This window comes from Mixophyes fleayi, chromosome 4 (assembly GCF_038048845.1).
Source record: "Mixophyes fleayi isolate aMixFle1 chromosome 4, aMixFle1.hap1, whole genome shotgun sequence".
NCBI lineage: Eukaryota > Metazoa > Chordata > Amphibia > Anura > Limnodynastidae > Mixophyes > Mixophyes fleayi.
Genome location: NC_134405.1, coordinates 235,116,940 through 235,261,118, shown reverse-complemented (window position 1 = coordinate 235,261,118; position 144,179 = coordinate 235,116,940). Strand labels below are relative to the sequence as shown.

Genomic DNA, 144,179 nt, shown 5'->3' with positions numbered 1-144,179 from the left:
CTACTATATTTCGACATAACTGACTATGTGTTGCAATTACCATTAATGTGTACTATTTTATAAGTATGCGTGTTTGTGCGAATGTATGGTAAAAGACCGATTACTGTTGTTGCCACGTGTAGTGGATGCGTACGCCCTTTCACGCCGTAGCGTGCCCTTGTACGTCATAGCGTACCGTACGCATCTTTTCAGACAAAGACAACCAAGTTTGCTAGACTTTAATTGAAATGACTTTATCCAATTTGCTGACTTCGACAGTTCCACCCTTTGATAGTGTAATAAACTATCACCCAATCACCGTTTCAAGTTCAGGATTATACAATACTTCTTCACAGACCATGATCTCAGTATCTGGTACCACCCTTTCAGTCTCTTTCTCAGTGTTACTCCCATGAGACCGTTTTCCACACTTCAACACAGTAGGAACACATTTGACAACTAAACCAATTGCTAAGATGACACCCAGTATAAGGAGAAGGAGCTTACCTACACTCGCAATCATTTCCTGTACCCACTCCCCCAGACCGGAGAACCATTTTGCTGGGTTCAACCATGAGAACCAACCCGCCACCTTTTCCCCGACCTCATATAACGAAGAATTATGGCTCTTTCGAAATTCCCATTTCAGCTGCAAAATTTCATCCATCTTCCGGTCTATAACCTCTTTAGGGTCTTCAGTATTATTAGTAATGTACGTGCAACATTTGACACCGAACTGGGTGGCCAGTGTCACACAGTACCCACCAGTAATAGAGGTGAGATAATTTAGTACCAGTCTATGTTGCACCAACTCCTTTTTGTACGCTTGTAGCTCCCTTCCAGTATACCTGAAAGTGTCATCATACATCTCGGTGATATTATCTATTAATTTAGCTAGGTCTTGGATATATTTAAAGTTTAATGTTCCCCGAGCGGTCCTGGTGAGATCTAGAGCAACCATAACTTGGAAACCAGCAGTTTCACTAATAAATTTGTAGCTATGGGTTCCTCCCAAATCATATTTCTCTTGCCACGGTGTTCATACTGTGTGTGTATGTATGGTGGTGATGTAGTCTTGTGAATATCTACCATTTCTTCATGAGTAATAGTCATGATTTCAGGAACCAGTTTAGCTAGGAAACACAAGCCCTTGGAACTCGGAGTCACCCAGGAATAAGCTTTCCTTCCACAAACAAAATACACATCATCAGGGAGAACATAAGGAACAGTATGCCCATGAATTATATCACACAGAGTTTTGATAAAACTACCCATGCCTAGTGTCTCCATCTGCTCTAGACACGTGTCGGCATTAATGATATTTTCACATTTATCTGTAGAGACTTTACCAATAGATACCTTCTTATGTTTGGTTATACGCCCTAACTTGTGACTTCCATCAGCATTCCTGCCTAGTAGTGACCTTGTGAGTCTCTCTCTAAAATGAGTGTGGCGAGCCATTGTCTGATCTGATAGGTCAGCCTCCCAATTCTCCAGGCGCTTTGCATGAGATATGTTTAGGCACAGCAAAGATCTGCCTATGGAGTATTGTCGAAGCGTCAGACTAGGGGACCTAGTGTTATTGTACCTCCCTTCTATGGGCCTCCCACCCCTTAATTCGAGTACTTCGGATATGTTTAAAGGGAATGGCACTAGTCCTATGTTATGCTGCCCTTGAGGCACGTGAGAGCACACCCAACACTCAGTTCGGTTTAGCACCTTACCCACCAGGGAGTGATAATCCTCCAAAGGATGCCCGCCTATATTCAGAGTACTGGGGGACTGGCATCGTTGGATGCATCTCTCGTCAACTAGGGAGTTGCAGAACTTGCAGATACAATACTCATCAGACAATAGCCCCTCACACTGCCTCCGAGTTCCTGAGCTAGCAGACCTTTTCATAACCCCTGGACCAAGTTTGATAATGGGCTGCTCAGGATATCCTATTAACTTTTCTTCGGCCTCCATTTCATCCGCATCACTCCCAGAACTCTCCTCCATCCTCCATTCTCCTTCACAAAAATAGAATGTCCTAGAAAAAGTAAAAACAAGGAAAATCCTGGAACAAAAGAAAAACAAAAACCGCCACTCCATCGCTGGAAAGATAGTTCTGAGGCAACGTCTCTGGTTCAGGTGTCTCAACTGCAGGCTTTAGGTCTCCCGGAACAGGCTCACAAGTGACAGCTCTATGTCGTCGGTCTGAGTCTTGTCTTGCACTTTCTCCGGATTATGGACTCTCCTGCAGTGGGTGGAATGGACCCAAGTGTCTCTCTCTGCAACCTTCAGTGATGTAGTACTGGTCAGCAGCACTTGGTACGGGCCTTCCCAACGGTATGTTAAACAACCTGAACGTAAGAAATTGCGGATCATAACATAGTCTCCAGGTTCAACATCATGACAGTTCGTTTCTGGCATACCAGGTGACAGCATTTTTAGTTTTTGTTGTTGTTGTTTCAGCTGTCTACTCATTCTTATAAGATATTGTACAGTCACTTCATTATTACACTTTAAGTCGTCTTGTGGACTCACGATCAAATGAGGTTGTCGTCCGAACAGTATCTCAAAGGGGGACAGATTAAGAGGAGGTCTAGGAGTGGTTCGAATGCTGTGGAGGACCAACGGCAAAGCCTCAGGCCATGCCAACCCAGTTTCAGCCATTATCTTACCTAGTTTGTTCTTGATAGTACCGTTTACTCTCTCCACCTTACCACTGGCTTGTGGTCGGTAAGGGGTGTGAAGTCTGCTACTGATTCCCATGAGTTTACACATATTTTGGAAGATATCACCAGTAAAATGGGTACCCCTATCACTTTCAATGATTCTAGGGATACCGAACCTACACACAAAGTCTTGTACGATTTTCTTTGCAGTGAACACAGCAGTATTAGTGGCTGCCGGATATGCTTCTACCCAACCGGAAAACACATCAATACACACTAACACATACTTTAGATTCCTGCACGGTGGTAATTGGATATAGTCAATTTGTATTACCTGAAAAGGTCCGTCTGTAGGAGGGATGTGGGATGGCTCAGTTGGAATAGTTTTCCCAACATTTTTCCTCAAACAAGTAAGACATGACATTGCTTTCTTACCAGCCTGAGAGGAAAATCCGGGAGCACACCAGTATGCTCTCACCAGTTTGCACATACCTTCTTTACCCAGGTGAGTCAGGCCGTGTGCTGCTTCAGCCAGGCTTGGATAGTATGTTTGGGGAGCTACAGGCTTACCTTGTCCATCCCTCCAGAGTCCTGAGGACTCTTGACCACATCCCTTCGCCTTCCAGACCGCCTTCTCCTGCAGGGAACACAAATCTTGCATTTCAATTAATTTCTGCGTGTCTAATGTCTGAAAAACCATCATAGTCTCGGTCGATACAGTCATAGGTTGCCCTGCTGCCCATTTAGCAGCTTCGTCTGCCCTGTTGTTGCCCAATGACACTGGGTCTTCTTCAAAGGTATGGGCTTTGCACTTTATGACGGCTACTGTTCTGGGTAACTGTATCGCTGTCAGAAGTCCTTTTATGTGTTGTGAGTGTGCCACTGGTGTACCTGCTGCTGTCGTAAAGTTTCTAAGACGCCAAAGGGCCCCAAAATCGTGCACTACCCCGAAGGCGTACCTAGAGTCAGTATATATATTGGCTGATTTACCCTCTGCCAGTTCACACGCTCTCTTTAGTGCTACTAGTTCCGCCACCTGGGCTGAGTGAGGTGGACCAAGGGGTTCAGCTTCTACCCCATCCTGATCGTCCACAACAGCGTAACCAGTACATAGCTCTCCTGTCTCTGTCTGTCTATGGCAACTTCCGTCTGTATAAAACGTAAAATCTACATTTTCTAAGGGGGTGTCACGTATGTCGGGCCTTGCAGTAAAGGTCTGATTCAGGTGTTCCATACAGTCATGCGTGTCAGTATTCTTGCCTAACTCATCATCAACCAGGGTCTCCTCACCTCCCACCCTTTGTGTCTCTTGAGACACATACGGAAGGTATGTAGCTGGATTTAGGGTGCTACATCGTTTGATGGTGATGTTTGAGGGTGCCATCAGGGCTAATTCCCACTTTGTGAATCTAGCTGAAGAAACATGTCTGGTTTGTGCTGAATTTAACAGAGCTGATACAGCATGGGGTGTATAGATGGTTGAATTATGTCCTAATACTACATCCTCGCTCTTACTTACTAGAAGGGCCGTTGCTGCTACACTTCTGAGACATGTTGGGAGTGACCTTGCCACATTGTCTAATTGTGCACTGTAGTATGCTACCGGTCTGCTAGCGTCACCATGTTTCTGTGCGAGGACACCTGCTGCACAGCCATCAGCTTCTGTACAATATAGCTCAAAAGGCTTTTCATAATCAGGTATTCCCAATGCAGGTGCTCTTGTCAGACTATCTTTAAGATTAAAGAACGCTTGCTCTGACTCTTCTGTGTGTACGACACGTTCTGGTTTTGAGGAAGAGACTAGCTCCTCCAATGGTAATGCCAGAATAGAAAAACCTGGGATCCAGGACCTACAGTATCCACACATGCCCAAGAAAGTACGAATCTGCTTCTGGCTCTGCGGCAGGGTCATGTGTTGTATAGCCTCAATTCTGTCGGTTGTCAGGTGTCTTAGCCCCTTAGTGAGGCAGTGTCCTAAGTATTTGACCTTAGTCTGACATGGCTGTAATTTATCCTTTGCCACCTTGTGCCCTGTTTGTGAAAGATGAAGCAATAACAATTTAGTATCATGTAAACATGACATAAAAGAATCAGAGCACAAAAACAAATCGTCCACATATTGAATTAGAACAGACCCATTGTGGGGTTGAAAGGATTGCAAACAGTCATGTAAGGCTTGGGAGAAAATACTGGGGCTGTCAATGAACCCCTGGGGTAGTCTGGTCCATGTGTATTGCACTCCCCTGTAGGAGAATGCAAAAAGGTATTGGCAGTCAGGGTGAAGAGGGACTGAAAAGAAAGCAGAACATAGATCAATGACAGTAAAATGACTGGCAGACGGTGGAATCTGCATGAGGATGACAGCTGGATTCGGCACTATGGGGAATTGGCTCTCAACAACTTTGTTAATTCCCCTTAAGTCCTGGACTAATCTATAGCCCCTCCCCCCATTCTTCTTCACAGGGAAAATGGGACTATTTGCTGTACTGGCTGTACGAATTAAAATCCCTTGTTGTAACAGCCTCTCAATAACAGGATATACCCCTAGTTCCACCTCCGATTTTAATGGATACTGTGGGATTTTTGGAGCTATCCTACCACTTTTTAGATTGACCATGACAGGGGCTACGTTTGCCATCAGTACAGTGTCCTGTCCATCTCTGGTCCATAGGGAACCTGGTATTTCCAGCAACATCCCCTTTACTTGAGATGGACTTTGTTCTATAACAGGAGAGTGTAACATTAACCTTTGAGGGGTGTCCAATATGTCCTGTACCTCATGTGCAACCTTCTCGGGTATATCTAGGAACACACCATCTGAAGTACAGTATATGACACATCCCATTTTACATAACAAGTCTCGCCCTAGCAAGTTAGTAGGAGCCGCTGCAGCCAAGAGAAACGAATGCTTAGTATGCAGAGGCCCGATAGTAACTTCGGCGGGTTTAGTTAGAGGATAATGTAACACTTTTCCCGTCACCCCCATAGCTGGAATAGTTTTGCTGGTCACCTGTAGATTGAAAGGAGAGGTTATCACAGATCGGGCCGCCCCTGTATCTACAAGAAAAGTTTGTTTCCTGCCAGCTATGTCAACTATCATTGTTGGTTCTTCACTCTGACTCTCAGTTAACCTCACTGGCTGTAGACTACAGGTATGACCTGACCCCTAGCGCTGACTATTGATTTCCCGCGCAGCATTTGCTGCCGTAATATGCGCGGGTAGATGTGAGTCTCCTAGTCTATGTGAATCCTTTCTTGGAGGATATCTATGTGACCCACCCCTATGTGTATTGAGTCTTTCTTTATTACACTCTCTAGCGTAATGTCCTTCCTCGTTACAGTTGAAACACCTGATCACTTTAGGTTTCCTGTTATATGGGTTGTATGCTGGTGGTCGTGTGTGCACCCCTTCTAGAGCCTGTATACTTACCGTCATTAACTTATCACTTTTCTCTTCCCTTTTTCTAAAAAGGTTCTTGTCATGCTCCACAGCAGACTCCCTAAGGAAGTCTACCGTGACGCCTCTCCAATTAGGTAATGTGGTTTGTACTCTCGTCTTTAAATTTTCCCTAAGGCCATCCATCAGTACCCCTACAGCTACCTCTCTGTGATGTGGGTCCTCACTTATGTTGGATATCCCAGTAAATCGTGCGATCGCTGTTATAGCTCTAGCAAAGTAATCTGAGGCAGTTTCACTATCCTTTTGTTTAATGGTGAAAATCTTACTCCAATTTACCACTACTGGAAAACAGATGGCTAAGTGTTTGACAATTTGTTCTATATTCCGTTGGTTAATCTCATCAGTCAAGGTGTCATCTTCCTCCAACAAACAATCTCCAATAAATTTTTGTATGTTAGTATTGGGAGGAAGACACGCCCTCAACACTACCCGCCAATCCTTACTGGTTGGTTCGTGAGCATTTCCTAAGTCTTTAACAAATTTCTGACATTTAGCTAACTCTTTTCTAGGATCTGGGAATTCAGTCATAATGGAACGTAATTCTGATCTAGTCCAGGGACAATGCATTGTAACATTTCTTAAAGGAACTACACCATCCTTATCCGGTTTCCCATTGGGAACTGATATTGTGCGGACCGGGAACACACCCTCTGGTACACTAACTTCAGGGGACGCTACAGGATTTACAGGCCCTAGATTTAGAACACTTTCACTCCTAGTGATCACGCTACTCTCACCTATCTCAGCCATTTTCTCATACTTGCGCTGAGCCTCTAGTACATTAACAGCATGGGCAATGGCCGAAATCACAGTGGGTTCATCTTCGTTTTCAGATACACTTGATTGAAACTGATTTAAAACAGGGTACAACTTAGTAATTTTTCTATTTTCAGTTTTAACAACGGCTGTACTTACCCCTCCCGCCACATAAGGTGGCGGGGGCGCGCTTGCGCTGAGTTCGCTACGCTTCTCAACGGTTACATCCGCCTTGCGCGCGCTTTTCGCCACGCCTATTTCCGGTTTGCATTCGCTGCTCTGCCACGTGTTACCTTCCATTTGCCACAATTTTAAACAATCATTATGTCTATTTCTCTTTTTCGTTGACTTGATCAACCATATTTTATCTTTTACAGTATTCAGTACCTCTGCATTAAAACTCCCTATTGTTGGGAAAGGCCTATCACAATCTTTGGTCATCCTGACCCACGTGTCACAATACACAGTTGCATATGCACCATATTTCTTACACATGAGAAACCTCGCTGAACCAATAGGGCCTTCCTTAGGCAGTACACTGACCATCTCTAGCGTATGCTTAGCACCCATGTTGAACAATATACCTTCTACCCGGAACACAGACACACCGCAATGCTCTGTTCCTTCCGGCCAAATGTGAAATACAGACACACCGCAATGCTCTGTTCTTTCCACCTAATAATTTCAACTCTGTTGCTATACTCACCGCTAGAGATCTATAATACTCGGTGAACGTATTTCCTTTAGCCGCGCTCACTCGCTTTTCTCGCCCCTGGCGAGGATCCCTAATACAGAAATATCACTGTGGGCCCCAAGGGCTATCAGCTCCTCGATACCCTGGCTCAACCACAAAAATCTGCTGAGTTTATTATCGCTGGGAGCGCAAAGTTGATACAATCAACCTGCCTTTCCAGTATAATTCCTCCTAGCTGCTTCACCAATTCGCACTAACGGTGCGACCGGATCGCACTGCCTACCAATACTAATTATTAGCAAACCTTGCGATCTATTGGTAGCGCTTTGCGAAAACCCAGTTTTCGCATTCGGTATACCTGCCCTGTATACCGTCCTTCAGTTGGGCAATCCGCCTCGTCAGACAGCAACTGAGCACTTCAACAATAAAACAGTGTATCTACGTTACAACATCACACACTATACACCTTTTCTGCGCAGAAAATCAAAAGTTCCCAACAATAGTAATAATGTCTCAGAGGCTTTCACAAGTAATTATACTATGCATGTATAATAACTATCAACACGATTGTTTAACCACGTGGCAAGTTTACCGGAAGTTCGCGTACGCACAGCAGGAAGTACACATACGCTAAACAATGCAATACAGTTAAAACGCACAATCCAGAAAAAAAAGAAACAGTTTTCTCTTTTGTCCCTAGGTTCTAGTTAGCGTGCCCTAGATAATGCAAAACGGACATTCGGTTTCGCAACACAGAGTAAAATTCAGGTTTTGAACACCGTGCGTTCTTACCCGTTTATGACACGTCTCCACCCTTTGTTGAGGAACCGAAATCCGTTGGTCTTGCGTATCATCGGCAACGAAACCTCCAAAGCTCACGAGCCCCCAAATTGTTAATGTGCGTATCGTCGCTAACCAATAACGATTGTCGAACCTCGATTTGTGTTTCCAAAGCACAAAGGTTTATTCGCAATAAGTGGAAAAATATGCTCAAGCGAAGTAATAGTAAATACAGCTGTTACTTATCGCAGGCGCTCTGGATCCAGTGCAGTCATTCAATCCTGAAGTCTGGGGACAAGATGTCTGCACTCTGGATCACAAGCTGCTGCTTATATACACAATCAAATACAGTAATACAATGAAGATGGTATAGCTTGCATCTATTGGTCCGGGTCTCAGGAATGTCCAAGGGGTCGTCAATCATTGGCTGGTTCATCCTAAGGAATCCAAAGGAGGGGGTCATCTCTGCAGGGGGTATGCTCTGCTCTTCCCGCCCGGATTCTTTAGTCTTAAGTAGTTCATAATTCCCTATCATTCATAACTTGCGTATGCACTCTGCGATTCCCTCGCAGAGTGAACCAAACAGTAGGATATGTAATAAGGTTCATTATGATACCACTCATGATGTTATTCCTTTAACCCATTCCGTGTATTTCACTAATATGCATGTAACTCTGATATAACATATAAATACTACTATATTTCGACATAACTGACTATGTGTTGCAATTACCATTAATGTGTACTATTTTATAAGTATGCGTGTTTGTGCGAATGTATGGTAAAAGACCGATTACTGTTGTTGCCACGTGTAGTGGATGCGTACGCCCTTTCACGCCGTAGCGTGCCCTTGTACGTTGATGCGTACCGTACGCATCTTTTCAGACAAAGACAACCAAGTTTGCTAGACTTTAATTGAAATGACTTTATCCAATTTGCTGACTTCGACAAGAGGCACATTTAGGTAAACTAGGCAAAATGGGAAAATAATATTTTTCCATTATTCTTCCTATAGTTCACGCAATTAGTGCAGCTGTGGAAATTTCCCACAAAATTTACTTTGTTTGTTCTCTAGAAGATAGGGATACCAAATATGTGTTCTTTACAATGGCACATAATTTAATTTTGATTTATTTTTAAACATAAAAACATACCTTCCAACATTGGTCTTTCCAGCAGCGGGACGGGGACATGGCACCCAACTGTCCCACCGATCAAGACTGTCCCGCCTAAATTTGAACAGTTGGGAGGTATGTAAAAATTGCTGTGACTGCACCCATGTGCAAGAATCTTTATTATGCGATTGAGGAAAGGCCTATGTGCCAGGTGTCATTAAGTTAAATTGGGGAAAGCAATTAAAGAAAATTAAGACGTTTGATCAGAGACCTCATAATACGTAAGGCAGGGAAACAATATAGTGTGAAATTTGATGGGACAATTATGAAAAATACTTCTGATATATTAGAAATGATACACCTGCCATACTCTTTTAATGATAGCTGTAATGGCAAGGTGGAGGATATTTCTAATTATGGAGGTTGTGTGTTTCGGTATTTCATCCAGATGGGTGCAGTGTAAAAGTAAATACAACAGATAATTCACCAGTACTTTTTCCGTTATTGATCGGATAAGTTTATGAACATTGTGCCAAAAACTAAAGATTTTGAGGCAGCACCACCAAATGTGAGAAATTCCTCCAACATTTTTAAAAGAGTTGGGACAGATTGTGCATAATAAGAACGGAACCAGGTACCATCAGTAAAAGAGTTTTGTAGGCGTTGTAACATCCATTCCTATCGTCAACAATTAAGATTGTCCGATGCGATTAATGTGGTCCAACACATAAAGAGATTTAATAGTAAAATATATCAAAGTATAACTAAATACAAGAAAGTATAACCGATACATTACGCTTGCGCACTTAATCCAGTAACAGCTCATCAATTCTGATGTATGTGGTCAAAGAGACTGTTACTGCATGAGTGGCCAGTTTATATACAGTTTACATTGAAAAAAAACAGTGATGATGTCACAATGTACACACAGATAAGACTAAGAAAGTTCTTCATTGGTTCAGGGTGTATAATGTTCCAGTAGACTGCAGGTCATAGGATAGTTCAAACAATCCTTTTCCAAAGGTGGGGACAACTCACTCCAACAGCTGTGTTCATGTTTTGCCTCAAGGAACCGCCTAAAATCTGGTTTAAACTAACCCATTAACAGAGTATTAATCATAACTAGCGACCACTATGTGCAATCGCTTCTCTGATGATACCGGATTCCTGCTGGTAAAACGTGGATTAAAATAAGACCAAACACCATACATTTCTTTGGACCTGAACCATAAATACCTTTAATGTAGATTTATTCTTGTATAAATAATCTCTAATTCTCAATAATAAAAGAATGTGAGTTGGAACTTTATTAAATGTAAACTATTTACAAGTATAGGTGAGAATGTAAGTGTATTTGCTCTGTTTACCTGTGCAATTAACCCTGATAGGACGTAGTGTACCAATCGCAATCGCACGGAAATCCATAATTATTAATTTAGATCAACTTCATTCAATTATTCGACATCCACAGTGTTTCATTCTTACACTGACAGAGCTCTTAGCGATCCTTTCCTTTATCTTACAGTAGATTTGATTTAAGAACAACCTGTGTTTCTATTGTTCAGATCCGGGTCATCTCTTGTCCAACTTTCCCAAGAGGCCGGGAAATGCAAGACCCTAATCAGTTCCAGAGTGGCCGATTTAGGGTTCAAAGCTTTGGCTCCCTGTATGCGAGAAGCATTGTAGCAAGCATTGCCTGCAACTAAATTACCTCCTTCTGTAATACTACTTTTCCCACTCCATCTGCTGTTTCTGCCTTACCTTTGGTTTACACCTTCCAAGCTGTTTTCAGTAAGGTGGTTGCCGAGTATCTTCCTCCTCACCATCCCTTGGACTGTCCCATATACCCCATCTTTGGTAATAACATACCGAGAGGTAGGACCTACCTGTCAAGCACGGATATGAGAGGAACACTAACCAGTATTGGCACTACTGAACTGATAGGTGCGGAGTCTAACGTACCCCTGGTTTTCACCAGGGACCCCCGCAAGGAGGTATGGACTTCGCTGCAAAGGGTACGCAGGTCGCGGTCCTATCAGACAGTTACTGGTGTAGTGAAGAGGAGTCAGACGGTCCGGGTCAAGCCAATTGGTATACGAAGTACAAGGGGAAATCCAGGAGTAAAGTCAAACAGGCCAAGGTCACAGGAACAGGATGGGAACACAGAATAGAGAATGGTCAGCTAGCCGGGTCACAACAGGAATGCAGATACAGATGAGTGGTCATAGAAGCCGGGTCACAACAGGAATACAGCACTGTGGTAGCTAGAGGCAGGAACCTGTTACTCTGGCACCCTAATGGCGCCAGAGCCAGGTTTAAATAGAAGCAGGGAACAGCTGATAGGCTCAGATGAGCCGGCACAGGAAATGCCGGGGAAAGCGTCCCGTTGCCTAGCAATGGGACGAGCCAATGTGCAAGCGCCCGACAGAGTTAGGGGGCGCGGTTATCTGGTTGCCGTCCGGGCAGAGCGGCTGAAGCAGGCGTCCGTCTCCACTGAGAGGAAGAGCGACGGAGACGGCGCCTGACAGTACCCACTCTCTTTCCCCAAGACTCTTTAGTGTGGGTTCATAGATAAACCCTTCTCTCCAGTGAGCACAGGATTTTTCTTGGTTAAGAAAAAAGACAGTTCTCTGAGGACCTGCATTGATTATTGGCAGCTCAATGCTATTATGGTAAAAAACACACTATCCATTGCCCTTCATTTTGGAACTTTTGGGTCGTATTCGTGTAGCCAAAATTTTCTCCAGGCTTGATCTTCGAGGGGCCTATAATCTCATCAGAATACTCCAGGGAGATGAGTGGAAGACAGCTTCCAACATCCGAGATGGTCATTATGAATATCTAACTATGCCTTTCGGCCTGTGTAATGCCACTGAGGTCATTTAACGGATTTGTTAACAAAATATTCCATGATTCACTCTACCACTCTATAGTAGTCTATCCTGATGACGTCCTGATCGTCTCCAAAGATTTGGCCTCCCACTGGTCCCGCGTAAAAGAGGTATTTAATCGTCTCTGCGATAGTCATATATATTGCAAACTGAAGAAATGCCTCTTTGAATTCCCTAGGATACCTTTCCTAGTGTACATTGTATCTGGTGCAGAGTTACAAATGGATCTGGAGAAGGTGGATGCTATTCTCAAATGGCTACAACCATTGGGCTTAAAGGCAATCCAACGCTTCATCGGATTCGCTAATTAATACCGACAGATAATTAAGAATTTTTCTTCTCTCATTGCACCCATTACTATACTCACTGGCAAAGATGCCCATCCTACGTCTTGGCCTCGCCTCTGGAAGCAGATCTCTTTTTCTTCAGCCCCTGTTTTAGCGTAGCCAGAACAATTTAAGCCCTTTTTCCAAGAGTAGACACATCTTCAGTAGGAATCGGGGCCATCCTGTCCCAAAAGGATTCCTCAGAGAAATTTAATTCTTGTGGTTGTTTCTCCAAAAGATTTACTTCCAGTGAATAAAATTATGGCATTGGAGGCAAATAATTACTGGCAATCAAAGCTGCCATGAAGGAATGGCATCACCTTCTATTCACAGACTATAAGAATCTCACCTATCTCCAATCCGCTCAATGCCTCAACCCACGTTAAGCTCAACGATCATTATTCTTTGCCCTCTTTTACGCAAGGGTGGATGCTTTCTCTTGTTTGTTCGATAAGTCTGACCTCTTAATGACTCCAGATCTGACAGATCTGAATACTATTCTTGATCTCATCATCATCATCATCATCATCATCATCATCATCATCATCATCATCATCACACTAATTGGATCTTCCTCTAAGACACCCTCTGTTGGACATTTTTAATTGAGCCATCATCTGCATATCAAGGCTCTTAAATGGGCTCATAACTTCAAATTTGCTGGACATGCTGGAATGAAAAAGAGTCTCTCCCTTCTTTCCAGGTATTACTGGTGCCCCACTCTCCACTCAGATGTACAAAAATATATTCAGGCCTGTGATGTATGTGCCCGGAATAAAGTCCCTCAATAGCTTCCTTCGTTTAATTCCATTTCCTACTCCAGACAGACTCTGATCCAGCATCTCTATGGCCTTCATCACAGAATTACAAGTCAGTCAAGGGATCAACATCAAATTGGAATGTAGTGGACTGTTTTCACTAACCGTGAATAGATCAGGGTTCACTGCATACGCACAAATTACTGGCAGGGGAACCTGGAAATGCCAGCTCTGGTCCTGTATCTGGATGTAACAAAATGTTTAAACATCCTTGATCTATTCATTGCAAAATTCCTCAAACACCATTGCTGAAACTTGCCATACCTCCTCTGATACTACGTCCCCTGAAGCTCTTTCCTATGGGGGACTCTCCATCAGCAATACTCCCAGATGTTGGGACAGATAAGATGGTGGAGTAGGAATCCTACTTTGTCCACATCTTCAGTGTTTTACTCCTGGAACCCTCCTTTTCTCCTTCTTTTTTTTTTTTACTTTTACAGATGTTAACAGTACAGGTCATTGAAATTATTGAATATGATAAAAAAAAAGATACCACACAGAGGCATAAACAGAGCATATATAGATTACAAGATATAAAATGGCTAAAGCAACAACAATAAAGAACTTTGGTAAACGTTATGCGGTCGTGGTCTAGCATTACCAAATACTAAAGAAATACAAAAAAACAAAATAGGGGGACCTTGTAGAATTGAGGGCAAAAGAGAAATGAGAAAGACTGCTGGTTGTGGGTTTAAGTGGGGGAGGGGTTGGGGATGGTGAGGGTATGGAAGCTAATAATAGGGAGGATTATTCCCACTCAGGGGAATCCTTCGCTTGTATAAAATAAGAGGGGGAGAATCAAGGTGGGGAGAGGGGGGAGTATCAGCCTAGTTGTCGAACGTAAAAATAGAGAGCAAAATGAGAAAGTGGGAAAGAGAGTTAAAGAGTAAGAAGCAGAAGGTTGGGACCAGTTGGGAGGAAGAGCAGGGGAATCAGAAAGTACCAGGTATGCTACTGCTATTGTAAGAGTACCAGGTACCCCAGACTTTATGAAAAGCAGTGACATTGACATGGAGGAGGCGTGTCACATACTCCATAGAGGCGGTGTGCCACGTTCTGTTGATAACAGCAGCTCGAGAAGATGACAAAGCTTTTTTTCAATCTGAAGTTTAGCTGCATTGTATATGTGGCGGTTAAGTTTATCTGATGATTTGGGGACCCCCCTAATAGGGTAGCACAGATAGAGGATCTTTAGGCACATGGGTTGTAGTAACCTGATTAATCAAGAGTAAGATGTCATCCCAAAATCTAGATATAACTGGACATTCCCACCATATGTGGAGGAAGGATCCTGTGGATCCGCATTTGCACCAACAAAGGTCTGTGGTGTGGGGGTAGATAGAGTGCAATCTCGTGGGAACCATGTACCATCTAGTGTCAATTTTATATGTATTTTCCCGAATAGCTGTGTTGATGGAAGACCCTGTTATCCGTTGCCTAATGAGCGACCATTCTTCCTCATCTAGTTCCACTTTAAGTTCCTGCTCCCCTTTTTCAAACGGTTCTTTGGGAGGAGACGAGGAGGACAGAAGATAACTGTATAGAATCGAAACATAGCCTCATCACCCAGGCTATAGATGCAGTGGCGTTGAAACTGCGTCGGAGGGCGAAGCTTAGATGATTGTGTCTGGACTTGGAAGCTTGGTAGGTAGTGGTCAACTAGCCTCCACTAAACAAGAGGGGAGGATTGGCCACTGAGGTTGAACCCCTAGATGGAACGGGAAGTCGGTCTGTTTTGGTTAGTACAAACCAAGTGTGCTTAGAGGTTGGGAAGGCGAGATTGTGTATCTTTAATAATGACTGTAAGGAGAGAATAGGGACTATATAGTCCTCACATTCCTAATTCCCAAAGTGTAGGGGGAGCGAGACTGGACAAGCAAGCCCAAGCTGGCCCACCAGGCGCGGGCTGGCAATTTCAGCCCGGGGGGGGGCACAGGTGGCCGCATCACATGACACAGGATGCAGTGTTTTTGAAGCCAGGGGGCGGCCGGCCCGGGGGGGTGATGCCCCCCGGCCCAGCCCGCCCCTGTGGCCCACCCAGAAACACAAAATATGGTTTAGCAAAAGCTACATGTGATGTAACAGTAATATAACTAAACAAAATAAGATATATAGAGAACAAGAGAAGGGACATGAGAAATGAACCCATTGGGCGTTAAATATTCTTGGCGCCTGATATTTTTAGGGATGGCAGAGCCCCTGGTGCCCCGGGCCACATACAGAAACAGAGTCGTTACCTGGACCGACCCCTCTTTTTCTTCTTTTGAATTCCACACCATCCGTTTGTTCCAACTTTGTGTTGCTCTCTCTCCCTCCCACGTCTAGTTTTCCATTACTTGACAATTTTGTTGCTTGGCTCACATATTTCCTATCTTTTTGCCTACTTTCTCTTATACTAGGTTCGACATTCCCAGTGATAGCCCCACTGTCTATGGCACAAAACTTCTTCTGCTTACTTCCTCCTTTATTGCTCACAACAGACTTCATGTCTCACTTACTGTGATGAACATTCACTTGACCTTTGGTTCTTCTGATTCTGCTCCATCTCTAATTTCTCCAACTTTGCATTCCTGCACTTGGACCACAACCTTCTTTGCTTCCGTCTCACTTTATCTCATGCTTCCTCCTTCTCCCTGTAATGTTCTTTTTGCCTTTACCAATAAACATTGTCTAATGCAATTAATGTGGTTCCAAGGTACAAAGAGATTTAATAGCAAAAGATAGCAGGGTTTACAGCAAGCCATGAAGAAGCGTAAAGTAAGTTATAACAATAAACCGGAAAGTATAAAACCGAATACATTACATTACGCAAGCGCGTCCTGGACCCAGGCCCATGTTCAGCCTTGTAGTCAGAAAGAGAGATCTAACACTAGCCCAGGACTTTGTTATATGAGTTTGAATTAACATAATCACTGATGATGTCACGAATATACACAGATAACACTAAGAGAGGTCTTCATTGGTCCAGGGTTAACAATGTTCCAGTAGACTGCTGGTCATAGGTCAATTTATTTGATCTCTTCTCCAAGGGTGGGGACAACTCAATACAACTGTTGCCTACGTGTCTTCCCACCGAATAACCTGTTTAAACTGACCCATAAACAAAGCTAGATGCAATCACTACTCTTCAAAACTGGGTTAATGCTGGTGAAATAAACTTTAATATGAGACCAATCTTCGCACATTTCTGTGGACCTGAACCATAATTATCCTTACTTTAGAATTATCTATGTATAAATATTCTCTAATACATTTTACTAATAAATCATTGTGGATTGGAACCTTAATAAATGTTTAAGTGCGAATGTAAATGTGTGTGTTATTAATCTGTGAGATTGCATCATTACACATAGCGTACTAATTGCAAGGTAAAACAATATTAATCAATTTACCTTACTTCATCCAATTATTTGACTTCCACAACCCAAAGCCACACAAATAGCAACACCTAAAAGCTCTCCTGTTCTCTCTTATCCTGTTATCATCTTCACTAAAATAACTCATGTCTCCTTTAAGTACCCTTTACTGCCCAAAACTGTCTGTTTTTTTCCACAACAGTACTTATTTCAGCCCTACACAATTAGCTCTGCCTCCAGCCCTCACTTACGGTTTCTGGAGATTCAAACCTCAACCATAACATACTGAACAGACCTGCTACTTGCAAAAGTACTCCCACATTGCTGATCAACGCTGGAGAAAATCCAGCGCTAACTTCCTTCACTATGAATTCCTCCTATTTCTTACAATACTGCCCTTTCACTTGCCATTTAAAACTGTCATTTTCAACTTTTTTTGCACCTTTCAAAATTCAAGAAAATTTATTAATGTACTGATAATGTTTTTACCTGTAGAAGGGGACATTTACATTTTTTTCTCTGCTACTTGTAATAAAGAGTTCTAATAGGCCTTTGCAAAGAAATGAGAAGTGAGTGCCTGTTGGCCTACTGCATTTGTTTTTAATTAATATTCTGCCTTTTGATAAATGCAGTCTGAAGACAATCACTATTGGCCTGAGTGTGCCATCATCTGACCTGCTTAGACCCCATTGTTACTAGAAGTTATTGGGTCATTCAGCCCTAGAGCTGAGTGTCCAGATCTTGTTCAATGTGGGCATCCACGTGTCTGTCCAAATTAATAATTTACCATGTCGCTCCGGTTGAGAGGCAGAACATGTCTGTCCAGCATAAGGAATACTAAAACAAGAGAAGTTCACTGACCCCCGTGTTTTGGATTTTGGTTTTGGCAAAACCGCCATTGTGTGTTGTGGTTTTGGTTTTGGATCCGTTTTTTTATCTTAAAATCCCTATTTCTTTTCTAAAATCACATCATTTGGCTCTTTTTTTGTTCCTACATTATTATTAACCTCAATAACATTAATTTCCAGTCATTTCCAGTCATTTTTTGTCAAGTGACAAGAACACTGCTACCCCTCCTGTTTCTGTATAAGCAATGGCACTGAGCAATGACACTGGATACTGGAGAGTGACAAGAACACTGCAACCCATGTTTCTGTGTGTGCAATGACACTGAGCAATGTCAATGGAGAATGGAGAATGACAAGAACACTGCTACCCCTGTTTCTGTGTGAGCAATGACACTGAGCAATGTCACTGGAGAATGGAGAGTAACAAGAACACTGCTACCCCTGTTTCTGTGTGAGCAATGACACTGAGCAATGTCACTGGAGAATGGAGAGTGACAAGAACACTGCTACCCCTGTTTCTGTGTGAGCAATGGCGCCGGATCTCCTGGGGAGGGAGGTACTTAAGGAATCCAAAACCCGCAAGATCCGATAACGCAACAATGACGTTTTGCCTCGATTCGATCCGAGGACGCGCAAAAGTACCGATCCGGCTTGCGAGAAAACCGAGCCTGAGCACCTCTAACTAAAACTAACCCTCAGATCTTTAAAATAAACTGCAACTGAGCCAGTATAGATATGGCCAATGTGTTTATCTCCCCTGCAGGCCCAGAACTGAATGTGAAGAGTTAAGCAGAAATGTAAAAGCCCAGATTAAGATGTTGTGGATCTTGTGTTGACCATTAGATTTTCCCACTAATAGGCAGGAGGACGTTTTGAAGGGTGATTCATATTCAGTTTTAGTGGTATGTGTGACCTATACAAAGAAGGTTACTGGTCACTTATCTTTACCCCTTATCTGCTGCTTTCCTTGGACAGCAGTGAAACATTTTTAAGGAGAGATTTGATGCTACTTGAAGTGCGGTTTGTAAACCGTGTGATTTACTAAATGCAAAATTGCACATAAAATAGCGTGAAATAAACCGCAAGATCTCAAACTACAAGATCTCCACATTTTGGAGACCTTGCTTGTAATGACCTAAGAGTGAGCTGCTACTGACTGGAAATTGTAATTCCCGCTGGTCAGCCATTCTAAACTCAAAGAGGACCACTACAGTGTCCATCAGAGAAATTATGGTAACCTCGGAAAAACTTGTTCCTCATGATAACTTGTTCATATATCTTAATTTCTGATAAACTCAATAAAAGCTAAAATGTTTTCATATCAATTTGTGAATGTCCCTGTTTAGCTTTTTTATATAAGACAACTTCTATTTTAGGTATAATAGACCTGGTAATAGACCTCTACTATTGTATGTTGGACACTGCCAAGGCTGTTCTCTGAATGGAAAGTATGACCCTTTAGAGGATGATCTGCAGAGAGATAAGAAATGAGCAAGTGGAAAATGAGCTGCAAGTTGCAGATCCTTCACAATTTGTTTATATCTCTGGACAAACTTTTTTGAGTGTAAGAAAGCTTTCCTGGAAGCTAGAGATAACATATAAAGAAACCAGAAAAATAGTCTCATCTATGGTGAATAATTTTGAAGTACGCAACAAAAGCATGTGCTAAGAGAAATTTGATGTCTGCTGTTGAAGTGGTCGAGACACATTGCTACTTTTATTCTATCCATATGTAGATCATTTGTAGGAAGAAAGAACCTCATCTGTGATCTTTCAGTTGTTACCGGGAAGACAGTCACACATCGGAGGTAACAGCTGCAATAGCAATTCTGAGCAGAGCACCACAAGGCACTCAGCATTCCTCACTGGGTAGTTCTTTGCTATTATTTTGTCTCTCTTTGGCTAAGGCACAGTAATACTAGACCTTACTTTTTTGTAGATATTTTCTCTGAAATCTAAACATAAGCACTCTTATGTTAGTCTGTCCATTGGCACAGGACACTGAAATTTGATAGTTTTGCAGTGAAGGCCGTAGAAGAACCACCATATATCAGCCAACTCTGTGGTATATAGTACTTAAACACGATACATAACAAAGCTGGCACACAACACAACAGTAAATATTAAAAAGATATACTAGGGGACATGACTTGACAGCAATTCTGTGCAGACATATGATGCCTCAGCTCCACAGATCGGCCTTAAATAATCCCTCACCATCAGGTTCTACAAGAGCTCATCATGCTCACCTCAAGAGGACTTGAACTTTGGGAGTCTCCAGCTCCTTATTGGGCCCCTTGTGCCCTGTTTGATAGCCCTGCTGATGACCTTGTACCTAGTGGCCTCGACCGCATGTCGGAACAGCCCCTCAAGTGAGACCCTTTCTCCCTCTCAATTGATTGGCCTTGATTGCATACAGAGCTCCTACCTGTCTGCTCCATTTGGGCTTCCCCTCTTGATTCCATTCTGGACAGTTTGTTGGCTCCCAACCGCATCATTGGTGTTTTTCCCCGAGACTCCATTACCTGCTTGGAGCCATCACATTCAAGTGTGGGATACCTATTCCCTCCATCTGGGCCGGTGAAATTATCCGCCCCCTTGGCTGGTCTCCTCTGTGGATCTCCAACTTGCTCATCTGGCTGTCTCTCCCCGCCGGAGACTTTCTCTACTCCGTGTCTCCACAGATGGCCATACTGATTCCATATTGATGGAATACTTGAAGGGATTTGGGATTCTAATTATCATTTATTTAGTCCATTCTACAAAATGACAGCTAGAATCTGATTGGTTGCTATAGGCAACATCTCCACTTTTTCAAACCCGCAGTTTAGTAAATATACCCCTTAGACTGAATCATGATTTTAGGTGGGGTCTGCAACATAGTTACCTCCACCAAGAGAAGCAATTGCATGGGGAAAGGTCACTGACCAGGAGAAGGGGGAGGTCGCTCACCCACCCAAGGAAGGAATCAGATATTTTACTGAACAGCTGAATTTGCTGGATTTGTGGAAAATTCAGAATCCAACGTCCTGTGAATATACCTGCCTGTCAGCTGCCAATGGCACAAAGAATTCACTTTCTGCTGGTGTCTTCTACGTTATTACATTAACTAGGTGACACAGGAATTGACACATTTTCAGACCGTCCTTTACTCTGGGTGGACCTTGATAGACCACACCAATGGGGCTCTCACAGACAGTGCAAATTTCCAAGTTATCTCTCCAATTCTGTACATTTTAGGAACATGATCATTGCAGCCTGGCAGAACTTTTTGTACAATAACACAGATCATCATACTGGTCCTGTCCTATTTTGGCAAAAAGCAAAAGCTGTACTTTGAGGCCATATTATTTGGTATGCAGGACAGCATTCCAAAGCGAACGCTAAGTTATATTTAGACAAAGCTTGCTGAAGCCTATCAAACCGAGCAAGTTAATCTTACCCCTGAAAACAAACTTTTATATAAACAGAAGCAAACACAATTTGATAATTTGGTTACCCAAATAGTTCGACAATATCACCAATACGTCATTTAGAGACACGGTAACAAAAATAGAGGATTGCTGTCTAATCTGCCAAGATGTGAGACAACTTCCAATAATATCCCGGCATTAAGAAATAAGCATGGTGATTTATTATCTGATGGGATGGAGGTTCTTAGCATCCTTCGGAATTTCTATGAGAATTTATATAACCAGGATCAACTGAATTTTGAAAAGAAAAAGTTGTTTTGGGAGGATGTAACCATTCCTAACATATCTCAGCCACAAGTTGATTCCCTCTTAGCTCCAATTACACCAGATGAGGTTAGAAGGACCCTTAAATCATTAATGTCCTTCAAAGCTCCTAGCCAAAACAGTCTGAGTGGAGAATTTTATAAGATATTACTGACTACCATATCTGAACCTCTCACGAATTTCTTTAATTATAATATCACCTCCCGCAGTTGACCATTACATTTTAATTCAGCCATACTTAAAGTCCTGCTTAAACTGGGTAGGGATTTGGAGGACCCAGCCTCGTTTTGGTTGATTTCTTTGTTGAATGTCGATCATAAAATTCTTACTTAAATTATAGCCGAAAGATTTAAGATGATCATATCCACAGTCGCTCACAAAGATCAATCTCAATTTATCTGAGGCGAGGAATTCTGTCACTAACATTTGGAAAATATCATCAGTTATGCAGTATTTGAGCACATCCGGAAACTCGGATACTAATCTGCTTTTATTATTAGATGCGGAAAAAGCATTTGATCTAATAACGCAGGATCACATGTTTGAGAATATTAGGAGGTTTGTGTTCCCGGACGAGTTCATAGCAATCTGGCAGACTCTCTCTTTAGAACCTCAGTCTCAGATAACTTCGAACATCCATATATCCCTCTCTTTTACAAACCAACAGGGACCCAGGCAGGACTGCCCCCTCTCTCCCATAATATTTGCATTAGCACTGAAACCCCTGGTCATTGTCCTTAGAAACAATAAATATTATTTAGGTATATTTATTCGTAAACAGGAATGTAAACTTACACTATTTGCAGATGACATGAAATTCATGATATCTAATCCTGAGATATCTATCCCCACTATAGTTACTTTGATCACAGACAATGGCACCTTTGCAGGTTATGAAATAAACTTTAATAAAACCCAGATCACTCTCATTCTTTATCCCAATTCCGAATAGTAACTCAAAAACTCAAGTATTTTGGAATTTTTATTCCATCTTTTCTTTGTATAAATACAATTATTCTCCAGTTATTTGTAATATTGAATTTATACTAGATAATTGGAAACAGCTTTCTTTATCATTCTTGGGTCAGAATGCTGTTATCAAAATGGTAATCTCTCTTAAACTGTCAAACTCACTGCAGATGCGCCCCATCCCATCTAACTAAATCGGATGTGGGCAAGCACACAAAACGTTTCTAATCATTTATATGGTACTGTTGGAGGCCAAGAATAAGAGGAGCCAAAGTCATCAAAAGTAGAGACCAAAGCGAGTTCGGATTCCCTGACATTCCGCATTAATGCACTCTGACTTATTCCGATATGTTACAGGATTGCTGTTATATCAAGATTATTTTTTAAATCTAGATTTGGAAAAAAAGGTATTCTACTAATCCCCAGCTGCGTTGTTCCACCTACCCCCTTCCAACTACCAGACCCTGTTGTTCGTAATGTCCTCTTCACAGACACTAACAAGACTTGGTTAGCGATAATCAATCAACTCAAACACCCTCATTTGACTACCAGATATGCCAAGATCAAGGGTAATCTAGCGTTTGTCCCAGGCTTGGATAACAAATAATTTTATACATGGAGAGCTAGAGGTATAATTTCTATACAATATATCTTTAACCCAGGAGGCACACGTTACTCTTTTCTGCAACTTAAAAACAAATTTATTCTTCACAGTTTCCAATTTTTTATGTATTTGTAATTGTGACACTATATTATGATGTTCACTGAGGGTAAGTTGGCACTGTCTGCCTAAAGTACTTTAGATTATTTACTTCATGTTTCCAAGAACAAGAAGTACAGGATTAAATCTTTATACAAATACCTACTTTATTCATACTCCTCAAAATTGTGGCAATCTACTTGTGCATCCTGGGCCAGAGAATCCTTGATACTATCTTCCCCAGTAGACCTATTTAAATATTTTGACAATATAATGAAATGGTTGCATTCCACCAAATTACAAGAGGTTCCTTTGAAAATAATAAATAGAGCCTATGTCTCTCAATTGAAACGGAAACATTACGCAGGAGGTGAAATTGGCTTGCCGAAATGCAAAGCCATCTCTGCTTCTTTCTTCCATAATATCTGGGGGTAAATGTATCAATCTCTGGTTTTGTCAACTCGCGGGAGTTCGGCAAGATGACAGCTTAAATTTAAAGCGGTGCTGCCTTGTAAAGGGAAGTTTCCCTTTACAAGGCAGCTCCGCTTTAAATTTAAGCTGTCATCTCGCCGAACTCCCGCGAGTTGACAAAACTGGAGATTGATACATTTACCCCCTGGTCCTGTCGAAAAATAGTCAAGTTTTGGAATAAGGTTTTGGCTATCATCAACTCCTCTCTGGGAATCACTTTTGCGCAGTGACCCGGTCCCACAGATAGTACCTGTCTCGTTACCTGCAGTCCATTCATCTGGAAACTGCCATGTCCCAGCATCAGACATTCTCCAGTTCATTCATTCAGCTATATTCAGATCTGTGCAGATGCAAGCCTATTGCACTTCAGGACCAGTTCATGGTCTGTGCTAAACCATCGCTGCTCCAGTACCTCACTTACCATCTCCAGTGTACTTCATTGTGACAGCTCCGGTTCTCTCATCGCTACCACTCAGAGCCGCTACTACATCTTTGACTCATCAGCTGTTACTACGAGTTACCTCCGCTACACCAGTCTGCTCTCAGTCTCTGGTCGTGTTGAACTATCGCTGCTCCAGTACCTCTATTACCATTTCCAGTGTACGTCATCGTGACAGCTTCAGTTCTCTCATCGCTATCACACAGAGCCGCTACTCCCTCTGTGACTCATCAGCTGTTTCCACGAGTTACCTCCGTTACTCCAGACTGCTTTCAGCCTCTGGCTGCGTTGAATTATTGCTGCTCCAGTACTTCTATTACCATCTCCAGAGTACTTCATAGTGACAGCCTCTATTCTCTCGTTGTTATAACGCAGAGCACCTATTCTCCTAGTGACTCATTAGCTGCTGACCATCAGCTTATATTATTGTTGTGCCTGTATTTATACCACTTGTCTGTGGACTCCATCGTCTCCATCCACTTCACCTGGCTCCCCCACATCGTTCTGCTGTTCACTCACTTTACGGGACCGCGACCTGCAGGTTTGGTGCAGCTAAGACCATACCTCCTTGCGGGGGTTCCTGGTGAAAACCACATGGCTGTTAGACACTGCGCCTGTGGGTGGGCCTAGCTATGTTCAGCAGGGCCTAGGGATCAATTTCCTGTAAGCCAACCGTGACAAGTTGTTATAGTTTATTTAATGCAGGTACTAAGTGAGAGGTTCCTAGAAGCCAGTGGATCATGTATTTGAAGCAAGGAGGGTTTATGGACTACTGGAAAGCCCCTAGATGACCACCTGGAGGGGTCACTGATAATACATCTTGTGAAGTTTAGAGTCTCCTCTTCCCTCCCTGTGCTGAGCTCTGCCTGGTCACATACTTAATGTGTGCCTGACCTTACGGCTCTCCACTCTAGTGCATTATCCTCACTGAGCAGAGGCTAGTAATCCACAAGGGAGCTAGAGAGAGACTAGATAGAAGGAACTGCTGCCTTTGGTCAAGCACACCAGCTTAGTGTTAGGACCACAGCTATTTGTTAAGCATTTAGAGTCAGGCTAATAGAGGTCTTCACCTTTAGTAGCCGCCTTTCCCGTAGAACTGGACTTGTTCAGAGGTAATCGGATGCCCCTAGGACTTAACTTTAAATAAAAGCTTATCAGAATAACTGTAGCGTAGGGTGGAGGATAACCGGAATACAGAAAGCAATTACCAGAGACAGGCCAAAGGTTGTGGGTCAGCAGCAAGCGGAGTAACCAGAAGACAGGCCTAAGGTTAGGGCAGGTTGCAGATAGGGGTAATCCAATAAACAGGCAGAGATCAGGGCCATTCAGCATACTTGAGGGGTCAAAGTCAAAACCAAAGGTCACAACAGGAATCAGGTTAGAAGCGGAGTATCCACAGGATAACAGAAGATGGAGCTGGTCAGCACTAGTAGTACACAGATGCTATAACCAGCAGGAAGGCTAACCCTCCCTGCCTTAAATACACAAGGTAACCAACCAGTCAGAGGACAGGAGGAGCCAGCGTCACAATAAGCCCCAGGGACTGCTTAATTAATTGGTGCAGCACTCATAAATTACCCCAGGAGGCTGTGTACAGAGAGAATCAAGTACGCATGCGCCCGACTGTCAGATTTGTCAGGCACAGTGGGGAGTTAGAGTGGTGCGGTGGAGACAGCTGTGAGGAGGGGGTGGACGTGATGTTCCAGCTGTCAGAGGGACAGCCAGGACACACAACAATAAAGAAAGATGAGCTGCCGCCGGGGCAGCTTGAAACACTTAGTTTCACCCAAGTTGAAATTGAACCCATGACCCCAGTGCAGTGAGGCAGCAATGCTAACCACTGTATCAGAATTGTTTTCTATACACATTATTTTTAATTTCACCTTATTTAGTGTTCTTTTGACTATACACTAATATAATACTCTGAGTATCATTAAAACACACTATTATCTGGAACCATTTATTTAAACACAAATGGATCAACCAGCAGCAGATTTGTTATGACTGATTTATATTATTTGCCCATAGAGACATTCCCAGAAACAAAATATACTGTCAGCCATGTGTTAATGTCCTACTTGGCAATATAAAAAGTATCAATAAAAGAATGTGTGTGATTTATGATAAACATAAAAACAATTATTTAGCATGCCTTATGTTATATGTGCATGTATTATTGAATTAACTTACTATAAATGGTGAATATTGGGATCTGCATGGAATCAGAAAATTTAATTAAGTGCAGGTATTCAATACTACAGTACTTGTGGAAAGTGGTCTCTTTTTAGAACAGTATAGTATGTTTGAATGTTAATACATTCCAATCGACAGTATATTCTAATAGTCTGACCTATGTTTTCAGGTGGTCAGGGGTTACAGATATCCTCCACAACCCACCACACTGAGTTACTTTATAAACACTGATCCTTTTAAGAACACACTGCATAGATTAGTCATGTTTAAGGCTTTACTGACATCTAGATGTGCTCAAAGATCTCTTAGTCAATGGTGTTCTTAAAATGGCAGGTGGATTTATAAATATAGAATAAGGGAGAGCAAGTTCAGCAGCTGCTTGCTGTTTTCATCCCATGGAACAGTCTCTGATGTAACTGAGTGTGTGTTGGCACAAACAGTCTACAAGTGAGAAAGACACTTTTCCCTCCTGTACTCGTCAGTCTGGTCTCCAGGGACTCCCTGCTGCTCCTTGAGAAGTGACTTGATTACCAGCAGCAGACGGTTGTGACTGTACCATTTCTGAACTTCACAGTCTGCCTTGACCACAACAAGGACTTTCTCAGGACATTGAACTGACTCTAATATAAGGTTGGTTAAATACACATTTTCTCAGTACCTTGAAATAATTTTGTAGTTTACAAGAAGATGAACACTGTCTTATTAATTGTTAAACAGGAAATGTCATTTTTAAACTGTTTAATATATTCCTTGACATTATTATTATGCACTGTTTTAACAGTGCACTCTTCTATACATTTACAGTGTACTAAAACTATTAATTCATATGACACATTCAGTGACAATGAATGCAACACTAATTCTTCTTTGTAAAAACACTGCTGGATAGAAAAATGTTCTATCTCCATGTCATGAATTTTAGTTCCAGGGGTGTAACACGCCATCATCATGCTCCAAGGTTTCGGGTGGGGAGGCAACAATGCATGTCCACCTGCTGCACCGCCCCCCAGCTCTGCTCTTCTGAGCATGATCATGGGCTGGATGGTCAGAAGAGCAGAACGGGGTGTTCTTGAATTAATTGATCAGTATTGCCAGTCCCTGCTCAATGCATGGGGCTTCTCCAGTGGTAGCTGTAGTACTGTTTTATGCAATAGTTGAAGTGGGGGTGTATATGGTGTTATACCATACCGCCAATTCTCCTAATCCCTTTATTGTAAAAATCTATCAAATATCATTCAACTATATACCCATTACATTTTTCATACCACCACTTCTAAATTTCCACATTAACCTCTAGTTTTGTGCCATGCTGTAACTGTAGTTACAATATATTATGCTGCTCTCATGTAAATACGGTCAGTATTTACATGAGAGCAGCATAATATATTGTAACTACAGTGTTGCAGGCCCAAAACTCTTTAAATGATGATGCCATTAGAAGAGAGTATAAGTAGGATGCCAGGAAAGGTGTGAGCCATAGAAATCCTCCAAGGGTCACATCTGGCCCATGGATATGGTTTTAATCTTTTTAACATAACATAGTTGTAATGGCTTTGCCCTAATTTGGTGTGAGAAGCTCACACATTGGACGGTGATCAAATAGTAAATAATAACTTGTTTGCCAGACTATAACCTTCACAGGACTTGTCTGACCTTTATGTAGCAGGAACAGTTTTTTTAAGTGTTATTTAATATCGGTAATGGAGGTAGCACAACAGATTCTGTAAAACATTTTCTATTTAGAGAACAAATAGGTGGACAATGAATTTTTTTTATATCAATTAACAGAGCAAAATCTATGGTCTGAGGTAGCAAGTTTTCTTAGTTTTCCCAGTTGTATATGAAACATAGATATTATTGTGAAATATTTCATATCAATTGTCTTAGCTGTATTGATCATCCCAGACCACCATTGTCATCATTTTCAACTGTTTACCAATTTTTTATTTCTAAAATGTCCCTATTTTTCAATACTGAACAACTGCAGAATAACATACAACAATAATATTTCTCCATGTTGGATACCATTTTCACATCTTTTCTTGTTATCGGGGTTTATTACTTAAGACTTATTGTAGATGAGTACTCAAAGTCAAAAAAGTGCATTATAATAAATTTCTGTAAACAAGACATGACCGAACTTAGAGTATTCAAGGGTTCACCGAGGCCATATTGTGTGTTGTGCTTAGATGCGCAGACTCAGCAGCATAGTGTCCATAAAAAGTATTTTAAAATGTTTGCAACTATATATAGGACAGTACTGATTTAAAACTGTGTTTTGTATAAGAAAGGATTCATATCTGATATTAAAAATGGTGCAACCACAGTTAATAAATGTGTTGAGATATTTTTTGGTTTTAAGGACACTTTAGAAAGCGTTCAACTTGGTGCAATGTCACCGAATTGCCTTTTTATACCTTTATTAGTAAAACTTTTTATTAAAATTTGTACTCCGTTTTTGTATATATACCCACCAAAGTGATTTCAACCAAATTGTTTTATTAACTACATTCCGTGAAATACAATTATTTGATTTGCAAATATGTGTGCAATATTCTTGAGGTATGTATGCCAAAGAGATTATCCAATTGCCTCAGATGCAGAGAATACAATTTGCATTCGATTTGCCTCTGATTGTTTCTCTCTGTAGTTTGAAATTGTCTACATGTATGATTATTATCATAACATTCTGGATGCCTTGCAACAGACTCCATTATATGTCAGGACACATAGTAAAGTGGATTTTGGCAATGGGAGCTTATTTTTACAGGTTAGTCATTATATAATGTGTATATATAAATATATATATATATATATATATATATATATACACACATATATACATGAAAGTATATATGAATATATATATATATATATATACACATATATATATATATATATATATATATATATATATATATATATATATATTTATACACATATATATGAAAACATATATATATATATATATATATATATATATATAGATATACTGTATTCATATATATATATACTGTATCTATCTATATATTTATACACATATATATGAAAACATATATATATATATTTATATATATATATATATATATATATATATACTGTATCCATATATACATACTGTATCTATATATATATATATATATATATATATATATACATATATATATATATATATATATTTACGGGTATTGTTTACTGGTGTCATTCTGATAAGTAGCGTTACCATTTATTGTGATGCAACCAATAAATGTCCGTTTTAATTAAAACAAGAAGTTGTCCTGCTACCTTTGTTACAATATATATATATATATATATATATATATATATATATATATATATTATGACAGGTGCCCCCTTAGATGGTGCATACACAAACAACTTCCTGTAAAATTAGTGCTTTTATTGTTACATCACAATAAGCAGCATACACTTCCGTCAGGATGATACCAGGCAATAGTCCCCCTGTCTAGATACCGGCCACTGTCTGGCATCAGTTGCACTTCACAGAAGTACAGTCTAGGTTTATATAATTGACACTCCTCCCACAATTCTAACTTGATAGACAGGTGACACTCCCACCTTGCCTATAAAAGGGAGTTCACTGCACGTGTTCTACAGACAAACCCTGTCAGCTTTGCTGTTAGCTGGAAAAGACACTTTCAAATCATTTTCAAAGCATATAAGTTAAATCACACTTATACTTTTGTCACACATGTCTTACACCAATATACCTTAACCTAGGTTCACTGCTACACGTGAGTGTAACCCTGTCTGCAGCCTTTATATGCACACTGTCAGCTGAATATATATTACTCTTTTCTGAATGGAAGAGAAAATTGAAAATAAACTAATATCAATCCGGCTTGTAATAATATCCTTAGAGTTCACAAGGGGCATAAACATTCACCTTGGGGCAACGCATAAAGAATGAAGGCAGAGCTCCAGCACCCCCCTACACAGGTTTGGCACATGTGCTCTGATGCCCCTTTGGCACAAACTTCAATTCCTCATACTCCCGCACTTGTTCTGATACCTGCTTGGAGTAAGGACTTGAAATTTAAGGGGTCACCTGCGCTTATTGCACTTATCTGTGTTCTATCGACCCTGAATGCAGAAAGGAACATAAATGCATATTATACGTACATTGCATGTATTTTGTAGTTTGTATTCTACCTGCATTGTCCCATGCCTTCATGTGCATGTCCCTTGAGCTCCTCATAACTTATATTACAATAACAGCTCCTCTTCTTCCTTTATATCACCACAGAGGACCTTGGTCCAATCTCAGATCTATATCAAATAAATAAATGTAACAGTTAGTTAAAGTTATAGTTAGTATTATACTGGCAGCCATTCAGTATAAACAAATGTGGTAAGATGAAGAAACAATTGCCAGCATGTCAGCCCCGCAATTCTTATACTTGGTTCTATTTGGTATTCCCATTAACCTGGGCCTCCTTATTGGTGCAAATAATTCAGTATGCTCTTTTTTTTTAACACAGTCATGCACAAAAGATGCATGAGCAAAATAACATTGTGTTGTGCAGGGAAAGTAAAATTGACAAATTTATTGATTTCATACTTCCCAATAGAAGCACTATATGAATTTAGTGGGCTGTGTGCAAGAATACTGCTTTGGCTCCCTCTCATAAGTGACAAGGGAGAGTGGAGGGGAAACATTCCCCTTACCCCATATGCTCCCCCACCATTCTCCCCTTGTCACATGTGACTCAAGTACGGACCACAGAAGTTCCTACCAGCTGCAATGTCTGGTGGACAAGGGCTCTAGTCTTATCAGCAATTTACTCCACCTCAGCTCTATGTGGGAAGGAATTCTGAGCAGAGTACTAGTGACTCCCACTATTGTCGCTGGAACTCTACATAAACCAGTCATGAAGGACCTGCAAGAGCTGTGTAGTGCAGAGCAGCACTCTGCCCTCTCCTCCACTGGACACACCAGCAGGGTTAGAGCTGCTGGCACAGTTGGATTGGGAGAGCCTCATGAAGTGGAACATACTTACAATCTGTCCCTGCAGTCAGGAAGAAGTCCTGTTTGTGCAGGACTGTTCAGGAAAATCGGAACTGATCCACCAGAATCAGACTGAGTTTCTCTCTTCTCTTGCAGCTTTGACTACCTGCTCTGTTGATGCTCGTCTGGATCCTGGAATGTTGGGGCCCAGTTTGGAAAAAAGATAGGTACTAAACACCACCTGGAAAGCTGAATACTCTAGGGCTCCACCCCCCATCAAGCCCCAATATTACATCAAAAATAGGCCTCTCTCTCACCCCAATTAACCCCATCATTAAATTATTAACCCCCGCATTTAAGACAGAGACCTCATATTGCATTATTAGCCCCTACAATAAATGAATAGTCACAATCAATCCCACAATACATTACTAGCCATATCATTTAAGTTACTATCTGATACTTTAAATAAATAACCCTCATAATACATAAATAACCCCCACCAGCAACCACATTACATTAATACCCCCACATTGCAGTAATAGCTCCACTATACAACCTTAATAGTTCCCACCAGTGCCCAATATATGACAATAATACCACCACACATTACATTATTGCCACCACCCACACACATAACATCCATACACATTACAATGCATCAATTTGACGCACACACATTATATTAATTACATTACATTAATATTACACACACACAAATAAAATTAATATCACATACACACACAAACATATCATTAATATTCCCCACACACAATATTAACATCACACATACAGTACATTAATATCACACATATATTTTTTTGTGTGTTCCTTTACCTTGGAAAATCTAATAAAACCCTTTTCAGTTAAAATATCACACACATAACATTAATACACCACATATAATATTGATATCACACAAACAAAAATAGAAATATTACTGAAAAAGAATATAATATTTGACATTCTCCATTTCAGACAAAATAATTTACAAGAGAGCTGGCTTCTTTCCACCCCCCACTTTATATGGCATGCTGAAATACTTTGAAGCTGCTAGCTGCGTAATTAAAAGGTCTTAAGGACCAGCCAGCCTGTTTTGGGACTCCGACCTACCATTGGGTATGAACTGGAAAATGCACACTCATTTTTATATAGTGTTCTTGTTAACTGGACTTGGAAGCAGACACACACAGGATTTCTCTCCCCATTTTGGAAACAGACAGACACAGGGATTATGGGGCCCTTTTCGGGGCGTTGGTAATGTTTTCAATGTGAGGAAATACACTTAAATATGAGTAAAATCTACACTGCATATTGTTAGTATTTAAAGCTAAACCTATACATGATAGGAGATGCATTAGGACAGCATGGAGTGTTGGTGTCTGGTTCATGACCAGATCACGTATGGTTAGTAATGATGTGATGTTTGAAATTATATTCTTTGGTTTCTAGACATGTTTGTAGCTATGCTATTGTAAATACATTTGTAGACTTTGTTATTTAGGACATTTTTTTCTGTTTACACTGTTTGTGAGAACTGTGTGCATAATGCAGTTTAAGGGTTTGAAATTAGTAATACCATAGGAGTTTGATTGTACCAATACAATATACCTCACGTTCCTGCAAGATATGGTAGCAAGGTGATGTACAGAACTATAGGCCATTTGGTATAGCGTTAAGAAGTCTACGTTTGTAAGTGAATAGTAAGAGATATTGTTATTTAGGAAGGTATAAGTTTGGGAATACTTACTTGGGAAATATAGTTGCATTATATTTGACTACATTGTGTGACACTGTATACTATAGCTTGTAAATATCTGCTAGATAAAGTTGCACACTGTATTGTGTAATATGCTTTGCTGGCTCTTATCCCTTCCCCCCTATGTGTGTAACGGCTGCCATATGATTTTGTGTTAACCTGTGATACTAAAGAGAGATTAGTGGACATTGTGTGACAACTGCTGAATAGAGAGATAACGATGGTGGACTGGCTAATACTGGTTGTAATAAGTTACGGGCCTATTGCTGACGGTTGCATTGTTAGTAAATTAGGCCTTTGAGCAACATTCTGCTAACATGTGCTTGTAACAAAGCATTGTATAAGTTTGGCCATTTTGGGTGGTGACTTTGCACTGCAAGATGAAGATGGAGATAATGCAGCCAACATGTGAATTCTAATGAATTCTGAGATACATACATTTGCACATACACGAAGGCACATATACATAATCAATAAGATATTAGGCCTACACATAGATTGTCATCTATTATATGTACCATGTGTAAGATTATGTTATTGAAATGATATATTATTACATTATTATACAAGTAAAGATTCTATTTCATACATATGTGGTTATGAATTTATAATTCCTTGATACAGGAGATATTATATAAAGAAATCTGTGTGATACAATAAATTAGGTTTAAAGGACTGAAGTAGGCGTGTCATAAGAGGGAAACTGTAAATCATCATCATCATCAACATTTATTTATATAGCACCAGCAAATAGCGCTTTACAATTGGAAACAAACATTAATAAATCATAACTGGGTAATACATAGAGAGGTAAGAGAACCCTGCTCACAAGCTAACAACTGTAAATGCATATGATAATGTAACAAAGCATATCCAGTATGTCCAGCCCACTGACACCTTTGTCCCGTGGATCTGAAACTTGGGAGGTATGATCCATTCACAGTTGCTCTGCCTAGCATAGCAGAGCAGCAGTGAAGGGTGCCTCTCCTCTCTCATGTGAAAATCAGGCTCGCTCATGCAAAAGAGCATTTGTGCCTTAGATTTGTCATAAATATGTTGCAAATAGTATAATCCTTGTCTTGCATTGTACTTTTTCTAAATATACATTTTACAATTTTCTATTGTAATATGACATACTAATAATACATTTACTATATTATTGAATTATTTATACAATTTATCTTCTGCTGTCCACCAGTTCTCATGCAGTCTCTTTTGTCTTTTAGGAGAAACGAGTCAAGAAGATGACAGTCACTTACTCCAGTAAAGTAGCAAATGCAACGTTCTTTGGGTTTCATCGGTTGCTGTTGAAGTGGAGAGGCAGCATTTACAAATTGCTCTACAGGGAGTTCTTTTTGTTCATCAGTTTATATACTACACTGAGTGTCATATACAGGTACTGACTACTAAATGTTTTTCAGCAGAATCTGGTTGCACATGATGTTCATAGATAACCTCTTACGTACAATGTGAAAGTACAACGATGCATACTTTTAACTTGTAGGTTTTATTGTTAAAATAATTATTATTTGTTTTAATTGTCATTATTATATATTTTATATATATTATTATATATTTTTATTCTTATCATTTGCTGTAATTTAAGATTATTTATAACTATTTTCACAATTTAAAACATTGAAACCCACTAGGATCAGGATATACCTCACATAGAATATATGATAGTATAGGGCGGACCTCCAGATCTGGGTATGGGAACTAGCCGAGTCACAGGAGTGTCCTGTTCGAAGGTCTGTAGACTCAAAGACAAAGAGACAATTGTATATTGATAGCTAGAAATATAACAAAAAAACAAAATAACCCAGACAGTATCTTCTTACATACTGGCCTGTCCAAACTACAGCTGGTTTTAGAATATTTTCAAGCACTACTTTAACTGTGCTTTTGGAAAGTGGTCTGAAAATGTAATTTAAATGAGCCCCCTTCACACTGGTGGGTATTGTAAGTATTCTCTAACATGTACCTACATCTCACCCAAGTTCCTCCAGGGTCTTATATCACCAGGATCTGTTGGTTAAAGTGTAAAAAGGGCCCTTGCACATGTAAGCTTGAAAACCAGTTAGACTGTTGGATGACACCATGGGGCAGTACACATCACCGATGTTAAATATATAAACGTAATATTTTTTAAAATTCCTCAAACACACACTTAATTGTTGCAATTTATATTCAACTGTGATTCATAGGTTTTTCACAAGAACTGATACTCACTCGCCTTGGGGGCCATCACAATCACTATAATACCCTCCTCAGTAGATCCTATGATCTTGCAACATTTTGGTCACTCTCCATATCACTCTTCCTCTATCTCTTTCACTACATGCTGGTGTCTCGCACAGCTTACAGGTTCCAGACACTATCGTTAAATTCAGGTGTCTTATCAATACCACTTCTACTCCCTGAGCAGGTTGAATTGACAGTACATGCAAACATACCCTCATTGTCCAGGCAACTCTGCATGGCTCTCTTTAATCTTCCACTAGGGACTCTGATATCTCTTGACTACAATTCTCTCATTGTCAACCCTGTTAATGCTTGGATCAGCATTATTCCAATTGACCAGTAGGTAATGTCAAGGCTATGTATCAAATGGGCTTCAACTTGGAATCAACCAACTTGTCATGCCTGAATGGACTCCCCAGAACTAGGACCCTTTTCTGGGCATTGAAGAGAGCATTTAAATTCTCCAATCGCACCACTAGTTTCAGATCCTACCCCAGAGTGGTGCTCTCATCTTGTCTAAACTATGGGGAGAAGTCCACTAAATGGTGCTTAGATAAAGAAATGTTACATTAGAATACATAATCAATTAACGTAGATTGCCTCCAGAATGGTCACAGAGGTACTCCGCGGTAATGTAACATTGCGGATTTCTCTATGACCCCCATTGGGGTGCGAGGAGAAATCTGTGATGTTCAGGTACCATAGAACTGGAAAATGTGCACAGACATGATGTTCAAAGGAACATCACGGCTAATTAATTATGCTCCTAAGAATGTCTTTTATGGTTTTAGAATACAGTTTACTAGATATTTTAAGTACCAATGTAATTTTATATATGAATGAAATGTCCTCTTTGTATGGAGACATTTTAAATACTATTATTATCCATTAAAGTTAATGTTTGTACCGGTCCCAGACCTTCCCTTCCATGCCCATAAGTTGTTAAGACGTATTGTTAGTGCAGAGACCTGTCAAATCGCTGCTTCTTGGAAGAATCCCTTGCCACCGGCACTTCAAATGGTCTACAGCCGGGAATGGCACACCTATCAGATGGGACACATCACCAGCATCCTGAGGGGCTCCTTCCTGTCCTTCCACAAAATCTGGTCCCCTTGGACCTTATACCATAACTAGCCTCTACTTCAATTCTGAACCGATTCTATACTTGTACCTGACTGCCCAGCCTAGACTACCACTGAATCCCTACTATGCTTCTCATTGCATGAATCATTCCTCTCCCTCACCTCCCTCTTACCCCTTTCCTGCCTATCCCCCCCCCTATACTATCCTATAGTGTACCTCGCTCTTCTTCTCCCCTCTTCTACAACCCCCTCCCCTTATTATTCAAAAAGTTGTTGATGAGTCACAGTGGTTTAGAGATCCAGCACACAGCGGACTTCAAAATGTAAGGGCACCATGAGGACATGGTTGTTAAATGTTTCATATACCGCTTCTCGAAATGATATCTGCCTCATGCCTTTCTAAGAATTATATTTGCTGGATTCCAGTTAAATGTTTCTGTACATTTGTATGCAATGTTAATAATAAACAGTATTTACAAAAAAAAACAACAAATGTTTGTTCCAACTAAATATAATTCAGAGAAAAAACATATCTGCATTACAGGGTTTTGCATACTTTCCATCAGTGTGTGTCTGTTTTCGTGTCAGTATATCTCTCTGTCAGCAGTGGTTTAGCAATGAGCTAGGGCACCTGGAGAAAGTACCTGCTCAGGTATCCCTCTATTCTTATACAAAAGTGTGCCTGCCTCAGGTTGGCATAAGGCTAGTATGCATGGTGTGAACCTAGAGGTTTAAAAACACCATGGGGTATATTTAGTAAACTGCTGGTTTGAAAAAAATTAGATGTTGCCTGTAGTAACCAGATTCTATTTATCATTAATTTAGTACATTCTACAATTTAATAAATATACCCCCAGGCCTCCTTCCAACCACCTACCCTTTTAAACTCCCTTGATCTGATTCATTAGGGCACGTATTCTGAATGTGCTACGTATTTTACGCACATATCCATGAGTTGCAGACTCCTGAACTCATCAAGGAATGGATCTCAAGATACGTGCGCTATTGAATACAGGTGTAGGTCTGCTGTGCTCTACTACACAAGACGCTGCAGGCTATGTCCAATCCCTATGTGAATTATAATTTCTAAAAAGAACGGCATTAGACATTAATGATAAAACAGTAGGGGGGTTTGTTTTTTAAAAAAATAAGTTTTTCCTTGAAATACATTTATTAGAACATTCTTAATGTCTACTGAACATAAAATAAAATTTACAGTTGCTCATGATTGAAAACTCATGTTACAGCATGCATACGAAACTGTCATCATTGCCGACTTAGACCTAGACTAGCCCTTAAACTGGAGCGAGAGATAAGAAAAAAACACAAATAACTTTGACGTGCGTAGGCCTTGATTCGGACGTGGCTGTATGCTTTCGAGTTTGCACGCCCCTATTGTATATTGCCTACAGCAAAACGTCCCTTCCTCTCCCAGTTCCCTCCCTGAAGTCGCAAGCAGTAGTAAGCGCTCCTAGCGCTCACTATCGCATGAACATTGCTTGTGTACACGTCCGTGTCTCTCTGTTTCACGACCGTATCTGTCTCTTCTGGGCATGCGCAGACTGATTCTGTGTATGAGATACACTCGGCAGATAAGTGCCTTGCTGAATCAGGCCTCCTGTTGCTATATAAAACAGATATTAGTCTCAACTATCTGTTGCCCTTGGAACTGCAGCCTCAGCCATCCCCCTTCGTCTCCACCAATCCAAACCTCAATCATGGCACATCCCTCTTACTCGTCTTTCAAAGTGCTCCCGCTCCTCTGAACTCCAATGGAGGAAATCCTGCTCCATTGCTGACTTCATCCACCTAAAATTCATCCTTTCTTCCCACTATTCTGCCCTCTCTCTTGCCAAACAAATCTATTACACATCCTTCATCTTCTTCCTGTCCAATAAACCCTTATGCCTCTTTGCTACTATTAATTCTCTACTGTGTCCTCCCCCACCTCCTCCCCCCTCGTCCATCACCACTCTTGACACCTACGTCAAAAACAAAATTGACTATCTCCACAATGATATCTGTTCTCATCAGATTTGCCCCCCATCTGTCCTCTCTATCACTCACTCTGCCACCTTTGGCTCTTACCCTCCTGTAACTGTGCATGAGATCCTCTCTCTTCTCAACTCCTCTTCTTTTACAATCTGTCCTCTCAATCCTGACCGCTCCAAGTTCCTACGCTCCCTTTCCTCTAATGCCTGTTGTCACCTTGCTCATCTCTTTAACCCCTATCCCTCCACTGGTATCTTCCCCTCGGCCTTCAAACATGCTCTCATCTCCCCTATTCTCAAGAATCCTTCCCTTGACCCATCCTTTCTTTCCAACTATCGCCCCATATCTCTACTTCCCTTTGCTTCTAAAATCCTCAAACGACTTGTCTTCAATCTCTGACCCACTTTCTCTCTTCCTATTCTCTTTTTGACCCTCTCCAGTCTGGCTTCCGTCCCCTTAATTCAACTGAAACTGTTCTCATGTCACGCTTCAATGGAAATCACAGCTATGGAACCTAAGATGGGATGAAAGCATAAGGTGTTTATGGAGCAGGTTTAAATCAGAAAATAGAGGAAATAGTATGAACCGAATGTTGCTGATACTACAAAGGGATTACTGAGTAAAGCTGAAAACTGGTAACAGAGGAATACAGTGGATGCAGGTAGAATAGCTGGGTGGAGAGAAATCCGGAGCACAGGAGAAGCAGGAGAATACAACCATAAGGAATAGGAACAAGACAAAAATGACCAGCACAGGTAATAGAGAGAAGCGGGTATAAATAGGGAATCACCAGGTGTAGGAGATCATTGGTGCAACAGTTTAACCCCTAGTAATGACAAAGGAAAAGGCACAATAGCAGCACCTCAGGTGAATAGAGGTACTGCCAGATAATACATAATACAACAAGTCCAAAAGTCCTGGAAGCAGGAGCTAACAATACAGAGCAGTATGCAAATGCAGAAAGCTGCAGGCAGATGCTGACACCTCACTAAAGTGACATATTACCTACTCTCAGCTAAGTCCAAAAGTCACTTATCCCTTCTCGTACTCCTCGACTCCTCTGCAGCTTTTGACGCTGTTGATCATTCTCTCCTCCTCACCACCCTTTAATCCCTATGTTTTCACGAAACAGCTCTCCTGTTCTGCCTCCTACCTCTCTGCTGCTCTTTTAGCGTGTCTGCTTCCGACTCTTTCTCCTTTCCTCTTCCCCTTTCTATTGGAGCTCCACAAGGCTCTGTCCTTGGCCCTCTGCTCTTCCCTCCCTACACCACCTCTCTCCGTGAACTCATTCAATCAATTGGCTTCCAATACTACCTTTATGCTGATGACACACAAATCTATCTTTCCTCCCCTGACCCTTCTCCTGCCCTTCCTAACCCAAGTATCTAGCTGTCTCTCTGCTGTAACCACCTGGATATCACAGAGCTTCCTCAAACTCAACATCTCCAAATCCAGGCTCATCATCTGTTGCTCACACCAATGTTGCTATCCCTTCCAATATCTCCTTCTTGGTTGACAACATCACCCTTTCTCATTTCAGCCAAGTCTGCTACCTTGGATTCACCCTTGACTCAGCCCTCAGCTTTACCCTTCATATCCAGTTCCTCAAGAAATCCTGCCACTTTCTCTTCTGTAACATCCTGAAAATCTGTTCCTTCCTCTCTCAGGAAGCAACCAAAATACTGGTCTATTCACTCATCATTTCTCATCTTGACTATTGCAACCTCCTTCTCATTGGCCTTCCTGACTCTCTCATTTTTGACCTTCAATCTATACATCTTCCTGTCCCACCGCACCTGTTCCGATCCCTTCTGTGTAAATTCCTTCATTGGCTCCCTCCCTATCTGTTTCAGAATTCAGTTCAAACTTCTTACCCTCACTTACAAAGACCGTACCAAAATTTCTCCCCAGAACATCTCTGACCTTGTCTCAAGGTACATACCCATCCGGCCACTCCGTTCTGTCTCTGACCTCCGCCTCAATACACCTCTCATTACCTCCTCCCATGTTTGCCTTCAAGACTTCTGCTGTGCTGCCCCTAATCTTTGGAACTCCCTACCCTGTCTCACTCGACTCTCCCCCAACCTTCAGTCCCTCAAATGCTCAATCAAACCAGGGCCTGATTAAGGGTTCCAGCCGCCCCAGGCTAACACACCGGTTGCCCCCACCCCCCTGCGGCGCGCCTTCCGCCCCAGCCAATACCTATATTTCTATATTTATACACAGTGTTCAGAGTGGAAACTTAGAACAGTTTTACAATTAAGGCAGTAGACAGTCTACCAGCCCACTTTACCAGTGTGTGTGTGTGTGTGTGTGTGTGTATGTATATATATATATATATATATATATATATATATATATATATATGTATTATTATTGACATCAATAAATGCAAATCCTTCACTATTGCTGTTCACAGGCCCTGATTCATTGAGGAAAGGAAATCCCCCAAAAATTGTAACTTTGCACATGGGCAAAACCATGTTGCATTGGTGGGGGGTGTAAATTAAAATGTGAGGCCAGGTTTATAGTTAGGGTAGGTCATGTCCTAGGTCAACTTTAAATTGAAGTGTAAACATTTAGCTAGCAAGTATTTGTGTGTAACATTAAAAAACAGCCAGTATTTAACTTATGTGCAAAATAATAAACTAATATGTACCCCTTGTATTGTAACATGGTTTTCTTCAAGTGAAAACTTACTTATTTTTTTAATTCCTTAAATTAATGAATCAGGCCTACAGTTTGAAAACACATTAAAATGTCACTTAAGTAAAAATCCACATTCAATGTTAGACAGATTTTGCTCTTCTCTCTTACCTGATCTTGCAGCGTAGACTACCTGATGTCCTCTCTTGCTTGTTCTTGACGTATTGTTGTCAGTTGGCTTCTGGAACCTTGGGGTCTTGTATTGAAAATGTGCAAAAATGCAAAATGTTAACAAACCCTGAATGATTACAACACAACACTCCATTATGATAAAATAAAACAACCCCTTAGTACAGGCATATATAGATAATAAAAGATATGAAAATTATTTACAATCATACACTAACATCTATGAACCCCCTGACAGTCAGTTCATTAAACCCCCAGCCCTTAGCCAATTTATAATTTTTATGCCCTCTGCAGCTTATTTACCCCCCCCCCCCTCCCCCGAGTCATGATCTCACCTCTGGTTCCCATATAGAGAAAAATATTTATCCCCCTGCAGCTTCCCCCCCGTAATTATTTGTGCCTGTGCTGTCCCCCCCAGCAATTATTTGTGCCTGTGCTGCCCCCCCCCCCAAAAAATTTTTTAGTTGTGCGCTGGGCCTGTGCTGCCCGCCCTCCCAAGTTATTATTGGTGCCTGTGCTGCCCCCCCAGTAATTATTTGTGCCTGTGCTGCCCCCCCAATAATTATTTCTGCCTGTGCTGCCCCCCCCCAGTAATTATTTGTGCCTGTGCTGCCCCCCCACACCAGTAGTTATTTGTGCCTGTGCTGCCCCCCCACCCCAGTAGTTATTTGTGCCTGTGTTGCCCCCCCACCCCAGTAGTTATTTGTGCCTGTGCTGCACCCCCACCCCAGTAGTTATTTGTGCCTGTGCTGCATCCCCCGAGAAGCCCCCCCACCCGTAGTTATTTGTGCCTGTGCCTGCAAATGCATTACTCCCCCCCCCCCCCGGGTATTATCACTCCCTGGGCAGCCATTCAATCTTTTACTTACCTGCCGAGAAATGTGATCTCATCTTCTGTTCTTCTCCGGCGGTGACTGTTGTTTCAGTGCGGGCGCGGTCTATCTGCTTAGTGTGGTCACGTGAGATGTTAACATCTCATGTGACCACACTGAACAGCGCACCGCGCACAGCACTGACGGCAGCTGACAGCTTTTGATTAGCTGTCATCTGCCGTCTTTTGCTTACTGGAGCTGAGCCTGTGTATGGAGTCATAGGTGGACTCCATACACATGGGTGGACCGCATAAGGTAGGAATTTGGGGGCAGGGCGGGAGGGGACGGGTGGGTTGATTCGGGCAAAAAAAAAAAAGGAATTTTTTTTCAACTAAACAGCGCTGCTGCGCCCCCCCCCCCAACCCAGTGCCCCAGGCTGCAGCCTGGTCAGCCTGTTGGCTGATCAGGCCCTGATCAAAACCCACCTTTTCAAGGTCGCCTATCCTACCAACTCCTATCCATTCTATCCATCACCTCTTCCTTCGCCTGCCATTTCCATTTTCTCCCAGTTGGTCCTACTGTCTCTCAGCACCCCTCCCTCTAGAATGTAAGCTCTCACGGGCAGGGTCCTCTCTACCTATTGTCCCACATCTGTCTACTTTCTGACTCCCTTGTTTGTCCTGTCACGTTTTTTGCTGCACTCTGTGTGAGTCCCCATAGCATTACTCAAACTCATCTCTGCTATTTATATGTATTACCTCATCTATTTGTTACTTGCTTCTGTATTCAGTGCTACGAAATCTGTGGCGCCTTATAAATAAATAAATAAATAATGATAATTAGTTACAGTGACATATATACCAAACCAGCGCTGCCAAACATTTACAAATATAAATAATTTAATTTCATAAAATGATTATATAAATTTCATCATATTATGCAAAATATTTATTTGTTTGCAATGGTTTGGCAGTGCCGTTTTGATATATTTATCACTATAGCAAATTTCCCCACACAGCCCCGCTATTTTCCGAGAATTCATTACCCCCCCTTATTATCTTCACTCATTAACTCCCTTCACACTGTTATTCATCACACCTCTTTCATTATCCCAGCGTTCAATATCTCCATTCATTATTACCCACCATCGACCATTATTTGTCCCCCACCAACACTCTCTACCCCCACCGCTTCTCTTATCTTAGATAGTAGAAATGGCAGCTAGGCTATCTGGAGTCCACCACTTCATCTAATCCTGTGATGCTGACGTTCCCAGGCACTGAAAGGCTGGGATTGCGGTGCTCTCATCAGCATCTGTCAGTGTCTGGGAGCAGCAGCATCGTGTGATCAAATGCAGGGGTGGACTCCATTTTCATTACTTACCACTTCTTCTATGAAAGGTAATAGAGACGGCAATTACACCATATACACCCCACCCTCTCTCTCCACCAATGAGAAGGAAGGAGGTGTGTTACTATGATATGCAGAGGTTGGAACAGTAGGGGGTACATTATCCCATATATGTTGAATTAAGTGTTACAGTTTTCACACGTTTGATTTAATACACTGTATAAGTGTCTATTCAGTCACTTTCCAGTATACAACCTACGCAATCATACAAATTATTTTAAACAAGTTGTTGTACCAGCATCATTGATGAATGTAACTTTATCCAGTTATTGAATTGAGTTAACAAATATGATGTAATCAAATTATGTCATAGTTTTTTAAAGACAGTTACAGGAGATGTACATGTAGTTTGCAGTATATCTGTCTATTGCTGGTTATGGCAACAATTTACTGAGAAAGGTTTTGTTAACCTATGATAAAGGCATTCTCACCTACAAAGTAAATCTGTGTCATACCAAAGAAAACTACAAATAGGGCCAGGCTTGATCAGAGATTTTAGTTTCTAGAAAAGCACTCTTCATGTTATACTGGTCTCCAAAATGGGGTATGCATGGTATTTTAACCAAGTAAAAGGTCTATTCATGGTATCCTAGAATGGTCACTTCATGCAATAATGATCACTGTCTTAGACCGCATGTGTTTTTGTTCATCAAAATGAGCTCTGCATGGTATACTGGTCACTAGAATATGTCTTACACAGGGTCACTATACTGGTATATAGTGTTAGGTCACTGTACTGGCATATTATAAGGGGTCACTGTTCTAGTTTAATATGTGTGGAAAACTTCTGGTATAATGTGTGGGTGATAGATGGATATAATATGTAAACTATATTGGTGGCAATGGATAATGGAGCCCACATGGTCAACTTTGCATTAGGTTCCAAAATCTTGTACTGCTACGAGGCACATAGATGCAGTATGGATTGTAGATTGCCAGGATGATATCTGCATGTGCAGCCTACATTTGTTGTGGCTGTATATATGCTTGTGGCTGTATATATGCTTGTTTAAGCTTTTGTGGGCATATTCATTTAAACAATTACCGTTCTCTGCTGTTTGAATAATGTTTTCTTACATTGTTAAAATATTCTCCTTGTCTTTGTTGGTGGTCTGGTAACATTACCTTAAAAACATTATCAAGAACATCAGTGTTAGAAAAAGCAGAACTACACATTTAGTTACTTGGAAAGTTTCTGTCTAACAAAGCATCTCCTGCTGATAATAAATTTCCTGATGTGTACTTATAAGTGTTTCCCTAGGTCATAATGAACTGCTTTGCAAAATAATTTATTGTGTGTGGCTGTATCGGAGGTTTTAAATTGCCTGCTCCTATGTGGTTCCTCAGATGTTGAGACATATGCCACAAAATACCATTTGATTATAGTAAGACAAAGAAATGCTGAGTGAACTGACAGTCCAATGTAACGTTCTGATGTGGATGCTCCAGAATTTAGTGAACCCTGTGAGGAGCCTGCGATGTGTGTGTATGAAAACTCCATAAACTCCATATTTAGACTGGTGCAGAGTTTAGTAAACCTGCCCTTCTGGGGAAACAAATAATGAGGACTGGGATGCCAAAATGGGAGATTGCTAGCAGGAGCTTGTGAGTCAAGTCAGTCCCTGAGGTGCCAGAGCATTACAGCAACCTGAGTGTAAAAGCAAAGAAACCTATAGAGGCTGGCAGTGGTAGAGGCGAGAGGGTGAGAGACATTGTGATAGTTCTGACAGACAGAGGGTGTCAGTTTTTGTTTATCTGTGTGAGCGACTGTCTTTATGTGTACTTCAATAAAGACCTATACTCGGGAGAACAAAAAGGCAATGTAATAAAGTTGTGTGTTTATTTAAAGAGAGGTGATCTGGCGCCCATTCCTCCTAACAACTGTTTGTATGCTGCTACTGTACCCATTTCAGTAGCTAACCAACTAACTTACTAAAACTGCATATGCAGAGGTCCCTGTTCACTTTTAACCCTCCATGGCCTGAGATGAGGAGTACTGAGCGAGTCTGAGAGTGATTGATTGACAGATAAAGAGTAATGTTGCAACCTCTCTGGCAGTGGTAGTTTAGGCTGGGTACACACTACAGTGTTTTCAGTCAAGTATTAGGTCAATCAAGCGATAAACTACCGTTTTACATCAAATTAGTGTGTACACTTAGACAATGAACGATAGTCGTTCCAAAGTACAGATCATCGTTTGATTTGGTTGTCCAGCAGAACTATAAATCACGTTCCAATGTCGTTCCAATCCTGCAGTGTGTATGCACTCACGATCAGGATCTCCATAGAATTTACAGTGTCATCATCTTTTCAGCCGCCAGTTATAACAGGTGAAGAGCACATATCAAAGGGTAATTCTTTTAAAACATGTATAGTGTGTACGCATGAATCAGCATGCTGATCAGGACTTTTTTTCAGTCGTTGGTACAATCGTTGTAGATAACACATTGGTCAGAAAATTCTGTACTGTGCACCCAGCCTTACACAGGAGGCCAATCTCTTCAGCACTGTGTCACAAACAATCACAAACTAAGCGATAAACCACCCTTTCCTTTCCCAGAACATGACGTTTCTTTCTCAGGAAGGACCTCCACTTAACAGAATGAAAACTGAATGTGAATTAGTCAATATGAGGAGATCCTTAGAGACACGAGTTCTTTTTCTTTCTGTGTCCGTGTCGGAGAAGCTTAGGTTTCTTTGGCTCTAATTATGCTACTGAGTGTAAAAACATAATAAACGCTGAAGCTGCAAACATTGTATAAGTAGGCTGTGTCATTGATGTATGTAGGATGGAGTTTCTCCTAGTTATGGCTCAGTGACCACTCATTTCTCCCATGCACAAGGGTGTTTAAAACAAGGGATTGAAACACACTTAGGTTCTGCAAGCCAGATACTTGTGTAATCTAGTAGGTATTAAATCATGAAAGTGCTAAATTATAGTCAGAATTTGTTTGGTAGGCATCTATATATTGTTGTTACGATATTATAAAGAGGTTATCCATTTTGGACAACCCCTCCTTAAAATAATATGGTTAATTTCTGGTTACCTTCATATTCAATTAATATAATTTGTATGAATCTGTTTTTATATATAATCACTGTGACTTTCTTTTGTCTGTGGAAATATAAAATGAATTTGTATAGTGATGATTGATCAGTAAGAGTAATGGAGTTAGACTATGTGAGTTTAGCCTTTGCTCTATAGCAGTATAATATAAATGTGCCTTGGTGAGGTGGAAGGCATCCTTAACCCTTTGTGGTGGCAGTATAAAGTAAAATGTGTTATTCTGCTAATTTCTGGGTGTGATGAGTTGGACTTCATTATTGGACATTATTTTAAATTCCACTACAGAGGGTATGCATGTTAGTGCATATTACTAGCATTTATTTAGAATTGTATATTATTGAATAAAACATTGCTACATGCAAAATGGTTTTATATATAAACGTGTAAGTAAGTGGTCTACACATTTTAAATCATATATTATCTGCTCTTATTGTGAATTCAGTAACGTTACTCCAGCTATGCCCCAAGATGACCGCTTAAATATGAGATTGTATTTTGTAACATTACTTTACTGATGCTCGACGGCAGCTTCATATTTCTTGTTTATAAAGTCTGGTAAAACACATATGTACTCTGATTTCATGTGCAGAATGTATACTAGCTTGTATAGAGTTTCTTGCTTGCCCATAGCTCCCCCTGGTATTCTCAAGTTATGTTAGTTATCCAGACTGACGCAATGCTTGCTTGCAGTGACAGTCATGTGTCAGCCTTTTCTCAGTTTCCTCACATGACCTATCCTACTCGCTGACTTGTGTGATCATGTGATCATTAGCTGGTATTTGGATTGTGATTAAATTATGGGTGGATAATGAACTGACTGAATTGAAACACTACAGGGAGTAGGATGGATGGCAACTGCATTAGAGTATGAGTAGTATGGTTTGATTAAGGAATGATATATGAAGATACCTAAAAAAAAAAATCACTTTTGATGATATAGATCATTAGATACCATGTTGAACTGAAGAGGAACCATAAATACTATAAGGCAAAAAAATCAACAAAAAAAGGCAAACAATAGTGAGTTTAAAGCAAGGATTATAATTATAAGGCATGGAACTTAAAATATGGGTTACTAGGTCATTTGTGGTGCAAACTCATGATCAATCTTCCCAAATCTAGTGTGTACTACAAATATAATAATATAATTATTAATAATATTTTAATATTATTTTGTACAATATTATTTTGTTTTCATTAAAGAAATGGCTAACATAAGTTATCAGTATTTTTTTTAACTGTTCACATGTACATGGTGCCTTATACATCATTGGGACTCAAATGTGTCATTGTGTAAAGTTGTTAAATAGTTATAAATTGCTCTAGCAAAGCCACATTTAATATTTTGTATTTATTGGCACAAAGAAGAAAAAGAAGAAAAATGGATATGGAAGATATTTTAACGTTTAAATATTGTATGTCAGACTATAGTTTCCCTCAGCTGTAAAAGGAATGTAGCTACATAGGGACTCACATAGAGTTGGACATACATTTGTTTTATTTGTGCAAAATACATCTTTTTTTATGGTGCATGCACACCAAATAAATATACGCATACACTCATATGCAAATCATGTTGCATCATAAACTTAAGACTCCTTACAACTGGAGAGGAGGATAGAGGTAGGGGAGCGGTGGACCAGCATAGAATGAGTACAGTAAGTATATAGGTAAAAGAGACTGAGGTAGACCTGAACACAGATGCATTTATACCTATCAGGAAGCTTATCTCTTGTGGGTGCTGGTGGGCTGGTGCCAGGTCCTTTCAGAGGTTCATAGAGGCCCAGGGAAATCCAAAATAAGAGGGCCCCTACCCCCTCTTTCTTAAAAAAAAACAACAACAAAAAACATTAAAATGCATTTAAAATGTATTTTAATGCTTAACTTTATTAAAATTTACAAATAAAATAATGCATACATATACTGATATAGTGGAGATTTCAAATTAGAAGTACTTTTGTAGCTTTTTTTCTGCAAATGCAGCAATCAGTTTGGAAAAATTCAACTTTTGTGCCACATCACAGTTAATATTGAGCATGGCCAGCCCATTCAGTCACTCTTGCCCCATAGTTGAGTGATGACATTTTTATGATCTTCATCACACTGAAGCAACAGATGCTGGCAAACAGGAAACTGTGCAAAATAATTGTGATCTTGGGAAACACCACAGAAAGTCCTAGTTCTAGAATATCTGTAAACAGTTTCTTTGACTTGCTTTCCAACGTAAAGTTTGTATTATAAATTCGCTCCAGGAAAATTAGTTTGTCACTGAAATTTTGGACAATATCTTTCTTGTATTGTTGCGGAAAGTTTTCAAGCAGATTTAACATGCCTCAATAATATCAGGTCATAAATGCTAATAAGCTAAATTATACACAGAAAGTTTCCGTTATTACGGTCACCAATGTGAGAACTGGAATCAAAGAAAGCTAATCTCTGCTCAGAAATATAAAGAATGACATGCAGGATGCGCTCAAGAATTTGTTCTCAATAATTAGCGTCCATAGTAATTTTGGCAAAGAGTAAACTGCCATTGAAGTTTCAGATTATATTGCTCTGAAGGATGACTTTCGTGGCACATAATTTTCTTTGTGCAGCGTTGAAATCTCATGTGATGGTATTCTTTTGTACAATTTCTTCTACTCCATCCGGATTCAAAGCGATTGCTGCACTTTTATTAAAAATGAAGCAAAACGCACAGGGGAAAGATTGTTTTGCTACACTCCAGTATAACCAGTCTGGTGGGCAGGTCTCATCATTCGCAAGGTTTTTCTAAAGTAGACAAAAAGGAATAGCATGCGTACTAGCATCTCGTGGAATGTTATTTGGTATTTCTAAACTAGGAGTCTTAAGAAATCACTTCATTTGGGCAGCATTGCTTTTGTTGATAATACCAATGTCGATTGTGGTAAAACTTTCAGCAGAAATTAATTCCTGCTCTTCTGGTTCTCGGTGTTCTTGCAGTAGAATTTCTGGATTGTAAACAGGATCTTCTGCTGCTTGTCTCGGTGTCAGCAGGCTTGGAGATATCGCTGTTGGCACGATTCCTTCTCGACAAATGCCTTCATTCGTTTGTTGAACTTCACCCATAAGACATTGCATTTGGAACAGAATTCTCATCTTTTGTAGTTGCGGTGGTTTGACTGCTTTCACTTTCAACTGGGTTTGATCCTGATGTTCCTGATTCTGAAGCACTTGTTGGATCACATGGTTGAGGAGTATTTTCTTGTACCAATGATTTAAAAAATGATGTTATTGGCCTTAACTTTTTAGATTCGGCTTCCATTGATTGTTGCCATCGCCTTTTAGGGGCCCCACTTTCAAAATTCCTTGATGACATCATATGGTTTCTCGTAATATTCTAAAACATCAATTATATAAAAATTATTATTTTTGTTATCGAAATTACCATTATAAATTTCTGGAAACCGAAGACACATGGGAGGGGATGAGTTAAAGGCTTGCTCCCTCACAGCTCACACTGCCCCATCTCACTTCATTGCTCACCCCACAGCTTGTGCTGCCTCATCACACCTCACACTGCTCTCCTCATGCCATTGCCCTTTTCTAGCACCTCAAATCATTTCTCCCACAACCCTAATTTATCCCAGCACCACAACTGACCGCCCCCCCATACACACACTTAACCTAATTCTACCCCAGAAATCACACTCATAAACACACACTCACACACACACACTTACCCTAATTCTACCCCAGTAACTTCCAAAGGCGGAACTAGCATGCTGTAGGCACCACTGCAAGGAGATGGGAAGGAGGGAACCAGGCGCCCCTGACCCTCTGCATCTGCCATGCAGCAGGCCCCATTATCTCCATGGGTCTCAGTACATTGCACATGCCGCGCCAATGGCCACCACTGCTTAATTCAGAAAACAGTGAGTTTTTCTGCCTGCAGCTCCTCCTCCTCCCTGTAAGTCTGACAGGTGCTGCTCAGTCCGTGTAGCCCCGCCCCCATGCTCAGGCGTGTTATGTTCGTCTAGTCGCTATCAATGAAAATTGTCCGCTTCAAATTTTGTGGTTCCGACGCACAAAAAGATTCAATAGCAAGATGCAACTAATAACAATTCATTAGGATAAGTACAGCCGATACATACACAAGCCAGCATACAGTCATTCAATCCTGAATTCTGTGGTCAAGTAGACTGTATAGTGAGCCTGGTTTATATACAGTTTGTGATACATAAAAAACCGTAGTGATGTCTTGGCATGTTTCCATAGGTTCAGGATTCAGGTCAGTCCAGTATAATGCAGGTCATAGGTCGGTTCAAACAATGCCCTCCAAGGGTGAGGGTCAACTCTCCAACAGTTAGTTGCATACGTGTCTTCCCGCTGAAATGCTGGTTTAAACTGGTCTATTTGCATTACACACACAATATCATTGTGATCATTATTCCTCTATCATCCATAATTTGCATACGCAAAAAGCGACCATTTAACCAATAGTAGCGGATGTCTGATGGTGAAAAGTGGGTTAGAATGACACTAAACATCATATGTTTCCTATATCCTGAACCTTAGACATGAACAAAGTAGTTTTAACATTATTGTATTAAACTATTAAATCTATTACACTCGGCTATAAAAGACTGTGTGTTGGAACTTTATTAAGGTAAACTATTTACAAGTGAATGTGTGTAAGTATATGCAGAAGTGTTCACACGTGTTATTGCTATATATACGCTATTCCACGTCGCAGCGTGCTATTCGCATATTTTCACATAAAGTCAATTTAAATTGATGGTTATTAATTGAAACAACTTCATCCAATTATTCGACTTACACAGACGTTACTCTCCCTCCCTCTCCTGAAGTTTCTATAGCTCTTTGGGAACCAGAAAGAGACTTCAGAGAATGAGCTGGGCACACCGCTTATAAAATATTGCACCCAGCAAGTGAACATTGTGGTGACAGATTGGTTTCGCCCCCAAGGTATTGGCAGCACCACCCTAGTTAGGGCCCGGACACCAAATTTATGCTATTTACCTTTAAAAGCATTCAGCTGTTCATGTAAAAAAAAGTGATATTTTAAAATGTATTAATAAATACAAAACCTGTAGAATCTTTACAAGCATAAACATTGTAATAAAAAATGTATAAAATTAACTTACCTAACACGCCAATTCTGCAATTCCTCGACTAAACATTGAACATCAAACAGTCCAGTCCAGTTTCCTAATTATAAACAAACTATTTCCTTGCGAAGTTGCGAGTCACTCCCCCTGGCAAATCTCAAGGACAAGTGATGTTCTCATGTGTCTGTGTGGCTAGATGCATTATGCATAGAGAGAGCAATAAGCGCATGCGCTGCTAAACATTATGCCAATTTAACCAAACATATTTAGGTGCTATGTTTCAACTTGCATTACTTTGGATATTGCCAGATTAGCAAATGGATAAATATTAAAAAAAAAAAATCATAACACAAAAACAAGTTGGAATTTTTAAGACCACTGCAGTTTGAGGCCCAGGGAAATTACCCCCCCCTAACCCCCCCCCCCCCTTTTGGTAGGGCCTGGCTGGTGCAAAAAGATACAATAATAATGAAAACAATCTGCAGTACTATATAGCCGCTTTTGATTGGTTGATTGCAGATTGCCCCCTCTAGTTACTAGAATTGTATTTGTTTTTGTTGCCGCTATATTATATGAAGTTGTGGATGTCTATTTCTATTACTTAATTGGTATTTCCATTTGGAGTGCAGCAGGCAAGAAGATTTTCTGTTTGATTTTTACAGGGGTAAAAATGTCATATTTAATTTAATTGAATTTAATTTGTACGTTAAAAGAAACATTGTGGTTCTAACATTATCATTTTCTCTCATTATTCTCATTCCTTTCTCCCTGTCCTACACCCTTATCCTATAATTACATTGCCTCCGATCTTGCTTATTAAGTACTAGGTCAACATTCATGTTTTCATATCCTTCCTTTATCCACCCTCGGAGTCTCTTTCTCTCTCTCTCTCTCTCTCTCTCTCTCTCTCTCTCTCTCTCTCTCTCTCTCTATATATATATATATATATATATATATACACGAGATATGTCTATTAAATAACGAGACTGATTAAATAGCTCACCTTTATTATTGGTATTACAAATTTAATGTTTGTCCCCTTCAATATACTCCCCATTTGCACTAATACATCACTGTAGTCTTGTTTTCCACTGGTCAAAGACGTGGAGCAAATCAATTTCTGTCACTTGTTTCAACATATCTGCTGTTTTCTTCTTTACAGCATCAAGTGACTCAAAATGTGTCCCTTTAAGCACTGATTTAACTTTTGGGAAAAGATAAAAATCGCAAGGTGCTAAATCGGGCGGATATGGAGCATGTTCAAGTGTATTAATGTGTTTATCGGTCAAAAACTGCTTCACAGAAAGTGCTGTGTGAGCTGGCGCATTGTCCTGGTGAAGAAAGAAACCATTTTTCCACAGTTGCGGCTTTTTCTTTCTGACTCTTTCTCTCAGCTTTTTCAAAACTTTCTTATAATAATGCTGATTAACTGTTGTGCTTTCTGGAACCCATTCTTCCAAAATTACACCCTTGATATCGAAAAAAACAATGAGCATGGCTTTGAATTTTGACTTGCTTTGACAAGTTTTTTTCATTCTTGGTGATGACGGTGTTTTCCAGTACATTGACTGTCTTTTTGTTTCAGGATCGTACTGGAAGACCCAGGTCTCATCACAAGTGATTACTTTATTAAACAGGTTTGGATCTGTGTCATTCTGTGTTTTGTGCAATTTTGCTAAAAGTTTCAATTTGACATGTTATTCAACTTTTAGCATTTTTTCGGCACTCTACAGAAAACACAACCAAACTAAACGGCGACTCACAATCAACTGAACGTCATAGAGTGTTGCAGCTTGTCATGCAGGTTCAGACATGTTCAAGGTTACTACGTATGCAGTTATAACCGGTTTTGATTGCTTTGTTTACTAGGTGGAATCACAGTCTCGTTATTTAATAGACATACCTCGTATGTATATATATATAAACAAGCTTTTACACTGGTAAAGAAAAAAACACCTCTCTAATAAAGGGAAAGTTTACTGTACAAAAACATAAAATTGCCAACATGCCATTCTACCCAAAATAATAACAAGCATATCAGCATCAGCTAGCTCCCTTCTCTCAGCTAGATCCCAGCACCTGTATTCTACACAGTCATCAGCCTCACCCTCATCAGTGTGTACATCATCCTCACACAATATTAATTTATCCCAGCTGGAATCCACCATTACAGAAGTTTCTGTACTTTGATGAAATTGTCGGTAAAGGCCTTCCTCGTGGAATTTGTAGTTCATTTTACAGCGGAGCTGTCACTATTTTTGATCCAAGAATCATCAACATCTTGAAATGGGATCACTACATTTTGGCAACTGTGCTTGATCCTAGGTTTAAAAGCTATGTCTCCTCTTTCTTTTCAACTGACAGCTCAAGTGGTACATGATATAAAGACGTCTCCTCCTTCAGTTTCTCACTTAGCTGCTGCTAGGAAAACACTTAGCTTTTTCAAGAGACCAGTGGTAGTGCAGATGAGTCAGCACAACATTTTAACATTTAGTCTGGCCTAAAAGAATTGCCCAAAAATAGTGACACCTCTGCCATAATTCCACCTGATGCTACTATCAACATCCAAAGAATGGTGGAGGGTTATTTTAATGACAGCATACAAATAGACACGTCAGGCAGTCCCTTTACATACTGGAGGAAAAATTGGCAATTTGGAGACCCATGTACAAACTCGCTTTGCAATACCTAAGCTGCCCAGCCTCCAGTGTTTACTGAGAAAGAGTTTTCAGCACAGCCGGCCAGGAACCTTGTCAGCGATCAGCGCAGGAGGCTATTTCCTAAAATTTGTGGAAAAGTTGATGTTCATCAAAATAAACTACAAATTCCACGAGGAAGGCCTTTACCGCCAATTATATCAAAGTACAGAGACTTTTGTAATGGTGGATTCCAGAGGGGATGAATTTATATTGTGTGAGTGAAGAACCCCTAATTCACAGATGGATGTACTCTCTCAATCACGTCATCATATGGAGTATATAAATACATAAAAAACAAACAGAGGAAAAAACATCGCATAATAACATTTAACACCAGTGGGTAAATGTATCAAGCTGAGAGTTTTCCGGCGGGTTTGAAAAACCAATCAGATTCTAGCTATCATTATTTAGTACATTCAACAAAATGACAGCTAGAATCTGATTGGTTGCTATAGGCAACATCTCCACTTTTCAAACCCGCCAGAAAACTCTCAGCTTGATACATTTACCCCCAGATCAGGAAAGAATCCACCACCACCACTAAATGATGTGTAGTAATTTTCAATGACTGATGTTGAAAGCAGAAACTTCCAATGAGACACTCATGATTCTTCCTTATTTTCTGCCCCGTTTGGGTATATGCTTACATATGGAAAATCCAAAATATGCTTGTCAGGATAAATCCTACTTTCCTTCTCAAGTGACCAGCACGTACACCTTCTCACTCCAATCCGTTCGGAATAATTATGGAAAAAAAGCAAAGTATGTACTATTTTGTCTGTTAGTATCTATGTATTTTTTGAATTTTTGTGGAAATTCTTAAGTATATACACGGCAGCATACCTTAGTGAAGCACCCCACAAGATCATTTTTATACTTATATTTTGTGAGGATGATGTACACACTGATGAGTGTGAGGATGAGGGTGAGGATGATGACAACAATATCTTGCCACTGTAGAATTCATTGACAGCACTGTTGGGTTTCAGATAGCCAAGCTATTGTTAGCTTGTTTTGTGGGGGCCCAAACAAACCAAGCACTTCAGCCACAAAAATGGCACTCCTTGTCGCTTAAGTGCTTGGTTTGTTAAACTGTACATGTAATTTTTAATATCTAACATAAAGGTGGGTGGGAAGGCCAAAGGACAATTCCATCTTGCACCACTTTCCTTTTTTGCCACTGCTATGTGGCAATGTTTCCTACATGTAAAATGATATAAACTGCCATGTGTTTGTACTGTTGCTCTGGCAATTAGCAACAGCCATCTCTCTGCAGTCTTAAAGCTCATTGACAGCACTGTTAGCTTAGCTGCCTTAAGCCCATTGGTAGCTTGTTTTATGGGGACATAAACAAACTAAGCACTTCAGCCACAAAAGTGGCAATCCGTGTTGCTGAAGTGCTTGGTTTGTTAAACTGTACCTGCTACCCCTCCTGTTTCTGTGTGAGTTTGTTTAACCTTTTTAATATATGAGTGGCTGGGAGGGCCCAAGGACAAATCCATCTTGCACCGCTTTTCTTTTCTGCCACTGCTGTGTGACAATGTTTCCTAGATGTGCTATGAACTGCCGTGTGTTTGTGCCATTGCTCTGTCGCCAACTATCCAGCCATCTCACTGCAGTCTTTGGCTGAAAGTGCATGAAAATAATATTGTGAATTGTGAGTTGTTTAAAATTGACTGGAAATTACTGGAAATTTGTGTTATTGAGGTTAATGATAATTTAGAAACAAAAAAAGAGCCAAATTATGTGATTTTAGCATAATTTAGCAATTTTTCAAAACAATACAGATCTATAACTAGAGATGTTCTCTGAACCCCGTGTTCTGGTTTTGGTTTTGGATCTGGATTAACTTCGTGTTTTGGTCTTTGCAAAACCGCCCTTGTGTGTTTTGGTTTTGGTTTTGGATACCAATTTTTTTGCTAAAATCCCTAATTTTTTTGCTAAAATCCCATATTTTTGCTTATTTCCCCCCCTACATTATTATTAACCTCAATAACACTAATTTCAGGTCATTTGCAGTCAATTTTGACCATCTCACAGGTCACAATATTATTTTAATACACTTTTAAACAAAGACTGCAGATTTAGAAGGCCAAGCCTGCCAGACCTATTATTTGTATTTCAGCAATGGCAATCAGCAATGGAGCAATGGAGCTCTTCTCTTTGTATGTTCCCTATATAACACAGTGCAATGTGACTGCAGATTTAGAAGGCCAAGCCTGCCAGACCTATTATTTGTATTTCAGCAATGACAATTAGCAATGGAGCTCTCCTCTTTGTGTGTTACTTATATAACACAGTGCAATGTGACTGCAGATTTAGAAGACCAAGCCTGCCAGACCGATAATTTCTATGTCAGCAACGACAATTAGCAATGGTGCTCTCCTGAATGTCACTGGAGACTTTGAAAAACACTGCTACCCCTCCTCTTTCTTTTCTACCTCTGATGCTGCCCAGCTGCTCTAGAGACTGCCAAGAACTGTGCTACCCCTTCTGTGTCCCTCTGTGAAATGGCGCTGGATCGCCGTGGAGGGAGGTACTTATAGAATCAAAAACTTGCGAGATTCGAGATCCGACGCCGTAACAATGACGTTTTGCCTTGTTTTCAATTCCAAGGGCGCGTGAAAGAACCAAGCCGGCTTGGCTCAGTACTCGGATCTGCTAAGTGCGGGTGTGTTCGGTTCTCGGGGAACCGAGTCTGAGCAAAACCAAAACACATATGGGCGGTTTTGCCAAAACCAAAACACAAATTTTATACAGATCCAAAACCAAAACAAAAAACACAGTGCTTAGTGAACTTCTCTACTTTAAAGCCTCCAAACTAAATATGAAAGAGAAGAAATTACCTCTGGCACTGCGCTAGATCTGGTAAAATGATGCCTCTCTCAGCGGATATAGAATATAGAACATTCTAGAGTAGCGCCAGATGTCATTTCTTGTGTATATGACACTTCCTTACATTATTATATTGTGTACAAATAGGATAATGCAACTTTTCTATTTATTCCTAACACTGTCAAGTCGCATCTCTACAATCTACAGTAATTGTGAGCTGACTCAGATAAGAAACAATGGCATTGTACTGCTTTACTGAATATATGAATCAATTATGTGCACAATATGGGTCATTCACTAAGCTGCAAAAATGTGGATCCACAATACAGATGCCACTTTTGATGTTTTGCTCCTGTTTTATATGATTGCACCCATTCATACAGGGAAATTCAGGATTTAGCATATCAAGGAGGCAATGGCTGCAAGTTGCAAGGTTTTGTTCCTTCTGATGGGAAGAGCTGTCTAGAAGTGTATTGATGAATTGATGTTGTTAAAGAGGAGCTGTTACTTTTGAGACAAATCCTCATTTGCTATGATTAAGAAGCACACTCTATACTAGAGACAACCACCCTCTCCTCATTCAATTTCTCCCCCTTTCCCCATTTTTCAACATCCCTTTGTACACCCTTCCCCATACATCTTTCCTAATTTCTGATTTTAGAATAATTTAGGCATCAATTTGTTATTTTCCGACTTCTAGATTCTCTGTTAGACTTACTTTCGATTTCAAAAGCTATGTTTAGCTCCAAGGGCGCACGGAGGATTGTCGGGGGGGAAGGGGTTTTCCCCCGACACCCAAAAAAAAACAACAACAAAAAACCCGAGAGAGTGCAGCTCCGTTTCGTCAGCTCTGTCCTATACAGCAGCCGCGGCGCTGTCTAAGAAGCGTCCGCTTCGTTGACAGCGCCGCGGCTGCTGTATAGGACAGTGGCCACTTAGTTAGCGCAGGGGGGGGGTTTCTAGAGACTCAGAAACCCCCCCTGCATGCGCCACTGAGTTCATTATGCTTTACACTTTTTCAAATGTGCACCATACTATTTATGTACACTCCTCGTTGCCTTTAATAAACACTGCATTCTAATTTCTCACTGGCCAGCACTCTACACTTTCTCTGCTGACTCCTAACTGGTCTAAAGTTCTGATCTACAACAGTGGGTAACAGCTAGATGGACTGATAAGCGGAACTGATAATTGATAGTATTTTTGAAGAAAAATGGCGTTGATACAAAAGTGATGAGAGGCAGTACATCTCAGCAAGGACTCCAGCAAACATTTGTGCAGAGTTTGCGCAGGAACACTTCCCAAAGTGCGTGCTCCTTGTTTTGTATTTTGCAAATAGACGCATTTGCGCCATAAAAACTGCACTTCCTGTTTGTATTTTTGTAATTTTCTAAATTACCTATTTACGTTATTAGTACCTAACAAAATGTCACAACACAAAAGTTGTACATTCATTTTATTTCTGCTGCAGATTCTTTCTTTCAGATTCTCAAAGACGTTACTTTGAAAAGTTATCACTTTACTGTGACAAATATGCTGAGCAAATCCCAGTAACCTTTGTGCTAGGTAAGTGGTGGCCACTAGAGAATGCTTCCACACGGCAGCTTTAATTGTGAAAATCTGGTGCACTTTGCATGCAGCTGATACTGGACAATACTGCACTGAACAAAACTTCACTGATACACCTTATAAGCTAGGGCTCCCATTGAGAAAACCAGGATGTTTTCTCAAGCTGTTAATAGCACCCATTGATTTTTTCTATTGCAGATATAAGCACCTATTCTGCTTATATTCTTTTACTCCAGGGGCCTGATTCATTAAGGATCTTAAATGAAGAGGTATCTTATTTCAGTCTCCTGGACAAAACCATGTTACAATGTAAGGGGTGCAAACTAGTTTTCTGTTTTGCACATAAGTTAAATACTGACTGTTTTTTCATGTAGCACACAAATACTTGATAGCTTATTTGTAACTGAAATTTAAAGTTGAAATGTGAAGGTGATATTTGTGTGCTACATGAAAAAACAGTCAGTATTTAACTTATGTGCAAAACAGAAAACTAGTTTGCACCCCTTGCATTGTAACATGGTTTTGTCCAGGAGACTGAAATAAGATACCTCTTCATTTAAGATCCTTAATGAATCAGGCCCCAGATGCATAAAGAGATTAAATTCTAGGAACATAAACAGTCTGAATAAAATTATTTCCAATAAGAGAATCTGAACTATCCTGGGAAAAATAAGGTCACTTGGGAGCCCTACTTTTAAAATCACTGGGCCTAATTCAGAGTGAGATATACCCCTGTTTGCGTATATTTGCAATTGTTCAGAAAGTGAACTTACAAAACTGTGGCTAATTAGACCTAGTACTTTTTGGCACTAACGGCTCATTACACCTGAAGAGGCGTGACTGGGGAGGGGCGGAGTGTTTTAATGAGGGCAATATTTGGGCGTGTTCCAGTAATTGCGTTTGGATTCACACTAGGACGTAATCTCAGAAATGGCTGAAAAATAAGTTTTATATGCGGGTGGTCATTGGCAGGTGTAAGTAGCGGATAGATATAATGCAGAACACCTGAACTAGTGAACCACTTGTAATTAGAGGTTTTTAGATGTATTGAAAGCTTGGCCATAGATTAGGTCTTGCCATTGTGGAAAACAAAGAATTTAAAAAAAAATTGTATGCATGTCGGGAAGTTGTTCCTGCTGTATAAGATAAGTTCTTCAAGTTTATGATGCTAAATAGCAATTGTGTTCTTAACATACAAAATAAGAGACGTGAGTGTCTGAGGAGTGTGCCGGTTGTCAAGCGGATGCATCTGCTACTCATCCAGACCTGGACGCATCTTCATCTCTGAATACAGCGTACATACGTATACACATGCATGCAACGTTTTCATTCACAAGTTACACTTACACTTGCGTTCCACTCTGAATTAGGTCCATTGTTACTTGTGCTTTACTGACTGAATGTAAGTTTTTATTTTAATATGTACACTGTATTGCTTGAAACAGTTTTACATTCCATGTCTAGTGTATTCAGTGTAAATTTTGTGTACTGCATGTAATGCCATTGTGCCACTGACCTTTACTGTTCATTCCTCATTCTGAACTAACCTTTATCATTTTACAGTTTATTTGCATTGAATTTCTGCAGAAAGAAAATAAAATTTAGTGAGCGTATTTAAAACACCCAAATATGTAAAACTCTATCCCTTTCATAGGCACTAAGTCATGATCTGCTCCTCACAGTAGAAACTGCTACCAACACCCAAAGTAGTGAGGATACAGACTCAGGTGACTGAAACTTCTCAATGAACATTGAAAGCAAAGAAAACAGACCACCTTGATGTATTACAAAAAGGAATAAAATGATTGTATTAAATCTTCACTAAAATACAGTACCTTGGAAAAATGTGCCTTAAATGTTTCTAATGGAGCACTGTTATTTATATATTTTAAATGTGTAAGTCACAAACCTAAGAGGAATTGTGTTTTTAATGAAGATTTGATAAAGTCCATTTTAAAGCTAAACGGGTGAGTCTGTGGCGTGCTTGTGTGTTCTTCATGTCTAATGAGTGACCAGACTTCACTAGGAACCCCCAGAAGTAACTAATTGGCTTTGCTGTAATACAGCCACAAGTCAGGACCACCAGACTAACCTCACTGGGGAGTAGCTGACAATGGGATGAGATATAGACAGAATTGGGGAAAGATAGAGTCGGGGACAGGCCAAGGATCAGGATGGCCAGCACATTATATATTGACTCTACAGCCAATCACATCACTACTAACGTAACTCTGTACATAGTAAGCCTTATTAACAAACTATAAAGTGTATGAATCAGGAATGCTCCTTTATAGTTGCCTAGCACATTTCAAGATGCATACCCCCTTCACTGTGGTAGCAGCCTTGTAAAATCAATGTGTGGCTTTGTGATTTGTTAGCTACTCCAAAAATGCACATGGTGACAATAGTATAAACTGTACATCGAAATTCAATCTACTACCACTTAAGGACATAGTATCGGAATGTCCGAGAGACTCCTGAATTTCTGGAAGTCCTCCTGGACTCCCGGGAGAGCAGGGCAACCTCCCGAATCCCATCCAGTTAGGATAGTTAAATGGGGGGAACAGTGGCCCCACCCCTGTCATAATAGGCCAGAAATGATTATGCTCGTTTAAGGGGTGGGGCTAAGGGAGGCCGTGATTCACCGAGCTCCGGGGGAAAGACCTGATCTGGTGCCAGAAAATCAAGTACTTTGTGGGGAGGAGTGACGGTTGTGCTCTTCCCCCGACAATTTATCTAATGTAAATATTTTCGTCCAGAAGAAGTAAATCTAACTTTTGTATGTTGTGGCAATCTACAATCAGCAAGAAATGCTCCCCAATCAATCCAACTCCTCCCATAGACAAAGCCATCTTGGGCCACAAATCCATGTGATTCTCTAGAGAAACAGGTGTATTCGCTCAAATATAGGCTGCAGTAGTTTCATAATAGTTCTTACTCATTTTTCAACTACAATAACATAGGCTGAATTAAAGTGTTAGTGATAAAAATAATAATAAATGCTTTATATTAACCATTTTAGTGCTAAGAATGAGTGGGACTTGTCCTTTACATGATCCCTTTAATAGCACTCGTCCTCTGTGATCTGTGGGTTTTCTGGTTCTGTCAGAGGAAAATAATTGTACACACTATTCTCATGTTTATGAGAAATGCTAGGGATAGGGGGAGGCTTTTGTAGAGTCTATATAGAAAATTTTGGGTGCAGAGGGAAGTAATTTTTTTCCCATTTAGCAGGCATTCAATAAATATGCGATGGGTTCAAAAGTGCTCAGCACAGGGCTCATGTTTTGCAGTCAGAATATATGTGTAAAAAATAAAATACAACTATGAGAACATTTTTTTTAAAAAAATAGGGAAGAATACAAACCCGGGCTCGCCGGGCAAGAGAGTATCACATGGCTGATTTGGGTACCCAGACTTTTTTTTTAACTAAGCTACAGCCATTGTATGGTATTAGCTCAACTATGTGGGCAGTGTTAACAGTTGTGAGATGCTTAGTGAATGAGCTGTTTGTGACAGCATTAGGCTGAGCAACACATTTTTTAACTTTGGGAAACACACTAATGCGAGCTGGTGTGCTTTAAATGGCAGGGCTTCTTTTAGTCCCAATCCAACCATGATGAAGACTAAGGGGTATATTTATTGTTAAGAAACCGCTTATGACAATAGGTAAGATTTCTTTTTTATTATTACTTCTTATCGCAGTGTTAAAAATCCCTTAGTGCTGCAATATTCTAAACAAAAACTCAGAGGGGCGTATTCAATTGTAAGCGTTAACGCTGAAAAACGAGCGCTCGAAAAATATTACCGTTTATACGGTAATATTGCCCACGAAAAGCGTTAATACGGTAGTTTACTCACGGAATTTCAGTTCGCAACTCAGGGAGCAGCGAGCTGAAATTCCGCGAGTAATTACCGTATTAACGCTAAGATTTTTCGAGCGCTCGTTTGTTAGCGTTAACGCTGAGGGGCGTATTCAATTGTTAGCATTAACACTAACAAACGAGCACTCGAAAAATCTTAGCGTTAATACGGTAATTACTCGCGGAATTTCAGCTTGCTGCGAGCTGAGCTGCGAGCTGAAATTCAGTGAGTAAACTACCGTATTAACGCTTTTCGCGCGCAATATTACCGTATAAATACGCCCCTAACAATTGAATACGCCCCAGAGAGTCAGCTGAGCGATGCACTGTCTCTGCAGATGTGTGCCTGCGTGAGACGGCTTGCCCAGATTTGGTCTTCAGTTCCACTTAAAAAATAAACAAAATAAAGTTTAAAAAATTTAATGTATTTGGCAAATGATTATTTAAAAAGAAAACCAATGCCTCCAAAATGGTTTAATCAAAATATTTTGATCTTTTATCACCGTTGAGACATGGCGATAACAGAACAAGTATCATCAAAGTATTGCCATGATACTTGATAAATGAGCTTCCCCATGCAAACCAATAGCTGGCAAAAACTTACCACCGATAGGGTTATAGCCAGCAATTATAATATCGCCAGCACTAAACCCTTTGATGAATTAGGTGAAGGATAAATTAGACCTATATAGGGCTTTTCACCCTTTCAGATACATTTCAGAGTGAAACCAACCTCCTGGGAGGTAGTGAGCACATATGAGTCATATTTAAAGAATGTAACACTTCCAAGTCCAGAAATAACAGTTCACCACCAGGGTTGCCAAAACACTAAATACAACTGATATATTATGTTTAAAAGAATTAGAAAGGTTCAGAGTGACTCTCAATTCTGTTTGCCGCATAACTTGCTTGAGTTTATAGGTAGACCACTGCTGATGGAGTAGAAAAGGAGATCTGTGCAGTACTGAGGGCCTATCATCAAAGGAGACTTTGGAAAAATAAACACATATACAAACCACTGGGCTTTTTACTTTTTGGTTGGTGGCTAAAGGATTTTGAAAAGGTGTAGGAAGGTCCAGTGTTCACCATTTTGTAGGGGAAGAAGAGGCAATTGTCTTAGAGGTTCTTCTATCTCTCAGCCCTGACAGGGGACAGCTGTAATGAATCTGTCACTGTGACAAAAACAGCATCCTCCATTGTCAGAAACTGAATAAAAATCTAACCACTAGAGCATGATTGTCCAAGCCGCGGGCCGCGGGCCGCATGCGGCCCAGCATGCCTGTAAATGTGGCCCAGGAGGAGTTTTGGTTGTGGCAAGGGGGCAACACTGAAAAAAAAAATCCTGCAAAAAAAAAAAAAAAGAAAATACTTACCCTGAGGTCACGTCAGCTGGCGCTCTGGCTCCCTCCCTGGTCTCCTCCGTGTGGTGCTCGCAGTGAATGTCAGGGGTGACGTCATCACACCCAACATCCATTGCGTAGCGCAGCACAGGGGAGTCACCCGCGCGAACTATCAGCAGCAGTGAAAGATTATCCAGTATCTTATTGTTGTTACTCTGAATTTGGACTTTCTGCACCATGCAATTATGAACTAGCTGTGTTCTCTGTATGTATCTAATATAAATATTAAGAGATGATTGTATTTTTAATATTTTAAACCATTTTAAATGTGCAGTGCTGAGTAGGGTGAAAATATCACCCACTGTTGCCCTCATTGGAGGCTGCTCCATGAGCCATTTTTCCTGCCACCCTATCTTTAAATCTCTGTAGATTTCTATTAGTCCTCCTGATGCTACCTATAACGGTGACCATTTCAAACTGGTCAATAAAAAAAATGTTTCATGGGTGCAGAAATAGAGGAAAAAAAAGTTTTTGGCATTTAATTCCCCGAACCCCACTAGGGGACAGATGCAGGTAAGTTCAATTGTAGCTGGTAATGGGACTACTGCTTTAATCATGATTCTGCAACAGGTTTCCTAACTCTTACTAACTTCATTTCCAAGTAAGTTTAATATGTTAACTATGTTTTCTATGGTTTTTTCGATGATCAGCTATCGTTAGGGTTAGTGCATTTTATGTGCTGCCCAAGCCAACTCGTCGTCTTCCAATGTGGCCCAGGGAAGCTAAAAGGTTGGACACCCCTGCACTAGAGGGTGTGGTCCTGCTCATGCTTGCTTACTCTGCCTTCAGCGAAGATTGGAGGCTTGCTGTCTAATGTCTGTTGCTAGATGACAAGCCTCCTGAGCAACATATGGGGGGGGGGTCCTCTGTATAATGGGAGAGAAATGCGGAGCATCACGATGGAGTAAGTGATCTCTATGCACTAAAGTCTTCCTGCAATGCTTCCTGCATTGTCCAGTAGATATTATAACCTCATGCTGGGGTTGAATTATATACTGAGCAATGCAGAGAGCAGAGTTAAATTAATTGGGCCACGGCTCAGATTTGCACAGGGGCTTCTAGCTATGCTACTGCATAGATATCAGTAATCTCTATGCACACTGCATTTTTTTGTGTCTGATCCGTATGTGCTTTGGGTGGAATGCAACAAACCCTGAATGGTAGCGAAAGCCAGAGCCGTAACTAGGGTGGTGCGGGCGGTGCCGTCGCCCAGGGCGCAAGCCTGAGGGGGGCGCAGCAGCTGCCCGCTACCTTCCCCTCTGGCACAGAGTAAAAAATAAAATAAAATAAAAAATATTTTTTTTTTAAAAAAAAAAAAATGTGGCCCCTCCCCCGACTCGCGGCACCCCCCGCCCCCCCGTGACTCGTGGGGGGGGGAGGCCGTGAGTTGGGGGAGGGGGGGGTCGGATGCCGCGAGAGGGGGGAGGGGCTAGTGTGGTGGCTGGCAGACGTGCACCACATGACACATGACCCATGTGCTGCAGAGAGCGCGCGGCGCAGATGGAAGGTGAGTGTTAGTGTGTGTGTTTTAATAAAAAAGGGAAAAATAAAATATCTGTACAGTTGTAAATCCCATCTTATTCCCGCATTTGTGCACATTTATCCAAATAAAAATTGATGATTCTGTTGACAGCTGTTTAGTATTTTACAAGTTGATTGATGCTATCTATAGTTGTCCCATTTGATTGCTGATTGCATCAAATTCATTGTTTGATTGTTGCTTTTTTATATATAGATTGAGTGTTAAATGCATAAAAAAACAGCAGAAAGAAAAATTTAAGTAAGTTTTATAATGGACATCACAGGTAATTTACTTACTTGTAAGATATGTAGCATACCTACTTTTCCACAAATATGTATATTTATTCGTAAACATAAGAAGATCCATGCCAAAATTACGCATTTGGGAACTTTTTCCATGCACACATGAGTTTGCATGACCATTTCTGGCGTTGTGGCACCCATGGGATTGTGCATATTAAATAAAAAATACAAATGTCAGTTCTGCCTTCTTTATTAAATTTTCAGTTTTTCTCCTAAATAGCTGTGCGGATTGGTGTAAAAGGGAGGTTTTGAAGCTCTGTGAATGAAAAGAGTTGATTATGTTATGTTTTGTCAATGCAGAGTGTGTGGTCAGCATATATATGTGTGTGTGTGTGGGGGTCAGCATATGAATGTAGCTTGTGTGGGGGCCAGTGAATTAATGCACTGTGTGTGTGTGTGGGGGCCAGTGAATTAATGCACTGTGTGTGTGTGTGGGGGCCAGTGAATTAATGCACTGTGTGTGTGTGTGTGTGTGTGTGTGTGTGTGTGGGGGGGGGCAGTGAATGAATGTAGTGAGGGAGGGAGGGGGGTCTTAATATAATGTAGGTAGGCTATTCATTTAATTGTGGAGTGCACGTGGCGGCTAATTATTGGGTGCTATTTTATTTGTGGGGTGATGGTGGGGCTATTTAATTTAATAGTGGGTCCTATGAATTTAAGATGGAGTAATTGGACCTTTAATTTAATGCTGGGGTGGTGAGCTATTAATTGATTGTGGGGCTGTTTGGGGAGAATGAGATTTATTTATAAAATGTGATTATTAATTATTTAATGCCTGGGATTGTTGTGGGATATGCTATCTAATGTCAGGGTTGGTTGGAGAGAAAGAGATCTATTTAGCAAATGTGAATATTATTATTTTAGTGGTGTGGCTGGAGGGAGGCCTAATTATAAAATGTGAGTGCTATTAATTTAACACTAAGACTGTTTGCAGTTTTCTAAATTTTATGTACCCATTTTTTTTCCCCCCAAATAGGGCCTCCAATATTCCAGAATGCAGACAACCAGCAAATGAGCTAAAGACACCAGCAGCCACAGGTGGTGACAGTGACAAGAACAGGTAGGAGAGAGCAGGACAGTCTGCCAACTGTCCTGAATCTGGTGGGACAGTCCCGAATTTGGGTGACTGTCTCGCTTAGAACAGTTGGGAGGTATGTCCCGCTTCACCGTGTACTGCTCGTGAAGGCAGAACTGTGTGCACCTAACAGTAGTGCACACTGTATTGCCTGTTTATTTGTCTAAAATGATAAGTATGCTACATCATAGGAGCCCCCCTGCCTTAAGTGCCCCAGGGCCCCCAAAGCCTTAATCCAGCTCTGTATGTGAGGGGCCACTGTGTGTGTGAAGGGGGAGGCCCAAACCAATATCTTGCCTAGGGCCCCATGAGGTGTAAATCTGGCTCTGATAGAAGATATAAATATCATGCATTTGCAAATATGTGTAACAGAATTCTTTCAGTAAAGTTCTAGCCACACCCCCACATTAGGTTGGCCACACCCACTTGGCAAATGTCACTCCCACTTCGAAGGGGGGCGCCGGTGCCCTGTCTCGCCCAGGGCACAGAAATGTCTAGTTACGGCACTGACGAAAGCACATAGTAGTTATCTGAGCCTGCTGTCAAATTGTTCCAGGCTGAATGTGGTGTCAAACGTACTTTGATAGAAGATGAAGTTCACATATCCCATACTATACCATTAAACCTTCATTGATCTTTTTCAGTCCAAGCACAAATGTAAGCCTTAACATGCCGTAACTAAATAAATGATATCTAGAATCTGATTGGTTGCTATAGGCACATCTCCACTTTTTTAAACCCGCGGCTTAGTAAATAATATACCCCTTGGGCTTTATGGAGCTCTTAATTAGAATGGAATTTACAAAATAAGGTGAACAGAATACTAGAGCTGTGGAATGAAAATTGAAAGTAAACATTTCTATAAGGATGTACAGTGTTTAGCTGGGGGGATTCTGTTTTGGTTTATTAGGGGGGTGTTTGCAGTGCCGTAACTAGACTGGGCGAGACAGGGCACCGGCACCCCCCATCTAAGTGGGAGTGACATTTGCTGAGTGGGTGTGGCCAACCTAATGTGGGGGTGTGGTTGGCACTTTATTGAAAAAATTCTGTTACACATATTTGCAAATGCATGAAAACCCAAATGCATGTATATATATTTATATCTATATAGATATATCTATATAGATATATGGCACTGGGTTAAATACCAGTGGCACCACATGTCAAACCCAGTGGTTAACTAGTATTTGCACTTGCGGTTTGTGGGTTCCTTAGAGGACCATGCATTTACCCAAGTCCATGCATTTACCCCAGAACGCACATGCGTTCCACTGCTTTTGATGCCGGGAATGAATTGTTGCTTGTAGGGGAGCTGTATTAGAGCCGTGGTTCGTCTGGGCACAGAGGCAGGTGTCGGGTGGCTGCGCCCCCTTGGGCTTGCGCCCTGGGCGACGGCACCACCCGCACCTGCCTAGATACGGCTGTGCTCACCAGACCCCTCACTCCTTCTTTCCAGACCCCTCACTCCTCTCCAGACTCCCTTCTCCCATTCACTCCACACACCTTCCTCTCCAGCCCTCGCTCCTGTCCACTCCAGCCCCCTCTTCTGACCATAAAACAAACAATTACCCTTGGCGCCAAAACAAATACTGGTGGTGCATTAATAGGATATAATAAATCAAGCAACAGATAATGGTGAATGGTCATGTATTGAGCCCAATCATATTACAACATAATCAGTGCACCAATACAAAAAAAATTGTATAATACTCTATTTTATTATACTTATACAGTATTTGTTTTGGCACCAAGGGAATTATTTGTTTCTGTATTAACCTATGAGGGTTGGAGCTCACCCTTTTCTCTACCTTCCCCTTCAGACAGCCTACCACTCTTGAACATAGGAAGCGCAGATACCCCACTTTTTGCATTTGTTCCCTCTTCTGACCAGCATTCCAATAGTTTACTTACAAAAATCACTTATGACTCACGGCGCTATGTAATATAAGAAATAGTCAATGCCAACCCAATGTTCTCCAAAGCACAAATAAATGTAAAGCAAAATAAAAATAATATAAATTATGAATAGAGCCAATTCAAATCCCTCCATAACAATACAATAATAGTGGTTTGGAGGGGTTAAGAACAAATTTACAGCAGACAAATTTGGAGTAAAAAATGCAATATATTTATAGTAGGGATGTGCACCGGCGACTTTTGAGGTCTCGTGTTTTGTGTTTTGGATCCGGATTTTCATTATTTTTGGGGTTCGGATTTGTCTCGCAAAACACTTGACGAAAGGTCTCGGTTCGGATTTAAGGTTTTGGATTCGGATTTTTTTTGGAAAAAACATAAAAAGTTTAAAAATCAAGTTTTTGGGCTTATTTTCACTCCTATGCTATTAGTAACCTCAATAACATTCAATAACAAGCATTTCCACTAATTTACAGTGTATTCTGAACACCTCACAATATAGTTATTAGTCCAAAACGTTGCAACGAGGTATCTTTCTGGACTGCGTAGAGGAGTGGGTCACCACAATATATATAATAAGAAAACCATCAACTTGTATGATTCGCACCAATAAATGTACCTGGACTGCGTAGAGGAGTGGGTCACCACAATATATATTAAAAACCCTGAACTTGTATGATTCGCACCAATAAATGTACTTGGACTGCGTAGAGGAGTGGGTCACCACAATATATATTAAAAACCCTGAACTTGTATGATTCGCACCAATAAATGTACCTGGACTGCGTAGAGGAGTGGGTCACCACAATATATATTAAAAACCCTGAACTTTTATGATTCGCACCAATAAATGTATCTGGACTGCGTAGAGGAGTGGGTCACCACAATATATATATAATAAGAAAACCATCAACTTGTATGATTCGCACCAATAAATGTACCTGGACTGCGTAGAGGAGTGGGTCACCACAATATATATTAAAAACCCTGAACTTTTATAATTCGCACCAATAAATGTATCTGGACTGCGTAGAAGAGTGGGTCACCACAATATATATAATAAGAAAACCATCAACTTGTATGATTCGCACCAATAAATGTAACTGGACTGCGTAGAGGAGTGGGTCACCACAATATATATAATAAGAAAACCATCAACTTGTATGATTCGCACCAATAAATGTACCTGGACTGCGTAGAGGAGTGGGTCACCACAATATATATAATAAGAAAACCATCAACTTGTATGATTCGCACCAATAAATGTACCTGGACTGCGTAGAGGAGTGGGTCACCACAATATATATTAAAAACCCTGAACTTGTATGATTCGCACCAATAAATGTACCTGGACTGCGTAGAGGAGTGGGTCACCACAATATATATTAAAAACCCTGAACTTTTATGATTCGCACCAACAAATGTATCTGGACTGCGTAGAGGAGTGGGTCACCACAATATATATAATAAGAAAACCATCAACTTGTATGATTCGCACCAATAAATGTACCTGGACTGCGTAGAGGAGTGGGTCACCACAATATATATTAAAAACCCTGAACTTTTATGATTCGCACCAATAAATGTGTCTGGACTGCGTAGAGGAGTGGGTCACCACAATATATATAATAAGAAAACCATCAACTTGTATGATTCGCACCAATAAATGTACCTGGACTGCGTAGAGGAGTGGGTCACCACAATATATATTAAAAACCCTGAACTTTTATGATTCGCACCAATAAATGTACCTGGACTGCGTAGAGGAGTGGGTCACCACAATATATATTAAAAACCCTGAACTTGTATGATTCGCACCAATAAATGTACCTGGACTGCGTAGAGGAGTGGGTCACCACAATATATATTAAAAACCCTGAACTTTTATGATTCGCACCAATAAATGTGTCTGGACTGCGTAGAGGAGTGGGTCACCACAATATATATAATAAGAAAACCATCAACTTGTATGATTCGCACCAATAAATGTACCTGGACTGCGTAGAGGAGTGGGTCACCACAATATATATTAAAAACCCTGAACTTTTATGATTCGCACCAATAAATGTATATGGACTGCGTAGAGGAGTGGGCACTGGGCACCACAATAAAATATATAAAAAACCTTCAACAGGTCTGCATTACACTGCACATACGGCTGCTCCTCCATCCTCTCCATCATATACATGTTGGAGTTTTAGCGTGTGACAACCTCTTGTTTTTGATAATGTCAGTGCATTTTGAATATTTTTCAATTTGCCCCACACCACTGAATGTACTTTATCTATGATACGCATCTATCTATCTTGACTGCGTAGTGTGGTGGCCCCGGTACACAATTTGGTACCGAGGCCACAATATAATTAAAAAAACCTCCACGGGTCAGAATTCCACCAAAAAAGGGTATGGACTGCGTAGTGTGGTGGCCCCGGTACACAATTTGGTACCGAGGCCACAATATAATTAAAAAATTGGGCATCAACTGTCACCGTTGTTTAATATCTGATACACCTAAATATGGACTGCACAGTGGAGTGGCCCCGGTAGTAAATTTGGTGCCGGGGCCACAATACCTCCTCCAACTTCCAAGTGTAGTGTTTATAAAGACAGACAGCGTCGAAGTGTTATTAGTTGACTTTCTTAACCCTAAAATTGTCCCTGTTGCAAATATTCGTGCAATGGACAGTTACTTTTTTATTGAAAGACTCAAGCTTTCAAGTGTAGTGTTTATAAAATATAAACAACAATACAGTAGTTTTAGAGCACGTCAATACCTCTTGTTTTAAATTATGACAGGGCATTTTACTTTTGGTTTAATTTCTTGAATTTGTTTAAATTTGGTTTTACTTTTTGAACATGGCAAACGACTGTTGATTGGTCATATAATGCAAAAAAAAAAGTTCCAAGATGGAATTGTCCTTGGGCCCTCACACCCACCCTTATGTTGTTGAAATAGGACATGCACACTTTAACAAACCAATCATTTCAGCGACAGGGCCTACCAAACAACTTTGGCTGAAATGATTGGTTTGTTTAGGCCCCCACACCAAAAAAGCTATTCATCTCTCCCTGTACAGACTAAACAGGCTCTACTGAGGCAAGATGTCGTCCTCATCCTCAACCTCTGATTCCTCTCCCCCTACAGTGTGTACTTCCTCCTCATCACACATTATCAATTCGTCCCCGCTGGACTCCACAACCACAGGTCCCTCTGTAGTATCTGGAGGGCAGTGTTGTACTTCATTGAGGAATTGATTATTCATTTTTATAAACATCATTTTTTCAACCTTATGAGGAAGCAACCTCCTTCGCCGCTCACTGACCAGGTTCCCCGCTGCACTAAAAACTATTTCCGAGTACACACTGGAGGGGGGACAACTCAGGTAAAATAGAGCCAGTTTGTACAGGGGCTTCCAAACTGCCTTTTTTTCCTGCCAGTAACAATATGGACTGTCTGACATGTCTACTTGGATGGTGTCAGCAAAGTAATCATCCACAATTTTTTCTATTGTGACAGCATCCAATGCAGCGAGAGTAGACATGTCTGCAATGGTTGGCAGGTCCTTCAGTCCGGACCAGATGTTATCAGCATCCCCGCCAGTGCCTCTTTTGGGAAAACTGAGCTTTTTCCTCGCAGCCATAGATGTGGAAGAAAATGAGGGTGGAGCTGTTGGCATGTCACGGTCCTCTTCAGAGGACAATCTCCTGACCAGCAGGTCTTTGCACCGCTGTAGACTTGTGTCCGCCGGAAACAGAGACACAACATACGCTTTAAACCGAGGATCGAGCACGGTGGCCAGAATGTATTCCTCTGACTTTAAAAGAGTGACCACCCTCGGTTCCTGGCAAAGCGTACGAAGGGCTACATCCACAAGAGCTACATGCTTGGTGTAATCACAATGGCTTACCAGCTCCTCCCTCATTTTCTCCAGCTGCTTCTGCAACAGCCTGATCAGGGGAATGACCTGACTCAAGCTGGCAGTGTCGGAACTGACTTCTCGTGTGGCAAGTTCAAATGGCTGCAGAACCTTGCACAACACGGAAATCAGTCTCCACTGCGCTTGACTGAGGCGCATCCCCACTCCTTTGCCTATGTCGTAGGTGGCTGTGTAGGCCTGAATGGCCTTTTGCTGCTCCTCCATCCTCTGCAGCATATAGAGGGTGGAGTTCCAGCGCGTCACAACCTCTTGTTTGAGGTGATGGCAGGGCAGGTTCATGCTTTTTTGATGTGCCTCTAGTCTGCGGTAGGCACTGGCTGAATGCCGAAAGTGTCCAGCAATTTTGCGCGCCACCGCAAGCATCTCCTGCACACCCCTGTCACTCTTGAGGTAATGCTGCACCACCAAATTAATGGTGTGGGCAAAACATGGGACGTGCTGGAAATTGCCCATATTTAATGCCCGCACAATGTTACTGGCATTGTCTGACACCACAAATCCCCATGAGAGTCTAAGTGGGGTAAGCCACTGGGAGATAATTTCCCTCATTTTCTCTAATATGTTGTCAACGTTGTGCCTCTTATTAAAGCCTGTAATACACAATGTTGCCTGCCTTTGCACGAGCAGCCATTTTGTAGTTGCTGCTACTGATGCAGCTGTTGCTGTTGCTGCGGAAGGGGATGCATCTACCCAGTGGGCTGTCACAGTCATATAGTCCTTCGTTTGCCCAGAACCACTTGTCCACATGTCCGTGGTTACGTGGACAGTGGGTACAACCGCATTTTTTAGAGCACTGAGGACACTTGATCGTACTTCTCTGTACATTTTTGGTATCGCCTGCCTAGTGAAGTGGAATCTCGACGGGATTTGGTACCGGGGACACAATTGTTTTGTGAAAGACTTAGCGGTCTTACGACTTCCCCTCTGGGAAGATGACCGACTAACAGCAGCAACAGCAGCAGTGGCAGTAGTAGGCGTACCGCTGCAGGATTCCTCGGATGAATCCCGTATTGAGGAGGACTCAGTCTGGCTGCTGACTTGGGCTGCAGGACTGAATCTGATGGAGATTGTGGAGGAAGTTGACGAGGAGGGTGTTGCTGGTGTGTATCCAACTGGACCACGGGATTTAGGTGTCCCTGTACCGATGAGGGTCCTAGCCCCAGTTCCTGAACTAACCACTGAACTATGAAGGTTATTCAGGTGACGTATAAGGGAGGATGTTCCTAGGTGGGCAAGATCCTTACCCCTGCTTATTTGAGCTTTACATAAGCTACATATGGCCATACATTGGTTGTCTGGATTTGGATAAAAATAACTCCAGACCGAAGAGGTGCATTTTTTGGTCTTCTGACCAGGCATGACGATGGGCTTTTTCATCCCATGGACATCAGCTGTTTCCCCCCCTGGTGCCTCATTTACAATAACCACATCACCATCCTCATCATCAAGTTCCTTCACAGTGCCAGCTACATCATCAATAGCCTCCTCCCGAGCCACCTCTTCCCGTACAGTGATGGGAAGGTCAGGCTTGACAACCTCCAACATCCTTGGACTCTGGACTCGCCTTGTGGATTTGTGATAATTTCTCTTTAGAAGGCAGAGTTGTTTGCTGTTTTGTTGCTGTCAGCATAACTCTCTTCAATTTTTTGTAGGGGGGGGAGGAGGAGGAGGGCTAAGATCCGTGGGTGAAGCTGAACCACTAGTCATGAACACGGGCCAGGGCCTAAGCCGTTCCTTGCCACTCCGTGTCGTAAATGGCATATTGGCAACTTTACGTTTCTCCTCAGATGATTTTAAGTTTCTCTTTTTGCTACTTTTTCTTAACTTGGGCTTTTTGGATTTTACATGCCCGGTACTACGAGATTGGGCATCGGGCTTGGAAGACGACGTTGATGGCATTTCATCGTCTATGTCATGACTAGTGGCAGCAGCTTCAGCATTAGGAGGAAGTGGGTCTTGATCTTTCCCTACTTTATCCTCCAAATTTTTGGTCTCCATTATATGTAGCACAAGATACTGCAGAATGTGTGAACTTGGTAATATTGCAGTACCAATGGACTTATACTGCTGGATTGGTTTTGCAAATTTGGTTATAATTATATATATTTTTTTTAATTTTTAATTTTTAATTTTTTTTTACTTTTTTTTTATTTTTTAAAAACTTGGGAATAATGGGGAAATAACTATGCCCTTAGAAGCACAGAGCACAGGACACAGCACCACTGGACTGAACAGGACATGGCACAGGACCCAGCAGCACTACGGAACTTAGCAGGACAGAGCACAGGACACAGCACCACTGGACTGATACTGCAGAATGTGTGAACTTTGTAATATTGCAGTACCACTGGACTTTTACTGCTGAATGTGTGAACTTGGTAATATTGCAGTACCAATGGGCTTATACTGCAGGATTGGTTGTGCAAATTTTGTGGTAATTAAAAAAAATTAAATTATTTTTTTGTATTTTTTTAAATAACTTTTTTTTATTTTTTTAAACACAGGGGAATATTGGGGAAATAACTATGCCCTTAGAAGCACAGAGCACAGGACACAGCACCACTGGACTGAACAGGACACAGCACAGGACCCAGCAGCACCACTGACCTCAGAAGGACAGAGCACAGCACACAGCACCACTGGACTGATACTGCAGAACACAGCACAGCACAGCACAGCACAGAACTAAACAGCACAGCACAGAACTAAACAGCACAGCACGAGATCTACCAGGACAGAGGACCACCTAACACACCCTCCCTCTACCCTGATCAATGCCCGAGTGAAGATGGCGGCGACTAGCGGGGAATTTATAGGATCCGAGTATCGCAAGATCCGACAACGGGATTATGAGTCAGAGCCTCAGTTTCAGATTTGAATTTGGCGCCAATACCCGGATCTGTCTCGGATCCGACTCGGATCGGCAACGTTCGGGTGGGCTCGGATTTCAGAAATCCGAGTGCGCTCATCTCTAATTTATAGTAGCTGAAAAATAGTCCATAGAGAAAAAATCAGAAAGAAAGTCCAGTAAAAAGTATAAGTGGAAAAAACACTGTAAAATCGTAGAATGCATACACAGCGATAACGTGTAATATGAAGGCAAAATCGTATGAAGATTGCCTCACAGATAATGTCCCAAAGATATCCCAAAGAAGTGAAGGTGCCAAAGTCCGTTGGATAGGGCAAGACTAACAGAGAAGACTCCCTCCTTCTAACGACGGTGCACTGCCAGCCTCAGTTAGTAAAAACTATATAAACTCCTCTATTACTTTCTCTGCTATGGAGCGCAGACCTGCGTGTCAAATGCCGAACTTCCGGTTTGGACGGCTGGAACGCACAGCAGCGTACTAGTTTACTTACCTGGGCTTCTGTTCTTGTCATCTTCCTTCTGTGCCGGCTCCTCCTCACCTGTGTTACAGGACGCTGCAAGAGCAGGCAGCAGGCGCCCTACTCCTTGCGCCGCTGGCTGTCTTCAATTGGCAAAATGCCACTGCAGGACTAGATTGCTTTCACTGATGGTATGGAAAGGGCGGGCGGGTGTTGCGCCCCCACTAGGCATTGCTCCCTGGGCGGTCGCACCGCCTGCACCGCCGTCGTTACGGCTCTGGGTGTTTGTAATTATTTGGATTTAATAAGATTATTTTTAATTTTATGGGTGCCTAGTGAGTATTTTAATCATACTTACCAACTTTTTAAAGTTGGCTTCCGGGAGCCAGCCGGGGGAGGTGGGCGTTATGGGGGGCGGGGCTCCAAAATCTGCGCCATTCGCTGCGATTCCCGGTGAATCATGGCGTTTTGGACCTAATTCTGCCCACTTCACTAGGAAGTGGGCAGATCCGGGAGATTGCCACACTCTCCCGGGAGTCCTTGAGACTCTCGCAAAATGCGGGAGTCTCCCAGACATTCCGGGAGAGTTGGCAAGTATGATTTTAATTTTCATGAGGATTATCAGGTTTTGGTGATTTTAATAATAATTTATTTGTGAAAAAATGAATTGTTGATATTTTGCTAGCACAATATAATTTTTAAAGAGCAGTATTATTATTATTAAATGTTATTTATATAGCACCTACATATTGTGCAGCACTTTGCAGAAAATGTTTAATCTTTCACATAAATCTGTTCCCTGGTGGAGTGTACAGTCTAAATTCTCTACCAAACAAGCAGAAAACATTTGTACGTTAGAAATTAATAGTGAAGCTCACGCTAAGGACACAGCATTTATTGTGCCTTATGGGCTCTCAAATATGCTTATTTTATGACACATGTTTCACTTAGGTTCATGTATTTTAAAACTGGTACCAATTATATTCCTGTGACCAGTTTCATTTCTTCCAATATATAGCATGATGTGACCATACTCTGAATAATTCATTACACATACATACACTTTTCCATGTAGGATAATAAACTTTTGCTATCCAAAGAGTTTGTTTTACTTACCTGAGTTTTCATATCATTAGTGCATAGTTGCCTACTCTCCCGGAATGTACGGGAGACTCCCGAATTTCTGGGAATCCTCCCGCACTCCCGGGAGAGTAGGCAAACCTTCCAATTCCCGAACAAATCAATAGTAAGGCGGTGGGGGGTGGGGCATATGATGCAAATAGCGCATCATCGTGTCCCTGCCCCCTGCTGTAATTGGTGGAAACAATTGATTGATTTAAAGGAAGTGGGGACAAATGCAAATGATACGACCCGCCGGGCCCCGCTCCTAACACGCCCACCCCCCGATCTCCCAGAGCACTAATTGCCATTGTTGGCAATTATGCATTAGAGATCAGCATAACAAAATAACCAAATAATTTATTTATTTAGATCTTTTACCTCCCAAACATCTACATTTCTGAAGGGAACATCGTTGCTGCAAATAATTTCTTACAGGAACGCTCTCCTTTACTCCTCCCATTTATTTCAGCACTGTACTTAGGATTATATTTACTGTATAGGTTCCATTACTTGCATACTTAAAAACAATTATACTACTCCATGTCAACATATTATACAACAGGATGCCATTTTATTATATGATAATGGTCTGTTCAAGGAATTGTCACTTATTTTCCTATGCAATCTCATTGGCTAAATTAAATAATTAAAATTATTAAATTTGGCGCTGGTTAATGCAGTTGGAAAATAATAGCAGATCTTTATCAGAGAGTGAAATGACTCATTAGTCTGTATCAATTGTGCTATATCTCAGTTTTGTAATATATGTGACCTATTCAGTCCTTAATGACAGTATTATGTGAATGTTCTTTAATTGTATATTTTAAATATGTGTTTACTGATCTTACAATTGCAGCTACTATTGCATCATGGCAATAACATACATATACTCATTTCCACTGTGCTGTTTTACACTATTATTCTTTTTAGCAGACTGTTACATTGATGTTTGCTACATATGAATTTTGTCTTTAGTCATTGAATAGATTATTACCTGTTTGTGCAATATAAACCAATATATTTACAAAGAACATTTTGTTGGTGAAGCTTACATATTTTTCAGCCAAAAATTTTAGGTCAATAAAAATTCACCCACTACTGGAAGGTAATAATCCACCCAGTCGTACCCCTTACTTACAATACCCGACCAGCATCTACTTTCACTTCTTTACACATTTTTATATACTATGATAGTAAGTCCATAAACAAAATGTTAGACATCAATAAATGTCTATAACGGGAATTGAAAGTGTTTAATGGTTGCCAAATCTGATATCAGAGGAATAGCTGCTTATAATAGATTAGCAGTGGGAAATTATATGTAACCTACCCCATTCCAAATTCATTAGAATTACTAGTTTATTAGAATAAAAAAAGACCTGTCTATCTTCGGGCATCAATTTAATAGATTGTTTTTATTTCATGGATTCTACTCCATGTAAAATTATAGATTTCTGCATGAGATTCAAGCAAGTTTGATGATGTTGAGGATAACTATTTTTAGGACCTGGCTGCATGCTGTATTGAAATTGTCAAGATAAATTAGTTATTAATATAAACACCTGACATACTGAGAGCTGTACAGTAGGAGGAAATGTTATACAAAAAGAGCAATCACATGAGTTTCCAATCCAAAGGGAAATTTAAGATACAAGGGGTATATTTACTAAACTGCGGGTTTGAAAAAGTGGAGATGTTGTCTATAGCAACCAATCAGATTCTAGCTGTCATTTTGTAGAATGCACTAAGTAAATGAAAGTTAGAATCAGATTAGTTGCTATAGGCAACATCTCCATTTTTCAAAACCTCAGTTTAGTAAATATACCCCAAGATGTGAGCAGCACGAGCAGATTATATGTATCAGATTGAGGCAGGCTTTAGATGAAGAGCACCAGGGTTAGACAACATATTGCCCTTCAGTTAGAACAGAGAAGTAAAGTGAAAAGGAGTAGCAAGTTATTATGATGATAATGATAATGAGATCATGAAACAGGAGTGAATAATAATACTATAAAAAGAGAAATTAAGAACAGAAATATAAAACAAATATTATGCAGCTGAAAGGTGTGTGATGGTGAGATTGTAAAGTGTGAGTACTCATTGTGATGTGGGTCCTGTTGACTGTGCTACTGTTCTGCTTCTGTTAATCTTTTACATGAAGTCAAATCATAGACCATATTGTTTGTTTATATATTTATACTTGTAATACTAGAGTGTAGATTATATTTGCAGAATAGAGAAAGATCACTTGGTTAGTACACTGTATTGTGCCCCTCCCCAAAACACACCAGTAAAACTTCCATATATTGCAGTAGAAAATATTTAAATTATATTATTTAAAATCACTATTGTTATGACCGTCTAGTTGCTATCCAATAACAATTGTCCACTTCCAGTGATGTGGTTCCAACACACAATGTGATTTAATAGCCAAAAGTAGCAGAATAACAAGTCAGAATAAAATAAGCACAGCCGTTACTTAGCAGGCGCCCTGGATCCAGTATACAGCATTCAATCCAGAAGTCTGTGGTCAAAGAGACTGAATACTGGTCCCGGAACTCCTGTTTATATACAGTTAGTGGTACAGTGAAAACAATACAGATGAGTTGGCTTGCTTCCATTGGTTCAGGCTTCAGGAGGGTCCAGTGCAATGCAGGTCATTGGCCAGTTCAAAAGATCAAATCCAAAGGTGGGGATCAGCTCTCATGGAGATGCATTCCTAATCTTCCCGCCAATAACTTGTTTAAACTGGTCTATTTGCATTACACAGACAATATCATTCTTAACCATTTATTCCCTACAATTCATATCTAGCATACGCAAGGTGCGATCAGTTCGACGATTGAACCAGACATCTGCGAATAAATAGGGAATTAGAATGATACCAGACATGATATGTTTCCTGTGACTTGAACCTTAGCTCTCACTAACATGTATATAACATTATAATATTTAACCCTAAACTCTGCTACTTTCTACCTAAATGACTATGTGTTGCAACTACTTTTACATGTGAGCTAATTACAAGTGTATTTGTGCGTGTAAATGAGTGTATAAGTGTTTGCCACGTGTTGCGGTTAGTTACGCTGCTCCACGCCGTAGCATGTTATTCGCATAACTTCAAACAAAAAGACAACCAAGTTGTTAGATATTAATTGAAATGACCTTATCCAATTATCTGACTTCGACACTATATATTTTGTGGATATTGATGAAAACTGGTACACACAAACAGGTGTTGTAACTCATGGCACCAAGATTCTAAATGTCATATTTCGAGTGTCGTTTAGAACAGTGATGAGCAACAGACAGTACAAGGTGGCCCTCTGAGCCTTATCCTGCGGCCCCATGTACTTTCTGCTTTATTGTCAGATTTGTTTGTTATAGCTTATACCAGTTATTTATCTTACATTAAAATGCCAGCTGATATGTTATTACAGATAGGTGTGTCTTTTTTCATTCAATGTATTGTTTTATCTTATTTCTGAGGTTAAGAGTAATGTGAGGCCGGTTCTTACGAAGGTTATAGGGATGCTTATGAAGTGTATCAGGTTGCTCATCACTGGTTTAAAGAATGCTATGAGCTAATAAATGTCCTATCTATTTTTAAAATTGTTCCCAATGTTTCCAATGACAAATATAATAATAATTATTATTGTGTTAATGCGGTGAAATAGACTAATGTAGTGTAAATGTTTCCTGGAAAAACACTTTAGTCTTCTGTCAACCAAAGGTCAGACCAATTTGCCTACATTTAAATTACAATTATACAATTTAAACAATTAAAAGCATATACTTAGTTTCTATACATGCACCTCAAGGTCATGAAACTCTTAACAGTATTATTTCAGTGGTACATCAATGTCAGCTATATTATCAGAAGCCCTCTTGCTTTCCATCAAACTTAAATGAGCAGTTTCCATGACAATGTTCCTAGAGGTATTTGCACTGCATGAATTCAATGCAGAAGCTTTGGTCTTGGATTGTAGCCTTAACCACCCTTGTTATAATCCGCCACATATTTATCTGAGCTTTCATTGTGTTCAGTATATAAAAATAATGTAATGGCCCACTCAGGTATACAAATTGTATTTCTTGACTTTTTTCAAACACTCTGTTACAGGGTTTTATGTCACTCTTGTAGTAAACCGGTGGTGGAACCAGTTTGTGAATCTTCCTTGGCCTGACCGACTTATGTTACTTATCTCCAGCAATGTGCATGGGAGAGATGAGTACGGGCGGCTACTCCGCAGGACCCTTATGCGTTATGTGAATCTTACTTCCTTGCTGATCTTTCGCTCGGTCAGCACTGCAGTTTACAAAAGATTCCCAACTATGGACCATGTTGTAGAAGCAGGTATGACATTTTAAAGCATCGATAAAGCCCATACATGTTCCAAAGTACTGCGCCAGGCTATGTGCAATTATTAGCTGAAGCCATGCCACACATCTTTAGGGCACTGTCTTAATGGGATATGATACAGGGAAAAAGGTCAGATTGTAAAGCAGTTAGCTTATACCTAACCCTGTGTATGAATCCACTAGTATGACTTGGATGCAGTGCTAGCCAGTTTCACAAGCTCTGGCTTTACTGCAAGATAGAGAAGCGTCATCATCCTAAGCAATGGCTGCTTACCTAAAGGATAACATTGACAGCTTGCTCTATAAAAAAAACTTTACTTATTTCAGATATGTTTGTTATTTAGCTTAATAATATTAATGTCTAAAAGTGGGATTTTCCCCTTCGTATGGATAGTGGGGTGGTGATAAAATAAAGAGCAATATTCTTCAGTTCACAAAGAGAGTGGAAATTAATGAAATCACCCAGATTGCATAAAGTAGTATTATGCTCACCATAAACTGCGTATCATGAGCTGAGTATAGGACTGTAGCTCAAAATTCAATTTTACATTTATGAACAGGGCAAAGGCAGTGTTTTCATAGGAAGGATTATATTTTTTTGCTTTTCACACAATTATACCAGGAACCAGTCTTTCACGTCAATGTGTCCTATTTATTTTTAACCAGGGTTTATGACGTCAGATGAGCGAAAATTATTTGATAACCTTAACTCTCCTCATCTTAAATATTGGGTGCCGGTCATTTGGTTTGGAAATTTAGCTTCAAAGGCCAGGACTGAAGGGAGAATTCGTGACAGTGTTGATCTTCAAATAATGATGAATGTGAGTAGAAAATACTGTAATAATATAGAGACGCATACTTGTCCCTATGTTGTATTTTTATGTAATCTTTGCTTTATTAGCCAAGATGAGTTTAATATAGTTTAGCTGAGACCATATGGAACTGTCCTGTGTAGTGTATATTCCTGCACATCACAAGAAGTCTGGCATCAGAGTTCTGACTGATGTGATAAATCAAGTTCCACAAGCAGCTGGGAGAACAAGTACTAGGCACTGGTTTGGTTTACAAGGGCACATCCTGGCATCATTACCTTCTGCAAGAAAACCAACTTTTCCTAATACTGGTGTCAACATAACCAATATGTCATATTTACAGTACTCCTTTAAATATATTTCAATATAGATAAAATATTAAAAATAGAAGATTTAAAAAGAATAAATATAGTCTAGTGCTTCTAGAGCTGCATCGAGTCTCCATAAAATGCAATTGTATTGTCTGTTTGTTAATAAGCTGTCAATCAATTGCAATGATGTCAACAAGAGATTAATATAGAGTGTTTAATAAGACAGTCTAAATAAAGCCAACTGTACAATCTTACAATAGTACTTTTATTGTACCATGTTCAACATATGCACGCTTGTTGCAACACAAAGCCACGTTTATCACCAATCACTAAAACACACAATAATGTATAGGGCATTTATGATTAATTAAGAATTGTGGAACCAAACATTTTTTTACATTGCAGGTTATCTAAGCCAAAAACATTTTTATCAACAGTGACTACACCCCTAGCAGGTGGACTGTCTTCTGCTGCAGTCTCATGGAGGCCACCATCCATGCCCTACACAGGCCATCACCCACTCCCTCCATGTGGTGGCCTGGACCACACTAGCAGCTTAGCAGAGAGCAATGAAATATGTAGCTATAAACAGGGGAGCTAGTGATAACCAGGTTGGGAATAGAATGACTATAGAGTCATTGTCTTGTAAAAATTGTAGCATATTCCTAATTGTAAATATGGGTCTGAGAAGTGATAAATTGTGGCCATAAATATCTCTCAGAGGAGAGATGTCGGGGAAATAATAAGATCTCATTTTCAGAGATCCAGAAAAGCAGTTATACATTTGCTGAGGATATCTTACATGTATGTTCTCTTACTTGTTATTTGTTAATATTAATATGTGGCCTATCTCAGGAGATGAACCGATATCGGTCTTGGTGTGGTCTCCTCTTTGGTTATGACTGGGTCGGTATTCCTCTGGTGTACACACAGGTATATACGAACCTTTAAATCTGGAACTTTTGCTTTAGATCAAATATGAGTGTATGTAAAGAGTTGACACAAATCTTCATATATGTTTACTTTTCAGGTCGTAACACTGGCTGTATATACTTTTTTCTTTGCTTGCATCATTGGACGCCAGTTCTTAGACCCCACACAGTCATATGCAGGACATGACTTGGACCTCTACATTCCAGTTTTCACTCTCCTGCAGTTCTTTTTCTATGCAGGCTGGTTAAAGGTAAACCTTTGTAAATAAAATGGACTCATGACAGATATCTGTGCGGATTAACAGGTGTCACTAATACATTTAAAAAAAAAAGAATCATGTAATGTAATTACAATTATTACAATTAAGCCTTCTCATTGTGTCACATTTAAGGGCACTCTCCATCCCAGATAAACCAAGAGGTGGATAAGTATTAGGATTAGGTTAGAGTCCAGGGGCCTGATTCATTAAAGAAAGTAAAGTAAAAAAAAATTGAATAAGTAGTTCCCTGGACAAAACCATGTTACAATGCAAGGGGTGTAAATTAGTTTTCTATTTTGCACATATGTTAAATACTGACTGTTTTTTCATGTAGCACACAAATACTTGATAGCTTATTTGTACACCAAAATTTAAAGTTGATATTTGTGTGTTACATGAAAAAACAGTCAGTATTTAACTGATGTGCAAACTAAAAAAATAATTTTCACCCCTTGCATTGTAACATGGTTTTGTCCAGGAGACTACTTACTCAATTTTTTTTACATAACTTTCCTTAATGTATCAGACCTTAGGTGTTGGATACTTTGTCTAGTCCTGTTTTGTACAGCAATATAAACTTAACTGGATACTGTAAAAATACCATTGAAGTATAATGGTAGCTATAGAGACAGTAGATGCTACAGCTCTAGCACAACACAGTAAGGCTGCATGAGTAGTGTGAGGACACCGGGGTTATTACCAAAGCTCTCTAGATACCCGGTCCTCTAGGTTCACAGGTCACACAGGTAAGGAGACAGGAAAGAAATAATAATCCCTTTTATTAAACAAAGTGCACACACTTAGTAAAATACAACAGTGCTCCCCAAGGAGAAACTTGTTCCCCCCGCCAAATATATCAAGTGTCAGAAAATCACCAGTGCAAGTAAAACTCCCCAACAAAATCCCCAGCAGGTTACCTCCAAGCACAGAGTCCTAGCAGGCCCAAACTCCTGGTAATAAAATCCACAGCTGACAATCCAAGTGGGCCAGGGTTTCTGATCCTTAAGGTGGGTCTGTGTATCTTGCTGATCCCAGCCGCTCGGCCAACTCTCCACCAGCTTGGTGGGACCCTGGGTATCAGTCTCCCTACGGATGTAGGCTCACCAATTCCCCAGAATCTGCGAGTGTCTCCCGATGGAGTGGTAACAGAATCAGTCCTAGAGGTACACTGTCCGATCTCTGTCAAGAAGCTCCTGCCTCAAGCATTCCTTTAAGGCCCTGCGAGAATACGGTTACTCTCTAACAGGTCCTTGCTGTCTCCAGATTCTCCAACAACAACCCCCATCCCCCAGACAGCTCCTTTTTGGTCCCTTCTCACCACCCCCCCCACTCACTGTCCTCTTGTGATTGGTGGTGTGAAGAGTTTGGGTGGTAACCGGGGTGGAAATAGTGCATGACATCAGTGGTCACCCCTTGCTGTGATGGTGCCATTCAGACTGTGTTGCAGACTTGCTAGAACAATAGTTAGCAAACAGGGAGAGACCCCCTACTGATTTTAGATAAGGTCCTGACCCTCCTTTTTTTAACCCGTTCCACTACTTTTTGATGTCACAGGGTCCACAGCTGATTCACACTTCCTGTGAGCTGCCTCTCCCCTCCCTCTCTGGACACCACAGTAATAACAGATCTGGCCACCGGGCGGCATTTAATAACAGAGTGGGCCATGGTTGTTCAATTGGCCCACTGAGGACAGACCGGGTTGGCACGATATTCTCAATATAAGGCCCGGGTCTGTCACATACCTCCCCCTTATTAAATCAAGGGGACAGTTGGAGTCTGGTGGTCGGGCTCCAGATGTTCTCCTTGGCACGGTGGGTTCCTTAATGAAGGGTTCTCCTCCTCTCTTCTGGAGAGTCCGTCCGCATTTGAGTGGTCTTTTCCCTTTTTGTGCGAGATAGTAAAGTTATAACCTTGTAATGCTAAACTCCACCGTAATAACCTCCCATTTTCCCCAGCAGATCTTTGTAACCAGTAAAGGGGGTTGTGGTCTGTAATTACTGTGAACTCTTGCCCATAAATGTAGGGTTGTAATTTCTTTAGGGCCCACACTATGGCCAGGCATTCTTTTTCAATGGTGGCATAGGCTACCTCTCTATCCACCAGCTTTCGGGATAAATAAACTACTGGGTGCTCATGCCCATCCTCCCCCACTTGGCTGAGCACAGCACCGAGTCCACACCCTGAAGCATCTGTCTGTACCAGAAATCGTTTCTTGAAGTCTGGGGCTGCTAACACTGGGGACTGGGTCAATGCTGCCTTCAGAGCGTCAAAGGCTCCCTCGCACTCTGGGGTCCATTCTATACGTCTAGAGTATTTTTTCTTTGTCAAGTCAGTCAGGGGCCTGGCAACAGTGCTATACTGCGGCACAAATTTTCTGTAGTACCCTGCGATCCCGAGGAACGCTCGTACTTGCTTTTGGTTGGTGGGTCGGGGCCACTGAACAATGGCTTCTACTTTTGCCGGTTCAGGTCGTATGATTCCCCCACCAACACGGTGCCCCAAGTATTGCACTTCTGCCATGCCCATGAAGCATTTGTCTGGGCGAATGGTCAACCCTGCCTGCCTGATTCTCCTCAGGACCTCTGACACCTGCACTAAGTGATCCTCCCACGTCTGGCTGAAGATGGCAATGTCATCTAAGTAAGCCTGGGCAAATTCCTGACACCCCCCCAACAGGTCATCAACCATCCGTTGGAATGTGGCTGGAGCATTTTTCATCCCAAACGGCATTGTCGTACATTCAAACAATCCCAGTGGGGTTATAAAGGCTGACCGCTCCTGAGCCTCGGGGGTGAGGGGAATTTGCCAATAGCCCTTACTCAGATCCAAAGTTGACACAAACTTGGCTGCCCCTAGCCTGTCTAGTAGCTCATCTATTCGGGCCATGGGATAAGCATCAGTGGTGGTGACCTCATTTAGTTTACGGTAGTCCACGCAGAAGCGGGTGGTCCCATCCTTCTTCGGGACCAATACCACCCCTGCAGCCCATGGACTATTTGACTTCTTAATTACTCCTAAGGCCAGCATTTCCTCTATCTCCTTCCGTACTTGGGCCAGTACAGCGGGGGTCATGCGGTATGCTACCTGCCTTATGGGCTTCTCCTCCCCCGTGTCTACATGGTGGGTGGCTAGGTGGGTACGACCGGGCTTACAGGTAAATTGGGCCTGCTCCTTCTCCAGTACCTCCCTCATTTCCTGCCTCTGTCCCTCTCCTAGCTGCGTCCCCACTGTCACTGTCTCCACCCCCTTTTCCTCTCTCACCTCCCCTATCATCTCCAGTAGGGGGTCTACCTCTGTGGGACCCATGGGGGGACAACACACCACCATTGCTGCCACTTGCCGTTCCACATAACCTTTTAGTCGATTGATGTGGAAGGTTTTCAGCCAGGTTTCCTCATCATCCAGCGCTACTACATAGTTAACCGGCCCTACCTGCCTCACCACTTTGTATGGGCCATCCCAGGTGGCTTGAAGTTTATTCCGTCTCATTGGGATTAGCACCATCACCTTCTGTCCTGCGTTCAGCTTCCTATCCTGAGCGTGGGCATCGTACCACTCTTTTTGTCTTGCCTGGGCTCCTTTTAAATGGCCTTGCGCCAGCTGCGCTACTCTCTTCATCCTCTCCCTCATCTTCTCTACATATTTAAGGATAGGCTGCTCATTGGCCTGGAATGTTCCTTCCCAGCTCTCTCTAACCAGGTCTAGGGGGCCTCGTACCCTCCGGCCATACAGAAGTTCGAAAGGAGAGTATCCGGTGGACTCCTGGGGTACTTCCCTGTATGCAAACAGGAGCTGCTGCAGGGCCCTGTCCCAGTCTCTCCCTTCAGACTGTACATATGCCTTCAGGAGGTGTTTCAGCGTTCCATTGAAACGCTCACATAACCCATTGGTCTGGGGATGGTACGGGGTGGTTCGTAGGGGCTTAATGCCCCACTTTTCCCATAGGGTCTGGACTAGGTCCCCTTGGAATTGGGTCCCCTGGTCAGTAACCACTTCCCTGGGATATCCTACCCGGCTGAAAATGTCCACCAGAGCCTGGGCCACATGCTCTGCGTCTATGGACGACAGGGCTACTGCCTCTGGGTATCTGGTGGCAAAGTCCACCAGGGTGAGGATGAATCTTTTTCCGGTGTAACTGGGGATGGCTAATGGACCTACGATATCTATAGCCACCCGGGCAAAGGGCTCCTCAATTATAGGCAGGGATTGTAGTGGAACTTTCTTAGGGCCTCTCCCTATTCTCTGACAGGTGTCACAGGAGGCTTTGTAACGTTTCACATCCTGGGTGACTTGAGGCCAGAAAAAAGTCCGCAACAACCGGGCCAACGTTTTTCTGGTCCCAAAGTGACCCGCTGCTGGAATGTCATGGGCCAGCGCTAATAAATGGGTCCGGTAAGCCCATGGTACTACCAACTGCTTCACTTCTGTCCCTGGGTCTTGATCTAGGGTGGGGGTGACTACCCTATATAACAGTCCTTTGTCCCACACTACTTTACTGCCTGCCACTTCCCCTCCCCCAGCGTCTGCTGCACTCCTCAGTTTGGCTAGGGATGGGTCAGTCTGTTGGGCCTTCCTAAATTCCCTTCTGTCCTCCTCCCCCAAATCAATTTCTGGTACAACATCAGATATTTCTGGGTTACTCACCAACGGTGCTGCCTCTGGCTCCTTGGTTCTGGTTGCCGGGGTTAATCTTGGTGGTCTCCTTGGCGTTGCGGCTTCTTGTGCTGCTGTGGCTTGTGCTCGGCTCTGGCTGCGGGTCACAGCTTGCACAAAGTGAGTGACCAATCCCTGGCCCAAATCATTCCCCAAAATCACTTTTGCTGGAAGTCCATCTAGAATGCCCACCTCCACCATTCCAAATCCCGCCCCCCAATCCAAATGTACCCGGGCCACCTGAATATCTGCAAGATGGCCCCCCACCGTGGAAATCCGGACCTGCTGTCCCTCCATAACTTGGGATCTTTTAATTATATCAGGCTCCACCAGGGTCAGGGATGCTCCTGAGTCTCTCAACCCCTGGACCTTGCAGTCCCCCACCCACACGTCCTGTAGATGACCCTGCATATTCCTAGGGCTCTGCCTCCCCTTCCCCAAAATCAGGTTCACCACATACACCCCGTCCCTTGCCTCTGGCACATCAGGACAGGGTGGCTCGGCCTCAATGCCGATTTCAAAATCTCCTGGGGCATACTGTACAGCGGCCACTGGTGCAGCTCTGGCTCCTGGGATCGGACTTCTGGTACGGGGGCAATCTCTCTGGAAGTGCCCCACCTGGTTGCACCGAAAGCACCTCTTTGGATTCAGGTCCCAGGGTCTGGATCGGGCTGGTTCATCTCTTGGATTCCGGGCAGAGTTCTCTCTAATAAAGGGGGCTCCCGGTGTCACTAGACCTGCTGGAATTGTTCGGCTCCCCCTCCCTGCAGCTGCTTGACTAGGCATACTAGGGGCTCTCCATCTTGGTCGACTCACCACATACTCATCAGCTAGCCAGGCTGCCTCCTCCAGGGTCTCAGGTTTTCTGTCCGCCAGCCATTCCCGGATCTCTGGGGCCATTTTTAGAGTCAGCTGCTCCAGCATAATGAGCTCTTTAATTTGCTTAGCGGAGCGGGCCCCTTTCCCTTCCATCCATTTCTCGCAGGCCCTCTGTAGCTGGCTGGCAAATTCCTGGTGCGACTGTGACCCTCCTTTATTCAAAGTCCTGAACTTGTATCTGTAGGTCTCTGCATTTAACTGGAATTTTACCATCAGTGCCTTTTTCACTGTACCATAATCCCCACATTCGTGAGGGCTTAGAGCCTGGTAAGCTTCCAGCGCTCTCCCAGTCAGGCTGGGTCCCAGATATTTGGACCACTCTTCCTCCTCAATCCCATGGACTCCCATCAAGTTTTCAAAAACCTGGAGATGGGTATCAATGTCTGTGTCTGCCTCTTTAAAAATTGGGACTCCACTATATCCCAGCTGAGGTCTCAACCGGGCCTCTCCCCGACCTTCTACTCTCTGAATCTGGGGTACCTCATATGCTACCCCCAACATTGCTTGGAGTACGGCTGCCCTTTCATGCAGGGTTGCCCTTTCCCCCAGTGCTGTCAGCCAATCTTGCAGCACTGCTGGAGTGCCGGACGGTGGTCTGGGTTGTGTCCCACTAGGGGGTCTCTGTGGCTGGTCTTTGGCCTCCTCCTCTTCCACCTCTGACTCTTCCATCTCCTCAGGGTGGGCCTTTTCCCATTCCATTAGTTTGGCCACCAGAACTTCACGCACGTCTGTGTCATCAAAGTCCACCCCTTTGGTTCTGCAGAACCCCTGCAAGTGTTGTTTCCTTGCTTTCATATAGAATCTCTCTGTGGCTTTTAAGCTGATCTGCTCTGCTTCTGTGGCCATTCCTGCTGACTTCCTAGCTAGGGTTTTTTTTTTTTTTACTAACACTGGTGCTGACAGACTGTTGCCTTGTGTCCTTACAGAGCCTGACCGTATCTGGATACGAGTCCCTGCGCTCTACCCAAACGTTGGGACTGTGTGACCCCACTGCTTGCCACCAAAATTGTGAGGACACCGGGGTTATTACCAAAGCTCTCTAGATACCCGGTCCTCTAGGTTCACAGGTCACACAGGTAAGGAGACAGGAAAGAAATAATAATCCCTTTTATTAAACAAAGTGCACACACTTAGTAAAATACAACAGTGCTCCCCAAGGAGAAACTTGTTCCCCCCGCCAAATATATCAAGTGTCAGAAAATCACCAGTGCAAGTAAAACTCCCCAACAAAATCCCCAGCAGGTTACCTCCAAGCACAGAGTCCTAGCAGGCCCAAACTCCTGGTAATAAAATCCACAGCTGACAATCCAAGTGGGCCAGGGTTTCTGATCCTTAAGGTGGGTCTGTGTATCTTGCTGATCCCAGCCGCTCGGCCAACTCTCCACCAGCTTGGTGGGACCCTGGGTATCAGTCTCCCTACGGATGTAGGCTCACCAATTCCCCAGAATCTGCGAGTGTCTCCCGATGGAGTGGTAACAGAATCAGTCCTAGAGGTACACTGTCCGATCTCTGTCAAGAAGCTCCTGCCTCAAGCATTCCTTTAAGGCCCTGCGAGAATACGGTTACTCTCTAACAGGTCCTTGCTGTCTCCAGATTCTCCAACAACAACCCCCATCCCCCAGACAGCTCCTTTTTGGTCCCTTCTCACCACCCCCCCCCCACTCACTGTCCTCTTGTGATTGGTGGTGTGAAGAGTTTGGGTGGTAACCAGGGTGGAAATAGTGCATGACATCAGTGGTCACCCCTTGCTGTGATGGTGCCATTCAGACTGTGTTGCAGACTTGCTAGAACAATAGTTAGCAAACAGGGAGAGACCCCCTACTGATTTTAGATAAGGTCCTGACCCTCCTTTTTTTAACCCGTTCCACTACTTTTTGATGTCACAGGGTCCACAGCTGATTCACACTTCCTGTGAGCTGCCTCTTCCCTCCCTCTCTGGACACCACAGTAATAACAGATCTGGCCACCGGGCGGCATTTAATAACAGAGTGGGCCATGGTTGTTCAATTGGCCCACTGAGGACAGACCGGGTTGGCACGATATTCTCAATATAAGGCCCGGGTCTGTCACAAGTAGTGTAATGTGAAAGTCACAAGGCTCCACTAGAACTGTCACACACAGCTTGTATAAATATACAATCTAATATAAGTACAATATAAATAATAAAACTACAATATATATACTGCAATCACTCAACAGAGAGTTGAAAATAAAACTGTGGAGCTTTTTATACCAAGCTGGTCATTTACAGCTATACATACATGCAAAGGGCAGTTTTTTATTTTTCATTTACACTATTCAAGTTATGACTGCTCAGTGGACGGGCCACCATCTATGTATAACCCAGCCAACAGCAGGACTATATTCATAAACAGGTCATTGAGAAAAAGGACACACAGAGGCTGAGAAAACTTGTGCAAAATAATTGGCGAGCTACTGATAGTCAGATAGTATTCATGGATAGTTGAGAACCTTTGACTTGGAGATTTTAGCAGGTTATTACACTTGCCAAACAAAGGCAGGGATTGACATCAAATTAAATTACAGCCTGCAATGTGTTGGCTGGGCTTATTATGACAGGTATTGAATTATTGCCTTCATTCAGCAATTCTCATGTATTTGAAATCTCCCACCTATGCATATAATGCTCCATACCCCATGGTTGTGAATGTGCAAATGTCCAATTGCTGCCCATTTGAATTGTTGCTGAGGTTCCAGATGACTTCAGGCTGTTCTGAAGGCAAATGTGTGGAAGAAAATCACTATAAGATAGTAATTTTGGAGGCCAATCAATATATTTATACTTTGTGAAAAATGCATATTGCCATGTATAGAGTCAACAGGGCTGCCAAAAGGAGTATTGGATCCTAGTACTGCAACTTCTAGGAGCCCCTTCAATAGCCACAGAAAGGAGCGTGGACACTCCAGGTGGGTGGCACCTTCCACTACACTTGCAACCCAGGGCCCCAGTACATTGTACCTGCTGCCCCGCCCCCCTTGTCAGCATTCCTGAGTGTCAGTATGACTTGAAGTACACCTGTCACCTGTACATTGTGGATAATTGTCAATATTCATGACAATTCAGCCTATCAGTACACTAGTAACATCAGTAAGACGCAGCATAGCAGCAGGCAATACGGTTCCTCTATATGTATATAACACAATTTCATACTAGTTAATATATGTCCTTGCATATGTTTTAAATAGATCCTGGCTAGGTAAAAATGTTTTATTGTATTGCCTTTAATTTATTCACTACAGGTTGCTGAGCAACTAATTAACCCTTTTGGTGAAGATGATGATGATTTTGAAACTAATTGGTGCATAGATAGAAATCTACAGGTTAGTACTTTCTGATCTATTTTATTTTTTTATGTCTATAAACAGCTAGATACTTACACTACAGTACATTGGGGGAAGCTGGTTTGACTGGTGGAAAAAAACCTAAAACAATGTTGTTAATTGCATACCCACTTTAAACAGAGACATGATTACAAAAGGACAGCACTGTGCAAAAAGCAGTTGGAAGGTCACATAATATGTTTTTGTGCCTTGATGGCATGATAGCAAACATAGCATGTATACGCTACGCTCACTACTTTAATACACATGATGCTTTTGCACTTCCAACTTTAGTAAAAATAAGATTTGCTAAATCCACAACCGTATATGCTTTTATATTGGCTAAAGCAGATTTGTGCCAAGTTTGTACATATAAAATAGTGTTTCCTTGTTTTTAGGTTTCTCTTTTGGCTGTAGATGAAATGTATATGAACTTGCCAAAGATGAATAGAGACATCTACTGGAATGACTCTGATGTACGACCACCGTACACACTCGCAGCTGCTGACTACTGTATTCCTTCATTTTTGGGATCAACGGTCCATATGGGGTAATTAACATGACCTGCCAGCATCTCTCTGTTTCATATATTACATACATTCTTTTACAAATAGTATGTATCATCGCACTACTATGACCACAGTAATGATGAGTGCTGGGACAGCCTGCTCCATCATTGGTCATATAATACTGTTGCTCCTACTGCAGTGAACTCTGGCAGTTCCCTGCAGGAGGAACAATAGGGACTCTATCAACTATGATACTGTCAGTAATAGAGTTTGTGTACTCAGAAATGGATTAGGAAAAAGAGCAAGATTGTGTAAGTTATGCAGTCTGTACTGTAATTCTCTTTCTATACTACCCAACAGGGAAAGGGTTGATCTTTTCACATAAGCCACCAAGATTGGATTCTGTTTTCTACACTAGCCAGCAGGCCCACTCTCTGCTTTCTAAATAAGACACCAAGACTCGGGCTCTACTTTGTAAACTGGGGTTTTCTTTTTACACTAGCCACCTGGATCTACGATCTGCTTCTACACTAATTACTAGTCACCCAATACTGGTGACTAGCTATTTTAAGCTAGTCACCAGTATTGGGTGTCTGCTTTTTACACTAGCTGCTAGAACTGTGACTCTGCTTTCTACTTTAGCCATAAGAAATTAAGTCTCCTTTCTAAATTAGCCACTAGGAATGGTGGTGTAGAAGGAGTCCTCATTAGCTGCTCTGCTTTGACTGCTCTTACTGCGGACACACCCTGTCTGTCTGCTGCCACTGTGGGAAAGAGACACTTTCAAACAATGGAAGTTAAAGCAGACTCTGTACTGTTATTTTTGTCACACATAGTACGTCCTCCACCTCTATATCTTTAAACTAGGTGCACAGCTGCGCCAATGTGTAATTCCGTTGCATCCTTTCTCTGCAAATGTTACTGTGTATATATATATATATATATATATATATATATATATATATATATATATATAGTTAGTGCTCAAAGTGTGGCGGTATGTGACATACTGGCACTTCTTCTCATCACTGCCTTTGAATCTGCTCTGCAAATAGGTGTTTTGCTAGCAGAGCATGTTAGCACAAGTTTACTGATACTGCTATCCCCAGCAGCAGGCAGAGGCTACAGTATCCTTTTTATTAGAGATGAGCGGGCTCGGATATCTGAAATCCGAGCCCGCCCGAACGTTGCCGATCCGAGCCGGATCCGAGACAGATCCGGGTATTCCCGCCAATTGCAAAACTGAAACCGAGGCTCTGAGTCATAATCCCGCTGTCGGATCTCGCGATACTCGGGACCTATAAATTCCCCGCTAGCCGCTGCCATTTTCACTTGGGCATTGATCAGGGTAGAGGGAGGTTGTGCTAGGTGGTCCTCTGTCCTGCTATATCTCGTGCTGTGCTGTGCTGGGGAAATAACAATGCCCTTAGAAGGACACAGCACAGCACGAAAGATTTTAAAAAAACTTATAAAAAAAAAAGAAATGAAAAAAAAATATCCAAAAACAATCCTGCAGTATAAGTCCATTGGTACTGCAATATTACAAAGTTCACTGATTCTGCAGAATAGACTGGGAATTAGTGGAAATGATTGTTATTGAATGTTATTGAGGTTAATAATAGCGTAGGAGTGAAAATAAACCCAAAAACTTGATTTTAACACTTTTTATGTTTTTTTCAAAATAAATCCGAATCCAAAACCTTAAATCCGAACCAAAACCTTTCGTCAGGTGTTTTGCGAAACAAATCCAAACCCAAAACCTCAAGCAAATCCGAATCCAAAACACAAAACACGAGACACCAAAAGTGGCCGGTGCACATCCCTACTTTTTATTGTCAGTGGGGACGGAGGAGGGGACAGTAAGACATGGGAACGCTGGTGTGTGTCAAAGGCAGAGCAGAGACTTTGGAGATCTATGTGTCTTCAGTGGGGTCGTGTGGAGCTCCGACAGTGCAGCAGTGGGACAATGTCGATCAGTCACAACTGCTCATAACTGCACAGATAGCCTAATTCCCTATCTATGCCTCACTGTTTGTTCTCTGCCTGCCACTGAACCCTAGAGGAGCCCTTCGGAGATAAAGCATGAGCTATGAAAAGGACAGCAGGTCAGGAATTAACACACAGTTTATGACTTCAGGGGCAGATCTAGATTGGTTTTTTTGGAGAGGTGGGGGAGAATTTAGGCCCCGCCCCCTTTTTAACTTCTCACCATGGGCCCCCGGCGGCTGTACACTATGTGCAGGTTAATGTCACTGTCGGCACATACAGGCAGTCAGAGTATGCTGACCGGCTGCTTTGACTGTGTTTAAAACACAATGCAGCCTGGCAGGGTTCTCTGTCTGCCTGTATGTGCCGAAAATGGCATTAACTCGCACATATTGTGCATCCGCCGGGAGCATGCCCCTTATAGGTTGGGGGGGGAGGGGGTGATTGTCCCGGTTGCCCCTCCCCCCTGGATCCACCACTGTATGATTTTCTGCAGTGATTTATAGCCAAACCTATGTCTATTAAAGTAAATGGTCACAATTACAGTGATTAACAGTGATGTGTTTTAGTACTTGACAAATGCAATACATGAACAGCACACGTGGGGTAACTTTTACCCTTAGCATTTACAAAATTACTTATACACAGATGTTTGGAACCATAGAAAGAAAAGATTTGCACAGTACCACGGCTCTGACTTGTTTTTCCAGCTTATACTTCAGATGCTCGATCAAATTGAGATCTGGAGAATTTGGAGGCAACACCTTGAACTCTTTGTCATGTTCTTCAAACCATTACTGAACAATTTTTGCAATGTGGCAAGGCGCATTATCCTATTTATCCACTGCCATCAGGGAATATCATTGCCATGAAGGGGGCTACTTGATCTGCAACAATGTTTAGATAGGTGGTTTGTGCCAAAATAACATCCATATAATTGCCAGGACCCACGGTTTCCCAGAATATTGCCCAGACAACCACACTCCGGCACTCCGTCGGCGTGCCATCCTGGTCCCATCTCTTCACCAGTTAAAAACCACTCATGCACCCAGCCATCCACATGATGTAAAAGAAAATGTGATTTATCAGACCAGGCCACCTTCTTCCGTTGCTCCATTGTCCAGTTCTGGTACTCACTCCATTGTAGGCGCTTTTGGCAGTGGACAGGGGTCAGCATGGGTATGCTAGCTGGTCTGCGCTTATTCAGCCTCATATGCAGCAAGCTGCGATGAACTGTGTGTTCTGACATCTGTCTATCATAGCCAGCATTAACATTTTCAGCAATTTGTGCTACAGTAACTCTTCTGTGGGACTGGAACAGACGGTTTAGCCTTTGCTCCCCACACACATCAATGAGCCTTGGGCGCCCATGGCTTTGTCTACGCTTCACCGGTTGTCCTTCCTTGGACCACTTTTGGTAGGTACTAACCACTGCATACTGGGAACATCCCACAAGTCCTGACTTTTTGCAGATGCTCTGACCCAGTCGTCTAGCCATCACAATTTGGCCCTTGTAAAAATCGCTCAGATCCTTATGCTTGCCCATTTTTCCTGCTTCCAACTTAAGGAACTGACTGTTCCCTTGCTGCCTAATATATCCCACCCCTTGACAGGTGTTATTATAAAAATATAATCAATGTAATTCACTTCACTTGTCAGTAGTTTTAATGCTGTGGCTGATCGGTGGATGGATGGATGGATAGATAGATAGATAGATAGATAGATAGATAGATAGATAGATAGATAGATAGACAAATTGTCCATAATCAAACAAGCATGACAGCACACTTTTTTGTACAGATAAAACACATTTATTGCAAATTACATTCTTCTGACAATAGTTTTGTGGCCATTTTATTTTATTTTTTTCGTGGGAGATCAGATGCAGATTTCTTCTAGTAGCATTTTCAATTGCAAGAATCATTGATTTGGAGGAAAAGAGGGGAGAGCCAGCTATTTGTATGAATTCTAAATACAGCCCTGGTACCAGTTTGTGTTGCAATGTAATATGATGTAAGTCAGAATGTGTGGCCACACTTTTCTATGTCACTGTTAACCTGGCAATTACTAGGTTACTTTTGGTAATCAATTTATATATATAAAATGATGTTGCTCTGTATGTCTGTTGTAGGCTACCTGATTCTGTATTTCTACGTGAAGACTGGCTGCTGGATGAAGACAAACACAGAAGACAACCTTCTGTTCTAAGAAGAGTAAAGCGCTTTTTAAGTGTTCATGAACATCCCGAGTCTCCCCTCAGAAGTACAGTCAGCCGACAGGGCAGTGATGCATCAAATATGTTCTTCCCTACTGAGACAAGTGGCAGTTACCATGAACTTCCACATAGAAGAGCTCACTTGTTTCAAAGTAAAAGACGGGAATCTTCAGATAGAAATGGTAAGCCTGGTACTCCTAGAGTAGATCTATCGACTATTCAGGAATCTAGCAGATCGGATACTTCAGAAAGACAATCTTCTAGTAAGAATAGCATTACACCTAGCTCACCTTTAGAAGTCCCTGAAGTTGTGGTTTCTACAGCTACTGAAACAGTAGTGCAGAGTAATGTCCCACTACAGTCAAGTCCTCCCTTCATCATAAATAAAGGAAACAATACAGAGAGCAATCAGTATGATCAGAAGAGAGATGAACAGCAACATCATGAAACTGCTTCCAAACAGAATAGCCAAGAAGAAGATATAGTAAAGGGACAAGTGAATACAGAAACTGAGACATTAGAAGTCATTAAAGAGCAGATTACAGAGCAGGAGAAGACTTTCCAAGAGTGGAGTTACCCAACTCAAAGTCTTCTAACAAGCTCACACCCATCAAGGACATCATTGCAAACCATCCCTCATTCTTTGACTTTATCAAGGGAAGTATCTGTTGAAGGAAATACCTCCACTTCAAACTTGTTGCCAAGTCCCACTGCAGATGTATTTCATTTACTAAAACATATTGACACCAAAGAAACTGATATTGTTGAGTTTCACAGGGAAAAATAAGAAGGGAGTATAAAAAATACCCCCTGCTAAAATGTCTATGGTTGTCAAAGAACATTTATGAAAAACCAGAACCTAAACAATGGAAAGAGAGATTTTCAAAGACGCACAAATATGTATTAGATGTTATTAAAAGTTGTATATACTATATCATCACCTCGTTGTGCTAATATTGTGTAATGTGTGAAATGTAACATTTAAGCAATCACAATTGTTTTATACATTCTATAAGTCTCTTTAGTGCCCGTCTGGATGGAGAAGGGCTCATCTGGTAAACTACACTGCCATGAAATGATTTTTGCCTCCTCTCTTTCTGTATAATTGCATATTATTCTCAGTTAATGTTATCCAACCTTCAGCTAAAATATTAGATAAAAAGAAACCCGATTGAACAAATAATGCAGAAGCTTAACACATTTATTCATTCATGAAAGTCATACAGCACCAATTTCCCCAAAAATACACTCAGTCAATAACCGGTTAAATCAATTTAGCAACATTAACAGCAACCAGACATTGTCTGAAGTTATTAGTCTCTCGCAGTGCTGTGCCCAACTGTTCCTTGCAGAATAGCTTCAACGCATTCTAAATTGTCAAGCATGAACTGTTTGTTACTGGTCCTAGCACAGTTCTGGACTTTGAATTGGCCGTTCCAAAACATTTATTGTTATTCAAAAATTCTGTTGTAGACTTGCTTGTATGTTTTGAATCATTGTCTTTTTGTATTATCCAGGTGTGCTGTAGCTTCAGCTCACAGACAGATGACCTTATATTCTACTATTGAATGGCTTGCTACAGATTACAGATTGAAACTCATGTTTTTTTCAACAATAACCAGTTGACCAGGTGTTGATGTTGTATGTTCTTACTGCGAAATGATGTCACAGTATGGCTCCGACTGTGGTTCCCTGGAGTTCCAGAGCCATAGAATCTACTTTGTAACTGTTAGGCTGCTGGTCTGATCATCAACCCACAGAACTAGATGGCGGAGGTTTTCGCCTATAGCAGCCGCTTTTCCCTTAGAGCTTGATGTGCTCACCGGTACTCAGATGCCCCCAGGACTTAGCTCCAGATGTAGTGTGGGTTGGTAATGCAGAACCACAGCTACAGGCCAGGAGACTGGGTAGAAAGCAGCGGATAGTCAAACGGTAGCCGAGGTCAAGGGTCACAGGCAAGCAGGGTAGTTAATAAACACGCCAAAGGTCGGGATCACAGGCAAAGTAGCAGAGTCCAAAGTACTAGCCAAAAGGGTGAGAGAGATTTCAGCGCCTGCGCCCGGCTGTCCTATTTGCCGGGGCGCGCTGTGCAGGGAATCAGCGTCCTGCCGTTGTCTTGGCAACGGTTGGACCAGCTGGCGGAAGTGACGTCCCAGTCACTAAGGAGATGGCCGGGGCGCTAAGTGGGGTAATAGACGAGTCGCGGTGGTGCCCGTGGCCGCCGCGGCTCCTAACAGTAACCCTTTGAAAACTGATAGACTTTCAAAGTTTTTTCAGGTAGTTTTCAGTCGCTTATTTTGATTGTGGCATGATGTACTCCTAAAATCTGTGTGCTGACACCCTGATGGAAAGTGCCAAACTTAGATTTACGTAGTGCAGGGCTTGCTTAAATCAAGCCTGGTTGTTAGCCAAAACATTAAATTAAGTAACTTTACCTATCCGTTTAATTGGGCTTAGATTACTAGATGGCAATAACTTTTTCACACCTAAAGATTGCACGTTTCATTAAATTGCACACCAAATGAAAGAGATGCAAACATTTGGGTTCATTCTTTCAGATTTTTCTCTGTACAACACATTATTATTAGGACAGTTTGGGAACTTTAACTTAAAATAAAGGCCTAGTTCCCATTTTCTGGTAACTTTAATCCAAGCCTTTGTTGGTTAGCGACCAATAAGTCATTGTATTATTCATCTTCAGTTCCCAGCTGTTCTGTTTCAGTGAATCCTACTATGAGTGTCTGCTAGTAGAAATGTAAACTAATCAAAAGCAACCAAGGAAGACGTTATGAAGAACAGCATTTGTGGATCAGCCATTGAAAAGATGGAACCTAACTCTGCAATTCTTAATGCTGAAATCACTTTAGTAATATAACTCATGGCTATTGCTGGGCAACATTTGCTGATGTAATAGTGGAATCATGCTTCCACAACACAAAGTCAATGCCACAAATGTAGCCACTCACAAACTTTACACATGCTAAATATACACTATTTAATATTCAAATAAACCACACAAAGTTTAGGCTATTTATGGATTACAAATTAAACTTCTTTAATGTGCTTTTGTCATTCTGTACTAATTTACACAAAATGTTGTGGTTACATGTGACGCGAAAATATAGACTTTTTGGGATAATTTCCAGACTCTCATTACGGTTGCCTTCGACTAGATGAGAGTAACAGTGCCACTCTCCTCTTGACTAGTGACACAGCAATAGCGGGGTTTGGGAATCAATCCAGCGCCACCAATTTGTCATAGATAAAGACAGAAAAAGCTATAATACTTAACACAACTCAGTAGAACAGAGATCCTTTACAGTCCCTCACCAAATAAAATTGTAATGTATCTGATTAATTCAATATGGTGAAGGTCTTTAATTCTGCTTATATTCCACGAGATGTTCATCGCTATCTTTCTCCTTCTGTGAGTGAAAACTTGTATTCAACCGTCTGTTCAGGTGCCTTTACCAATCAGCGTGTCCTTTCCCCATAGGTAATATACTTTAGAAATCACGTATATATACACAACTCAATCAAAAGTTAGAATTGGTGGCGCTGGATGGATTCCCAAACCCCCCTATTCATCTGAGTAAGTTAATTTTACAACTAGTGTACAGTTGTTATTTGGGAATGATCCTAGCAGCTACTGATAGTGAAGCGCTGAATATCTTTTCTGAGATTAGTAACACAGCAAGGCGTTTGGGACGTTCTCACACAGGAAACCTGCAGCAAGGACCCAAGTGACCATGGTAAAATTGGTAGTTATTTATTTCAGGCTTATTTTGCCCAAACTTATATGAAACTAAAAACACAATAAATAAAAATTACATAAAGGACTCAAAGAAGACAGAAAATGTTCTCTGTGATTTTTTTTCTTACTCTAGGGCCATAAATAACCTTATTTTAAGTGGCTTATTTTGGCATTCTATAAAACTTCTGAATCTGAAAAATGTGTGCAAAGAAATATTGCGTATGCGTTCCAAATTTGTGTTTTTCAACACTGACTAATCCACATGTATTTATCCACTTTTAAAATAGTATTTGTATTTTTTGTATATTTGTAATAGTATTTGTGTTTCGACTTTTAACTATTTTTTTACTCATGTGGTCACCCACTGTGCTGATTGTGCTACAGTGTTTGCAATTCTCTATTTATTTAATTAACAAGTCATGTGCTCAAGTAGAAGGAAAATATAGAATACTTCTGCTAAAATTCAATATAAAAAGGCATATCATCACACCATGATGTTTTCTCTTAGCGCGGATGGTACTGGTGGGTGCGGTGGTAGTCACTTTAACGTTGATGTAAACACTGACAGTGTTTACAGCGACCTAAATATTTTGAATGAAAACACAGCGACTTGTAAAAAACACAGACTTACGTATACACAGACTCAGCACAGTTCCGATGTGAGGAGAGCCCGACACTTTAAAATGACGTCACTTTGAACCGCAACTTCCATATTTAAAGCGGCAATGCAACGGACCCACCGTACGATCATGGAATGTAAGTATGAACTTTACCGTACCAGGATTAGGGTTAGGATTACATGATCGTACGGCTGGCCCGTTGCATTGCCGCTTTAAAGATTCAAGTCTTGGTTCAAAATGATGTCATTTTAAAGTGTCTCACATTGGATCTGTGCTGTACTACACCCAGCCCGTGCTGAATGCAACAAAAACATTCTATAACAAAGGAGATATTCTACATTGATTGTCTATTGATCCTGATATGCAGCACACATAAAAAAAAAATGTCTGCACCCCTACACAACAGTGGGCTTGACAGCCATAGTTTTAATAAAACAACGACAGACTGCAGCCTTTAAGGTATTGAATTTGGCCCCCACTAATGTAATTGGTCAACAGGGATGGCAGTAAACACAATTGTGAGCCACCCAGCGGACTGAGACATCAATAGATTACCACTACTTCTCTTACGACTTCATTGTAAAACTATCAAATTCCATTTACTTACATTTTCCATACCGCCACTTCTAAATGTCCATAGCGCCACTTCTAAATTTTCATTTCGACCACTAATAGGATGTTGATATTGATGTGATATTTTACAGTAATGCACATCCTCTTTCTTTTTTTTTTAACATACATTATTACATATCTATACATTATAGTTTTGTCACACTTTATGCAGGAAATATCACTGACTGGTATTAACGCAACTAACCTGAGAGGCGCGGAGTCTAACACACCACCGGTGTTCACCAGGGACCCCCGCAAGGAGGTTTGGGCTTCGCTGCGTGCGATGTGCAGGTCGCGGTTCTCCCGGGAAGTCACCAGTGCAGCGATTAGAGGGTAGTCAGACAGGCCGAGTCGAAACCAAGGAAGCGAGGTACCACGAGGAAAAGGCAAGAGTAGTCAGGAACGGTCCAAAGGTCAATACCAGTGCAGGCAACGAAGTACAGGGGATATCCGGAAGAGAGGTCAAACAAGCCAAGGAGTCAAATACACAGGAGGTCAGGAACAGTAAACAAACTAATAGCTGGAGCAGGTAGAACCAATACTCTGGCACTCAAATGGTGCCAGAGTGGAGTTTAAATAGTGGCTGGCAGGAAGTCCTCATGATGAAGTTCCGGCGATCAGTCTCAGCTGATCGCCGGAGAAGCGTCTGTGTTGCCAGGCAACCGACCGCCGCGGTCACGTGATCTAAGCAACGGGACGTTCCTTCCGGGCAGAAGGTGTCCATCTCCGGCACCCAGCGGAGGTGCGGAGGCGGCACCTGACAGTATCCTCCCCCTCTCTCTTGCGGGTAGTGCAGGAATCCTGCAGAAATTTTGCCAGCAGACGTGGAGCATGGATATCCTCTTCACAGACCCAGGATCTCTCCTCCGGGCCGTAGCCTTTCCAATGAATAAGAAATTGGCGTTTACCTCTAGATATGCGAGATTTTAGAATACGCTCAACTAGGAATTCTTCGCCACGAATAGTCTTGATTGGGGGAGGCGGCGAGGATTTACTGGAAAATTCGTTAAGAATGAGTGGTTTCAGCAGAGAAATATGAAATGTATTATGAATCCGCAGGGAAGCTGGTAGATGAAGCCTGTAGGTGACTGGATTAATCACGGAGGACATGGAGAAAGGCCCTATATAGCGTGGGGCCAGTTTCATGGTAGGAACCTTGAGTCTGAGGTTACGGGTAGCTAACCACACTTTATCTCCTACCTGAAGACTTGGAAGGTCTCTTCTATGACGATCAGAAAAGTGTTTGTGCTGATTAGAAGACTGTAGTAACCTGGAACGAACTTGGGACCAGATTTGGGAGAAATTGCGGACCAAGTCTTGTGCGGCAGGTACTGAGGAATCCGATAGGTCGGAGAAGGTGGGGAGAATAGGGTGTCTCCCGTAGATGGTAAAAAAGGGAGATTCGCCTGTAGACTCGTGTTGGTGGTTATTGTGAGTAAATTCTGCCCAAGGTAAAAGTTCACTCCAGGAAGATTGTTGGTTCGAACAATAACACCTCAGAAATGCTTCCAGATCTTGATTGGTCCGTTCCGTTTACCCATTTGTTTGCGGGTGGTACCCGGAGGAAAATTTGAGACTAATACCCAACTGTTTGCAAAAGGACCTCCAGAACTGGGAGACAAATTGGACTCCTCTATCAGAGATGATGTCCCTCGGGCAGCCATGCAAGCGGAAGATCTCTCGAATGAACAGATGGGCCAACTGGGAAGCAGAGGGAAGTCCCTTGAGGGGAACGAAGTGGGCTAGTTTAGAAAAGCGGTCCACTACTACCCAGATGGTGTTAAAGCCATGGCTGGCGGGAAGGTCCGTGATGAAGTCCATACTAAAACTGAACCATGGTAGATCTGGAATGGGCAGAGGGTGGAGAAGACCAGCCGGGGATCTCCTAGGCGTTTTGTGTTGAGCGCAGACTTCGCAAGAGCGGATGTATTTCTGGACGTCCGAGAATAACGAGGGCCACCAGTATAAGCGAGATAGGAGAGCAACTGTCTTCTTGACTCCAGCATAACCAGCAAATTTGGCGTTGTGGGCCCATTTCAAGAGTTTGATGCGTAGATGTTCTTGCACAAAGGAACGACCAGGAGGAGGAGTCTTGAAAGAGGAGTTGGTCAAGGCTAGAATTGTGGAGGGATTGAGGATAGGTTTGACAACCATGGATGACGAGACATCGGAGAAATCAAAAGATTGAGATAATGCGTCAGCACGCAAATTCTTGGAACCGGGCCGGAAAGTTAGTATCAGCTGGAATCTGTTAAAAAATAGCGACCAGCGGGCCTGTCGTGGGTTCAGACATTGTGCAGACTGTAAATAGGTGAGGTTTTTATGATCAGTATACACTGTGATGGGAAAGCGTACCCCCTCCAACAGATAACGCCATTCTTCCAGGGTGGTCTTGATGGCGAGGAGTTCCTTATCCCCAATTCCGTAGTTGGTTTCACTGGCAGAAAATCTCTTAGAGAAAAAACCACACGGAACAGAAAAGCCTTCCGAATTCCTTTGGGATAGTACCGCTCCGATTCCAACGGAGGATGCGTCCACCTCTAAGAAAAATGGCTTATTTTGGTCAGGTTGGGATAAGATGGGTGCAGACAAGAAGGCCTCCTTGATCGCTAGAAATGCTCGTACAGCCTCTGGGGGCCAAGACTTGGATTGGCCACCTCTCCGAGTGAGAAGAGTAATGGGAGAAATTATCGTAGAAAACCCCTTAATGAATTGGCGATAATAATTAGTGAAGCCTATAAAGCGCTGGGTAGCCTTGAGCCCAGAAGGTTGAGGCCAGTTACGAATAGCCTCCAATTTGCTTGGATCCATCCGAAGACCGGAGCCTGATACAATGTATCCTAGGAAGGGTACTTGAGAGCAATTGAAGAGACATTTCTCAAGCTTGCAGAATAGGAGATTAGCACGTAAACGGGAAAACACCTCTTTCACGTGTATGAGATGAGAGGACAGATCTTGTGAAAAGATTAGGATATCATCCAAATAAACAACCACTGATTGGTAGAGCAAATCCCTAAATATTTCGTTCACAAAGTCCTGAAAGACAGCTGGGGCGTTACTTAGCCCAAACGGCATCACCAGGTATTCATAGTGGCCGTCTCTGGTATTAAATGCGGTTTTCCACTCGTCTCCTCTGCGAATTCTGATTAGGTTATAGGCTCCCCTAAGGTCCAACTTCGTAAAGATCCATGCCCCTTGAATACGGTCAAAGAGCTCAGAGATAAGCGGAAGGGGGTAGTGATTTTTAATCGTGATGGCATTAAGTCTCCTGTAATCAATGCACGGTCTGAGAGAGCCGTCCTTCTTCTTTACAAAAAAGAAGCCTGCACCTGCTGGAGAAGATGATTTCCTAATGAATCCCTTTATGAGATTCTCAGCCACATATTCCGACATAGCCTGTGTCTCGGGCAAGGACAGTGGGTATACCCTGCCTCTAGGAATGTTCTTTCCAGGGATGAGGTCGATGGGGCAATCCCAAGGCCGATGAGGAGGAAGGATCTCGGAAGCAGTTTTAGAGAACACATCAGCGAACTCAGAGTAGAATTCAGGAAGGTCCTCCAAGGCTGAAGTACGGAGACAGACCAGCTTAGGTCTAGATGGAGAAACAGATCCCAGACATCTTTTTTTGCAGGATGAACCCCAGCGGATAACTGGAGCTCGCTGCCAGTCGAATTGTGGAGAATGGAGCTTCAGCCAGGGTAGACCCAAGATGATAGGGTTAATGGATTGGTGTAGCACAAGGAAACTTATAGTCTCGGAGTGAAGTGCTCCTATCTCCATCCGAAGCGAAGAAGTAGAGAGAGAGATTGAGCCATTCGAGACTCTACTTCCGTCCACCGCAGTGAGCATCAAATGTTGAGACAAGGGTATAGTATCCAGGCAGAGTTCGGTCACTAGCTTGGAAGAAATGAAGTTCCCTGCAGACCCCGAGTCCACAAAGGCCCAGGTAGTAAATGGGCCGTTAGGGAAAACCAAGGTGACTGGCATCAAAAACTCTGACTCCTTCCGAAGGGAGGGAGAAAGGGACTAGGGTCCGAGGTTGACCTCCCTATTATCACCTAGGAGGTGGCGTTTCCCGGCCTCTTGGGACAAACAGAGAGGAGATGTCCTGGTTCACCGCAATACAAGCAGAGGCGGTTTTTCATGCGTCTCTCACGTTCCTCTGGGGACAGACGAGAATGGCCGATCTGCACAGGCTCCTCTGTATGCTGAGTAGGAGGAATAAAGTTAGGTGCTAAACGAGGAAACGTCCGGCGAGTGCGGTCCCGTTCGCAAGCTCGTTCTCTATGGCGGATGTCCACCTTGATACATAAGGATATGATGTCATCCAGAGTGGAAGGAAGATCACGAGAAGCTAAGTCATCCTTGATGCGCTCATTAAGACCCTGCCAGAAGGTAGCAATGAGAGCTTCGTCGTTCCACCGGAGTTCGGCTGCAAGGGTCCGAAATTGTACTGCATATTGTCCTGCTGTCAGAGAGCCTTGGCGTAGTCCTAGGAGACCAGAGGCGACAGAAGAGATTCTTCCGGGTTCATCAAATACCTTGCGGAATCCTTCAATGAAGACCACAGAATTTTGTAGAATGGGATCATCTCATTCCCAGAGAGGGGAAGCCCAAGCCAATGCTTGCCCTGATAGAAGAGAAATTAGATAAGCCACTTTCGCTCTTTCTGATGAGATGGTAGGTTCTGATGCCGCAGAGGAAGTGGCGGCCGAGGAAGTGGTAGATGGTGCTGCTTGCAAGGAGTCCAAACGGGAGATGACCCCCTGAAGGCATTGCAGTAGTTGGGCCTGGTTGGACTCTTGTCGTTCTACTCTTTGACCCAGGTGAATTAATAAGTCGCGGGCCGAAGGTTCGTCCGGTCCGCTCATGGCCAGAGTATTCTGTCACACTTTATGCAGGAAATATCACTGACTGGTATTAACGCAACTAACCTGAGAGGCGCGGAGTCTAACACACCACCGGTGTTCACCAGGGACCCCCGCAAGGAGGTTCGGGCTTCGCTGCGTGCGATGTGCAGGTCGTGGTTCTCCCGGGAAGTCACCAGTGCAGCGATTAGAGGGTAGTCAGACAGGCCGAGTCGAAACCAAGGAAGCGAGGAACCACGAGGAAAAGGCAAGAGTAGTCAGGAACGGTCCAAAGGTCAATACCAGTGCAGGCAACGAAGTACAGGGGATATCCGGAAGAGAGGTCAAACAAGCCAAGGAGTCAAATACACAGGAGGTCAGGAACAGTAAACAAACTAATAGCTGGAGCAGGTAGAACCAATACTCTGGCACTCAAATGGTGACAGAGTGGAGTTTAAATAGTGGCTGGCAGGAAGTCCTCATGATGAAGTTCCGGCGATCAGTCTCAGCTGATCGCCGGAGAAGCGTCTGGGTTGCCAGGCAACCGAATCGGCGCATCGCGCATGCGCGAGCGCCGCGATCACGTGATCGCGTCCCGTTGCTTACAAACGGGACGTTCCTTCCGGGCAGAAGGTGTCCGTCTCTGGCACCCAGCGGAGGTGCGGAGGCGGCACCTGACAAGTTTCTTAATTTTATTATTGCATAAGGTGATTTTTGTTTATTTGTATTTTTTGCTTCCTATTTTATGTTCTGACAGAGCAACAGCAGCGGACATCTGACTACGTGAAGCCAAATTAGCATTAACTACTAATAGTTACTTAATAAATACCAGCTAATTGGATGGAGTACCTAAATGACATCAAGTTATGTAATATAACAAATATGAGAATGCAGTAAGTAACTTATATTCCATGATTACTTAGTGCATTCTAGTATTAATTACTATATATGAACAAATGTTTTACATTTGTTCACCCTTTTATTCTGTGACATCAGCTGCTCCATGCTTGGTGCCACTAGAGTGGAAAAAGTGCCAGATCTAGGGGTTCCTTGCCCTGAAGCTGACAGGAATGATAGGAATATTATAGAACTATTTTGCCATCGACCATTAATTTGCATATACTCATTTTGCTGCAGTATTATTAACTTTATTAGTAACCTTTATTTATAGAGAGCCAATATATTAAATAGCGTTTGACAGATAATGTTACATAGATGCTGCGGAAAGGTTTTAATGATATATATTTATGCTGAGAGACTATACTGCTTTGTATTATTTTAAGCTGTCTGAATCAACGTATTCTGTATGTTTTTTAAGCACAAAAAGGTTCTTGACAAATGCAATTGGCCAACAATTATGTCATAGTCACTCATATAGACATCTTGGACAGCACTAACCTCGCAGACACAGAAATATTCAGGGGTAAATCTGGGTACACCTTACAGGTGTTTCAACCATTTGTTATTTCAGATATCACATTAATGTGTACGCTCCCATGATCATGTTTTATCGCACCAAAGCACATTGTATTGTTTGGTCTTATAAACTTCATAAAAATCACGATCAACGATGGAGGGCAAATGCTTGAAAGCTTATTTGTACACTGAAATTTAAAGTTGATATTTGTGTGCTACATGAAAAAACAGTCAGTATTTAACTTATGTGCAAAACAGAATATTAATTTTCACCCCTTGCATTGTAACATGGTTTTGTCCAGGAGACTGAAATAAGAAGGTTCTTAAGTTAAGATCCTTAATGAATCAGGCCCATGTGTGTAATATGTGTGCTAGTAAAATCATGTGTGTAATATGTGTGCTAGTATAATCATGTGTGTAATATGTGTGCTAGTATAATCATGTGTGTAATATGTGTGCTAGTATAATCATGTGTGTAATATGTGTGCTAGTATAATCATGTGTGTAATATGTGTGCTAGTATAATCATGTACTTGAAATTGAAGGTAAAGGCTCCAACATTGTTATTCTACCTAAGGGCTTGAGTGAGAACAAGTAGGGTCAAGACAACATGTGGCCAGCGTAGAGAAGTTCTGAAATTTCTGCATCAGTCATATGAAAGAGCCAAAAAGAAGGAAAGGACTAGGTCATTTTCAGTAGTGTCACCCTTGTTTATGAAGTAATCAGAAACATTTGTAGAGAATAAATTAGGAGAATGAGATATAACTAGGCATGAAAGACTAGAGAGAGGGTTTAATTTACAATTGGTAATGACATTGTATATATTATTTTATAGTATAATGGTTTTGGTGGAGACAAGGAGAGATGTAAAGTGGAGAACACAGTTCCTCGGCACCACAGCATTAGCATAGAGAGTATATGGGTGGGAATTCATTTGGTGGGCGCAGAGGGTGACAAAGAAGCAAATCCACCAGTAGTAGATAAATGGCTGGAATTATGTGAATCCACCACAACTTTATGTTCTGAATAAAAGATTGGAGAGTCCAGTACTGACAGAAGTTTACATAACTCTGAATTCATTGAAGAGGTTTTCACGGACAAATCCTGATAAAGGAATAGTGGGATGAATGAGGGCAATACATAGGAGATTAAGTAGTGGTCAGAGAGAGAAAACAGTTTACTGAGAGCTTGTGATAGATTTCTGATAAAAATAAGTCAATAAAATGACCCTCCTTATATGTGATGGTGTCAGAAGCTTGGAGAGGATCACCAAGAGGAGTTACAGTAAAACAGATCAACCATATAAAGTAGTTGTCCATATTATAGATAAAATCATCATTATGGATTATGTGTGCATCAACAGAGAGGAAAAAGTCAGGAATCAAAGTCAGAAAGGAAAGTGAATGCTTTCTGTATTAGAAGGAGGCCTATATATGTCATTCTCTTCCATGGATAGAGAATGGAAACAGTCAGGAGCAGACACTTCAAGACTTGAGGAGCACATCCTGGGGGCAACAGTCTGATGATAGAAAGTCTTCTTGGCTTAAGATGTTGTTTTGCAGCACAAAATAGAAAGATATGGTGTAAAATTATAAACATGGATATCAGGCAGTAGCTAGCATTATAATGCAGTGAAGAAACAATCACAATAGAGGAATGGTGTATTTTGTTTTATAATGAGCAAGCTTTTTCCTGCGTAACTAACGTGAACAGGATACAATTAAAAAATGTATTTCTACATGGCTTATCAGGGAACTTAGCGGACAACAATCCTTGAAAAGCTGCTTTACCAATAGAGCAACTCTGTTCTATCTGAAGGAATATATTCCAACAGTTGTATTATAATGAAAACCGACAAGACTAATAGTGTTAGAAAAAAAAATAATATTTTTTTAAATTATACTTTTAAAATGTATAATGACAGAGAACAGAGAAGTCCAAAAGGTGGATTTACAGTTAAATTCGTCCTGACAGCTTGCTTAAGAATTATTATATATAATCATTGTGTAAATATGATCTGGCCTGTAACTTGCCTACTCACCATCCACCTATCACAGAAAATACAGACAGTACACTAGAACTACTGTGGCTGCAGGGGTCCCACGCACTCTCCCTTGGCCCCCTCTTGGTGCTGAAAAGAGCAGAGCAGAGTCCTCTTCTGAGATCCTGAGGAGCAAATGCTCTTTTCAGAGCAGAGTGGGGGACCCGGGAGGCTGCAACAACATCTTTGGGCTTCTAACCAAATTTTGCTATAGTTCCCATTGATGCATTGTCATTAGGATAAAGTATAGTGGATGCAAACAGATACCATATTTACCACATGCATACCACATGCATACCACATGCATACCACATGCGGCACGGTGGCTAAGTGGTTAGCACTTCTGCCTCACAGCACTGGGGTCATGAGTTCAATTCCCAACCATGGCCTTGTCTGTGTGGAGTTTGTATGTTCTCCCCGTGTTTGTGTGGGTTTCCTCCGGGTGCTCCGGTTTCCTCCCACACTCCAAAAAAACATACTAATAGGTTAATTGGCTGCTATCAAAAATTGGCCCTATTCTCTCTGTCTGTGTGTGTGTGTGTGTGTGTGTGTGTGTGTGTGTGTGTGTGTGTGTGTGTTATGGAATTTAGACTGTAAGCTCCAATAGGGCAGGGACTGATGTGAATGAGTTTGCTGTACAGCGCTGCGGAATCAATGGCGCTATATAAATAAATGGTGATGATGATGATGCTTTTTCTGTGATCTAAGGACGGCAAGGAACTCAATATACAGCTTTAATTCAATAACATTTCCAAATCCATAAGGTAGTGTATCAATGAGTGTATCACAAAATACAAGATGATATTATTCCTATTTGAGAAAATAATCAGGAATTATGGTGAGAATACTTATAGGGTAGAGGATTTTGAGGTTTCTGTGTCAGGAAATTGATGTTTCTTTTTGCAGGATTTTGCCAGTCCAACTCTGTCATGTACGCGGTCAAACACACTGTAAAACTTGGACATAAAGATATCTCCCAAAATCCAGAGTGGACCATGATTTGTAGGCAAATCCATGGGCTGAAACCCAGACAGGCATAGGGGTGACTTTCCCATGTGTTCCTGTAACAAATGGACAAATAGAGTTATGCTGCTGTGCATATCCAGCATTACACAGTTTGTATAACAGAATATTACTGAAAACACATCATGTCACATGGTGGTCATGTAATAGATGTACATACCTGAAGCACATACTGTGTAGGAGTTATTGTGTAGTCTTTCTGTCCAATGGTGAAAGTCACAATTGGAAGACTGGATGCCTCTTCACAGTCTACTGCAAACTACAATGCAAATACATGACCTTGATGAATGTATACATGAGACAGTCAAAAGCATAAGATGTAGCAAAAATGAGAGATAACTGTAGGTATTTTCATGGGTGGATTTTATATTTTGATGTTTACTCAACCCAAAATACATTTTTAAAAAAAACAAAACAAGAAACATGTTCTAATGTACATACTTTTTTAATTCCCCTTTTCCCTAAATCATTGACCTGTAAATTGGTAATGGCTGTGCTGCCATCTTTCACTGACAGTATACTTTCAGTAAATCCTAGCTGCCAAAGTCAGTGTGACATAGCAACAGTGATGGTGGGGATTAGCAGTCAAATTCTGTTGTCTCCAAAGCAGCAACAAAAAAGTAAAGCGTATAAATGAGTCATGTTTCAAAACAATAAATAAAGTTGAAAAATAGCATTAACAATTTAAGTGGACCTACTCTTTAGCTATGTTAACAATTATAACATGTTTATAAACATTACATTTTTTATGCAATAAGTTATCTCCCCACCTTTCCTCCTCAACACAGCTCAACTTACCTATTACATGGTAATCATGGAAGAAGAGAGACATAGAGGAACAAGATGAGGTAAAAGCTGTTTATTACACATGAATAGTAAAACAGCATGAAAGCAGTCGTACTCGTACTTATACACAGGGTGCATTTTTGTCTTTAAAAGTTATTCAAATTTCTAGTCTTTACCTCTCCAAATGACAGGGGACTAGCTCCAATGAGTTTCTGCAATAGTTTTATGTCAGCACTAGGCCCGGTAATGAGAGAAGTGCCTGAGTCAATGATAGCCTCACACCCATTGGGGCAAAACGCTATTTCCCCGCGAACTTTGATACTGCATGACAAAGAGAAACATGATGACATAAGACAGAGTAAATAAATAATTCATTCAACAAAAGAAGCAACAATACTTACATATAACAAGGGACATATACATTTACATATATATTTCTATATGAATTATTTCTTTGTACATACATGTAAAGCAGTACATTTTATTATATCACCTATGCCTGTTTTATTTTATTATAGTCATATTTTGTGTACTGTTATTTGACATACTAGGTTTCCAAACATGATTACACATGTGTTACTGCTGTGTTAGGAACCCAGATATATTGGGTGCTTGTGAAAACACTTACTTATCAAGTCGTATTTGCCAGTAACCCTTCTCTGTGAGGGGAATCCAGTGAATTGGACCTTTGTACAGGGATTTATCTATCCCCCCTAATATCAGTTCTCCTCCATACTGATTATCGTCATCTCTGAGAAAGAATACAGAGAAACTTTAGCAAAGGAAAGAATATATTGTTCACCCTTTCTGTAGATTTTATCTTGAAAGGTGTTAAATACCAACTTGTTTAAATGGAAGGAAAATATTGGCTCTTGTACTAGATTTTGCTTCATTATCTGGTCAAATACTGGAACTGCACTACCAACAGCTAGTGAGGGGTATCCAAGACCCAATACTCCATCAAACTGTGCCAGAACGAATGTCCTCCCAGGCTCCAAAATTGATTGACCAAAATCCTGTCCTTCAATGGTCAGGTTACTGATCTGTATAGGAATAAAGGCGCACAAATAATTTTTCAGTGTGAAATAGATAAAAAAAAAATACACATTATTAAAATAACTAAAATACATCATAATTGGTGGCAAGTGTGGAAGGGTGGGGCTATGTAACGCCAAGATTGCAAACCGGGGGGTGAGGCCTGTTGATGCACATTGCGTCATTAAAACCCAAACCCACAGGATGTTGAAGGGCGTCTGCTCTTCCAGGAGTCCCCAAGGACTCTCTGAGATTTGGGAGCCTCCCAGACATTGCAGGATAGTAGGCAAGTATGCAACACATGTGAATAATTGAACAAACAACTGTGAATTATATAATTTGGTAACAAGCAATGTTAGGAAATAACAATATAGTTCATACTTACCTACTTTTGAGACCAGCTGTCCGGGAGGGGGTCCGACGAGGGAGCGTGGCCACGAGCGATGTGCCGCTAGGCTCTGCCCCTGTCAATCTTGGGAAATTCTGGGCAATCGTAGCAGGGGGGCGGGGCCACAAGGCCGCAGTTAGCCCCGCCCCCACCATCTACAACAACGAGGAGATGCTGGTTCCGGGATTTTTGCCTGCTCTCTCTGGAGTCCTGGAGAACTCCCAAAAATTCGGGAGTCTCCCGGACATTCCGGGAGAGTAGGCAACTATGATATAGTTCACAGTTGTTCATACAATGTTTCCTACCGTTTTCCTTACTCCTTTGTTTTAGTTGATGCAGCCAGAGGTTATACACTCCACAATACACACAAGGGTGGTTCTAACTATTATAGTCAACACTAGGGGCGTAACTAAACATTTGTGGGCCACATAGCAAAAATTTGGGCCCCAAATTTAAAACTTACATAAATTTGAGGCTTTGAGAGGGAAGGAATGCACCTTCTGCTGTAGGCTCTGTAGCAGCTGCACCCCTACACCTATAGTGATAAACACTCCTGCATTAAGCTTTACTTACGCTCAGCTCCATTAACAAGTTGTCACTAAAAGTATATTACAAGTATTAGGATAACAGAGCTACAAAGGAATATCATGGCCTGTAGAAAGGCATTCAGTCTGCAGTCTCAAAATGAAAGTTGCACTAAATTTCAGCATACCTTAACAGATCATTAATGCCTTTAAGGTAACACTAAGGGGAGTCTATTTATGAGCCAAGCGTGGTATCCATTAATATGCACTATTGCAAATCACAACTGTATATAAAGAAGCAGAGTTGCAATTTATTATGCTGTTGTGCTGTGGGAGCCCGATCCTCAACAAAGATTTATTTCTGCTCACCAGCCTAACGCTGACAGCACATGGAAAAAGTGCTATGCACATGGGAACGATTAGCCTCTAGATATGCTGCATGCAATGTTTTTGGAGTGTAATTGCTTCAAAAAAGAGAAATTTTGCACTTGAAATTTTGACAAAACTCCAACTCTAAATGAGTCCCATTGCATTTTTCTTCTAGTTTCCTTCTGTGCTTTTTACAATGCATTTATATCAGGCAGTTTTTTTTATTTTCTTAGCCCTCGATTTTAACAAAGCTCAGCTGTGCGCTTTCGCTGGATACAACTCTGTGCAGAGAGCAGTTTGACATGACACAAGACAATGAAAATAAAACATGGCTAAACAACACAGGAGAAAGAGGATTACATGTACAGACTAATAAATAAAAAGTATCTTAAGATGGAAAACCCCTTTGAGTGCAGCAAATTAACTGTAATAAAATTGTTTAAAAAAGTAAAAATTCTTTTTTTTTTAAAAAAAAAAAATTCTAAGCATCCACAATGTGTTTTGCATCAAGGAATTCTGAGTTAAAGAATAATTTTTGTTAAAATACAATTAGGAAATTGGTCATGCTAATCAAATCTATATGTTTATTGGCTGCAGGGCCGGACTGGCCATCTGGCACTTCTGGCAAATGCCAGAAGGGCCGATGGCTATATGGGCCGGCCCAACTCCCCCTGTCTTCTTGGTGGCTGGTTCGGAACCAGCCACCTCTGCTGCGCGCTTCCCATCTCCCTCCCCCGTTATGCTGTGCAGCCAGTTACACTGGTGAGTTTCCTGTTTTTTTTCTAATTTGCTTTTTTTTTTTTACTGAAGAGGAAGGGGGTGCCGCGATTTTCGGGGGGGCGGGGGTGCCGCGATTTTCGGGGGGGGGGTCGCTGGCGTGCCGCGATTTTCGGGGGGTGCCCGCGATTTTCGGGGGGGGGGGGTCGCAGGGGTGCCGCGATTTTCGGGGGGGGGGGGTGGTCGCGGGGGTGCCGCGATTTTCGGGGTGAGAGAGCCGAAGGGGGGTGCTGGGAAAGGAGGTGAGAGAGCCGAAGGGGGTGCTGGGAAAGGGGGGTGAGAGCCAGGGGGTGCTGGGAGAGGGGGTGAGAGAGCCGAAGATGGTGCTGGGAGAGGGGGTGAGAGAACCGAAGGGGGTGCTGGGAAAGGGGATGAGAGCCAGGGGGTGCTGGGAGAGGGGGTGAGAGAGCCGAAGGGGGTGCTGGGAAAGGAGGTGAGAGAGCCAAAGGGGGTGAGAGCCAGGGGGTGCTAGGAGAGGGGGTGAGAGCAGAAGGGAGTGCTGGGAAAGGGGGTGAGAGCGGAAGGGGGTGCTGGGAAAGGGGGTGAGAGCCAGGGGGTGCTGGGAGAGGGGGTGAGAGAGCCGAAGGGGCTGCTGGGAAAGGAGGTGAGAGAGCCAAAGGGGGTGAGAGCCAGGGGGTGCTAGGAGAGGGGGTGAGAGAGCGGAAGGGAGTGCTGGGAAAGGGGGTGAGAGAGCGAAAGGGGGTGAGAGCCAGGGGGTGCTGGGAGAGGGGGTGAGAGAGCCAAAGGAGAAGGGGGTTCTGGGAGAGGGGTGAGAGAGCCAGGGGGTGCTAGGGGAAGGGGTGAGAGAGCCAGGGGGTGCTGGGAGAGGGGGTGAGAGAGCCAGGGGGAAGGGGGCGCTGGGAGAGGGGGTGAGAGAGCCAGGTTGGTAGGGGGTGCAGGAAGAGGAGTGAGAGAGCCGGGGGGTAGAGGGTGCAGGAAGACGTGTGAGAGAGCCAGGGGAGTAGGTGGTACAGGAAGATGTGTGAGAGCCAGCGGAGAAAGTGGTGCAGGGGGTTAAGTGAGAGGGACAAAGGAGAAGATGGTGCAGGGGCATAGGTAAAAGAAAGTGTAAAGGGAGAGACATCTTAAGAATTTGAATGTCAGGGATGCAGCCATCATAAAACACAAGTAGTAATGAAGAATGGAAATGCACAGAGGGGACAAGTGTTAAAAAAAATAAAAAATCAAGCCTTCATACTCCATTCACCTATATTTTCTATACCCCCACTCCTAAATTTCTGCTTCGACCACTGCCCTCTATTCCTGCTCCCGACTGCCTGTGTGAGCTGACAGCTGCTGATCCCTCTTCGCCCAGCGCGCCCAGTTGGAACAGAACACAGGATGCCATAATCAGGTAAGTTCATATATTTTCTCGTGTGCAATATGTTTTTAACCATCCTTTCTTGAACTGGGGACACTACAGCGTATCCAATAATGTTTAACACTTTGTATTGCTCATTATTGCGCTGTAATGTTTTTTGCATATTTATCTGTACAGAGATTTTTAATTAAGAGGAAAAAACATTGCTTGTCATAAATTTTATCTGTAATTGTGTCAATATATCTATTTTTGTTTGCATTGTAAATGATGTATTAAGCTGCTCTTGGGACTCACACTCAGTATCTGATATGCTGTACCAATTTTTATTTGTGAATGAGTTTTTATCTGAGCTTTACTAATGATTTGGGGGCACTACTATGCCATAATATGATTTGTGGGCACTTCTGCATGACCAAATATGAATTGAGGTTAATACTATGTGGCATAATATGACCTTGGGGCACTACGATGTGGCATAATATGACCTTGGGGCACTACGATGTGGCATAATATGAACTGGGCACACTATGGTGTGGCATCATATGAACTTCTGCCAAAGGCAAGTCTTTCATTGTTGAATATGACGGGAGCCCAAAGAAGTTGCTGTATCGGGGCCCAAAATTCCTCTTGTTAGCCCTGCCTGTGAGTCGAGGGGGTAGACGCCTCCAGGTAAATAATCTAAATGTTTCCTATCTAATCAAACTAATGGATCACATCTAATTATTTCTCACCCACCTCCTCTATCCCCCTTAATTTATATACTGTGTTATTTAAAATGAATAGAAAAGACGCATATCCAATTACTGTAGTAAAACAAAAATATTTTTCTGTGACATTTTGCTGTAGATGGAAATACTTTAAATGCGGCCGTGTGGGTTCAACTGATCATTCAATAGTTATGTTTTTTTTAGATATATGTTAGTTTTATTTCATGTGGAATGATTCATGAAAATTCTGCCATTACTATTTAATTGAGGGAAAGGGGTACCTGTTACCTATATATGTGTGTAAGTACTCTGTTCGTTGTTGCTATTTTGTGGGAGATTTGAAAAAAGCAAAACATTGTTTCCTACAGTGGCGTCTGTATAATTGGTGGTATTGCTGTAGTATGGGGTGGCGTGCTGGTGGCAATGTTGTAGTGTGTTTGGTGCTTAGTATTGCTAATAAGTAGGAGAGGGTATTGCTATAATGTGGCGGGTGACGCTGGACGCTGTAATGTGGGGGGTGATGCCGGTTGTTGTAATGTGGGTGGTCATGCTGGACGCTGTAATGTGGGGGGTGATGCTGGACGCTGTAATGTGGGGGGTGATGCTGGACGCTGTAATGTGGGGGTGATGCCGGTTGCTGTAATGTGGGTGGTGATGTCGTTTGCTGTAATGTGGGGGTGATTGATGTAGTATGAGTGTGTGTGGGGGGTTATTTATTGCTGTAATTTGGGTACTAATAATGTATTGTCATGGTGTTTATTGATGTAATTGGGGTGCTAATAATGTAATGTTGAGGGTCATTAGGAGAAATAAATCCCCCCCCCCTCACACACTCATACTACATCATGTTGTACTGCGCCAGCATCAGTATGCAACAATATAGTGCATGGAGCCCACAATATAGTGCATGGGCCTGTGTGCTTTAAATGCCAGGGCTGATTTTTAGTCCCAGTCCGGCCCTGATTGGCTGTAAGAATCTGATTCAAAGGGAACTTAATTTTTTGCAATAAACTTTATTTATATTACATTACAATTTTAGCACTTTCTCCTGATGTCACCCATGTACTATTTTAGGTGGGTCCTAATGGTTAGTGAGTGCGGTGGTCACATTACTGCATAGAACAGTGATTTCTATAGTAAGAGGCAATCTAGCTGCATCTACCTGTTAGCAAATGCACCAAAACCTTTGCAAACAAGAGATGTTAATTGGACTGGACTGATTGAGTGTTCCAACACTGTGAGCTCACGACTTGATCTTTCTTCCAGCTTCAGGTAAGGGTGTCTGAGAGGTATATTGATGGGAGCATTGCTAAGAAGGTACCAGTCCCTGTAATAGTCACATTTTCTTTCTGTTTACAGAGGCAAATGTGTGGTTTCTCTGTGCTTACTAAATAAACCTACATGTACCTTAAGCATTTATCACTCTCAAGTTAAAGTACCTGAAGAGTATCTTTACCGGTTATACCAACAAGTTGTCCAGTGCCGTAATGAATAGAGAAGGTCGTCCCGATGTGCTTGTATGAAGTGGACAGATAAGAACTGAATTTCTTATGGACATCTGCAGATAAATAGTGACAAACTTATACAGTGGTCCACATTTGCATTATATTTACTCTTAACTAATCACATCTAATGTAAACATTCCTCCCAACTCTGTATGTTTTAGCAGAAACAATCCCTGTTTTGGACTTCAAAAGTTCCGTTGATCATTCTTTCCCTTTGTCCCTTATCTCAATCTAATGCATACATTTTTGTGGACCCTCTAATTTTCTGTTGGCTCCAATCTGTTCCTGCCTCAGCTTACAATCTAATTCAAGTGGTGTGGTCATGCCCCCATCGTGATGTGGTCACAACCACATAGTGAACTGGCCATGTCCCCTTTCGCAGTCTGTCTGTAATCAATGAGCTGCAATGTTGGCTGGTATACAGAAGGACCAATTTAGGCAGAGCTCTGTTAACTTACCAGTAAGTTTTTGGACTGTGGAAGGAAAGCAGAGATGGCAAACACAGGGTCCCAGTGATATGAGACAGCAATGCCAACCACTGAGCCACCCATTTTAATACTGTGTGTTTGTAAGCAGTATGATTACAATTATATGAAAGTGTGAACACGTCCGTAAATATGACCACTGTCGCTATTTGCAATTTTGGGAACTATGTAATTCCAACTGCTCATCCTTTTGGTATCAGCAAAAAGAATTGTAATGAATATATTGAAATCTTACTGCATGCTTCACTGATGCAAAAACTGGATGGGATCCAGAAATTGGAAGATCCAGTGTCAAAGACCACATTAAATTTCTGAGGAGGAGTTCCAATGCTGATCACACCATAGTACTGAGCCTGCAGATAGACATGTATTTCATCACAAATTCATAATACTCAATACAGGAAATTTAGGGAAAAGATAACTATGTCTGATGTGCATAAAGTGCACCTGCAACTATATTGTTTCTCAGTAATACATAGAATTAAAGTTTGCATTAACGACAAGCCAACCATTTTTGTGACTTAAATGGAGCTTCATCCACGCTTGAGTTCCATTGCGGCCTATATATATTCAGGAATGGTGCATGCACAGTACCCCTAATAAAGTGCAGATTAAGATAGGAATTGACTGGGAGCCAGCAAATATCAAAGGAACACAGAACAACATGTAGTTGGTAGGAAGTCAGCTCATACAACATACAGTGACTGAGCACTATAAACACTAATACACTTTAACATTGGCCACCAAGCACCTCCTCCTAGAGTCACTGTAAGGAGCACTGCTACACAATTTTATGAGACAGTGAATGTCAGGGACAACTTTATAGAAAAACACGTGCAATTTTTAAATATAATTTAGTATATTTTAGACATGTTGTTCCAAATTACTAATAACTCTTATTGTGAGTACACAAGGGGGCCTATTTATCTAGGAGGGCAGTAAAGTAACAGTTCTTATTGCCACTGAATACAACAATAAGAGATGCATCCCAATGATTTTTAGACCACTTTATGATCCTAATCATGGTGGGACATCCACTCCTAGTTAGTTCTACAAAGACAATTTCATTGAGAAAACAAAAACTTTCTTATTGGTACCCCTGGCTGACATAACTGCGTGTGCGTCAATAACTTGACAGGGGGAGGGAGCTCTCTACCCATCGAATTTGCAGTACAGAGCCGATAGATTTCAGCTGCCGTCATCTTGAGATGGGGATTTTCTTTTGTCTTTTTATTAAAGTTTTCAAACAAAACGTGTTGCACAATTGTACTTTGTAATAAAAGTATAAACATTATAATCAAAGGGAAAGGGTATGGGAAAGGAGTGGGAGAGATACGATGGGGAAAATGAAAGGAAGTCCTTCAGTACAATATATACAAACTTCTGAATCTCTGCTAAGGGAGTGGGGTAATGGTAAGCCTCCTTGATGGGTTGTAGAGAGAGGGGAAATTATGACCATTTAAAACTTAGGAAAGTCTGAAGTCAGGTCCCTTTCTGAGGAAGTGATGTTTCCCCACAACCAGTGGATAGTGGAGAATCCAACAAATAAAATCCCCTATCTTCAAACAAGTAGCTCAAGGAAAGAGGGTAGTTGAGTAGTAGAAAACTCCTAATAAAAATTAGACTCATAGTTATCAGATTCTTTGTATTCTAGCCATTAGAATGTTGAGGGATAAAACAGCCCTGGTATATAGTTCTGGAAAAAGTAAATTACATCAAACAAAACAGTCACAAACTTATCATACTTTGGGGAGTCCTCCCAGACTTCTGGGAGTGTAGGTCACCCTCCTGCATCTCTCCCACTTCCCTAGCCAATTGGGTATTGCCCAGGGATAGGGCCTTTGTGATGTGGGTCGTGTAGCCACATTCCCTGCACTTGCCTCTTAACCCTCCCCTCTGGGATCTCACGGAGAGTAAATAGTGCTCTTTTCTTTCATTGATGAATAAAATAATACTTTATGTGCACTCCATGACAACCAGGGGCGGATCTAGATTTTTTTTCTACCCCGGGCGATATATGGGGGGGGGGGGGGAGATTTAAGCCCCGCCCCCTTTCTAACTTCTAAGACTGCTGGCGGCTGCACAGTGTTTAAAACACAATCAGAGCAGCCGGGCAGCACATTATCACTGCCTAACGGACCTGCACTGTGTGCAGCCGCCGGCAGCAAGCCCCTACTAGGGGGGGCGATCGCCCCGATCGCCCGCCCCCCCCCCCCTGGATCCGCCACTGATGACAACACAGAAATGAAACAGTACAATCCTATTTCTTTAAAGTATACTTGTCTCATACACACAGTGGAGGTAGCTATTTGCCGACTGAGCCAGTATTTATGAGAATAACATACAAACAAATGGAGGTTTTTAGACCAAAGGCAACTAGCAACTGTTTGGAGTACACGCTTTTATTTACAGGATGTGTTACCAATTACGAGCAGTCAAACAAGTTCAAGTTTTCTGTACAATTTATCAAGAACTCTATTACACTATTTTCAATGACACTCATATCAGTCGGTGATTTTCTCCAGAAGCCAGTTAATATTAATAGCCCAGAGATGTTTCTGTCAAATAACTTTTCTAATTTATGTGAACATGCTAAAAACTTCTAACATAAAAAAATGATCTCTTCCAGATTTAAGCACAGCTTTTATAACAAATTATCTGTAGCTATCTGTATTTTAGTTATCTGACACTGTTCTAAAAATAGAGTGTGACATTCCAACCCTTGGTATTACATGGAAAATACACTAGCATTCCTGTGCCATAAAGGTTCTCAACCCTGTCCCCTGATCACCAGTGCATGTATTGTTAATTTCCTCATAGCAGCACCTGTGGATATACCAGATTGTCGGGACAGATTATTTCACCTGTGCTTGTGTGATTCATAAAATATACGCTAGAATTATACTTGCCTATTTTTCATACCTGCCTTTGAAAACGAAAATAATAATCATCATCAGTTATTTATATAACGCCACTAGTTCCGCAGCGCTGTACAGAGAACTCATTCACATCAGTCCCTGCCCCATTGGTCTAAATTCCCTAACATACACACACACAGACAGAGAGACTAGGGTCAATTTTGATAGCAGCCAATCAACCTGCCAGTATGTTTTTAGAGTGTTGGAGGAAACTGGAGCACCCGGAGGAAACCCACGCAAACACTAGAAGAACATACAAACTCCTCACAAATAAGGCCATGGTCAGGAATTGAACTCGTGACCCCAGCGCTGTGAGGCAGAATTGCTAACCACTATTCCACTGTGTTGCCAAATAATAGGTGGACATGACTTGATTATGCAATTTGCCTGGTCAAGGGCCTTATTTAAAGATGAATATAAATATACACATTTCTGTACAGTGCACCAAAATCCGTCCATATCTTTATTTGAACGTATCTTAGGCATTGCAGTTCCTTACACATGGAAAGGTAGAACAAGGACAGACAAGCATTAGTAGAGTACAATAAAGCTATGTACAAGTTAGTGTAGCCCGTCTTTGAAGATGCAACCTACTGACCCTTGGACATATGCGCAGATGAGGCCAAGTGTCATTAGGTCGTGTGTGCGCCCAGTTGCTTCTTAGGAGGTGTATTTTTGCAGGTACTGGAGGCCTGGTGTAAAGATACATGATGATGACACCTGCAGCACCATCTAGCCGCATCTGACTGTCTGTTTGCATATTGACCCCTGCCGCCGATAGCACTTTGTTTATTAGTGTTGCTGCTATATTATATAATATATCGATTTCTTATTTGTCATTTCTATTTGGACTACTACAGGTAAGAAGAATTTTATTGCATTTATAAAGCAGTAAACAACAGATGTGGGGCTGTTTGTATTTCATTACATTCTGTATGAAAAATGTGGCTTTCAAATTGATTAATATCCCTGTCAAGACAGGATTCACTCTTGTGTATATCAGTGCCGTAACTAGAAATTTTGGTGTCGTGGGCGAGACAGGGCACCGGCGCCCCCCATCTAAGTGGGAGTGGCATTTGACAAGTGGGTGTGGCTAGCACTTTAGTGAAAGAATTGTTAAATGCACACACACAGTGGTATATTTCCAAAATATATAGCGATAGGTATTGTAATATTTTATGCAGTTAATATGTGTAGGTTTAAGTGAGTTTAATATATTGTGATATGTTTCATTGGGGGGAGGAGAGAGAGAGAGAGAGAGAGAGTGAGAGAGAGAGAGAGAGAGAGAGAGAGAGATATTCACTTACAAGACTTTGAAGCTTCAGCCTTTAAGTCCCGCAGTGGAACGCATGTTGCGTTCCACTGACAGGAAGTTTGGCATTTGCATTCCACTGCGGGACTTAAGGCTTGAAGCTTCAAAGTCTTGTAAGTGAATGTGAATGTCTCACTCTCTCCTGGGGGCAGGTATGGAGCCAGGTAGTGGGCGGCTGCTGCGCCCCCTTGGCCTTGCACCCTGGGCGACGGCACCGCCCGCACCACTCTCGTTACGGCACTGGTGTATATGACACTTCATTACATTGTATTGTGCACAAATGAGTAGTGCAACATTAGGAATTGTATATGCTATCATTTGGGTGTAAGTATACACATTTCTATGTCTGACATTGAAAAACTGTAGTGTTTATGAGATGGACATATCAACATACACGTGAAGACTCTCTAGTGACCTGGTTTGGTTACCATTGATATTGTATGCAGTCCTTTCTCCTGGCTAGCTGGTGGGTATGTTCATATAAAGACCAGAGCCACCCCCGTCCTGGATACAAAGGTACTTAGAACATAATAACCAGTGGAGTGAACAGGTAATGCAGAGTATAAGTACAGTGCAAAGTCTATAAAAAATGTTGGGCGCCAGAACATCTCAAAAAAAGTGAACATTTTTATTTACAGTCCTCTCGTCCTGCATGTAAGCATAACAGAAGCAATGTTTGACAAATACATAAAGGCAAAACTCCATAAAGCTTACACTCACAGTTTAATACCATACACTCTTCCAGCACAGTTCTTTAGCTGATGTCATAACTATATTGTAACATAGTCTCCCACTCACCTGCACAGTACTTTGTTATGGCAATCTCAGTGTAAGCAGCTTACATAGCATTTTCATTGCTGGGTCAGTAGTGCCACGACTGCTCAAATAACAAAGCCTCTCCCTGCATTTTACATTCCTTTCATTATTGTAGGACTGAACATAAGACAACACAGGACACCGTTTGAAGTGGGAGTAAGTGGGCCAGAGAGTTCTGGTTTTTTGATTGCTGCATGCAATAAAAGTAAATAATATTAGTTGGTCATGCAGACTAAACTAGAGGTGGTCAACCTGTGGGCCTGGACTACAAGTGGATTTCCAGTATCTGTTTTGTGGGATCCCAGAACAATGTCACACTGATACTTGGGATCCAGGAACAATGACATCCTAACACTAGGTTCCCAGAACAATGTTTGACAGACATCTGGATCCCAGGTCAATGGCACACTGACACTTTGGGATCCCAGCACAATGGTCCACTGACACTTGGATCTCAGAACAATGGCACACTGACACTTGGGGTCCAAGAACAATTGCAACCTAACACTAAGATCCCAGAACAATGATACACTGACACTAAGATTCCAGAATAATGTCACATTGACAAAAAGATTCCAGAACAAAGACACACTGATACTGGGATCCCAAGTCAATGGCATACTGACACTTTGGGACTCCAGCACAATGGCACACTGACATTGGGATCCCTCAACAATGACACACTGACACTTGGATCTCACAGCAATAACACACGAACACTGTAATCCCAGACAATGTCACACTGACACTGAGATTCCGGAAAAATGTCACACTGACACTAGGATCCCAAATCAATTGCATACTGACACTTTGGGACCCCAGCTCAATGACTCGTTGACACTGGGATCCCAACACAATGGTCCACTGACACTTGGATCCCAGAATGTCGCCATACTGACACTTAGGGATCCCAGCACAATGGTCCACTGACACCTGGGGTCCAAAAACAATGGCACCCTAACACTAGGTTCTCAGAATAATAGCACACTGACACTGAGATTCCAGAACAATGTCACACTGTCACTGGAATCCCAGAACACTGTCACACTGACACTGGGTACCAGAATGATGCTATACTGACACTTAGGGATCTCAGCACAGCGGTCCACTGACACTTGGATCCCAGAACAATGGCACGCTGACACATGGGGACTAAGAACAATGGCACCCTAACACTAGGTTCTCAGAATAATAGCACACTTGATACTGAGATTCCAGAACAATGTCACACTGACACTGAGTTCCAAAACAATGGCACACTGACACTGGGATCCCAGAACAATGGCACACTGAGACTGGTTTCCAGAACAATGGCACACAGACACTTGAATCTCAGAACAATGGCACACTGACACTTGGGGTCCTAGAACAATGGCATCCTAACGCTAGGATTCCAGAACAATGATACACTGACGCTTAGATTCCAGAACAATGGCACACTGACACTTATATTGCAGAACAAAGGCACACTTATACTGGGATCCCAAATCAATTTCACACTGATACTTTGGGACTTCAGCACAATGGTCCACTGACACTTGGATCCCAGAACAACGGTACACTAATACTTGGGGTCCAAGAACAGTGGCACCCTGACACTAGGATCTCAGAGCAATAGCACACTGACACTGCGATTCCACATGCATTTACATTATTACATTATATTAATATATTTATTTTTATTTTGCATACAAATTGCACTTTCATACACACCTGACACATTTCATCCATGAGTCAGACTTCAGTTCATTAATGAACATTAAATATTCACTTTTCATCTGTTAATTAATGGATTCAAGATTGATTTACTTAGACAGAAAGTGGTAAATTTGGGAAAAGATAAATGTTTCCTGGATAAAATGGGCCAGCATAACATCCCACAGTGTAGTTTAATGTTTGTACAATATAAATCTGGTTATACTAGAAGCGGGATTTGCCAGATAAACTGCAAGCAGCCAAATTTAAGGCCAAAACTCCAGGGCAAATCTTATGTTTATTCCTAAGAAAACCCTATCATCCATGCAAGTCTGGTAAAGAATTTGCAAGATATTACTACACACAATATCTAATAATATAGTTTAATGCAATAATATAGATACATTAGCATCCACATTTTCTCCCTGTAACCCACCCAAATTGATACACTGGTTTTTAAACAAAGAAACACCTGCTAAGAAAGTCGCTTAAGCAAAAAAAAGAACAGAAAACAGGGAAAACCCCCAGTCCATGGGGTAAATGTATCAAGCTGAGAGTTTTCCGGTGGGTTTGAAAAACCAATCAGATTCTAGCTATCATTTATGTAGTACATTTTACAAAATGATAGCTAGAATCTGATTGGTTGTTATAGGCAACATCTTCACTTTTCAAACCTGCTGGAAAACTCTCAGCTCGATAAATTTACCCCCAGATGGTTAACTATAAAATGTTGAAGCTGATCCTCATGCATCATGTGGTCTCTCTTTTTAACAAAATTATAGAATTTGTTCCCCACAGGCTTGTAGGCTAAAATAGTGTAGTTTCTAAGTAATGGAAAGACATAAATAATTGTTCAACTTACCATCCCATATTGCTACTGAATTGTGAAATTGAGCCATATGCAAAAATACCTGCAGATATTACTACCACAACTGATTCAAAAAGAGCAATTTAGGTGAGGGGGACCTGACAGCGTAGGGTTGTCTACTGCACCCCTCTGTGACATCCACCCTTCTCTAGGCCTCTTTTGAGTCAGTGACTCTTTTAAGAAGCATTGTCAGGGCCCATGCCCAAATTATGCTATGGGACCCAGCACTGTTCCACTGCTGCTCCTATCATATGGGCTTAGGGGAAATCTTTTGACATGAATACTTGCACTTTATACCATTCCATCTGCCAGAGTGATAATTAATGGGATACACTCTTTTACCAGCCGCACACACAATGACATGAGACAAGGATGTCAGCTATCTCTAATATTGTCCCTCGTTATCAAACCTGGATAATAACCTTTCCAGATTTTAAAGGTATAACAGTCAGACCACAGAAGTACAATGTCTCTCTTTCTACAGACAGTGTGCTCCTCACCCTGACCTACCTGCACACAAACCTCCCTAAGTTATTTAAACTTATGGCATTCTATATAGTTTAATATAAGGCTGGAAGATCCACCTCTACAAAACTGAAAAACTATCCATTCCATACTGACACTAGGGATCCCAGCACAATGGTCCACTGACTAATCCCAGAAAAATTATAGGCCACCAACTTAAACTACTCCAAGACAATAATACGTTTTAAGAGACAATAATTTACAATTAAGTATCTGGGAGTATATATTACTAACAAATGTTATGCTCTTTACTCCGTCAATATCCCATAGCTTATATCACAAATAAGAGAGGATTTTAATAAGTGGAGACATTTAATTATCTCATTGTTAGGAACAATAGTATCTATAAAAATCAACATTTTCCCAAAAGCGTTATATCTTTTCAGACTTTATCTACACTAGTTCATACAAAAATATCTAGAGTTTATATGCTGGGACAAGTTAATGACTCATTACTGACACCTCTTATGAATAATCCTAACTTCTCCTACAACTACACCTCCAATCTTTTTTGGAGCTGGCACGAATCATAAATTCGCCTTATTATAGACTTAAGAGATGCTCAGACTTCTTCCTCACCAGCAGATTTACATAAAATATATCATATACCAGATTGCAAAAAATATATTCATTGGCATGGCATTATATAAAGGCTCATATGGGATCATATTGCCTCTTTCATCCACATATGATGTTCATGTCCCAAGATTGAATAAAGTTTAAATACTAGGAAGTGATTAAAATGGCTATTTTTACTTGGCTTACTATTCCTAGGCATACTCAAACATGTAGACAAACTACTGCGGCCAGATGTGAATTGGGAACATTGAAGCAGATCCATCCCTCCCTCCTCAATAGTAGATATTCATGCCACGGTGTGGCATGTAGCATGCAATTAAACAAGAAAGCTCAAAAATTGGTTTGGTACCCTAGTTATTCTATAGCAGCCATATTCTTCTGTAACTACACCTCTCTCAAAATTGAGGACAGAGGTAAGCCCTCTACATTATGTTTAAACCTATAGATCCTAAATAACCATTCAGAACTAGATTTAACAATTCCTTACACCTGAGGATGGAAGCCCATGTGCTTTTGGGCTGGAGATTTCCCTGGAGGAAATTCCCCCTCTTGGATCATCACCTTATCAGCTATAATCTCACCCCCACTGTTCTAACCTCTCTACTGTCTAACTCCGCCAAGCCTCCTTATACCCGAGAAATCTTAACTCTATTAATCTTCAACAATTTTCCACATCTCTCCAACACCTTCTCTCCCCTATCTCTACATTATCTTTCCCTGAGATGGCAGTACCTCATTTTCACCAAACCTTAGTAACAGCCCTGATCAAGTGGCTCCAGCGACTCTTCATACTACATGTTGACTTCGATGTCAGCCGTGGCACACTACAGCAACGCAAAATCTTCAAAAACTGTCCTTTAAAGCAGAACGTCACTGGCGTAAATCTCGTACCTCTAATGACTGCTTCACATATACTTCTATCTACCGCTCCTATCGAAATGCTCTGGACACTGCAAAACAATACTTTCAATCTCTCATCTATGCTCAGGCTTCTAACCCCAAATCTCTTTCAATCCCTCCGTCTACTATGAGTGCCCAAGATCCTGCTTCCCACTTCAAGGAAAAGATTGATAAGATCAGACTAGAAATGGTATCCTCTTCCTCGACAAGCAATCAGCTCAATTCCTTCCCACCACCCTCTGACACCCTATCTTCATTTGACCCCACAAATGAAGAGGAAGTATCTACTCTCTTATCTTTCTACTCTACCTCCTGTCCTCTTGATCCTATTCCCTCAAAAATTGGTAGATCCATGTCTCCTGTGCGAATTCCAACTCTAACTAAAATCTGTAATCTCTCGCTCTCTACTGGCATCTTTCCATCACTATACAAGCACACAGTGATTACTCCTATTCTGATAAAAATAAATTCTGACCCAAACTCTCTCTCAAATTACCGTCCCATCTCTCAGCTCCCGTGCCCCTCCAAGCTTCTAGAGACAATTGCGTACACTCGCTTCACAAGCTCCCTTTCCGCAAGCAACCTATTGGATCCTCTTCAGTCTGGCTTTCGTTCTCAACACTCCACAGAGACTGCGTTGACTAAGGTTGTCAATGACCTGATCACTGCTAAAACTAAACGCCATTACTCTCTGCTAATTCTCCTGGATCTCTCTGCTGCATTTGACATCATTGACCACTCTCTTCTCATACAAACACTACAATCCCTAGGTTTTCAGGACACTGTTCTATCCTAGTTCTCATCTTGGGTTGGGTAAGGAATAATGATACTCATTATTCCGACACTTCTTACCCCGGCGTGGAGAGACCGAAGGGCTCCTTCCCCGACCAGCATGCAGGCCGACTTCTGTGTATTGCGATTGGAAGTGATGGAAGTATTACCCCCTTCACAGCACCAATGACCACATCGCGGTTATCAGTGACATCATCAGCTGCCGCTGCCTTCTTCAGGGATCGCCATCACTTCCAGTCGCAATACAAAGAAGTCGTCCCACACGCTGGTCAGGGAAGGAGCCCTTCAGTCTCTCCACGTCGGGGTAAGTAGTGTCGGAGTAGTCAGCATCGATATGCTGACTACCACCGCTCATCCTACCTTTCTAATTGCTCTTTCAGTGTTAATGTCTCTGGATCCACCGTAAGGCTCAGTGCTAGGTCCTCTGCTGTTCTCTAGCTCTACTGCTTCTCTTGGAAATCTAATTAGCTCCTTTGGATTTCAGTATCATCTCTATGCGGATGATACCCAAATTTATCTCTCTTCTCCTGATCTCTCAAAATCTGTGTTGTCTCGTGTTACTGTCTTTCTGCCATTTCATCTTGGATGTCCTCTCGCCAACTCAAACTCAATCTTTCTAAAACAGAGTTAATAATATTCCCACCCACCAACAAGAGCATACCTGACATTTCTATCTCTGTTGATAACATGACCTTAAACCCCACCTCTCAAGATCGCTGCCTAAGTGTGATCTTTGACTCAGAACTATCCTTTGTTTCCCACATCGACTCTAAATCTAAATCATGTTATTTACATCTAATAAACATTTTCAGAATACGCACATATCTTACACATGGCACTGCAAAAACCTTAATTCATGCACTTATCATCCCACACATTGACTATTGCAATTCCCTCCTTACTGGTCTTCCCCAAAACAGAGTCAAACCCCTATAATCTATTTTGCACGCAGCAGCTAGTTTGATTTTCCTTGCAAATCATTATTCCTCTGCTGAATCACTCTGTATGCCTCTACACTGGCTGCCTATTTTCTACCGAATCCAATCTAAAATACTTCTACTAACCTACAAGGCCATCAACAAAGCTGCACCAACATACATCTCCTCTCTTGTCTCAAAATATCTCCAAACTCGGCTACTCCGTTCTGCACAATATCTTCGTCTCTAATCCACCCTCATTCCCGGTTACAGGACTTTTGTTGGGCTGCACCCACTCTATGGAATTCAGTCCCTCGCACAATAAGACTCTCCTCTGGTCTACAAACTTTCAAGCGTTCTCTGAAAACCCACTTCTTCAGGCAAGCTTATAATATTCCTCTATCACCCTCTTAACCTCCCTAGTTTACCCTATTACCACCCGTTACACAATTCACACAAGACAACAACCCCCTGACCAACAGTGCTGTGTGACGGGATAATTTAGCTTATGAATAACTTTTTACCTTTGCGGTCTGGCTGGACCGAAATGCAAAATGTAGACTTAACCTCATGTATCAAACTCCCATTGTCCCACAGATTGTAAGCTTGCAAGCAGGGCCTTCTCATCTCTTTGTCTGTTTTACCTAGTTTGTTTATTACTTCACTGTGTTTGTCCCCAATTGTAAAGCGGAATATGTTGGCGCTATATAAATGATGATGATGAATGAAGACTGTTACATAACTGAAAATAATTTATAATCTCCCACTTGAGGTGGGGGGAGGGGGAGAAATCATATACAGTAGAATTTTCTCACAAAGATATATGTTCTCATTCATAATATATTTTTCATAATACTGTGGCGTCCTACTAATACCATGCACTCCTTTCTTCAACTAAATACAACACATGCATAGCTATCAATATATGAACACAATTCCCAGGGATCCTAATCCCCGGGTGGCATTAACTATGAACATAGGGCTATTGTAAGACATTAGTGAGCCTAAGGCAAAGATGACACAATAATAATAATAATATGATAGTAATAATAAGTGACTAATATACAAGCTTTTTTAGGGTGTCTACTTTCCAGGCCCCATTACTAGTAGGTTTTGTATCATTATTATTGTTTATATATATGTAACCCTTTATTACCGTGTAAACTCTTGGGCTGCATGTTTGGGTAGTGAACCTGCTCACCAGTGCCTTCTTCTCTGCCCTGGATAGCTCTTGGGTGGGGGCTTACGTGACCAGCAGGCCCCCTCATGTGCAGTTTATACAACAATGTTAACTTCAGTTCACAAAACATAACTCTTTATTCACAAGCATTCTCCACTCCAGAACAATTCATGTCATTCACTCATCCTGCACTCTTAAGCCATCCTGTTGCTTAGCCTCAGTAGACAAAATTATTGCAATTGTATAGGTGGAAATTTCACATACCAGGTTCTCCTGTGCACAATAGTCCCACACATTCACATAGCCTCTCCCTGATCTCCGCCTGCAGACACACTCTTAGACTATCTGCTCCTGCTTTCAACACATACAGGCTATTTACATAAGAACTCAGTGTTACTTCTCTACACTGCAGTTCTGACACACTCTGTGTACACTCTGTGTACTCTCACCCCTCCTCTGTGGGGGTAATATTACACACTTACTTGTGTAGACTCTGACATTCTATGTCCAGTGTATTCTCAGTTTTTTTAAGCATCATTCCTCTGCGGGAACAATATCCCTTGGGCTCTGGCACCACTCTTTGTTCAGCTCTCAGCCTCTCGTGGATCACAGTTACTCAGTTGCTAATGCTCTGCTTCTTGCAGAAACCTTCTCTATGGTCTCTTCTCCTTTGCTACCACATGCAGTGGTCTCCCCTCAATTTGGAGTCTTCCCCCTATTGTGGAGACTCTCCCTCTTTTCTGTGAGACAGAAATTTATCTCCATGTGGCACTGAACTTTCTTCCAGGCAATGCTGGAGAATCCCGGGACGTCCGTCCCGGGTCTGCTACGACTACACTCCCTTCTCTAGAAGCATGAAAGACTCCTTCTATTCAGCAAAACAGGGTGCATTTACACCATTGCCGCTTTACTATGCCTACCTTCTGTCCAGGGTTGCCAACTCTGAAATGAAAAACAAGCAACCTCTAAGCGAAAAACAAGCCCAAAAAAAGCCAAACTTAAATTATTTCTTATTTAGGATAAAAATATCAAGATAATATTAATAGTAATAGAATCTGCAGCATTTTCTGCAGTTACAGTAACCAAAGATGAAGATTCTGGAGTTATAGCTGCACTTTAGGGGTTTGTTTTCTCTGTACACTGCAATATATCCCTAGCTTTACACTCATAACTGAACACATCAAGCTCTGTCTGGTCACATTTATACTCTCCATATCTACTACATACAACACAGACAGGTTCCCCCAGGAGGGGCCAACGCTGAAGTTTGCTGAAAGAAATGATGGGTTCATCTTCTAAGACCGAAGGAATGGCTTCAGTGTCAGAGGATATCACTGATTCAGAAAGAGGTGCAGATTTTGGAAGAGGTGCAGAATGAGAGACAGATGATAAAAATGAGACAGGGGAGGACACTGAAGCTGAGAGATGGGCAGAAGGAGGCAGAGCTGTCAAGGGAGGGCAGGTTCTCAAATCTGTGTTGTACTGGAGGTAGTTGTTGATATACTGGTACAACCAGAGACAGTTTTTAGCAGTAGCTCAGGAGATGGTGAGTCTGGTGATACAGGGACACCACAAGAGGTGGGTATTGAAACGTACATGAGAGGAGGCATATACTGAAATATGTGCTGTGCTGGGGCTAGATATTACCACTGGTGCAGAAGATAGGGGGTTTGGTGAGGCAGTGACATCACAGGGGGTGGGCACTGTAAAATGGGCAATAGAGGAGGCAGATGCTGAAATATGTGTTGTACTGGAGCTAGATGTTGATAAACTGGCACAACCAGAGACAGGTGTTAACAGTAACTCAGGAAATAGGGAGGTTGGTAAGACAGGGACATCACAAAGTGTGGGTACTGGAAGATAGGCAGGAGAAGAGGCAGATGATGAAGGAGGGGTTGCAGGGCATAGGCTGTGTGATGGAAGACATCCTGCGGGGCTAGAGGAAGATAGGTGGGGAATATGAGCAGTCTGTAATAATGGGGCGTCAGCCGTTATAGTGGAAGAGGGGTCAGATAACGGAGACTGAATTTTGGATATAAAGTTTTCTCCAGATGCTCTTTTCTTCACCCCAGATCTCTTGCTTTCCTGTCCCCTCGGTACAAACATGTTCACAGCGAGACGGCCGGTAACTAGTTGTCATTGTACCCAAGGCAGTACCAGCGCTGTTAGGCAGAAGGCCAGTCTTGCAGCTGTAAACTCGAGGCAACTCCCGTTATCTCTCCTATACCTACCAAAACCTGAGATCACACCCACTTAAATAACCAGCAGCGCTCTTTACACTGAAACGTTATTATACGCAAGGCAATAAAAACTTCTGCTCGCCCACCTGTTGGCCCCCGCCTTCAGTCACAAGGGGGAGTGGCTGACAACCTTTAAAGGCGACGTTACATACGTGCCACAAAATTCTGCAGCGCAGTTCAGTGGAGAAATACAGCATATTACAAAGATGTAGAGGAAATTTAATGCAACATTATCAAAAAATTAAGTATAATTCTGTAGATAAGACATAATAGATAAGGTATTTAACAAACACGTGTGGGACAGAACATGCTAGAGACATGATACAAGGACGTATAAGTGGACGTGAAAAGAAAACAAGAGGATAGAGGACAGGGACAAAGCGGAGACAAGAGTGTGGCGTAAAACAGAGTGAATCTGTGGGCAGAGGCAACCTGGGCCATTGGGGAATTAGGTAGTAGACTGGTAGGCTTTAATGAATAAGCGATTGTTTGAGTAGCGTTTAAAACTTTGGAGGCTGGTCATTGGCAGAGTAAATAGGAATGGAGTGTGGAGTGAGATAAAGTTGAAGATGTAGGGGCTGAAGAGTGGCTGAGGAATTTGCTAGTGAAAGGGTTTTGAATTAGATTCTGTAGGAAATGGGTAGACAGTGTAGAGACTGGCAGAGTGGGAAAGCAGAACTCGAGCGGTAGAAGTGGAAAGTCAGTCTTAACGTGGCATTGACGGTGGATTAAATTGGGGAGAGATGGATGAAATGAAAGCTAGGCAGGAGGAGATTGCAGTAGTTGATGCAGGAGGTGAGAGAGTGGAAGAGAATTATTGTATTCTGGCGATGATTTGCAGGGTCAAGGGAATGGTTTTTTGAGGATAGGTGAGGCATGATTACAAGAGATGAGACAAGAAAAAGATACCAGTAGAGAGGGTCAAGTTTGAGAGGTGGAATGCTGTCAGGCATTAGGGCAGAGGGAATGGAGAAGCTGAAGAGGGATGAAGTACATGGGGCATGCAGAGAGGGTAGGCAACAGAAGAGTAGTCACCCTTGTCCCCTAAGTTGGGTAGATGGGGAGAGTGTGTGTAAAGTGGGTGGGAGCTGGCAGAAGGAGATTTCTTGATGGATTTTGTAACTTTTGGCAGTGAACTTGATGGCAGAGTAGAGAGAGAGAGGCAGAGTGTGTGGACAGGAGAGGGAATGGAAGTTGGCAAAAAGGTGACATGGGTTTGATGATTGGGTGGAAAAACACTTAAAGTAGGTGGGCCTGATTCATTAAGGATCTTAAATTAAGAAGTTTCTTATTTGAATCTCCTGGACAAAACCATGTTACAATGCAAGGGGTGAAAATTAGTTAAATACTGTCTGTTTTTTCATGTAGCACACAAATATTTGATAGCTTATTTGTACACTGAAATTTAAAGTTGATATTTGTGTGCTACATGAAAAAACAGTCAGTATTTAACTTATGTGGAAAACAGAAAACTAATTTGCACCCCTTGCATTGTAATATGGTTTTGTCCAGGAGACTTAAAAAATAAACTTCTTAATTTAAGATCCTTTAATGAATCAGGCCCTGTGTGTTTAATGAGTGAGAGAGGGCAGCACTGTAAGAGGGAAGAATAGAGTTAGTCTAGGTTATTGGACAAATGTCCTGTGGGGCCTGGTGCAAATTCTGTCTTTATTAAAAAAAAAAGCCTTACACTCCTCGAAATGAAAAAACATCTTCATAACATAATTACTGAAGTATAATTCCTCGATAATACACATTAAAAAAACAATGATCATGAAGGACAAGATTAGCTCTGGACAAAATTATCTTCATCTGGCCACACACATATGGGCCTGATAACATTGAGACCATTGCCCACCCTCTGTATACTCAGTGTGGCCAAGCCACATTTAAGATTCAGCTGTAAAATATATCACTTATTCCTATGAAAACCACTCTGCCCATTTTCATCAAATATGTGGTAGTCCATCATGCTGGAAACACTGCTTTATAATATAAATAAATCACAGCAGTTGACCAAGGGTCAACATTTTGCCATACACTCATCAGACAATGTGCAGTTCAAGTTTGCGTTAGCTGCACACGAATTTACACACGTGTATCCAGGGCATAACACAAATAGTGCACCCACATCTCCCTAAATCACAACAGGAAATTTGCATATGAATTCCTAAACTAGATTGCACTAGAATGTCACAAGATAACATTACAACACAACAATTTATTATGCTATTACAATCTTCACATTCTCACCTTCTTGAGATACTGGAGAGGCTCCTATAATGAATAAATCAAGAGCCAACCAATCTGGGCTCCTTGAACTCTTTCAGGCTTTAGACATTACTAAATATGTTGTATATGTAGCATATCATATGCACTAGTTATTGTTTTGTACTTACAGTTTGGTCCATTTCGTCACATTATTTGTGGAGATGTTTTGCATTTCTTAGATCCATTAACATAAATGAACCATTGAAAACAAAACACAATATAAATATAAATATATAGTGTTTTGTTTTTGATGGTTCATTTATGTTAATGGATCCAAAAAATGGACCAAACTGTAAGTACAAAACAATAACAATAACTAGTGCATATGATATATATATATATATATATATATATATATATATATATATATATATATATATATATATATTAATAATAAAGCATTTTAAACATTGTACTTATCTCTCACATGTCAGTTTTGTGCCTACAATCTCTATGTTTATATGCTTCACACTAAGAAAGCCATTAAGCATATTTTCATATAACATCAGTAATTATTTAGTGGTGATATACTTACATTCATGTAGTCAAAAAGATATTCTGATGTGGATCCAGCTACCAATGAGAGATGCTCAGGAAAGCACTGAGAGTACTTCTGAGCAAAGATGTGTGATTGGTGTTGTAACCAAAAGTCATCTAGTTCATTCCTTTGCCGGAGATTATTCTGAATTGACCGAACTTTCACCAAAGGGATCCTGAAATAAAGATGAATTTAAAAAGTAAAATATCATCCTTTAAAAAAAGAAAAGAAAAAACAGCAGACTTTTACTGTCCACAGCTACAGAATACATTATACAAGTAAAGTACACTAATATCTGATAAATACTGCAAAAATTATAATTATTAATGCATTTATTCTAAATTCTCAGAACAAAGAATGCCAATGTCATCTTCCTATACAATTCCATGGTATAGAGCTTGAACTGCATATAAGTGGATTACACAGCATAGTTCAAGTTGCAATTTCGGAGCAGCTGTTGAGCCAGTGGTAACTTTTTAAGTATCCCTTTACCTCTGTAGAGGAGTGCTAATATGAAAGGAAATGACAAGTACAATTGCCAGCTTCATTGTTACCAAGTGGATGAGCTTACATTTTTTCAGCACTTTTGTATATTTCCTAAGGTCACAATGTGCTTGTACTTAGGTCAATCAATTACTGTGGGACATTGACCTGGTAAGTATTTACGCAATATTCAGAAAATTGTAGGTGGTAGCCCAATACGTGTTGATGATTTTTATGAGAAATAATGAACACTCTGGGCCTTATGCTGAATTTGGTCCATAGGCAGAGACATACACAGCGTAAGATATATCCAGCTCTGCATTATTAGCATATGCGCCAGATTTATGTAAGGCATAATTACACCCAAATACACGTATACAAAAAACCAGGTCACAAGAATTTTAAAATATGCAATGAAGAAAGCTGCCATCAGCTTCAGAGGTAAATTTGAAATCAGCCAATCAGAAGCAGCTAACCCTCAGACACCGACAATTAATATGGATACTGACAGGCTTACATGCATCTCCGTACAGGTGCAATCTGTTTGTATTTATGATAACACTCCCTTACTGTACTATGTCTACATTAGACAAACTCTTCCTTCCCCTTATCTCACTTCTCCAGTGTGAGCAAATCTACATACGCGTGCTGCTTTTTGTTAGGGCATGCACAGTACAAAATTGTGGATTTTATGATATGCAAACGGGCGTAACTCCAACTCAGCATCAGTCCCTCTATCTTCCTGAAAACATATACAGCCTCTCACATGAAAAGTTTCTATGTACATATGTTTTTATATGTCTTTTGACATTTTGTATTGTTTAGGACTATGTTGTTTGATCTCTTTTATGCTTTACTTTCTCAATTTTGTTCAAAAATGTGCACCTCAGTTTAAACACAAAATTATACATATACTTAGATGCGTAGGCTGTACCATAGGTTTTAGGATTCACTTCAATGCAGGGCCACCTTAACAACAGTATGGGCCCCCAGGCACAGCAGTGCACCGGGGCCCCTATATATAAATATATAAGTAAAAAAAAAGGATTTTATATATATATATATATATATATATATATATATATATAAATCCAACTTAAACGATCCATACAATTCCAACTATAAAAGTAAAGTACCAGAATAATATTGTTTAAGTTGTGGTATTTGATTCCCATCCTAACAGGCCAGCTACGTGGAATTTATCTTTATATAACCTTAAATGATTTTCTGTACCATTAGTGTATGTGTGTGTGTGTGTGGGAAAAAAAAAGTGAATATATATATTTATATATAAAATTAGTCACTTTTTTTTTTTAAATCCCCCTCTTAACTTACCTTTCAATCGCGTTGCGTCGAATCCTCTCCTGTACTTCGTCGCTATGCTCCTCCATGCTGTGCTCGCAGTGAATGTCAGGTGTGATGACGTCATCACGCCCGACATTCACTGCGAGCGCATCACGGAAGAGAGGACCAAGGAGTGAGCCGGATCGCCGCCTGACCTGAACGGTCACATGCCCATCGTGCCCAATGGGAAAGACGGCCCTGCTTCAATGAACCCCTCTTGATCCCTTTCACATTGCTAGGGGCAGGAAAGAACCTCCATCAATCAGCATTAATGGGATTGGTAGAGAACGTCCACCAACTTCTATTTCAGAGGATGAGAGAGGACCTTCAACTAACCAGCATCACTAGGGGTGGGAGAGAATGCCTACCAATTTTTATTCTATCAAATGTTATACAAATTTATATAAATTGGTGTAAGTGACACATTTTATTTGTCACTGTTAGGAACCCCTCTAGCCGGTACAGCACAACCCGGAGTCTGCTCTGCCAGTCAGGTGTTCACTGGAGCCCCTAGTGGTGGGGACAGACTTGGCCGCAGACTAGCAGAGGGTCATGAAGTGCGTACCGACTAGGGAGAACCCAGGAAAGCGGAGTAAAGTCCAGGCAAGGGTCGAGGGCCGGCAGCAGACAGGGAATCCAATACACAAGCCGAGGTCAAGGGTCACAGGCACGGTAGCTAGGTCCAGATACAGGCAAGAAGGTCAGGGTCACAAGAAACACGAGAAAGGTCCAAATCCAGGCCAGGGGTCATACACGAGAAATCCAATACAGTGTCCACGGGACAGGGAGAGGAACAAAAGCAGGTATCAGGATAAAGCAGGTCAGCAGGACTGTGGCAGAAAAGCTATAACCGGCAGTGAGGCTGCAGACCTCACTGCCTTAAATATTGATGGCCACCAATCAGAGCTCAGCTCTGGATCAAGCCCACAGAGGGGTAATAATTGCTGGCCAAGCCCCCCTCCTTAATTAACCCACCGCTGTTCATTACGCAGGACGCAGCACTACAGAAGACGCGCTCGGCCGTTGCCTTGGCAACGGCCGGGCAGGAAGCGGAGATGACATCCCGGTCGTCAAGGTGACGGCCGGGACGCCAGAGGGAGCCCGAAGCGAGCTGCGGCGGCCGTGAGTATCGCCGCGGCTTGTGACAGTCACACTTAATTTTGTACTCCAAATAAGCATTATAAATAATCACAAAACATGAAGACTTGGGAAAATAAAGTCTGACAACATGTCCCAATGTGTCTATGGTAACATCTTTAAGTAAATTAATGTACTTAAAAGTTTGCTTATTATGATTAGTGTGATTGGTATATTGGCATACTTGTATTACCTTTATTTATCATAATATTGGGATTAGCACTAATATGGAAGCTAGTAAATGAATTATAACCATAATAGCTTCAGAAGCTGCCATGGCGATAGATATATTTAATGAAAGTCTGTAACTGACTGGTTAGTGATTTTAATTATAGTTAAGTGTTACGAGTGGAGGCTCCCTGTCGCTCGTTCCTACCTGCGTCCCGGCTGTTGTCATGAGAGCCGGGACTTCACTTCGAGTTCCTGTGTCCCGGCCCTTGTCAGGGAAACAGTCGGGACACAGTTTTAGACAGCGCCGCGTCCCGGAAATGCTGGATAGCTGGGCGCATGCGTTCTAGTCCAAAACATCAGTGACTAAATTAATGAATTAATTAACATTTCCTGGGGCTCATTTACTCTCCCTCTCCTCTCCTTCCTGATTGGTCCCTTTGAGTATTTAAGGCAGGGAGGGCTTAGCCTCCCTCCCTGTGGATAGCTGACCTGCTGTGTGTTTTGTTGCTGACTCCTGATAGATTTCCTGTTTTGACCTTGGCTTTGTTTTGGACCCGTGTGAACTCTGATTGCCCCAAACTCTGCTTGTTATCTGGATACCCCTGTTTGCTGCAAGACCTGACCTATTGGCCTGTCTTTTGACTACTCTGTTTGCTTCAGATCCCTGAACTTGGCTTACGTCTGACCACCCGTTATCATCTGGATTCCCCCCTCCACTGTGGATTTGTTAATAAATAAATTGTTAATAAATAAACTTGCACTATAATAGAGTTAAGACCTGGGGGCACCTGAGTGCCTGTGAGCACATCAAGCTCTACAGGAAAGGCAGCTGCTATAGGCGAAGACCTCTATCGCTAAGTTCTGTAAGTTTATTACGAGACCAGTCAGCCTAACATTAGAACTCGCCTGGATGGATTAGAGCAGGACTAATCCAACTCCAGCCCACGTTCTGGCTGGTCAAATTCAGATCCTATCCCAGATGGCTCAGGGATTATCGCATCGGCTATCTGCACAGGAAGAAGCCTCCAGGACTTCACAAGTTACTCTGGCACTTGTGGCAGAACCCAAATTAAATTTGCCAGACAGGTTTTCTGGGGACAGAGCTTTGTTCCGGAATTTCAAGGAGAGCTGCAAGCTCTATTTCTGCCTGAGACCCTGGTCTTGCGGTTTAGAACAGCAAAGGGTCGGTATCATCATCTCCCTCCTCAAGGGTGATCCTCAGTAATGGGCCTTTCGCCTGGCTCCAACGAGTCCAACATTGCAGTTGGTGAATGCTTTCTTTTTTTAATGCCTGGGGTCTACTTTATGATGATCCGGATCGAGTGGCCTTGGCTGAGGCTCATCTGATGGCCTTGAAGCAAGGCCGGCGCTCTGCTGAGGAGTACTGTGCTGAATTTAGGCGATGGTCTGCTGACAGCGAATGGAATGATCCGGTGTTGCGCAGTCAATTTCGCGTTATCAGAACAGATCAAAGACAGTGCAGTATCCTTCTCCAACATCTCTGAAGATCCTCATGCATCTCGCCATCAAAATTGATAGGAGGATCAAGGAGAGGAAGGTGGAAAAGGAGGTACCATATTTTCCATCTGTATTTGTTCCCGCATCAATGGACACTGAAGAGCCCATACAATTAGGAGCATATCGTCTGTCTTCAGAGGAAAAGAATAGAAGATGGACCCAAGGTCTTTGTCTATACTGTGGCATCAAGGGTCATTTTTCCTGCTCCTGTCCTAACAAATCAAGAAAAGAGCAAGCCTAGGGAAAAAGGGGGAAGTTTGCCTGGGTCTGCAAATTATCTCTTCCAAAAATGCCGTCTTAGTTCCTGCACACTTGTTCTGTTGCTGTCTCAGCCTTTATAGATAGTGGTGCCGCTGGCAACTTTCTGGACATCAGATTCGCTCAGTCTTTTGGGATCCCTTCTGTGAAGCTTGATTCTGCTATCACTGTCTTTGGCTTGGATGGAGGTCCATTGCCTGGCAGCAAAATTGCGTATGAAACACCTGCGCTGCAGTTATCTGTGGGGGCTCTTCACTCAGAAACCCTGTCATTCTACCTCATTATTTGACCAGCTGTTCCATTAATATTAGGCCATCATTGGCTCTGCCTCCACTACCCTGTAGTGGATTGGGTTGAAGGGGAGATTACTCAATGGAGTTCCCTCTGTTCACAGTCTTGTTTAACTTTGCCCCTCCGGATTCTGCAACCTGTTTCTGAGCAGCTTCCTCCCCAATACCACGAATTCTGGGATGTGTTCTATAAAAAAGTGGCTGACTCTCTGCCTACACATCGTGAGTTTGATTGTGCCATTGATTTGATTCCAGGTGCCAGATTACCCAAAGGGAGGTTGTATTCATTCTCTGGTCCCGAGACCAAGGCCACACAAGAGTATGTAGAAGAAAATCTGGAAACAGATTTTATTAGACCTTCTAAATCCCCAGTTGGAGCTGGATGTTTCTTTGTATCAAAAAAAGACAGTGGATTGCGGCCTTGCATCGATTTTCGGGGCCTTAACAAGATTACAATCAAAAACACCTCTCCTCTTCACCTCATCTCCGTGTTATTTGACCAAATAAAAACTGCTACCATCTTTACCAAGATTGATCTCCATGTAGCATATAACCTTATCCGCATTAGAGAGGGGGACAAATGGAAAACGGCATTCAACACACATTCTGGCCATTACGAATACCTGGTCACGCCATACGGTCTTTGTAATGTGCGTGCAGTGTTTCAGGATCTCATTAATGAAGTGCTCTGCGAGTTTCTTGGTAATTAATTGGCGTGTATTTGGATGATATCCTGATATATTCAGTCTTTTTTGCAACATCGGACCCATTTTAAACAGGTCCTCCAAAAACTTTGTGATCATCAGCTCTTTGCCAAGTTGGAGAAGTGCAAATTCGAAGTACAGAAAGTATCATTCTAGGGGTACATAATTTCCTCTGCTGGTTTCTCTATGGATCCAAATAAAGTCCAAGCCATCCTAGATTGGGTACAACCCAATAATCTCAAAGCTATCCAGAGGTTCCTGGGCCTATTCGTGGATTCTCCAATCTAGTGGCCCCTATTGTTGCTCTTTCTCCGTAAGGGAATGGATCCCAGTAATTGGTTCTTTCAAGCCATAACCGCGTTTGAGGCCCTCAAAAGGGCATTAATTTCTGTTTCTGTCATCAGACACCCTAATCCAAATGTACCCTTTGTACTAGAAGTAGATGCCTTTAATGTAGGAGCTAGTGCTATCCTCTCCAGGAAAGACCCTCATACTCATGGTCTGCAACCTTGTGCATATTTTTCCTTTAAATTTTTTGTCGCTGAAGCCAATTATGATGTAGGCAATTGGGAAATTTTGGCCATCAAATGGGCTTTTGAAGAATGGCATCATTGGCTGGAAGTAGCTATTCACGTCACTTCCATTATAACTGATCACAAAAACCTCCAGTACATTGAGTCTGCCTAGAGGTTGAATCCCAGACAGGCCCACTGGGCGCTCTTTTTAACCCGTTTCAAATTCATTATTACCTACTGACCTCGATCCAAAAATATCAAGGCGGATGCATTATCAAGAAGTTTCATTTTGCATCATGTACCTGTCTCTGAACCACTGCCCATTATTCTACCTTCTATAATTCATGCTGGATTAACTCAGGACTTGGGGGCAACTCTTTGTAGATTTCAAAAAATAGCCACCGCAGGAACTTCGGCGAACCTTTTATTTGTTCCAGTCCTCTTAAGAAAAGCGGTTCTCTCTGAAGCTCATGACAGCCAGGTCGCCGGGCATCCTGGTATCTCCAAGGCAGTAGAAATTCTTTCACGCTCTGTGTGGTGGCCCTCATTATCCTCAGATGTCAGGAACTTCGTTCAGTCTTGTGAAAACTGTGCAAAGAACAAGATTCCCAAGAATTGTTCTTCAGGCCAGCTTGTCCCGTTGTCCATTCCTTTGAAGCCTTGGACGCACTTATCTATGAATTTTATTGTTGATTTTCAATCTTCTGCAGGGCACA

The 144,179-nt window shown here is 41.7% G+C and overlaps 2 protein-coding genes across 5 annotated transcripts; one reads left to right on the top strand and one right to left on the bottom strand.

The window, feature by feature from the left end:
- The first annotated feature begins 26,629 nt into the window (after positions 1 to 26,629).
- Positions 26,630 to 98,222, top strand: BEST3 (bestrophin 3). Of its 4 annotated transcripts, none has more exons than XM_075205340.1 (11): positions 26,630 to 26,822; positions 31,318 to 31,388; positions 34,147 to 34,316; positions 58,461 to 58,555; positions 81,166 to 81,378; positions 82,050 to 82,204; positions 83,362 to 83,439; positions 83,537 to 83,689; positions 92,492 to 92,572; positions 92,971 to 93,122; positions 97,199 to 98,222. In XM_075205340.1, the coding sequence occupies exons 3-11, from the start codon at positions 34,165 to 34,167 to the stop codon at positions 98,067 to 98,069; spliced, it is 1,950 nt and encodes a 649-aa protein (XP_075061441.1). In that variant the 5' UTR covers positions 26,630 to 26,822; positions 31,318 to 31,388; positions 34,147 to 34,164; the 3' UTR covers positions 98,070 to 98,222. The 4 variants fall into 4 exon arrangements, with proteins under 4 accessions (XP_075061441.1, XP_075061438.1, XP_075061439.1 ...); XM_075205337.1 differs by having other exon boundaries at positions 81,145 to 81,378; XM_075205338.1 differs by lacking the exon at positions 31,318 to 31,388 and having other exon boundaries at positions 81,145 to 81,378.
- Positions 98,223 to 111,420: 13,198 nt separating this feature from the next.
- LOC142150094 (cathepsin E-A-like) lies at positions 111,421 to 137,591 on the bottom strand. The gene is made up of 9 exons (XM_075205336.1): positions 137,536 to 137,591; positions 137,041 to 137,218; positions 119,728 to 119,845; positions 118,942 to 119,060; positions 113,225 to 113,424; positions 113,010 to 113,132; positions 112,558 to 112,702; positions 111,756 to 111,854; positions 111,421 to 111,633 (listed from the first exon to the last, which is right to left on the bottom strand). The coding sequence occupies exons 1-9, from the start codon at positions 137,589 to 137,591 to the stop codon at positions 111,421 to 111,423; spliced, it is 1,251 nt and encodes a 416-aa protein (XP_075061437.1).
- Between the last annotated feature and the right edge of the window lie 6,588 nt (positions 137,592 to 144,179).

Excerpts from the sequence above, each read along its gene's own strand:
- BEST3 (XM_075205338.1), top strand. The coding sequence starts at position 34,165 with ATGACAGTCACTTACTCCAGTAAAGTAGCAAATGCAACGTTCTTTGGG. Across the intron at positions 34,317-58,460 it reads ACACTGAGTGTCATATACAG|ATTCTTTCTTTCAGATTCTC; the intron begins GTACTGACTACT and ends TTTCTGCTGCAG. Across the intron at positions 58,556-81,144 it reads CCCAGTAACCTTTGTGCTAG|GGTTTTATGTCACTCTTGTA; the intron begins GTAAGTGGTGGC and ends ACTCTGTTACAG.
- LOC142150094 (XM_075205336.1), bottom strand. The coding sequence starts at position 137,591 with ATGAAGCTGGCAATTGTACTTGTCATTTCCTTTCATATTAGCACTCCT. Across the intron at positions 119,061-119,727 it reads TTGCATCAGTGAAGCATGCA|ATGTCCATAAGAAATTCAGT; the intron begins GTAAGATTTCAA and ends ATTTATCTGCAG. Across the intron at positions 111,634-111,755 it reads CTACACAGTATGTGCTTCAG|GAACACATGGGAAAGTCACC; the intron begins GTATGTACATCT and ends CATTTGTTACAG.